The sequence below is a fragment of the Tamandua tetradactyla genome, chromosome 11 (assembly GCF_023851605.1).
Source record: "Tamandua tetradactyla isolate mTamTet1 chromosome 11, mTamTet1.pri, whole genome shotgun sequence".
In the NCBI taxonomy this organism is placed as follows: domain Eukaryota; kingdom Metazoa; phylum Chordata; class Mammalia; order Pilosa; family Myrmecophagidae; genus Tamandua; species Tamandua tetradactyla.
In genome coordinates this window covers 84459019-84581571 of record NC_135337.1, presented here as the reverse complement: position 1 = coordinate 84581571, position 122553 = coordinate 84459019, and the positions used below count along the sequence as shown (strand labels likewise).

At 48.3% G+C, this 122553-nt stretch overlaps 2 protein-coding genes and 1 non-coding gene across 3 annotated transcripts; 2 read left to right on the top strand and 1 right to left on the bottom strand.

The window, feature by feature from the left end:
• Nucleotides 1-1426: 1426 nt before the first annotated feature.
• FBN3 (fibrillin 3) lies at nt 1427-78531 on the top strand. The gene is made up of 64 exons (XM_077121524.1): nt 1427-1852; nt 1972-2054; nt 2463-2561; nt 2699-2794; nt 3023-3118; nt 4637-4834; nt 4948-5073; nt 5184-5309; nt 7403-7555; nt 7653-7832; nt 8110-8253; nt 8342-8461; nt 8602-8727; nt 10197-10319; nt 10577-10852; nt 11133-11186; nt 13577-13702; nt 13909-14034; nt 15454-15573; nt 15683-15820; nt 15992-16042; nt 16289-16414; nt 24538-24762; nt 25014-25139; nt 25497-25625; nt 26640-26765; nt 27378-27503; nt 27602-27724; nt 27852-27977; nt 29232-29357; nt 31312-31434; nt 31608-31730; nt 32249-32374; nt 32535-32657; nt 33354-33476; nt 34551-34712; nt 35686-35754; nt 36730-36855; nt 48864-48989; nt 49358-49507; nt 50875-50946; nt 53793-53918; nt 54250-54375; nt 54733-54858; nt 55182-55298; nt 56776-56904; nt 57404-57523; nt 58597-58722; nt 59550-59702; nt 59794-59859; nt 60083-60208; nt 61235-61354; nt 61463-61585; nt 62288-62422; nt 62576-62701; nt 63564-63770; nt 68756-68881; nt 69887-70009; nt 70166-70282; nt 71101-71229; nt 71314-71433; nt 73322-73556; nt 74331-74475; nt 77327-78531. The coding sequence occupies exons 1-64, from the start codon at nt 1665-1667 to the stop codon at nt 77663-77665; spliced, it is 8565 nt and encodes a 2854-aa protein (XP_076977639.1). The 5' UTR covers nt 1427-1664; the 3' UTR covers nt 77666-78531.
• A 1164-nt stretch (nt 78532-79695) lies between these two features.
• CCL25 (C-C motif chemokine ligand 25) lies at nt 79696-83417 on the bottom strand. Its single transcript, XM_077121523.1, has 6 exons — nt 83329-83417; nt 83041-83163; nt 80991-81108; nt 80775-80884; nt 80366-80470; nt 79696-80057 (listed from the first exon to the last, which is right to left on the bottom strand). Exons 2-6 carry the CDS (start codon nt 83111-83113, stop codon nt 80050-80052), a joined length of 414 nt encoding a protein of 137 aa, XP_076977638.1. The 5' UTR covers nt 83114-83163; nt 83329-83417; the 3' UTR covers nt 79696-80049.
• A 38325-nt stretch (nt 83418-121742) lies between these two features.
• TRNAE-UUC (transfer RNA glutamic acid (anticodon UUC)) lies at nt 121743-121813 on the top strand. The gene has a single exon. It is a non-coding gene; the product is annotated as a tRNA-Glu (tRNA).
• Nucleotides 121814-122553: the final 740 nt, after the last annotated feature.

The window sequence follows — 122553 nt, the reverse complement described above, 5'->3', positions numbered from 1 at the left end:
AAGGCGCGGCGCCCTCGGCGGGGCGGGAAGCGGGGCTGGGGGCCGCGGAGGGGGGCCGCGGGAGGGAGGCGGAAGAGGGCCCAGGGTAGGGAATTCCTTTGTTTGCAGTCCCGCCGCCCCGGGCCCGGCCTCGCCTCCTCCCCGCCTTCCCTGTCCCTCCCGGCTCGGCCGGGGCGCGGCGGCCGGCAGGGCTTAGGGGGGGTCGGGCCACCCTGGGGGCGCCCCGGCTTCTGACCCGCAGGTGAGGGAGGAGCCGGACGTGGCTGCGCGCGCGGCCCGGGGGTCTGAGCCCTGGGCCCTCCTCGGAGGAGGACGCGCGAGGGTGGCGTCCCCTCCCCGACGGCCGAGCCGGGGCTCCCCACCTCCCCGGCGGTGCCACGCGCTCTGGCCGCGGCTCATTCATTCCACCGACTCAGGGGCGCGGCTGGTGGGGGCACAACAAGGCGGGACACCCCCGAGGCGGGCCGCTACGGGGAGAAGGAGGCTCCCGCGGACCGGGATCCTCCTGGTGAACGTTGGAAAGGGCGTCCTCGGAGCCGGGCACCCCGCTCCCTCGCCCCCTCTCCAGAGTTTACAAGGGGCTTTCCCTTCTCCGGGGATCCTGGAAACTCCCAGGCCAGGTGGTCAGGGCACTTCGAGGCTCAGGGAGGGGCAGCCACTGGCCCAAGAACACACAGCGTGCTCCGAAGCAGCATTCCTCTCCTGGAGAGGAAGTGGATCGGGAAGGGCACTTGGTCTGGCTTCTCCACCCAAGTATTCTGTATCCATCCTCCCTCCAAACCTTTGCCTAGGCCATCACCTCCGCCAGGAGTGGCCCTGTTCCAGAATTCTCCCACCCTTCTTTCCTGGTCCAGGAGAAACACCAGCTCACCCTGGGGGAAGCTACTACTGATCCTCTTTCCGACCTTCCCCTTTGCCTGGGCTTCTGCTCTGCCCAGTCCCTCACAAAGCCTTAGTTTGCTCTTCTGTGAAGCGGGCAGAAAGCTGTCCCTTCTGTGCCGGGCACCAGGGGTGCATTCTGCATTGGAAAGCTCCAGCCTCTCCTGGGCATCCCTGCCTCCGGCAGACCCACCACCTACCTGCTAATCCTTCCTTCCCCACATCAAGGAAACACCTTCCCCTATTTTTTCCAGCTCCCCACACAAGAATTCTGGGCATCTCCCTCATCCACGCCTCCCTCTTGCCTCCCTTCGTCAGTCTCCTCTCTGTCGTTATCCGTAGAATCTCTCCCTCTCTCATCGAGGGACCTGTCCAGTGTCCCCACCTACCCACCCCTTCCCACTTCCCGCAGCCCTTCCCTTTCTCCAACACCCATTTGTTCCTCCCACTTCTGACTCTTCAAGGGTCCTCCATCACCCTTGACATAAAAGTATTAGCTCTGTGACGCAGCTCCCCACTTCTGCAAAATCCCAGCCCTGCCCGCACCTTTCACAGCTCCCCTCAACACTCCACACCCTTCTTTCCTCTCTTCTCCCCATATCTGCACCCTCTGCTCCAGCACTCCTCTCTTGGCTACCTCCATCTTTGTTACGTTATGCCTCCTCCAGGAAGACCCATCTGATTGTTCACCTGCTCCCGGGTCAGGATCCCGGAAGTGTGGGGACCTCCCTGAGCTTCCCCAGCAGGGCACCTGGTCTCCTACTTCCTCGCCGCAGGGACGCACCATGGCTCTGGAGAGGCTGTGTTTGCCGAGGAAAGGAGCCCCAGCCCGGGGACCCCTGGCTTGGCTCCTGCTGGCCTGGACAGTTCTTTTGTGCGTTGTGTGTGGCCAGAGCTGTTGGGATGGGGCGGCGCAGGCTGTGGTCCCCGGACGTGTGCGGAGACGTGGTGGCAGCGCAGGCATCCTGCAGGGGTGCGTAGTTCCCTGGGGCATGGGCTGGGCTGGCCTGTCCAGGGGTGGGGGGGAAGGGACACTTATGGGATGCCCAGCTGGGCAGCGTCTCACTGGCCATGGCACGTTCCTTCCCCAAGGCCGAACGTGTGTGGCTCCCGCTTCCAGGCTTACTGCTGCCCCGGCTGGAGGACGCTGCCCGGTGGGAACCAATGCATCGTGCGTGAGTGCCACTGCCTCGAGCCGGGGTGGGGGGGCCCTGGGGGACCGGGACACTCTGTCACCTGCCGGCAAATCCAGCCCTGGGGGCGGCCCTCTTCTCGGGTTCCCAGGACACCTGCCCCGTTTATTTAAGCCTTCCTGTCTCTCTCAGTCTCTGGAATCTCACTCCATCCTCTTGGAGGGTGCCCTGTGCCCAATGCCCAGCGCCCTGGTTTTTCTGGCTTTGCCTCCCGATGGTTCTAGCAAAAGCCACCTGCCTCGCCTGGACATCCCACATAAAACAGGGGTGCTGCTCGCCAAGCGGGGCCTGCAGGACCCCTGCAGGACCCCTGCAGCGTCTCCCTGGGCCACTCCGGGCCTGGAGCTTGCTGGCCGGTGCCGTGACCATCCCCTGCTCTGCCTGTTTCAGCTATCTGTCGGCGCCCCTGTGGCCGGGGCTTCTGCTCCCAACCCAACCTCTGCACCTGTGCGGATGGCCAGCTGGCCCCCAGCTGTGGGGAGAGCCCAGGTGAGCCGTGAGTGGTCCAGATGCCCCCAGGGCAGCCTGGGCTGGGCTCCCTGGAGCAGCAGGGCCACAGAGAAACTCTTACTGCATGTCCACAGGGTCTGTCCCTTCCAACCACATGTCTTTCTTTCTGTTCCCAGGATCAGGGTGCAGTGTCAGCTGCATGAACGGAGCTAGCTGCAGAGGGGCATCCTGCCTGTGCCAGAGAGGCTACAGAGGCACTGTGTGTGGGCAGCGTGAGTGCTTCCCATGCCCCCCGCCATGCGTACCTCTTCCCACCCGTGGGTGGAGGTCACAGAGGGCGGGTCACCACCCCTCCCTGCCCACAGTTTGTTCTCCCAGGACCAGGGATGGCCCAGCACCACCAGTTTATCATTCATTTGGGGCCAGGCTGTAGGGACTCCTGGGGCCCAGCTCCCCTGCTGCTGGGAAACCTCAGGCCACTCCCCTTTCTCCCTCCACAGCCGTCTGTGACCACGGCTGCCACAACCGTGGACGCTGCATCGGGCCCAACCGCTGCGCCTGTGTATATGGTTTCACGGGACCTCAGTGTGAGAGAGGTATCCACCCTGGGAGGGCATGGGGCTCGGAGAAGGGGAGGTGGATTTTCTGGAAGCACCCTAACAGAGCCAGGCCTTGGAGGGCCCAGTGGCCTCCTTCCTATCCCTCTACTCCCTGCTGTTGAGGATGACGGGCCATTTCTTGCATTTGCTTACCCTTCCTGAAATACGTCTGTTGTTCAGTGGTTCTTGTGCAAGGCCCTGTATTACTGCCAGAGAGAGGAGAGAGAAGGGTGCAGGCCTTGTCAGTGAACATCCAATCTGGGGGGTGGGGAAGAAGTCCCAGGGACAGAAAATAGCCGCTTAGGGGCTCCAGTGTAACAACCGGGGGGCATCCTGGGGGCTGGGAAGATCCAAGATACCATCTGCTCCAGGGAAGAGTCAGGGAGGGCTTCCTGGAGGAAGGGGCATCTCTGCTGAATTTCACAGGAGAAGCAAGTGGCCAGATGGACAAGCCCATTTAAAACTCTTCCCAGGCTTTGGGAGGCTGTAGCCAAAACTAAGGCAATGCCCAGACTGGTGACTTGTTGGGAGCTAGAAGCCATACAGCATGCCCCTGGGAGGTCAAGGAGAGCATACATGGATGATCCCCTGACTGACCCATGGTGGGGGGTGGGGCCAAGGAAGGGGCACCTCGTGGCCAAAGAAAGAGAAGACAGAGGATGAATTGGAAGGTGGGGTGGCTGTAGGGTTACCCGGAATTGAGGGTGAGCATTTGGAAACTGACTTTGCCAAGAAAATGGCATTGGAATTTGGGCTTGGGGATCGCCGAGGGAAGGTGTGCAGCAGCGGGGAAGGATGAGACAGATGGTCTGGGATGGGTGTGGACAATGAAAAACCCAGGAAACAGGGAGGGCTGGTACCAAGGCAGGGTTCCAGAGTTTGGGGTGAATCAGGTGAAGTTCTGGGAAAGGTGTTTCAGCCTTTGAAGTCCTTGGGACCAGGTTGGAAACACCAGGGGCTCCTGAAGCAACTGTTCCATGCTAACTCTGGGGTGGGGGACCTGGAGGCCATCCTGTCACTGCTCCATTTGGTTGAGTTCCAACGTCTTTATTGGAAACATCTGGAGAACGGAGACAGGAAGGCATATCTGGGCCCCACCCGGTGTGTGTGGGGAACCCATGGGGCCACCTCTGGCCAGACATGGAGGTTAGGGAAGTGATGTTCTGAGCCTGGAGGATTCAGGCCATTGCAGGCCCCTCCCCCACATCCTGGAGATTTGGCAGGGCCAGGCGTTTCTGGGCCCCTGTCCTGGTCTGTAGGGAGAATGGCCTAGGGTTGCCATGGTGATGGTGGTGGGCTCTCCAAATTTGTCCTGGGTTTTGTGGGCTTGGCCAATCCTGGCACCACTTTGGAGGTTGTGTGGGACATGCTTTGGCGAGAAAAAGTTTTGAAGGTTGAATAGGAGTTTGCCAGGCAGTGAAGGGGAGGAGAGGTATTCTAGGAAGGGGCACTGCCTGAGTAAAGGCTTGTCATCAGCGGGGTTCTGGAGCTGTCCATACTCACTTTGCCCTACAGACTACCGGACGGGACCCTGCTTTGGCCAAGTGGGCCCCGAGGGGTGCCAGCACCAGCTGACGGGCCTCGTCTGCACCAAGGCTCTCTGCTGTGCCACCATGGGCCGGGCTTGGGGCCTCCCGTGTGAACTCTGCCCCTCCCAGCCACACCCCTGCCGCCGTGGCCTCATCCCCAACATCCACACCAGGGCTTGCCAAGGTGGGTGTGGTGTAGCCAGGGAGTGGGGACGAAGGCCAAAGGGAAGCCAGGGTGGCATGGAACCCTGGGCACCCTTCGTTCCTACCTCTGATGGGCCTCTCACCCCCTTGCAGATGTGGATGAGTGCCGGGCCATGCCAGGCCTGTGCCAGGGGGGCAGTTGTGTCAACACCGTGGGTTCCTTCGAGTGCCGCTGCCTGAGTGGATACCGGCTCAGTGAGAGTGGTGCCAATTGTGAAGGTGGGGGATGGGGGCCACCTGGGACTCTCTGAGTGTCTTGGATGGTCTCCCCTGTAGGGAGGAGGTGGAGAAATAGGACAGGGCTCAGACTGGGCATTATGTCTCCCCAGACGTGGATGAGTGCCTCCGCATGCCAGGCCTCTGTTCGGGGGGCGACTGCACCAACACGGTTGGGAGCTACCTGTGCACCTGTCCCCCTGGTTTTGCTACCAGCCTGGATGGCGCCCACTGCCTGGGTGAGCCTGGGGCCCTAGTGGACCAGAGGGATAGAGAACAGATCGGAGATGGTCTGACCCCTTGTTCATCAACCTCTTTATTCAGGCCCCTCAAGCCTTCCAATTTCTAGGTCCATCCATCTCCTGGACCCTAGTTTCCATCCCCGCTGGCATTCTGGTTCCCCATCCCCTCAGCCTCTCTTTTCTTGTGCACCCCAGCCTGTGAGCCTCTCTGCCCCTTGAACTCTGGGCTTTTCTAGCTCATTGGCCTCTGACGTTCTTGCCTCTGGGCTCCTCTGACCTTCTAACTTTCATCTGTATGTTCCTTTGTCCACCCCCAAGGACTTTTTAAGAACACCTCATCCCCCTCCATTTTTGTAGTGGGGAAACTGAGGCCCAGAGAGGGTGGGTTTGCTTGAGCCAGTTGTGAACTGGAATGGGCCCAGGGTAGCTAGGTGCTCATTCCGGCACCCTGCCCACCCCCAGCCAGGGAGGGGTTCCCTGGACTGGTGCCCACCATCCCTCTCTGAGGCTCAGGTCCTAGGTTACCCCTTGCATGGGTGAGGGGCCTGGGTTCTTGAGCTGGTTGGTCCCCAGGCCTTAGGAGTTACCTGTGGTGATCAGACCCTGGTCAGGCTAGGGTGGGCCGAGTTTTAATTTGGGGATGGGGGAGGGGGCTTGGCAGCTCCCCAGAACCACCCTGGTCCCCCCGACCTGGGCCTCTACCAGGCAGGGCTGGGAACGTTGTGTTTGGAGTGCTGCCAACTCCACAGTTTCTAGGCCTCCCCCTCTGAGCATGTCCCCTAGACTGTGGGGACCCCGCCCATCCTCTCCCCACCTCACCCCCTTGCAGACTGCAGAGAATCCAGATTTGATCTGAGGTCAGGCTGCTTATGAACAGGAGTTCTGGATTTGAACAGTCCAGGGTTCAATTTGCTGGCTGAACTCCTTGCTTACCACATGATCTTGAGCAAATGGCTTAACCTCTCTGTGCCTCCGTTTCCTGCATCTGTAAAATGGGGATAAGAGCTGCAACCGCGTGGGGTTTGTGGTGTGGATTGGGTAAGGAAAATGTGCGACGTGAGTTGCACAGAGCTGGTGCATCGGTCGTAGGCAGCCAACCCAAAGGCAAAGAGGACAAAGTGCAGCCGAGGCTGTGACTTAGTGGCAAGGACAGCGGAGCCATCAGCTAGAATTTTTACATTCTGTCTCTTCCCTAATTGAGAGGCAGGTGCTCAGTCAGCTCCCCTGGGGTTGGGGATTGGGGGTGATCTGGTTTCCCCGGCCGCCTATGAAGAGCTGTGTGACCTTGAGCTAGTGGATTGACTTCTCTGTTCTCTGGCTCCTGTCTGGGCAGGTCTGCCTACCTGGTGGGTGGGTAGGGATTGTCCCCAGGTGCATGAGATGCCTGTTTTCCCAGCCTGGGGCGGGGCAGGGGCGGAACTTCCAACCAACAGGAGGAATTTCTTCACTGTGGGCTGCCAGCCAAGGTTTTTAAATCTAGAGGTGAAGTCTCTGAGTCAGGGCCAAGAAATTTGATCACCACTTCAAGCCGTCCGACCCCAGGGCATGCAGGGAAGCCAGCGAGGGTCTGTGGGTCTCACACCTGCCTCAGTCTCCCTAGGGGCTGAGGGTCGTCTGTCTCCCAACTTACTTCTTGGGGCCCCCTTCTCACATTCATTTGCAACCCCAGATCCTGGCATTCCCACTTGAGTGTACAGCCTGTCCTCCATCCAGGCAGCACTCCCACCAATGGGTTTCCTAACTGTGGTTGAATACCTGCAGTGACGGGGAGCTTACTACCAGCGCCAGCTTTTGAGTGTTGGGACGTTTGTTTGGAATAATCCAAATCTGCCTCCTTGATCAGTGGGGCCATCTGGGTACAGAGCATTTGGCCTTGGGCCAGCCCCTTGAGTGCTTCTGAGAACGAGGTGGGCGTTCCCAGCATCCTCCTTCCACGGATGAGGAAACTGAGGCACAGAAAGGCAAAGAGACCTCTGTCCCAGGCAGTGATGGTGGAGCTGGGATTGGAAGCGAGGTCTGAGAACTGCTGCTCTCTACCCCCTGCAACCGGTCCCCTGTGCTCACTGGCCCCACCCCCCACTATCCTGCAGACCACCGGACCGGTACCTGCTTCTTGGAGCTTTTGGGGGGCCGCTGCACCCAAGATCTTGCCGGCCACTATACCCGCAGGCAGTGCTGCTGCAACTCGGGCAGGTGCTGGCTGGCAGGCCCCACGCCTGAGCTGTGTCCTCCACGGGCCTCTGGTGAGTGGCCCGGGGACTGTCCCCAGAACCTGCTGTGGGGGGGGGGGGTGGGCCTGGGCCATGGCCCAGGACCTGGCCTCAACCTGTTTCCTTGCAGATGAGTTCCAGCGCCTGTGTGCCCAGGGGCTTCCGCTGCTGCCCCCCTACCCCTTCCCCGTCCTCCCCCGCTTCGGGTCTGACCGTGGGGGTCCTGGCCTGGGTGGGCTGCCACGGCACCGCCCCCACGGCTCCCACGGCCCTGGGGGACCTGGGCTGGGGCCCGGCAACTCCAATATTGGTGAGGCCTGGGACTTGGGAGGAGGGGTTCCGAGGCTGGAGGTGAGCCTGGGTCTCCAGGGAGGGCCCTGGACTTTGTGGGGTGGGGGTAGGGGGTCCGGCCCAGGGTGAGGGCTGAGTCTAGGGGCAGATCTGGCTTCAGTGGGCGAGTCTGAAGCTTTGGCGAGAGGGGACACTCTGAGCCTCCCGGACATCAGGGAGTGTCCGGCCCCTGATGCGTATCCACAGTGGGGGCCGGTGGGTTAGCCAGGGCTCAGGGCTCCCCCCACCCTCCGCAGGCACAGCCACCCTGAACCAGACCATTGACCTCTGTCGCCACTTCGCCAACTTGTGTCTCCACGGGCGCTGCTGGACCACGGCTTCCAGCTACCACTGCGAGTGCCACCCGGGCTTCGCGCAGGACGCGCGGGGCGCGTGCATTGGTGCGGACCGGCCGGGAGGCGGGGCTGCGGGGCATGGGGCCGTGTACTGCGGGGCGGGGGCTCACCGGCCTCCCGCCACCGCCCGCAGACCTGGACGAGTGCACCAGCAGCCCCTGCCGCTACGGAGACTGTGTCAACACCCCCGGCTCCTACCTCTGCCGGTGCCACCCGGGCTTCCAGGCGGCGGTGGCCGACCAGGCGTGTGTGGGTAAGGCCGGCGCAGGGCAGCGGGCGGGCTGCGGCGTGGAGGGGGACAAGCGTCCCGTCCACAGGGCCCTGGATTGGCGGCCCGGAGGGAGGAGGCCATGCGGAACCCCCCCCCCCCCCCGCTGGCCTCTGCTTCCCCAGACGTGGACGAGTGCGTGGGCAGCGGTGACCTCTGCCGCCACGGCCGCTGCGTCAACACTGAGGGCAGCTTCCAGTGCGTCTGCAGCTTGGGCTTCGAGCTCACGCCGGACGGCAAGAGCTGCGCGGGTGAGATGGGGACCGGCGGGGGCGCGGTGTGGGTTCCAGTCCCCACTCGCTGCCTTTTTCTTTCTTTCTTTAGCTTTTTATTTTGAGGTCATTTCAAACTTACGGAACGGTTGTAAAAATAAATGCAAAACCCATGTGGGGAACTTTGGCATGCCCCTGTGATACCCAGATCCACCAGTTTTAACATTTTACCATATTTGCCATTTTTCTTCCTGCCTGCCTGCCTGCCTGCCTGCCTAATTTCCATCTTTCTATGTCTCTATTTATCTGTCTGTCCTATCCATCTATCATCCATCTCTCTGTCCATCTATCCAATCTATCATCTCTCTACATCTGTCTGTCTGCCTGCCTGCCTACCTACTGACCCATTTATCTTATCTCTGTCTACTATCTATCTATTCCATCCATCTGTCCATCCATCCATTCTTCCATCTATCCATCCATGCCTCCATCCCTCTATCCTGTACCCCATTCCCCCGTCCATCCATCCATCTATCCATGCATCCTTCCGTCATCTGTCCACCTGTCTGTATCTATTGGTCTGTCTATCTGTTTTCTACATTAATGGGTCCATCCATTTGTCTGTCTATCTGTCTATCCAAGTACCATTTCTCTATCCATCCATCCATCCATCTGTTTATTTTCTTGACATTTGACAATAGTTTGTATGCATCATGCTTTCCTGGCTTTCACGGTCACCTCAAACCTTTACTCTTGCTCCATCACCAATTTCCCTCCTTATTCCTTGATTCCTGCTCACCTTTCTGGGCCCAGCAGCTCTTCTGGCACATCCTTCTCAGCCCCTGGCTAATTCCTCACTCACTCCCTCATTTCTAGTTCATGTATTTATTCCATGGCTTCCAGAAAGGGGACTTTTGGTTGTGACCGTACCTTCAGGCCACCCCAGGAGCTGCCTAATCATGTCCCTCCCCTGTCTCCGACCAGGCTGGGCCCAGGAGTCCCTGGGAGAGGCTGGCTGTGGAGTGGGGTGACAGCAGGACCTTGGAGAGTTCCCAGCTCCCAGCTTCCCTATGGGGTGTGGGTGGGTCATCCAAGCTTTGTTCAGCCACAGCTTGCGGCAGCCCCTGGGGACCCCCTTTATTCTTTTCTGTCTCCCTCTCTTCCTTCATAAAGAAAGATGTCCTCCTTTCTGCTTTCATTCATCATCCATTCATTTATTCATCTTTTGGCAACTGTTGCCATGTGTCAGAACCAAAGATGCAGCTATAAGCAAACCAGCTCTGGTCTTGCCCAAGGAAGCTTATTTTCCCCAAGACCCATGAACGAGCAAATAGAATCCAGACAGCACCTTGTTGTCTTGTTATTGTGTGACTCCTGAGTCCCTGGAAGGGGTCCTTCAGGGGCTGAGCCCCTGCCCCCAGAGAAGTGAAGCAGGAGGGCTGATTGACGGGGCAGGGCTGGCACGGGGTGGCCTTGCCTGCCTGTACCAGCCCCTCCTGTGCCCCCAGATCAGGATGAGTGTGCTACCAACACCTTGTGCCTCAATGGGGTGTGTCTCAATGAGGACGGCAGCTTCCGGTGCCTCTGCAAACCCGGCTTCCTGCTGGCACCCGGTGGCCGCTACTGCCTGGGTGAGAACTGGGGCAAGGGAAGATGTGAGAGGGAATGTGAGGGGAGAGAAGGTGAGAGATGGGGATGAGAGATGAGGTCCGTAGGGGGACAGGAGGAGGCAAGAAGGAAGACAGGGGAAAAGGGGGAAAAACAGGAGGTGCAAAAGGAAGGAGAGGAGAAGAGGAGGTGGGCTGGGAGGATGGGAAGGTGACAAGGGCTGGTGGACGCCAAGGAGAATGGGTCCAGGACCCCGCTCAGTGCTGCCACTGCCTGTTAGACATCGATGAGTGCCAGATGCCCGGCATCTGTGTGAATGGCCAGTGCACCAATACCGAGGGCTCCTTCCATTGCCGCTGCCTGTGGGGGCTGGCGGTGGGCACCGACAGCCGCATGTGCATGGACACCCACGTGCGCAGTACATGTCACCAGACCGTGGAGAAGGGCTCCTGCGCCCGCCCCTTCCCTGGCACCGTCACCAAATCCGAGTGCTGCTGTGCCAGCCCCGACCATGGCTTTGGAGAACCCTGCCAGCTGTGTCCTGCCAAGGGCTCAGGTGAGCAGCCAGCTGCCCACACTAACCCAACTCCTTGGCTCGGTGCACCTTCAGTCCTTGCTCCCAGCTCACAACCCTTGGGCCCGAAGGTGTCCTGGAGTCTTGGCTCTCATGGTGTGGGGGTTTCTCTCCTCTTGGGGTGTCTCCCCAAGAAGAGACTGAAGGAAGTTGCTCTGCCCCTTGGAAGGACAACTTAGACTCAGGTTCTTGTCCGATGCCAGGGGGCTCGTGCCATGGGACCAGGCTCCCTCTCACCCTCTCCTTCTCCTACCACCCACAGCTGAGTTCCAGGCTCTCTGCAGCAACGGGCCTGGCGTCACTGCAGATGGCCAAGGTGAGTGGGGTCTCAGAGCTTTTAGAACGGGCCCAGCGATAGAGGAGATACAAACTGTGCCTCCTGGAACCAGGCTGCCCAGATTTGTTTCCAGCCCTTCCCTTTACTAGTTGAATTACCTTGGGCAAGTTACATTTCTCGGAGCCTCGGTTTCCCTCTCTGTAAAGTGAGCAGAAGCATAGTACTCATTTCAGGGGTGTTGTAAAGATCAAAAGAGGGAATGTACTGATGTATTTAGAACAGCTTGGCACGAAATAACAAATAAGCACCCTAGGTTTTACCTATTGTGATTGCTCTTTTTAAATGTTTTTTTTATTGTTAAATACAACATATATACAAAGAAAAGAAAGAAAAAGCAATGATTTTCAAAGTACACCTCAACAAGTAGATACAGAACAGATTTCAGAGTTTGTTGTGGGTTACCATTCCGCTATATCTAGATTTTTCCTTCTAGCTGCTCCAAAACATTGGAGGCTAGAAGAAATATTTTTTCTTTTTTTTTTTTTGTGAAAAATACATATAATCAAAAAAGCAATCAATTTCAAAGCACAGCACAACAATTTGTTGTAGAACAGATTTCAGAGTTTGGTGTGGGTTACAATTCCATAATTTTAGGTTTTTACTGCTAGCTGCTCTAAGATGCTGGAGACTAAAAGAAATATCAGTATAATGATTCAGCACTCGTACTTGTTTGTTAAACCCTACCTTCTCTGTATAACTCCACCATCATCTTTGATCTTTCTCCCACTCTGTAGGGGGGTATTTGGGCTATGCTTATTCTAACTTTTTCATCCTGGAAGGGGCTGTCGATAATAAGGGGTGGGGGGGGATGGAACTAGCTGATGTTCTGGAGAGGCTGGGCCCTCTGCGTTTCAGGACTTAATTGATCCAGGGGCCCCTCTGGAGCTGGAAAGTTACCCTAGTGCATGAAACCATTGTAGGATCTTAAATATTGCCCTGGGTGTTCTTTAGGATTGGCTGGAATGGTTTTGATTGGGGTTTGGCAAGTTATGGTAAATAGCAATGTCTAACTGAAGCTTAAGTAAGAGTGACCTCCAGAGTAGCCTCTTGACTCTATTTGAACTCTGTTAGCCACTGATACTTTATTTGTTCAACTTCTTTTCCCCCTTTTGGTCATGATGGAATTGTCGATCCCATGGTTCCAGGGCTGGATTCATCCTTGGGAGTCCAATCCCACGTCACCAGGGAAACTTTCATCCCTGGATTCATGTCCCATGTAGGGACAAGGGCAATGATTTCACTTGCAGAGTTGGACTTACAGAGACTGAGGCCACATCTGAGCAATAAAAGAGTTCTTCCAGAAGTAACTCCTAGGCATGCCTATAGGCAGGCTAAGCTTCTCCACTACATTCATAAACTTCACAAGAGCAAGCCTCAAGATCAAGGGCTTGACCTGTTGATTTGGGTGTCCCTAATGTTTGACATAGTATCAGGGGTTTCCCCAGCGGTAAAGTTTAACAGTTCCATATTTTTTCTCCCATCCCTCAAGCGACTTTGCAAATTCTTTTTGATAATTGCTTAATGTACTCTGGAATTTATCCAGGTATTACATTAAGCTATACAGGATTAGAGGACCTCTTTCTTATTCTGGGCTCCCCTTGTTTGGATTGTTTAAATGATCTATCCAGACAGGTTGAGTTAGATTATGTGCTACTGAAAATTTAGGTTCAGGACAAAATAAACCTTTCTTCCTTTGGTCTCAAAGAGTAGGTAAGGTTCTAAAATATAGATAATATCTTCCTTACTCCTGTATTCTGAATTACCTTAATCCTGACCTGACCAGCTTAGTTCTTATCTCGAAATGCTAAGTTATAATATATAAAACAGCCTCTCAAAAATCCAGAAATAACAGTTACCACTCCAGACTAAATGTGACTGCTGTAAGAGTTTACAGTCTAGACCCCTGTTTTCTTATAAGTATTTTCTAAATGAGATCATACAATAATTGCTCTTTTGTTTCTGGCTTATTTTGCCTCACCAAATGTCCCACAGGTTGCTTTACAACATTGCATGCTTCACAATTTTGTTCCTTTTGGCAGCACAATGTTCAATCACATTATGATTGCTTTGTACAATCATTTTATTGCACTGCTGCTGGACATATATCCATCCTATGAGTTCTCAGTTTTATCCTCTCGTGGACAATGGACAATGTCTGGAGACATTTTCTGATTGTCGCAGCTGGGACAGTGCTCCTGGCACCAGTGGGCAGAGCCCAGGGGTGCTCTGAACGTCCCACAGGGCACAGGGCAGCCCCCCTGCAAACAAGATGCATCAGTGCCCGGGGCTGGGGGAGTCCTGATCAGAGAGAAATGGGGCAGTTCCCAGCCGGGTGGGGCAGGGGCTGACGCTCTTCCCCCACGCCGCAGACATCAACGAGTGTGCCCTGGACCCCGACCTCTGTGCCAACGGCGTGTGTGAGAACCTGCGGGGCGACTACCGCTGCATCTGCAACCTGGGTTATGAGGCAGGCTCGGATGGCAGGGACTGCGTGGGTGAGCACACCGGTTGGGCGGGAGGGTTGACCAGGTTTGCGTGGGCGAGAGCGCTGGGTGGGCGGGGACTGTATGGGTGGGCGGGGACTGCGTGGGTGGGCGGGGACTGTATGGGCAAGCTCGCTGGGAGGGCGGGTATGCTCGGTGGGTGGGCACTCTGCACACCCCTCACGCTGCTCTCTGCTCCCCACCCCCTGCCCCGGCAGATGTGGATGAGTGCGCCCACAACGGTCTGCTGTGTGACAACGGATGGTGCCGGAACAGCCCCGGGAGCTACAGCTGCTCTTGCCCCCAGGGCTTCAGCTTCCGACGTGACACCGAGACCTGCGAAGGTACAAGGTCTCAGGCACGCTGTGTGTGTGTGTGTGTGTGTGTGTACAATGGGCACACACTCTTAGAGGTGCTGCATGCACTTGTGTACCTGCATCCCCACACATTCATGCATTCGCACTCATTTGCACACTGAGAGGTGCTTGCACATGCGTACCTGCACCCACACACATTCACACTCACGCAGCTACACACCATTCAAAGCCACTTGAAGGTGTCCCTGCATCTACACACTCATACGTCCACACTCATTTCCAAATGCTCTCAGAGATGCTTGCACAATGCACACCTGCATCTACATACTCATGTTTTTGCTCTCGCAGTCACACACTCAAAGACATGTGTAAACAGGTGTCTACACACATGCATTCACACATTCAAAAGCACTCATGTACTCACACTCAGACATGCACAGATATACATAAGCACATCCACATTCACATGTCCATGCAGTCTCACACGTGATCACAGTCATACAGTTATTTACAGGCACACACATTTATGCACTTTTACACCTCTTTATGCACTCATATGCTTGCGCACACACTCAGACTCACAGGCACAAAGACACACGCCTACAGTCACAGACACACATACATACACTCAAAGGTACACACAGGCTTTCTTATACGTTCACAAACACACAGTCACACACACAGTCATATACACTTATAGGCACACTCACACACTCCCAGTCCATGCACTTGTGCACTCATGTACTCATGCTTGCACACCTGTACACACAGAATGTTCGCCCATCCCCACCCGCACTTGTCCCCATTCAGACCCCTAACCCACCAGTTTCCACACACTCACGCACACCGATATACCCATGCTTGGGCACGTGCACATCCTCTGTGGCAACATCCTTCCCCATCATGCAGACCCCCTCATCCTCTCGCACAAACCTGCACTCCCGCCAAAGCAACAGCCCACAAACCTTCCCTGGTGACCCCACCTCTCCTCCCAGCCCCCCCACCCCGCCCCGTCCTCTTTCCTCCCTCCCTTTTACAGCCAGAGTTCTCCAAGGCGCTGTCCTCACCCCCATCTCCCCGGCCTCGCCCCCCCCACCCCCCACCCCAGTGTGACTTCGTTGCCAGGTCCTCCCACGTGTCCCTGCTTGCTCGGTCTCCTGTTGAGGCTTTGCAGCAGCCCGTCCAGATTTTCTGCCCGCATCTCCTTCTCACCCGCCTTCACGGGCACCGCGCCCTAGCGCGCCCTCTCCCAGGCCGCGTTCCACGCGTTTTGCCTGGGCGTGCCCACGCAGCCCTGCACGCCGGCACACGAGTGCGAGCGCACCTGCCTACGCGCGCGCCCTGCCGAGCCCGCCCGTGTCCGACTCCCGCGTGCTGTACGCACCCAGGGGCCTCGTGCCCTGCGCCCCGCCCCCGCGCTAAGGGCCTGGCGGGTTGTCCCGGCAGATGTGGATGAGTGCCTCTCCCGCCCGTGCGCCGGCGGCATGTGCCGCAACCTGCCCGGCGCCTTCACCTGCCAGTGCGCCCCCGGGAGCCGCCTGGGGCCCTCCGGCACCGTGTGCCTAGGTGAGAGCTCCCCCCAGCCCCCCCCCCCCCCCAGTATTCCGGGAACACGTGGCCCTCCCAGACAGGGCCGGGCCTGTAGCAGTTGAGTCTGGTTTTCTGCTCCCCCCAGAGAGCACCAAGGGCACCTGCTGGCTGAAGGTCCAGGAAGGCCGCTGCGAAGAGAACCTGCACGGGGTTGCCCTGCGCTCCGAGTGCTGCGCCACCCTCGGGGCTGCCTGGGGGAGCCCCTGCGAGCCCTGCAAGATGGGTAAGGCCCCCGGACCTCTCCAGCAGCATGTGGACCACCGTGCCGCTGGGGCTGGCACCCAGGCCAGGGAACCTGCAGGGAGGAGGCGCTGGGGGGGGGGGTACAGCAGAGAGTCTCCTAGGTCGGAACAGAGAGGGACGTTGCTCCCCATTTCTGTTCTTACCCCCACAGACCCTGCCTGTGCCCGTGGCTTTGCCCGCATGGAGGGTCTTACCTGCGAAGGTATGGGACTCGCTGCACAGTTCCAGCTCTCCCCTGAGGCTCTGGAAATTGAGTCTCGGATCCCCCCTCCCCCACCTCCTCTGGTCCCTCGGTCTTTGCCACAAGCCCCAGTTCTCCTTCCAGGGGCCCCCCTCCTGCCTCCCCAGGGACAATGCTGGTTTCCGGGGTCCTGGGGAGCTCAGCCAGCCCCACCCACACCCGGGACCCCGGCCCTATCCTGTCCTCTCCTCTTTGCTCCCCCACCAGATGTGAACGAGTGTGACATCTTCCCTGGGGTGTGTCCCAATGGGCGCTGCCTCAACACCCCTGGCTCCTTTCACTGCGAGTGTCCTGAGGGTTTGACACTGGATGCCAATGCCCGGCTGTGCGTGGGTGAGTCCGGCCAGACCCCATGTCCTAGGCAGCATGGCCTGCCTTTTGCTCCCTTGATCCCTTTTAGTTTGCTAAAGCTGCCAGAATGCAATATACCAGAAAAGGTGTTCTTTTTTTTTATTATTGTTAAATGTAACATATATACAAAGAAAAAAAAGCCATGATTTTCAAAGGGCAGTTCAATAAGTAGATACAGAACAGATTTCAGAGTTTGTGGTGGGTTATCATTCCACTATTTCAGATTTTCCCTTCTAGCTGCACCAAAACACTGGAGGCTAGAAGAAATATAATTCTTTTTCTTTTTTGTGAAAAATAACATATATACAAAAATGTAATGCATTTCAAAGCATATCACGACAATTAGTAGAACAGATTTCAGAGTTTGGTATGGGTTATGATTCTGCAGTTTTAGGTTTTTACTTGTAACTGCTCTATGATGCTGGAGACTAAAAGAAATATCAATATAATGATTCAGCAATCATACTTATTTGTTAAATCCTGCCTTCTCTGTAGGGGAAGATCTTTGATCTTTCTCCCACTCTCTAGGGGGATATTTTGGGCTATGCTTATTCTATCTTTTTCATGTTGAAAGAGGCTGTCGATAATAAAGGGTGGGGGATGGAACTAGCTGATGTTCTGGAGAGGCTGGGCCCTCTGCATTTCAGGACTTGATTGATCCAGGGGCCCATCTGGAGATTGTAGGTTTCTGGAAAGTTACCCTAGTGCATGAAACCATTATAGAATCTTATATATTGCCCTAGGTGTTCTGTAGGGTTGGCTGGAATGGCTTTGGTTGGGGGTAGGCAAGTTATGATAGGGAGCAAGGTCTCACTGAAGCTTGCCTAAGAGTGACCTTCAGAGTAGCTTGTCAGCTCTATTTGAACTCTCTCAGCCACTGATACTGTTCTAGTTTGCTAGCTGCTGGAATGCAACACACCAGAGATGGATTGGCTTTTTTTTTTTTTATTAGCGGAAAAAAAAAAAGAAATTAACCCAACATTTAGAAATCATACCATTCTACATATGCAATCAGTAATTCTTAACATCATCACATAGATGCATGATCATCGTTTCTTAGTACATTTGCATCGGTTTAGAGGAATTGGCAACACAACAGAAAAAGATATAGAATATTAATATAGAGAAAAGAAATAAAAGTAGTAATAATAGTAAAAAAAAACAAAAAAAAACCCTATAGCTCAGATGCAGCTTCATTCAGTGTTTTAACATGATTACTTTACAATTAGGTATTATTGTGCTGTCCATTTTTGAGTTTTTGTATCTAGTCCTGTTGCACAGTCTGTATCCCTTCAGCTCCAATTACCCATTATCTTACCCTGTTTCTAACTCCTGCTGGACTCTGTTACCAATGACATATTTCAAGTTTATTCTCGAATGTCCGTTCACATCAGTGGGACCATACAGTATTTGTCCTTTAGTTTTTGGCTGGACTCACTCAGCATAATATTCTCTAGGTCCATCCATGTTATTACATGCTTCATAAGTTTATCTTGTCTTAAAGCTGCATAATATTCCATCGTATGTATATACCACAGTTTGTTTAGCCATTCTTCTGTTGATGGACATTTTGGCTGTTTCCATCTCTTTGCAATTGTAAATAACGCTGCTATAAACATTGGTGTGCAAATGTCCGTTTGTGTCTTTGCCCTTAAGTCCTTTGAGTAGATACCTAGCAATGGTATTGCTGGGTCGTATGGCAATTCTATATTCAGCTTTTTGAGGAACCGCCAAACTGCCTTCCACAGTGGTTGCACCATTTGACATTCCCACCAACAGTGGATAAGTGAGCCTCTTTCTCCGCATCCTCTCCAGCACTTGTCATTTTCTGTTTTGTTGATAATGGCCATTCTGGTGGGTGTGAGATGATATTTCATTGTGGTTTTGATTTGCATTTCTCTAATGGCCAGGGACATTGAGCATCTCTTCATGTGCCTCTTGGCCATACGTATTTCCTCTTCTGGTAGGTGTCTGTTCAAGTCTTTTTCCCATTTTGTAATTGGGTTGGCTGTCTTTTTGTTGTTGAGTTGAATAATCTCTTTATAAATTCTGGATACTAGACCTTTATCTGATATGTCATTTCCAAATATTATCTCCCATTGTGTAGGCTGTCTTTCTACTTTCTTGATGAAGTTCTTTGATGCACAAAAGTGTTTAATTTTGAGGAGCTCCCATTTATTTATTTCCTTCTTCAGTGCTCTTGCTTTAGGTTTAAGGTCCATAAAACCGCCTCCAGTTGTAAGATTCATAAGATATCTCCCTACATTTTCCTCTAACTGTTTTATGGTCTTAGACCTAATGTTTAGATCTTTGATCCATTTTGAGTTAACTTTTGTATAAGGTGTGAGATGCGGGTCTTCTTTCATTCTTTTGCATATGGATATCCAGTTCTCTAGGCACCATTTATTGAAGAGACTGTTCTGTCCCAGGTGAGTAGCCTTATCAAAGATCAAATGTCCATAGATGAGAGGGTCTATATCTGAGCACTCTATTCGATTCCATTGGTCGATATATCTATCTTTATGCCAATACCATGCTGTTTTGACCACTGTGGCTTCATAATATGCCTTAAAGTCCGGCATCACGAGACCTCCAGCTTCGTTTTTTTTCCTCAAGATGTTTTTAGCAATTCGGGGCACCCTGCCCTTCCAGATAAATTTGCTTATTGTTTTTTCTAATTCTGAAAAATAAGTTGTTGGGATTTTGATTGGTATTGCATTGAATCTGTAGATCAGTTTAGGTAGGATTGACATCTTAATTATATTTAGTCTTCCAATCCATGAACACGGTATGCCCTTCCATCTATTTAGGTCGTCTGTGATTTCTTTTAGCAGTTTTTTGTAGTTTTCTTTATATAGGTTTTTTGTCTCTTTAGTTAAATTTATTCCTAGGTATTTTATTCTTTTAGTTGCGATTGTAAATGGGATTCGTTTCTTGATTTCCCCCTCCGCTTGTTCATTGCTAGTGTATAGAAGTGCTACAGATTTTTGAATGTTGATCTTGTAGCCTGCTACTTTGCTGTACTCATTTATTAGCTCTAGTAATTTTGTTGTGGATTTTTCCGGGTTTTCAATGTATAGTATCATATCGTCTGCAAACAGTGATAGTTTTACTTCTTCCTTTCCAATTTTGATGCCTTGTATTTCTTTTTCTTGTCTAATTGCTTTGGCTAGAACTTCCAACACATTGTTGAATAATAGTGGTGATAGTGGACATCCTTGTCTTGTTCCTGATCTTAGGGGGAAAGTTTTCCATTTTTCCCCATTGAGGATGATATTAACTGTGAGTTTTTCATATATTCCCTCTATCATTTTAAGGAAGTTCCCTTGTATTCCTATCCTTTGAAGTGTTTTCAACAGGAAAGGATGTTGAATCTTGTCAAATGCCTTCTCTGCATCAATTGAGATGATCATGTGATTTTTCTGCTTTGATTTGTTGATATGGTGTATTACATTAATTGATTTTCTTATGTTGAACCATCCTTGCATACCTGGGATGGATCCTACTTGGTCATGATGTATAATTCTTTTAATGTGTTGTTGGATACGATTTGCTAGAATTTTATTGAGGATTTTTGCATCTATATTCATTAGAGGGATTGGCCTGTAGTTTTCTTTTTTTGTAATATCTTTGCCTGGCTTTGGTATGAGGGTGATGTTGGCTTCATAGAATGAATTAGGTAGTTTTCCCTCCACTTCGATTTTTTTGAAGAGTTTGAGGAGAGTTGGTACTAATTCTTTCTGGAATGTTTGATAGAATTCACATGTGAAGCCGTCTGGTCCTGGACTTTTCTTTTTAGGGAGCTTTTGAATGACTAATTCAATCTCTTTACTTGTGATTGGTTTGTTGAGGTCATCTATTTCTTCCTGAGTCAAAGTTGGTTGTTCATGTCTTTCCAGGAACCCGTCCATTTCATCTAAATTGTTGTATTTATTAGCGTAAAGTTGTTCATAGTATCCTGTTATTACCTCCTTTATTTCTGTGAGGTCAGTAGTTATGTCTCCTCTTCCATTTCTGATCTTATTTATTTGCATCCTCTCTCTTCTTTTTGTCAATCTTGCTAAGGGCCCATCAATCTTATTGATTTTCTCATAGAACCAACTTCTGGTGTTATTGATTTTCTCTATTGTTTTCATGTTTTCAATTTCATTTATTTCTGCTCTAGTCTTTGTTATTTCTTTCCTTTTGCTTGCTTTGGGATTAGTTTGCTGTTCTTTCTCCAGTTCTTCCAAGTGGACAGTTAATTCCTGCATTTTTGCCTTTTCTTCTTTTCTGATAAAGGCATTTAGGGCAATAAATTTCCCTGGATTGGCTTTTAATAAAATGGGATTTATTTCATTAGTTCTTCAGAGGAAAAACAGCTAACTTTCAACTGAGGTTCTTTCTTATGTGGGAAGGCACAGGGTGATCTCTGCTGGCCTTCTCTCCAGGCCTCTGAGTTCCAACAACTTTCCCCGGGGTGATTTCTTCTGTATCTCCAAAGACCTGGGCTGAGCTGCTTGGGCTGTGCTATGTTGCACTCTCTCATTTAAGCACCAGCCAATTAAGTCAAACATTAGTCATTGCAGCAGGCACGCCTCCTAGCTGACTGCAGATGTAATGAGCAACAGATGAGGTTCATGTACCATTGGTTCATGTCCACAGCAACAGAGCTAGGTGCCTTCACCTGACCGAGTTGACAACTGAATTTAACTACCACAGATATCTTATTGTTACACTTCTTTTCCCCCTTTTGATTAGGATGGCATTGTCGATCCCATGATGCCAGGGCCAGCCTCATCCCTGGGGGTCCTCTCCCACGCCGCCAGGGAGCAGAAACAGGTTGACCTTTTACAATGGGGATTTATTAGCTTACAAGTTTGCAGCTCTAAGGCTCTGAGAAAGTCCACAAATGAGGCATCAGCAAGTGATGCTTTTTCCCCAAAGGCCAGCTGCCGTAGATGCTCAGCTCCCCTGTCACCTGGATGGATGCACAGCACCGTCTACTTGTCCCTCCCTTCCGTCCCTGGTCTTGTTGCTTCAGTGGCTTCCTCTTTGAGCTTCTGTGTGTGTCCTTGTCTCTCCCAGCTTCTGCAGCTTTTATCCTCTCTGAGCTTCTGAGTGTGCGTCTCTGAATTTCATCTCTTAGCTTCTCTGGGGCTTTTATTTGGGGGGGGGGTGTCTTCTCTCTGTCTTTTATATCCAGTAGGCGCATTAAGACCCACCCTGAATGAGGTGGGTCACATCTCAATCTAAGATCCTGCTCTCCCAAAGGCCCGACTTATGCTAGGTCCACACCTGCAGGAATGGGTTACATTTAAGAACATGATCTTTTCTGGGGTACATACAGCTCCAAACCATCACAACCCCCCTGCCCTGGGAGACCTGTCCTAAGGAACAGGAGGCATTTAGGGGTCATCTGGGAGTCTTCATCCCTGCTCATCCCCTGCTCATGTGTCTCTAAAGACATTTGCTCTGTGGCTCCTGCTCCTGGGGCATCCTTCGTCACTCCCCAAGAATTTAACTGTCTCCTTGATATGGGCTGGTTGCAAATGGTAAAACCTCGCTTAATCATATCTGCAACTTCAGCTTATTCTTTCTTGGTATCAAATACGGTTTACCCAGGCAGAGCTGAGGACAGAGCTGGCATCTTCCACCTTGCTGTGAATCTCAGTCGGTCACAAGGGGTCAAAGGCTCATCCTGAGTGGCTTGGTGTCAAGCTCAGAGGCTCTGAAATACTGTACTCCTTGCTCCGGGGTTCTCGACCTTGGTGCAGCTATCTTGAGCTGAATAATTCTTCGGCCGGGTCTTGTGCATTGGGGGTTGTTGAGCTGCGTGAGTGGCCTCTACCCACGAGATGTCAGTAGCGCTCCATTCCCCATCCATCACCAGTCTTCTGTCCCCCAGGTCCTGTGGGTGGAGGGCACAATCGCTGCTGCAGGATTGGAACCCCTTTCTTAGACATTGTTTCTTTCTCGTTCTCTGGGTGGAACCTTCTATCTCCCTGTGCTCCCTGCTTGTCAGGCAGCCACCAGTTTCCTCCAGCCTTCCCTTGGCCCAGATCCTCTGACGATCTCCTCTGGGTGTGCTCCTGTCATCCCAGCACCCACCCCTTTTTTAGAAAATATTTTTATGGACAAATCTTCACATACGTACAGTCCATACATGGTGCACAATCAATGGCTCACAATAACATCACATAATTGTGTCTTCCTCACCATGATCATTTTCGAGAACATTTGCATCACTCCAGAAAAAGAAATAAAAAGAAAAAAACTCATATGTCCTATACCCCTCACCGTGGTCACGTGGTCACTCTCATTGACCACTAATATTTCCGTCTACCCAATTTATATTACCCCTTATCCCCCCACATTATTTATTTATTTTTTATCCATATGTTTTCCTCATCTGTCCATACCCTGGATAAAAGGAGCATCAGACACAAGGTTTTCACAATCACACAGTCACACTACAAAAGTTGTATCGATATACAATCATCTTCAAGAATCGAGGCTATTGGAACACAGCTATCTATACAGTTTCAGGCACTTCCCTCTAGCTTCTCTAATACACCATAAACTAAAAAGGGAATATCTATAGAATGCATACGAATAACCTCCAGGATAACTGACTCTGTTTGAAATCTCTCAGCCACTGACACTTTATTTTGTCTCATTTCTGTCTTCCCCATTTTGGTGAAGGAGGCTTTTGCAATCCCTTGATGCCAGGTCTCAGCTCATCCCGGGAGCCCCGTTCCACATCCCAGCGCCCCTTTTGATAGCTTCTGTATCGGGACCTCCAGGCTAAGGCCTGTGGGCTCTGATTTCCATCTCGACTCGGACTTCCCTACCATGCTGAGTTTTAAGTGTCCAGTGGGTCTTTGCCGACCCCAGATTGTACCCCAGGAATGAAAGTAGCCACATAAAGAGAAACCAGCCTCTGCACTTACTTCTGGGGTCAGAGGAACAGGTCTGTCCAGTTGTCTCAGTTTCCTGTGGTTGCCGTAACAAAGTGGGGGGCTGAAAACAGGAGAAGTTTGTTCTCTCACGGCTCAGGAGGCCACCAGTTCAGAGTCAAGGTGTTGGCACGGTTCGTTCCTTCTGGGGACTCGGAGAATCCGTTCCATGCCTCTGTCCCAGCTGCTGCCGCACTCCTCCACATTCCTTGCCTTGCGGTACATCACTGCACATCACACAGCCTTCTTCCCTGTTTCTCTGTGTGTCCTCTCCTCCTCTTTTAAGGAAACCAGCCTTTGGATTAGGGGTCACCTTAATCCAATATGACCTCATCTTAAGTAACTACATCTGCAAAGACCCTATTTCAAAATAAGGTCAAATTCTGAGGTTCTAGGTTGATGTGATTGGGGGGACGGGGGAGGACCCTATTGAACCCTTGGTGCTGATCTGGGAGGGGTATGAGAGGACATAAGGCATTTCTCTTTATCCTAGAGAGTCTATAACAAGCCCTCACCCTCAGATTTACCTGGTTAAACCTATGGTACTTTTTGCAAAGAGAGATTAGTGGTCCCAGTGCAGAGGTCGGCAGTTTCCCTATCGAGGGCCAGGAATATATATTTGCAGCTTTGTGGGACCCCAAGCTTTGTTATAATTACTTGACACTACCGTGCTGTGCAAAAGCTGCCTCAGACAATTGAAACGAATGCACAAGCTGCGTTCCAATAAAACCATGCGGGCTCTACTTCTGGAAGCCCAGAAGTATGAGGAAGAGTTGGCTGTTTCCAGATTGTTCTGAGGGCATTTAAGGGATCAAGCACATGGTGAACTCTGAAGCCAGATGGCCCAGTTTGAACCCTGCGTCTCCCTCTTACCAACCTGTGTGACCTCAGGCAGGTTACTTAACCCCTCTGTGCTGCAGTTTTCTTGCAATGGTGTTTTCCATCTGTCCATTATCTTGAGGATGGAACATGAATAAGCTGATGACTTTGTAACGGTGCTTGGGATGTAGAAAGCACAGCAGCAGTCGGAGTTCTTCCTGTGAAGATGTGCAGATTGCCACACCCATGTCCCTCCCTCTCCACTCTCCCACCCGTCCACGGTGGCGGGAAGAAAGATTCAGATGGGTGCTGCTGAGTCTTTCATGCCTGGCTGTCCCCTCTGCCCAGATGTGCGGCTGGAGACGTGTTACCCACGCTGGGATGAGGATGAGTGCGCTGTCCCCCTGCCCGGGAAATACCGGCTGGACACCTGCTGCTGTTCCATCGGGGCTGCGTGGGGAGCTGAGTGCGAGACATGCCCCGAACCTGACTCCCCGGAATTCGCCACGCTGTGCCCTCGGGGGCTGGGCTTTGCCAGCCAGGATGTCCTTTCGGGCCAGCCTTTCTATAAAGGTGTGGGTGGGGAAGGGAGTCTGGAAGGTGGGGGAGGGCACGGTGTGGACCAGGGCTTGGAGGAGGGGGAACGTATGGGAAATTGCAAAAAACAAAAACCGTGCAGCCGGGAAGAGGGGATGTGAAAACACTCTGCAGCTGGGAACCCGGGAGGGGCTCATCTGTGACTCCGAGTTGCAAGGGGGTGGGAGGAGGTGGTCGTAGTGGTTTGCCTGACAATGCTTTAGATGCCCCGCACCCCATCCCCCCAGATGTGAACGAGTGCAAAGCTTTCCCAGGTCTCTGCTCCCACGGCACCTGCCGCAATACCATGGGCAGCTTCCGCTGCTCCTGTGCCAGGGGCTTCGCCCTTGATGCCTGGGGAAGAAACTGCACAGGTAAGCGCTGCCTTCGCCCCCCTGGCCACCCGCAGGGAAAGGGGCTGGGGCCAGATGTGCAGGAAAAGCCCTCTTAAGAATGGCTCTGCTCCTTTCCTCCTGCCTGCTGGGCCACCCAGGGGAGGCGAGTGCCCTCTCTGGTCCTCGGGGACCCTGGCTGTGAAGGGGGGGGTCTGGTTGCGGTAACCTCTGGGGGCATTTGAGTTCCCCCACGACAGCGGCTGCGAGGCAATGCCATGCCCTTGTGTGGGTGTTCAGTGGAGGCGCCTCTGCTTTCCTGGTTTGGCCGCTCGGGGCTCCCGTGGGCCCCTGGTGTCCACGGACAGGGACCCCTGGCCCGCCCCCCTCTCTCCGCAGACATCGACGAGTGTCACATCTCCCGGGACCTTTGTGGGCGAGGCACCTGCATCAACACGCCCGGCAGCTTCGAGTGCGAATGTGTCCGTGGTTACGAGGGCGGCTTCCTGCTGATGAAGACCTGCGTGGGTAGGGGCTGGTGGGGACGGGCGGCAGAGCCCCGCCCCAGACAGGGTGGAGAGGGAGGAGCAGGCCACAGGCCACGCCTTGGGGAGACTCGTGAGGATGTGGCTGCGAAGTTGGGCCGGAGGGGTCAGGTGTGGGAGAAACGGTGATGCAGCCAGAGGGCTGCAGGGAGTTGTCCTGAGGTGGCTGGACACCAGGCCTGGGGCTGGGGAGGGTGACCAAGGGCCTGAGACTTGGGAATGGCCGATGAGTCATGGACAGGGAAGGTCTCCCTGGCAGGGCATAATGTGAGAAGAGAGGCCTGGGAGAGAGAAACCAGCATTTAAGGGGCTCTTGCCCCCTCCCCCATCATTTGTTTCTTTATTCATTCAACAAACACTTTGTGTGCAGCTACCAAGTAGAGAGCTTGAATGTGGATGGTAATGAAATAAATCCCCAAAGGAATGTGAAATTCCTCCTTGAGGAGGGCCTGTATGAGGAGAGAAAATGGGGCAAAGAGGGACTGGAAAGGCAGGCTGGGGAGGGAACAGCACGTACAAAGGCCCTGGGGTGGGAGCTGAAGGGGAGGAAGGAGGTGTCTGGGTGAGGTGAGTGTTGAGTGGGGCTGTGTCCTGTGGAGCTTCTCAGGGCCTCCTTCCAAGAATTTGTGGGCTTTGTAGTCCTGATTTTTCTAGAAATTCCAGCTTCTCTCTTTTTGGACTGTTCCCTGCTCCTCAGCCTCTGCTCCCAGGGTCACTGAGTGGGGAGTCTCCAGGCCCTCCTGCCTAGGATGGGAGGCCATAGGAGGGAGTGGGAGAGGATGGGAGGGGGTAGGAGGGGGTAGTAAGAGGTGGGAGGGGATGGGAGAGGATGGGAGGGGATGGGAGAGGGCAGTATGGGGTCGAGGAGTTGGTAGGGGGTGGGAGGGAGCGGTAGAGGGTGGGAGGGGGCAGGAGGGGATGGGGGGGAGGTCCCACAAGATACATCATCCTGCCCTGGGCGAGTATCTTCATGCTGGCTGTCTCCCAACCTGCCCAGACGTGGATGAATGTGTGCGGGATCCACTGCTCTGCCGGGGAGGCGCGTGCACCAACACAGATGGGAGCTACAAGTGCCAGTGCCCCTCTGGACACACACTAACAGCTGAGGGCACTGCTTGTGAGGGTGAGTGTGCAAGTAGATGTGCCAGGGTGTGAGTGGGGGAATGAGTGTGAGTGTGACTCAATAAAGATGTGTGCTAATGTGTCTCTGAGTGTGTGTGAGGTAGTGATAGTGAAAGTGTATATTTGAGTGTGTGAGCGTGCATGTGCTTCTGGGTGTGAGTGTTTGCATGAACCCATTCATGTGGAGTGTTTTTGTGTGTGTCTCAGTGTGAGTATACAAGTGGGAAAGCAAGTGTGTAAGTGTGGATCATTGTAGCCGTGTGTGAAACAGGAGTCAGTGGGAGTGTGTGTTGTGTGTGAGGCTACCAGTGTGCAAGTGCCTGAGTGTATGTATGAACGTGTGTCTCCCCAAGGACAAGTGTGCTTGCATGTGAAGAGGTGCAAGCATTTGTGAGTCTGTGTGAGTGCAAGAGGGCATGGGCGTGCGTATCTGTTCACCAGGGGCGATTGTGTTCACAGGGGAGTGGGTACAAAGGTGTGTTTGTGAGTGAGCACACTCACATCCTCAGGGATGTGAGCTCAGTGGCGTGGGTGTGCGACGGAGCGTTTCGTGGCCACGTGGATGGCCCGTCTGCGCGTGCCGGTCCCCCAGCTGTGGGCTCCCCTTCCCCAGATGTGGATGAGTGCTCCCTGAGCGGCAACCTGTGCCCCAACGGCCGCTGCGCCAACGTCATCGGCGCCTTCCAGTGCTCCTGTCACTCCGGCTTCCAGACCACACCTGACCTCCAGGGCTGCGTGGGTGAGATGGCCAGCCCGTGGCTCCGCCCTGTCAGCCCCTGCCCCAAACCCGCCCCCACCCCAGTGCGAGCCCCTGTGCCTCTGCCCTGCCCTCTGCAGACATCGATGAGTGCCAGGCCTGGAACGGTGGGTGTGATGTACACTGTGTGAACACCGAGGGCAGCTACCGCTGTGGCTGCGGACAGGGTTACTTGCTGATGCCCGACGGGAGGGTGTGTGCAGGTGGGTGGGTGCCCCCAGAGCCTCCCGGCTCTGACTCTGCCCTGCCCAGGACCCTGGGGGCGGGACCCTGGGGGTTCCTCCTCCTCGTCCAGCTCACCTGCAGCAAGGCCTGTCTCTGCCCTCCCAGACGTGGATGAGTGTGAGGAGACCCCAGGTGTGTGCAACGGGGGCCAGTGCACCAATGTACCTGGGGGACACCGCTGCCTTTGCTACACCGGCTTTGTGGCCACCCCAGACATGAGGACGTGTGTCGGTGAGGAGCTGGGCGGGGGTGGGGGGTGGGGGGAGGGCCGAGACAAGCGCCAGGTCCCCTGTCTGTCGCCGGGGAGGGCGTTGGTGCTTTGCAGCAGCGCTTCACCAAATGTATCTGGGTTTCCGGTTGGTGGTCAGCCTAGGGGCCCCTTGTGTGTGCTGAGCCTTCACCCCAAAGCCTGGGGGATCTCATTCATAGAAGAACCCCCAAACTTTGCTGTTTGGAACTATGAACATTCGCTCTGTACGCAGAACATTCTAGAGGGATGTGCCTGTCCTGAGAGCTGTACTTGCAGGTCAGCGTAGACAAAGGGGTTTTATGGAGGGGAGGGTGATCAAGGTGGGAAAGAGACTTGGAAGCCTGAACTGTGTTCTCTGAGCCCTGCTTGAGAACCCCGGGCTGGCTGGGGGAGGGGGAGGCCAGTGTCCTGTAGTTGGGGGAGGGGGTGGTCAGGGTCTTTCCTTGGCCATGCGTCATCAAGGGGTGCGGGGAGCAGTATGCTGACTACCCCAACAGGGCAGAGCAGAGGGCAGGGTGGAGGAGGTTCCTGGAGGTCAGATTTTAACTCCCTCCAAAGAAGAATTGTCCAGATTGGTGTGTCTTAGAAAGTTCTAGGAGAGAGTGGAAGAGGATACAAAGTTTCTGCTTGAGGTGATGAAAAAGTTGGGATAACAGATGGCGGTGATGGTTGCACAATGTCGTGAATGTAATTGATGCCCCTGAATTGTATCCTTGAAAGTGGCAAAAATGGGGAAATTTTGAGTTGTATTTATGCTATTCCAGTAAGAAGTAAAACAAAAAAAAGTTCCCAAAAAAATAAAAAATAAAAAAGTTCCAGATCCCAGCAGTGGGAGCTCTGAGTGCTAACTGGAAGCATTTAGGTAAAGAGTCTTGCAACCTTAACACATATAAGAGATGCTGTTAGCCCCATATCCCTCTTGCCAATTCACTATGCACATCAGCGTAAAGGTTCTGATATGTCCTGCAGTGTGAAAAACCAAACTGGTTAGCTCTGTTTAACCCAGTGTTCCCTAAATTGATTTGACGATTTGACAAATATGTTTGTTTCCCTTTGGGGAGATGCATGCCTAGTGTGCTTCGTGCAATACACACCGTGAGATGCCAACGTGACGCTCACAGCTGCCTGGCCGTGGAACTGGAGGCAGCCCCACCTCAAGGCATGCAAGTGGAAACTTCAGCAGAGGGTGCCTCCCCTACCAGCTTCCTGTCCCTTCACACCCTCTCCCCTTGCAGATGTGAATGAGTGTGACCTCAGTCCTCACATCTGCCTCCATGGGGACTGCGAGAACACGAAGGGCTCTTTTGTCTGCCACTGCCAGCGGGGCTACGTCATCAGAAAGGGGGCCACGGGCTGCTCTGGTGAGTCGGTGGACCAGGCAGGCGGGAGCAGAGGCCAGCTTGGGGTTACAGGGTGGCCCAACCCCCTCAACTCTGGCCAGACAGCATTCTTTTTTTAAAAAAAAAACTTTTTTTTTATTGTATAATATAACATGTATACAAAGCAAAGAAAGGAAAAAGCAATCATTTTCAAAGCACTCTTCAACAAGTAGTTACAGGACAGATCCCAGAGTTTGTCAGGGGCTACCATACCATCCTCTCAGATTTTTCCTTCTAGTGCTCCAGAACATTGGAGGCTGGAAGGAATAAATATTTTTTTGTCATCACAGTCGACTTTTTTTTCCCCTTTTTTTGTGAAAAATAACATATATACGAAAAGCAATAAATTTCAAAACCCAGCACCACAATTAGTTGTAGAACAGATTCCAGAGTTTGGTATGGGTTACAATTCCACAAGTTTAGGTTTTTACTTCTACCTGCTCTAAGATACTGAAGACTAAAAGAAATGTCAATTTAATGATAGAGTAATCATACCTGTTTGTTAAACCCTACCTTCTCTGTATAACTCCAGCATCACCTTTGATCTTTCTCCCACTCTTTTGGGATATTTGGACTATGGCTATTCTAACTTTTTCATGTTGGAAGGAGCTGTCGATAATAAGGGGTAGGGAAATGGAGCTAGCTGATGTTCTAGAGAGGCTGGGCCCTCTGGGTTTCAGGACTTATCTGGTTCAGGGACCCATCTGGAGGTTGCTGGTTTCTGGAAAGTTACCCTCGTGCATGGAACCTTTGTAGAATCTTAAATATTGCCCTAGGTGCTGGAATGGCTTCGATTGGGATTTTGGTAAGTTATGATAGGTATCAGGCAGCATTCTTAATCCTCCCCCCCACACACACACACACAAACAACTCAGCAGGGGGTGCCCTGTAGCCCCAAGTGATCACAGAAGGTATCCCCAAAGTGTTCAAGCTGGATGGTTCTGAACGGTGCATAGATGAATCGATTTAAAAATTTCACCAGTTCCACAGTTACCTTAATGTGTGCTAGAAGCAACTGTTACAGGGAGAGCTGGTGTTGATACAAAAGTTATTTTTTTGGAGGGGGCTGAATGAGTAGGCAGGGAATTGAATCCAGGTGTCCCACGTGGAAAGGGAGAATTCTGCCATGGAACTACCCGTGTTGCCCTGGAAAATTTTCTTTTAAAATCCAATCATGTAAGTAAGAACAGGAGAACCATTTACAAGAACATTCAGTAATTAGCATCTCACTTTGGTGGCATCTGAACAATGCGGAAATTGTAAGGGCACGGCAAAATCGACTCAATTTGTTTTAGAGGAAAACCCTGGTGTAGATGTGGCAAGCTCATTAGGACAGAGTTACTCTTTTTTATTTTATATTTGGAAATAATCCTACACTGTTTACATGAGGTTGCAAAAATAATACCAAAGCGATACAGAGAGCTCCAACATACCTCTTCTCCAGATACCCAGATTTCCTGACTTTTAACATTTGGCCTCATTTTTTTTTATCACATTCTACCTGTCCATCTGACAGTCAGATGTCTGTCCATCCATCCATCCATCCATCATCCATCCATTCGATATTTCTAAATATTTGCGCATAGGTTGTATACATCACGCTCCTCAAGCATTTATGACCCCTGTATATTCCCCGAATGACGGTTACTCTTAACGTCTGCCCTCGGTCTCTCATGCTGCCGCTTGGGACCACTTCTGAGGGCAGTTGGGAGTTATGCCTGCTGGGTTTCTGGGTTTCCCTCCTGGGCTCTGGGTGAAGGCGGACATCCTCGGATGGGATAGGGTGGGGGTGGGGTCTCCCGCCATCGGCCCTCTCCTAGGACTCCGCTCTGCACCTCCCCATTTCCCTGTCCCACACCTGAAGCCGTATTTCTGTGGGGCCCGGGATTACATGGGGGTGCCCGTGTTCTCTCCTGCACCCTCCCTCTCCTCTCAGATGTGGACGAGTGTGAACATGGGACACACAACTGTGATCGCCACGCCTTCTGCCTTAACGTTCCTGGAAGTTTCAGCTGCAGGTGCCAGCCAGGCTGGGTGGGGGATGGCTTCGGCTGCCAGGGTGAGTGCCTGGGGGCAGCAGGGGCTGGGCACAGCAAATGGGGTGCGGGGAAGAGTGGCAGGATGGGCTCAGAAGAGGATGGCCGGGAACCAGGGGTGTCTGTAGGGGGCAGTCAAGGCTGGGGCTCCCCCAATGCCCCTGCCCGGCGGGCACCCCTGCTCTGTCTCCTGCAGACGTGGACGAGTGCACCTTCCGGGAACACCAGTGCAGCCCGCGTGCCCAGTGCCTCAACTCGCCTGGCTCCTATAGCTGTGCCTGCCTCGGCGGCTTCACTGGGAATGGCTTCTCTTGTACCGGTGAGATCTGGGGCACGGGCAGAGAAGTCCAAGGGGGACAGCCCAGGGGGCCGGGCATCCCTCATCTTACCACTCATGTCCACCCACCGCTCTGTGGGGGCTGGGGACAGTGTGTAAAGCCAACGAGGCTGCCCCCTGCCTGCGCATGGCTCAAGGCCAAAGCCACCAGGGCCGATGCATCCCCTGGACTCGTAATGCCTGGAGCCTTCTGGCTGGGCTTACCTTCAGGTCATCGAGAGTGACTGGGCCCCCTGCCTGCCCACTGCCTGGAGGCCGAGCAAGCAGAACACTGCCTGTGCTCCCTGGGACCGGGAGGTGACCGAGGCTCTGTCTGTCCCCACTCCTGGCTGGGGTGAACTGGGTCACTGTCCAACCAGCTGGTGGGGTCTGAGTTCTCCCAGCACTGCTTCCCTGGGTGATGGCAGGGTGGGGGTAGGGGGTCAGCTCAAGGCCCAGGGCCCTCTGCCCATCCGGTGCCCAGCTGGTGTGCAACCCCTTTGCCCCTGGGGGCCCCTCAGACAGGGACGAGTGCGTGGAGGACGTGGGTCTCTGCGAGAACGGGCAGTGCCTCAACGTCCCCGGTGGGTACCGCTGCGAGTGTGAGATGGGCTTCAGCCCCTCCGGGGACCACCGGGCTTGCCAGGGTGAGGCCTGTGGCTGGGGTGGAGTGGGGATGGGGGCTGGGTGCCAGGTCCCGGGGTCCAGCCTGGCCTGAGGGCATCGAGGGTGGGGGTGGGGATGGTCCTGATCAGGCAGGGGCTTGGGGGGAGGGGGCCGGGGCACACTTGCTGGGGTTCCCTGCAGATGTGGACGAGTGTGCTCTCGGGACCCTGTGCGTATTTGGGAGCTGCGAAAATCTACCCGGAATGTTCCGCTGCATTTGTGGCGACGGCTACGAGCTGCACCGCGATGGGAGCGACTGCACAGGTGGGAGAAGAGAGGGTGGGCATCTCCCTGCGCTCAGAACCTCTTAATTTCTTGAACCTCCCCCGCCAAATCTGGAAATTACCCCCCCCATCTCTCTCGTCCTGCTTTCTTTTTCCCTTATCCTCCCCTGAATAAGCTGAATAAGCATGGTGAATGAATGAACGAAGGTGGCTCCCCTCTGCCACAACCACCAAAATATTTCCACACCCTCTCACCTAAGACAGAGACCAACCAACTTTTTTACAAAGGACTGGGTCATGAACATTTTCAGCTCCACGTCCCCTGCAGGTCTCTGTCATAGTAGCCTGTTACAGCACCAAGCAGCCATACACCACGCAGAATCAATGGATGTGGCTGTGTGCCAATAAATATCATTTGTAGACACAGGCTGGGGGCGTTGCAGATTTGGCCCACGGGTTGCAATTTGCCGACGTCCAGTTTAAACACATTTTCTACACGTTGGTGTGGCCTGGAACAGGGTGGAACCCAGGGCAGGGAGAGCTTTCCAGACTCAATCCTCCTTGCCAGGTAGAGGCGGCGAGAAGATAGGGTGACGTGAGCCAGGGGAGATGCCGAAACAGAGGAGACTTGGAGGTTTCCCTCCTCCTGGGCTGAAACCCAGCACCCTAAAATCCAGGAGGCTGGGAAGGAGGTGGGGTGGGGAGGGTCTCCCCTGCTGCTCCCCCCTTCCCCCAGATGTCAACGAGTGTGCAGACCCCGTAAACTGCATCAATGGCCTGTGTGTCAACACCCCCGGCAGCTACCTCTGCAACTGCCCCCCGGAGTTTGAGCTGAACCCCAGCGGGGTGGGCTGCGTGGGTGAGTGCATGCTCCACTCCGGGCAGGGGCTCTGGGGTCGGGAGGAGCTGGGCCGGGCCAGGGCTGGGTCAGCAGGTCTGTCTGTCCATTCAGGGGCACCTGCTCCTGACAGCTGTGAGCTTGGCCTGGCCAAGTGGAAGTCCCTGTCCACCTGGGCAGAGCCCCCTTCCACTCCTGTCACATGCGCATCTTCCCTGCCTGGCCTCTGGGTGGTTACACCCGTGTACCATATGCATATGCATGCACAGGCACAGAGTCACACACACACCCCGAGATACAGGCATACACAGTCACACAGTCACACACATACTTAAAGGCTCATATGCATAGTCAGAAACAGACCCTCATATGTGCAGTCACATACAGAAGTACACAACGACAGCCGTGCGTGCACACAGTCATGGACAGGCACATACAGTCAGACCTGAGTCACACACAGAAGCTACACATGCACAGTCACATATGTGCACACACAGGCACAGCACAGCCACACACCGATGCACAACCATGCAGCCACCCATGGTCCATGCAGGTGCACGCAGTCTCGCGCAGTTATGTGTGTGTACTCACACGCACAATCACATACACGCAGGCAGGAGTCACAGTCACACAGAATCATGCACACGTGGAGTCTCATAGTCACACACAGACACATGTGCACATCTTAACAGAGCCACACACAGTCTTACATACATGGAGATGCACAGTCACACACACTGGATCACACACAAACACATGCACACACAGAGTCGTACACACACAGTCACACAAGCACATGTGCACACAGTCACATAACCTTACGTAAACACATGCACACACAGTCACAAGCAGACATTCACACACAATCACACACAGTCAAAGACACGTTGCACACGTGGTCACACACAGAGTCACACACAAACACACATGCACAGTCACACACCGAGTCACGTAAGCACATATGCACACACAGACTTGAACACGCAGAGTCATGCACCGTCACACCCACAGAGCCTCACACACGTGCACACACACTCAGAGGCACACACAGTTTCTCCTCCCCTCCTTGCCCACCGTGCCTTTCTATCTATCCAGATACCCGGTTCGGGAACTGTTTCCTGGACACGCATGACCGAGGGGACGGTGGCATTTCCTGCAGTGCTGAGGCCGGGGTCGGTGTCCCCCGAGCCTCCTGCTGTTGCTCCCTGGGCCGGGCTTGGGGCAACCCCTGTGAGCCGTGCCCGCCGGCCAACAGCTGTGAGTCCCTGTGGGGGGTCGCGTGGGGCTGATGTGCACCGTTGCCTGAGCCAGGAGTTCTCACCCCAGCCCAGGCCTTATCACCTCTAAAGGAGGGTCTTGGGTAGCCGGGAAACTGAGTCCCAGAGAGGGCGAGGGCTCATCCAGCATGTTCTCAGCTATTCATTGGCTGGGTGTGTGTCCAGGGTCTCTTTCTGCAGCCCCTCGCTGTGGATTCTTCTGTCTTTTGTGTTCACTTGCTCTCTCAGTCAGTCAACAAACATTTCCAGACTCCTCTGTACAGTGTATTAGAGCCTGGTGACCCAGAGAAGGAGGTGTTACAGCCACTACACACTGTGGCTCTCCATAAACCAGTGGCACCAGAACTGGGAGAGCAGTTAACCTAAGGGTCGGTTTGAGGCACGGTGATGGTGCAGGAGAAAGCCGAGGAGAGGAAGGGTTTCGGAAAGGCTTACTGGGGGAGGAGGCTTGAGTGACATTTCACAGGATGAGTAGGAGCTTTCCAGGCAGACTAAGGGGAAGGGTGTGTGGTGCAGTGGGAACAGCATGTGCAAAGGCCTCAGGTATGAAACAGAGAGGCATGAGTCCACTATTCCACTGTGTGCGTGTGAATGCCGACAATCTTCCTTTCATGGGGGAAGCCTGCAGTCACACCAGGGCCTTATTCAGAATTGGAAGGCATCATCCTCTCCTTTCCCGTTCCCAGACCGTTCCACACGATTCATCTGCTCACATGCTGTATGTGTACTTGCACACACACACACAGAGGTACTGGATCCCCAGGCAGCTCCAGGACTGGCCAAAGTTTCTTGGTCACCAGAGACCATGGAGACCAAGGGAGAAAGGAAGAGGATGTCGGAGTGGGCAGAGGGATCTGAGACTCACTCTTGGACCCTTCTTGGGGGGCTTCCCCTCCCCTGCCTCCCCTAAACTCTGCTCCACAGCCCCTCACAAGTGCCTGTTTCCCTTGCAGCTGGATACAAAACCCTGTGCCCAGGTGGTGAGGGCTTCCGGCCCAACCCCGTCACGGTCATCCTGGAAGGTGAGCTCTTGGCAAAGGTCACCCACCCAGGGGTTGACCTTTCTCTTGTCCCTGCTTCATCAAAGTGCAAAGTTGGGCAGCTATGAATGGGGTTGGAGAACCTCCTCCACCCAGTCATGGGGACCAGGCAGCAGGACTGGAATGTGCTTTTGTTTTGTGGTGAATTATTCATCTATCTTTTCAACCATTTCTTCTTTTACCTGCTGAAATATTCATCCATCCATCCATCTACCCATCTATGCATCCATCTATCCATCTTCCTATCCATTCATCCATCTGTCTTTCCATATGTCCACCCAACCATCCATCCACTCATCCATCTCATCTGTTCACAAACTTGCATATTTGCCTGTCTCCTGCTTTTCTTATCCATACGCTTATTTACCTTTCCATCCTTCCATCCATCTGTCCCACTAACCAGTCCATCCTGCAGTTCACTCATTCACCCATACATTTATTCATCATCCATCTTCTTATTCATTCACCAATTTGCTTATCCACCTACCCACTACTTTTCATATCCACCCCTCTACTCATTCACCTGTCCTTCTTCTCATCCATCTCTCCACCCATTCATCCATCTATCCATCCATCCATCTGTCCTTCCATCCTTCCATCCTTTTATCCACAGGCAATGATAAGATTGGAGAAGACTGTCCATTCAGAGGAAACTATAGGATGGATGGATGGTTGGATGGGGGGATGGATGGTTGGATGGGGGGACAGACTGTCAGATGATGGAAGGGCATGGATTTAAGGTGACATTGACCCAAGAGATTCTGGGCCCAGCTTCCAAGCTAGGCCCAGGTCTGAGCCCTACAAATGTCCAATACCCATGGGATGGCCCTTGGGGATCCTTGAAGGAACAGGTATGGCTCCTCCAGGGCCCTGGAGAGCCCAGGACAGGGCATGGGTGTGTCCCAAGGCCTCTGCTTGAGTTTAGCTTGCGAACAAGGCTCCCTCGCATCTTCATAGACATTGATGAGTGCCAGGAGCTGCCAGGCCTGTGCCAAGGGGGCGACTGTGTCAACACCTTTGGCAGCTTCCAGTGCAAGTGTCTACCTGGCTACCACCTCAGCGAGGACACCTGTGCCTGTGTGGGTGAGCATGGCCCCTCCCTGGCCATGACCAGGCCCTTCCTCTCCCTCCCTGCCTTCCTACCCTGCTCAACCACTGTCCCCTTGGGTATGAAGACCTAAAATGCCCCCCAGCGCCTGCTCCCCTGCCTTGCTGCCTGGAGCTCATTGGCAGGGTCAAGGGAGGGTCTTATTGGAATGTACTGGTCTACTCAGCTCTGCTGCTTCCACCTCCCCCTTGCCTGACCTCCTACTCCTCAAAAAACAACCTGGCTTTATAAGGGCAGCCACATTCTTCTTCCCTTGGGCAAAAAACCGATCAGGGTCCGGAACTCAGAAGAAGAGGGAAATGTCAGGGAAGGAAATGCCCCACCTTTCCTTCAGGTAACTCTTCCCCTGCCTCCCTGATGTTCTCATTTGAGTCTCCTGGTAATGGCCAACAGCTGACTAGTGTCTATGGAGTGCCTGGGCGGGAACCCCTCCCTGGTGGTCATTTACCCATCACCACAGCCCCATGAGGGAGATGTGCTTATAGAATCCCCATTTTTCAGATGCAGAAGTTAAGGTTTCTGGGAAGTCACTAGACTTTTCCACAGCAGCTGTACCATTGGACATTCCCACCAGCAATGGATGAACGTTCCTGTTTCTCCACATGCTCACCAATATTTGCCATTTTCTAAGTAGAAGCCATTCTAGTGGGTGTGAAATGGTATCTTATTATGGTTTTGATTTGCATTTTCCTAATGGGTGATGATGTTGACCATGTTTTCCTCCATTTGCATGTCTTCTTTGGAGAAAGATCTGTTCAAGTCCTTTGCCCATTTTTTAAAATGTATCAATTTTATTGTGAATTATAACATATATACAGGAAAAAAGGAAGAAAAATCAATAATTTCCAAAGTACATTTTAGCAAGTAGTTACAGAACAGATTTCAGAGTTTGGTATGGGTTACCATTCCACTATTTCAGATTTTTCCTTCCAGCTGCTCCAAAACACTAGAGGCTAAAAGAAATATTGATATAGTGATTCAGCAGTCGTACTCATTTGTTAATCTTGTTTTCTGCTATAACTCCTCCTTCTCTTTTGATTCTTCTCCCAATCTATAGGGATCTTTGGGAAATATGCCTTCTAACTTTTTCATGTTGAGAAGGAGGTGTTGACCATAAAGGATTGGGGGATGTCATTAGTTGATGATCTTAGAAAGGCTGGTCCCTATGGGTTTCAGAATTTACTTGGCCTAGGAACTCTCTGGAGATTATAGGTTTCAAGAAAGTGAAATTAGTGAATGAAATTTTATCAGCTCAGAGGCCCAGGCGTTCTTAAGAGTTAACAGGAATGATGTTGGTTGGGGTCTGTCAAACCAGCTTTTCCCATTTTTTGGTGGGGGGTGCATGGTCTGGGAATTGAACCCAGGTCTCCTGCAAGGAAGGCGAGCATTCTACCACTGAACCAGCTGTGTACCGCCTGCTCATTTTTTAATGCAGTTTTATTGAGATATATTCACATGGTATACAAACCATTTAAAGTATACAACCACTGGCTCACAGTATCATCACATAGTTGTAGAAACATCTCCATAATCAATTTCAGTACATTTTCATTACTCCAGAAAAGAAATAAAAAGAAGAAAGAAAACCTAAATTCCCCCTAAGCTTTATCCCCCTCTATTCCTGACCTGGTATAATGCATTTGTTGCTGTTGGTGAAAGAGTATTAAAGTATTACTGTTAACTCTAGTTCATAGTTTGCAATAGGTACATTTTTTTACCATATACCCCTCTATTATTAGCTCCTTGTGACAGTGTTGTACATTTGTTCCAGTTCATTAAAAAACTTTTAAATATTTGTATAGTTAATCATAGGCATTGTCCACTACAAGAGTCACTGTTATACATCCTCATGTTTTACCCTCCAGCTTTCCTTCTGGTGACGCACGTTACTCTGAACTTCCCCTTTCCACCACATTCTCACACCATTCAGCACTATTAATTATTCTCACAATGACATGCTATCACCTCTGTCCATTTCCACAGTGAAACATTTTGCACATATTAAGCAACTGCTCCCCATTCTTTAGCCTCATTCCATATCCTGGTAATGTATGTTCTATATTTTATGTCTCTGAGTTTATATAATTAGTTCATATCAGTGAGATTATTCAATATTTGTCCTTTTGTGTCTTACGAATTTCACTTAACATAATGTCCTCAAGGTTTACCCATGTTATTGCGTGCTTCAGGACTTCATTTCCTCTCACTGTTGAATAATATTCCCTCTTATGTATATACCATGCTTTGTTCATCCATCTGTGGATGGGCACTTGGGTTGTTTCCATCTTTTGGCAACTGTGAATAACGCCGCTGTGAACATCAGTGTGCAAATGTCTGTTCATATTTTTGTTTCAGATCTCCTGGGTGTATCCCAAGTGGCAGGATTGCTCGGTCATGAGGCAGCTCTATACTTAGCTTCCTGAGGATTTTATCCATTTTTAAAAATTGAGTTGTCTTTTTATTCATGAGTTGTAGTTCTTTATGTATTCTAGACAGTAAACGTTTATCAGATATATGGTTTCTAAATATTTTCTCCTGTTGAGTAGGTTGTCATTTCACCTTCTTGATAATGTCCTTTGAGGCACAAAAGTTTTTTATTTTAATGGAAGTCCCATTTATCTATTTTTTTATTCTGCTGCTCTTGCTTTTGGTATAAAGTCTAAGAAACCATTGCCTAATGCAAGATCCTGAACTTCTAAGGGTTTTTTTCAGTTTTAGTTCTTATGTTTGGTTAACTTTTTTTATATAGTGTGAGGTAGGAGTCCACTTTCATTCTTTTGCAAGTGGATATCCAATTTTCCAGTACCATTTGTTAGAAAAAGTATTCTTTCCCCCTTTGGGTGGACTTAGCATCCTTGCCAAAAATCAGTTGGTCAGAGATGTGAAGGTTTATTTCCAAGCTCTCAGTTTTATTTCATTAGTCTATATTTCTGTCTCTTGTGCCAGCACCATTCTGTTTTGACTACGGTAGCTTTGTAATAATAAGTTTTAAAACCATGACATGTGAAGCTTGCAACTTCATTCTTCTTTTTCAAGATGATTTTGGCTATTTGGGGCCCTTTATGCTCCCATATGAATTTGATTATTGGCTTTTTCAGTTTTGCAAAAAGGGCTGTTGGAATTTTGACTGAAATTGCGTTGAGTATGAAAATTGCTTTGGGTAAAATTGATATCTTTACAATGCTGAGTCTTTGAATCCATGAACGCATGAATCCTTCCATTTAAGTCTTCTTTAATTTCTTCCAGCAATGTTTTGTAGTTTTCTGTGTACAAGTCCTATACATCCTTATTTAACTTTATTCCTAGTTATTTTATTCTTTTAGATGCTATTGTAAATGGAATATTTTTCTTAATTTCCTTTTCAAGTTGTTCATCACTAGTGTCTAGAAATACCATTGATTTTTGTGTGTTTATCTTCTATCCAGCCACTTAGTGTATTCATTTGTTAGCTCTAGTAGCTTTGTTTTGGATTTTCTGGGCTTTTCTATATATAGGATCATGTCACCTGCATATAGGGAAAGTTTTACTTCTTCCTATCCTATTTGTTTTATTTCCTTCTTACCTAATTGCTCTAGCTAGAACTTCCAGTTCAATGTTAAGTAATAATGATGACAGTGGGCATCCTTGCCTTGTTCCTGATCTTAGAGGGAAATCGTCCAGTCTGTCACCACTGAAAATTATATTAGTGGTGAAATTTTCTTGTGTGTTCTTTACCATGTTGAGGGAGATTCTTTCTATTTATAATTTTCTGAATGTTTTTGTCAAGAAATGGTGCTGGATATTGTCAAATGCCTCTTCCGCATCAGTTGAAATGATTGTGCGTTTTTCCCCTTTGTTCTATTAATGTGCTATCTTAATGTTAATTGAATTTCTTGCAATGAACCATCCTTGCATTCCTGATATAAATCCCACTTTATCATGTTGCATAATCTTTTAGTGTGCTGTTAGATTCAATTTGCTATTATTTTGTTGAGGATTTTCGTATCCATATCTATAAGGAATATTCAATGGAATTTTCTTTTCTTGTGTTATTTTTATCTGTCTTTGGTATTAGGGTGATGTTGGCCTCATAAAAGATTTAGGAATCTCCAGTTTTTTTGAAGAGTTTAAGCAGGATAGGTGTCAATTCTTTGAATGTTTGGTAAAATTGACCAGTGAAGCCATCTGATCCTCAGCTTTTCTTTTGTTGGAAGATTTTTTGACTACTGATTCAATCACTTTATTTGTTACTGGTCTGAAAAGATCTTCTGTTTCTTCTCCTGCCAGTATTTGGTAGTTTGTGTGTTTCTAGGAATATTTGTTGGTATACAACTGTTTGAAATGTCTTCTTATAATCCATTCTATTTTTGTGAGGTTGGTAGTTTCCCCTTTCATTTCTGACTTTAGTTATTTGTGTCCTCTCTCTTTTTTTCTTTGTAATCTGTATAAAGTTTTGTTGATTTTATTGATCTTTCAAAGAATCAGCTTTTGGTTTTGTTGATTCTATTTTTTGAAAAATTCTCATTTCATGTATTTCAGCTGTAATCCTTATTATTTCCTTCCTCCTGCTAGCTTTGGGTTTAGTTTGCTCTTCTTTTCCTTCTCCAGGTATGAGTTTAGGTCACTGATTGGAGATCTTTCTTTTTTTAACATAAGTACTTAGAACCATAAATTTCCCTTTCCACATTCCCTTTGCTGCATCCCATAAGTTTTGGTATATTGTGGTTTCATTTTCATTTACCTCAAGCTATTTCCTAATTTCCCTTGTGATTTCTTTTTTGACTCCTTGGTTGTGTAAATGTGCATTGTTTAATTTCCATGTATTTGTGAAATTTCTAGTTCTCCCTCTGTTGTTGTATTGTTATTCTATATTATATTGTGGTTCAGGAAGATACATTGTATGATTTTCATCCTTTTAAATTTATTGAATCTAATTTTGTGCCCTAACATATATCCTGTCCTCGAAAATGATCCTTGTGCACCAGAGAAGAATGTGTATTCTGCTGCTGTTGGGAGAAGTACTCTATGTATGTCTTTGGGTCTAGTTGGTTTATAGTATCATTCAAGTCTTCTGTTTCTTTATTGACCATCTGTCTAAATGTTCTATCCATTATTGAAAAGTATATTGAAGTCTCGTACTGTCAATCTAGAATTATGTGCTTTTCCCTTCAAATCTATCAAGACTTGCTTCATATATTTTGGTGCTCTGCTGTTAGGTACATATATATATTTATAATTATTCTATCTTATTATTAAGCTGACCCCTTTTATCAGTAAATAGATTCCTTTTGTGTCCTTTGTAACAGTTATTGACTTTAGTCTGTTTTATTTGATGATATAGCTACCCCAGGTCTCTTTTTTGTTTGTTTTAAAATTTTTTTATTAATTAAAAAAAATTACAAGAAAGAAACATAAACATTCCCAACACATGCTCATTCTGCTCTACACATACACTTAGCAATTCACAATATCATCACATAGTTACATATTCATCATCATGATCATTTCCCAGAACATCAGTTCAGGAAAAGAAATAAAAAGACAAGAGAAAAATAAAATGAAAACAGAAAAAAAAATTTTACATACCATACCCCTTACCCCTCCCTTTCATTGATCACTAGCATTTCAAACTAAATTTATTTTAACACTTGTTCCCCATATTATTTACTTTTATCCCATATGTTCTACTCATTTGTTGACAAGGAAGATAAAAGGAGCATCAGACACAAGGTTTTCACAATCACACAGTCACATTGTGAAAGCTATATTGTTATACAATCATCCTCAAGAAACATGGCTACTGGAACACAGCTCAACATTTTCAGGCAGTTCCCTCCAGCCTCTCCATTACATCTTGGATAACAAGGTGATATCTACTTAATGCGTAAGAATAACCTCCAGGATAACCTCTTGAACTCTGTTTGGAATCTCTCAGCCATTGACTCTTTGTCTCATTTCACTCTTCCCCCTTTTGGTCGAGAAGGTTTTCTCAATCCGTTGATGCTGGGTCTCAGCTCATTCTTGGATTTCTGTCTCATGTTGCCAGAAAGGTCCACACCCCTGGGAGTCATGTCCCACGTAGACAGGGGGAGGGTGGTGAGTTTGCTTGCTGTGTTGGCTGGAGAGAGAGGCCACATCTGAGCAACAAAAGAGGTTCTCTTGGGGGTGACTCTTAGGCCTAATTTAAAGTAGGCTTAACCTATCCCTGTGGGGTTAAGTTTCATATGGACAAGCCCCAAGACAGGGGGCTCAGCCTATAGCTTTGATTGTCCACACTTCTTGTGAGAATATCAAGAATTCAACTTGGAGAAGTTGAGTTTTCCCCCGTTCTCACCATTCCCCAAAGGGGACTTTGCAAATACTTTTCCACTCACTGATTAAATCACTCTGGGATTCATCAGGGCATCACCTGGACAAACCAACAAAATCTCATGTCCTACCCAAAGTTCCATGTACTTAAGGTGTTCAGCCAACTATCTACATAAGTTATATTAGGAGATGCACTGGTCAAAATATAAATTTGTACCAAATAAACATTTTTTGCTTTAGTCTCACACATAAGCTGAAATTTTAAAATATTAAGTACCATCTATTTTCAGCACACTGCAGTAATGATACTTTTGTTCTTCCTCATGCAAAAACATTTTTAAAATTTGTACATTTAGTCACTATTATTATACACTCTAGGTATTCCTAGATTACACCATCTCAATCTTTATCGTCTATCTTTCTTTGTGATTTCATTTATGCCCCCAGCTCTCCTCCCTCTATCGTTCTCATATGCAGCTTCATTCAGTGTTTTACAGTTAGGTAATATTGTGCTGTCCATTTCTGAGTTTTTATATTCAATCCTGTCACACAATCTGTATCCCTTCAGCTCCAATTACCCAATATCTTACCCTATTTCTATCTCCTGATGGTCTCTGTTACCAATGAAATATTCGAAGTTTATTCACTAATGTCAGTTCATATCAGCGAGACCATACAGTATTTGTACTTTTGTTTCTGACTAATCACACTCAGCATAATGTCCTTCATATCCATTCATGCTGTTACATACTTCATAACTTTATTCTGTCTTACAGCTGCATAATATTCCATCTTATGTATATGCCACAGTTTGTTTAGCCAAACGTCTGTTGATAGACATTTTGGCTGTTTCCATCTTTTGGTAATTTTAAATAATGTTGCTATAAACATTGATGTGCAACTGTCCATTTGTGTCCTTCCCTCATGTCTTTTGAGTAGAGACAGCATATAGATGGGTCCTGTTTTTTAATCCATTCTGCCAGACTATGTCTTTTGTGGGGAGTTTAATTAATTAACATTCAGTGTTATTACTGCATGGGTAGTACTTTCTTCTACTATTTTGCCTTCTGGATTTTATATGTCATATCTAATTTTCCTTCTTTTTACCTTTACTCATAGTCTTCCTTTCTACACTCTTCTCTACACCTCTCTCTTCTGTCTTCATATCTGTCTCTAGTGCTCCCTTTAGTATTTCTTGCAGAGCTGGTCTCTAGGTCACAAATTCTCTCAGTGATTTTTTTTTGTCTGAAAATGTTTTAATCTCTCCCTCATTTTTGAAGGACAATTTTGCTGGATATAGAATTCTTGGTTGGCAGTTTTTCTCTTTTAATAATTTAAATGTATCATCCCACTGTCTTGCATCCATGGTTTCTGCTGAGAAATCTATGCATAGTCTTATTGGGCTTCCCTTGTATGTGATGGATTGCTTTTCTCTTGCTACTTTCAAGATTCTCTCTTTCTCTTTGACCTCTGACATTCTGATTAGTAAATGTCTTGGAGTACGTCTATTTGGATCTATTCTCTTTGGGGTACGCTGTACTTCTTGGATCTGTAATTTTAAGTCTTTCATAAGAGTTGGGAAATTTTCAGTGATAATTTCCTCCATTAATTTTTCTCTGCCTTTTTCCTTCTCTTCTCCTTTTGGGATACCCACAACAAGTATATTCATGCGCTTCATATTGTCTTTCAATTCCCTGAGTCCCTGCTCATATTTTTCCATTTGTTTCCCCTATATTTTCTTTTTCTTGCCAGATTTCAGATGTTCCATCCTCCAGTTCACTAATCCTATGTTCTGTCTCTTGAAATCTACCATTGTATGTTTCCATTGTTTTTTTCATCTCTTCTACCTTGCCTTTCATTCCCATAAGTTCTGTGATTTGTTTTTTCAGACTTTTGATTTCTTCTTTTTGTTCATTCCTTGCTTTCTTTATATCCTCCCTCAATTCATTGATTTGGTTGTTGATGAGGTTTTCCATGTCTGTTCGTACATTCTGAATTAATTGGTTCAGCTCCTGTATGTCATTTGAATTGTTGGTTTGTTCCTTTGACTGGCCATATCTTCAATTTTCCTAGTGTGATTTGCTATTTTTTGCTGGTGTCTAGGCATTTAATTACCTTAATTAGTTTGTTCTGGAGATTGCTTTCAGTTCTTTTACCTAGGGTTTTCTTGCTGGATGAATTTGTTGTCTATTTGTTCTTTGACATTCAGTTCAGCTTTATCTGGACCTCTAGCTTAAGTTTTGTTTAACAGAGGAGAAATTTTCAGTTCTTGTTTTCTTGTTTCTTGCCCTGCTTGTATGGTGCCTTTTTCCCCCTACCCTTAGAAGGGCCTACTTAGGTATTATAGACCCCAGCCAGATTTTCTTAGACCAAACTGGCCTCCTATAAGGAGGAAAGAGTCACCTGCATCAGTTTTCCCTGAGGGTGAGACCCAGCAGGTTAACTTTCCTGTGAAGTCTCTGGACTCTGTTTTTCTTATCCTGCCCAGTATGTGGTGCTTGTCTGCCTGCAGGTCCCACCAGCATAAGATAATGCGGTACCTTTAACTTTGGCAGACTCTCCCTGCTGGGGGCATGGTGGAGACGGAGGAGAGGTTGTAGGCTGGTTTTAATGGCTTCAAATTGCCAAGCCATGGTGTCTGAATTCCTTGAGGAACCTGAGTTGGGCTTCACCCCTCCCCTGGGGAAGGCACAGACTCCAGACAAGTCCCCAAACAAGCTCACTTCTGCCTATGCCTGGGTAGTTGCAGCCTGAGAAGTCCTGCCGCTATATCCAAAGGCAGTCAAGCCTTTGTAGAAACACAGCCACGAAAACCTCTGTTTCCTTCTTTTTTTTTTTTCCCCCATTTTCCGTCAACCCTGTCCCCTTGGCACCAGGGCAAAAATGAGCAACCTCCACTTTGACCAGGTTCACCTAAGCTGGAGGCCTATTTTTAGTAGTCAGAATTTGTTAATTAGTTCCACAATTGGCATTTGATTGTGCTCAGTCTCTGCTGCTGGTAAAGTCTCTTTCCTTTCCCCTCTGGGAAGTAACCTGTAGGGGAGGGGCACCGGCTGCCACAGCTTTGGAAACTCACGGTTCTGGGGGGGCTCTCAGCTGGTCCAGCTGGTCCAGACTGGGGTACGCTGTGTGTCCGGTCACTGACATGGCCCCAGGAGCTATTCTGTACTGTTTCTGGTTATTTAGTAGTTGTTCTGGAGGACGAACTAAAATGTGCACATTGTTAAGCCGCCATCTTGACCCGGAAATCCCCAGGTCTCTTTTGGCTACTGTTTTCATGGGATATTTTTCCATCCTTTCACTTTCAACATACTTATGTCCTTGAGTTTAAGGTGAATCACTTGTAAACATATATAAGTAAATCATTCTTTGTCCCCCCTTTATCCATTCTGCCAATCTCTGCCTTTTTTTTTTTAGCATGAGTGGGCTTTGGGAATTGAGCCCGGGTCTCCGGCATGGCAGGTGAGAATTCTGCTGCGGAGCCACCATTGCACCACCCCAGTCTCTGTCTTTTGACTGGAGAGTTTGATTCATTTACATTTAATGTAACTACTGATAATGTAGCACCCTCTACCATTTTTCTTTGTTTTTGTATATACCTTTTTGTTTCTCAATCCTTCCATTACTGTCTATTTTTCCCTTTAATTAATCTTTTGTAGTGAATCCTTTAGAATCCATTTCTCATTTCCTTCTGTATTTTTTCCAATATTTTCTTTGTTGTTACCATGGGGGTTAAATTTACCTTCCTAAATCTGTGACACTCTCATCTGATTTGATACCAACTTAACTCTATTATCATATACAAACTATGTTCCTCTATCCTTCCCTCCCCTCACCTTTTTTGTTCTTGTCACAAATTATATCTTTCTACACAATGTATTCAAAACCATGGATTTATTGTTACTTTTTATGCATTTGCATCTTAGATCCTATAAGAAGTAAAAAATGGAATTACATACCAAATATACAATACAATAGTACTGTGTTTATACCTACCCACTTGGTTACCTCTACTAGAGATCAACCTACTGTCTAATGTCCTATCCTTCAACTCCAAAGAATTCCCTTTAGCATAGTTTGGAGGGCAGGTCTAATTGTGATGAACTCCCTCAACTCTTGTTTATCTGGGGATGTCTTAATCTCTCCATTTTTTTGAAAGACTCTTTCACTGGATATAAAACTCTTGGTTGGCAATTATTTTATTTTAGCACCTTAAAAAGTTTTGCCCCACTGCCTTCTTGCCTCTATAGTTTTGGATGAGAAATTGGCACTTAACCTTATTGAAGATCCTGGAATACATGACATGTGGCGTCTCCCTTGCAGCTTTCAAGATTCTTTCTTTGTCTTTGGTATTTGACAGTTTGATTATAATAGGTCTGGGTATCGATCTTTTCAAATTTATCCTGTTTGGGGTTCATTGGGATTCTTTGATTTGTATTTTCACATCGTTCATTAAGTTTGGGTAGTTTCCTGCCATTAATAGTATCTCACAGGTCTCGTAGGCCCTGATCACCTTTTTCATTCTTTTTAATTTCTACTCCTCAGCCTAAATCATATCAAGCTTCTTATCTTCGAGTTCAGTGATTCTTTCTTCGCCAGCTCTATTTTACTACTGAAACCCTCTAGAGACTTTTTAAAATTTGAGTTGTTGTGGGTTTCAGCTCAGTTTGGTTCCCTTTCAATATTCCTTCCCTCCTTCCCTCCCACCCTCCCTCCCTTCTCCTCCTCCTCCTTCTTCTTCTCTCTCTCTCTCTCTTTCTATATATATATATTTTAACCTGTTGTTGGACTTTTGCATTGTTTTTGGCTGTTATGAATAAAGCTGCTGTAAACACCTGAAAACAAGTCTATAGATGTATATATATATATTTTTTTCTTCCTTTATTAGAGAAGTTGTAGGTTTACAGAACAATTATGCATAAAATACAGGGTTCCCATACGCCACATTATTATTAACACCTTGCTTTGGTGTGGTATATTTGTTACAACTGATGAAAGCACATTTTAATAATTGTACTATTAACTATAGTCCTTGGTTTAACTTAGAGTTGACTGTTTGTGTTAGTGTAGTTTAATAGATTTTGAAAAAATTTTATTCTGTTACCATACATATAAGCTAACTTTTCCCCCTTTGAACCACATTCAGATATATATTTCAGTGCTGCTAATTACTTCTACAATGTTGTGCTACCATCACCACCATTCACTATCAAAACATTTTGTTTATCCATTCAGTGGTTGGTGGACACTTGGGGTGTTTCCATCTTTTGGCAATTGTGAGCAATGCTTCTATGAACATCCATACATCTGTCTCTTTATTGATATTTTCTTTATGTCCATCTATCATTTTCCTGATTTCCTTTTTGTCCATGTTTTCCTTTAGTTCTTTGAGCCTATTTATGATCATTATTTTAAATCTCTGTCGGGTATGTCCAACATCTGGTTTTCCTTACCGATATCTTCTGATGCTTTATCTTGTTTCTTTGAATGTACCATCCTTTTCTGCTTTTTTTTTTTCCTTAATGCCCTATCGTACCTTTTTCTGTGACTAAGATGTCTGTACATTTTAAGTTGATTTGGAAATGAAAACTCAAGCCCATGGTGAAGTAACTCCCCTGGACCTGGGGTGGGGAATTTTTATCCAGACAATTCTCAAATGCTGCCCATCCCCCCATGCCCCCACCTCCCCCTGCAGACATTGACGAATGCTCCGCACACTCGGGCATCTGTGGCCCTGGCACCTGCTACAACACCCTGGGGAACTACACCTGTGTCTGCCCTGCAGAGTACCTGCAAGCCAATGGCAGCAACAACTGTATGGGTAAGAAGTGTGATGACCACGGGGCAGGCACTTGTGGGAGGGTGACGAGCCTTGGAAGAGTGTGGAGAGGTATGTTTGGGGAGGACAGAGAGGGAGGACATGGGGTATGTGAAGTGCTGGGTTTCAGCAGTGAACAAGAAAGGCAAGGCTACAGGACTCAGGGTCCCAGGGCTGCCATATATGGCTGCCCAAGTTGTGCACTGCCCAACAAAGACTGAAACTTGATTGACACCCCCAAGTATCTTGGGGGAGAGACATCAAGCCAGTAATTTTCAGATGCATCTGTAAATGAGTTCCCATCCATCTGACCCTCTCTTTCTCTGGCTCTGGTGACTCTGACCCAATCCTCCCTCTGACCCCAATGGCAGACATGAGAAAAAGCATCTGCTTCCGGTACTATAATGGCACGTGTCAAAACGAGCTGGCCTTCAACATGACTCAGAAGATATGCTGCTGCTCCTATAACATCGGCCAGGCCTGGAACAGACCCTGCGAGGCTTGCCCGGCTCCCACCAGCCGTGAGTGACCCTCCTCCACCTTCTTTTCCCAGCCTGACCCTCCTTAGCCCAGGGTTTATAGGGGCAGAGCCCACTTAGGGTTCCCAGGTGAGTTCTCCCTGTTCTGTTGAGCCCTCAAGAGTCAAAGTTACGTCCCTGTGCATAGAAATCAGTTATGGTGGGCAGGGGGGTGAGCAAGGCAGCTTTCCTTCCATTTTACAGATTTTGAGAATTTCGGGGCTGGTCGGTTGGGCCTCGTTTGTTGGGAAGGCTGTTGAATTAAGGACTCACAGAGCAGTATGGGGATTGTGTACTAGCGAGTGGCTGGAGGAAGCTGAGAGCCCTGGACTGGGGAACAGGTGGACTTGGAGAAGCTCTGGGGAGGCCAGGGACCTGTACAGTATCCAAGGTTAGCATGAGGGAGGGCATTCCAGGCAGGGGAACAGAATGAGCAAAAACCCAGAGGCAGGTTGGAGCTGTACTTGTTGGCAGTTGAGAATGTGGAGATAATCGTGGACAGACTGCAGGAGTGAGGCAACACTATAAAAGGAGCAAGTAAGGGCTTCTGGTACAATGGGGAGGGGTGACGATTGAGCATCTCTCGGTACCCAGGGCTCTGTGCTGGGTTCTAGGGAAACCTCCGAGGAAGATGCAAAGCATTAGTTCTGATCTTGGGATTGTCAAGGAGATCATCTTGTAGCCGACAAGTTTTATGCTGGGATTTAGGGATGGCCCTTGGTGATCTGAAGGGCAGATTGACTAGAGGACATAGACAGATGTCATGCCAACAAGGGGGCTGGCTGAGATCGGATCATCTCTCCGAAAATCAAGAGAGGGACCGTTCCATAAGGTTCAGGGAGCCCCGTCTTTCCTGGGGATGTGGGTCAGGGTGGAGGGTCGGGGGAGGAAGACTTTGCTGATGGGGCTGGCTGAGGCCTCGAGCTTGAAATGGGGTTCACTAGGGAAGGGAAGGGAGGATGGGAGTTCCAGACAAAGGGAACAGCATGAGCAAAGTTTAGAGGCTCGATGGAGAGGGTGAGTAGATTGGTGTGGCTGAAACCTAGGAGTTATAGTCCGAGGAAAGGTCGGGGCAGGAGGTAGAGTTCTTGAGGTCCAAACTTGAGGTCCTTGGGGAAAGGCTGAAGTCACTTAGACCGGGAAGGAATGAGAAGGTTGGATCTGTGAGTTGGAAGACAGCAATGCCTGGGTCACAGCTTTCTCTCTCCTCCCATTGCTGGTCAAAGTGGATAGAGGAAGGAGGCATGGAAACCAGGTAGAAGAGGCTGGGCTCACAGGGAGGGATGGAGTGAGTGCAGAGGCATGAAGGGGGGGCCTCAGGGGAGGTCCTGCCTGCAGCCCCTAGCCCTGCCCTGTTCTCCTTTACCCAGTGGACTATCAGATCCTGTGTGGGAACCAGGTTCCCGGATTTGTCCTTGACATCCACACAGGAAAACTCCTTGGTGAGTAACCACCAGCCCCTGCCAGTGGTCCCATGACCCTCTGCCATTGCCCTGTCCCAACTCTGAGCTTCCCCTATACCCTGCCCCCCTCCCACCGTGCCCCCTCCCCCAATACCTGCAACCCACCCCCAACCCAGGCCTGGCCAGCAGTCCTGCCCCAGAAACACTTCTTTTTAAGCTCCATGAGGTTCTGTACAATTTAATACCCAATTGCCACATTCAAGTGTGGGGCGTTTAATCGCTGAATCCACTTTTTGTTGTTTTAATCCCAAGATGTATTATCCTTATTTTTTTAAGAAAAGGATTTTGTGCCAGATAACATGCAGTTCACCTCTTTTCACCTCTGCTAACCTAAATCTCTTCTCGCTTCCCCAGAAGTTTAAGACTTTATACTTGGGAGTACATCTTTCTATTTTTCTATTTATTTTTTTTCTCCCATGCATGTAAACAGAAAGGTAAGTCTCCCATTGGAAATACCTGGTGGTTTTTTCTGGGGATTTTTACGTAAATTATACAGTACCATGCATACATACCTGTTAGTTTGCAGCTTGCTTTTTTTCACCTGGCAACAGCATCTTGAAGACCAGGTCATGTCTTAGACACAGTACTTCTCACCCCTTTGTCCCACTGCATAGTTTTCTCTGCTGTAGCTACAAACAATCATGTGCTCCTGTTGATGGACATTTTGGTAGCTCCCAGATTCTTAAAAAAAAAAGTCTTATTGAGTTGCAGCCCCCATACCATGCACTGCACCCACTTGAAGTATACAATTCAGTGGTTTTTAGTATATTTGTATATTTGCAGAGTAGGGGAGCCTTCTCCTCAATCTAAGTTTAAAACATTCTCATCACCCCAGAAAGAAACTTCATACCCATTAGCTGCCATGCCCTTTCCCCTCTCATTCCAGCCCCCCAGTTACCATTAATCTTACTTTCACCACGGGTTTGCCTCTTTTGAACATTTCGTATAAATGGAGTCATATAATATGTGGCCTCTCATGACTGCTTCTGTCACCTAAGCCATGCTTTTGTAGTTCACCACATTGCAACATGTTTCAGAACTTCACCTCCTTTTTATTTTTTCAGTTGTGCTATTTTAACCATTTTAAGTGTATAATTCAGAGTCATTAATTGCTTTTACTACATTGTGCTCCAATCACCACCTTTCATTACTGAAACTTTTTCATCATCCCAAACAGGAACTCTGTACCCATTAAGCAATAACTCTCTATTTTCCTTCCGTCTGGCCTCTGGAACCTCTAATCTACTTTCTGTCTATAAATTTGCGTACTCTAGATATTGCATCGAAGTGGAGTCAGACGGTATTTGTCTTTTTGTATCTGGCTTCTTTCACTTGACATAGTGTTGGTTGGTTGGTTTTTTAGCCTTTTCCTCTCTCCTTTTCTTTTTTAATTGTGATATATGACATATATGCCAAAAAAAAAAAAGGCAGTAAGTTTCCAAGTACATTTCAACAAGTATCTATAGAGCAGATTTTAAAGTTTGGTATAGGTTATAGTTCCACGATTTCTTTTGTTTTTTCTTCTAGCTGCTCCAAGACATTGGAGACCAACAGGAGTATCAATAGAATGATTCAGTAGTCACACTCATTTGTTAAATCCTATCTTCTCTGTTACATTCCTCCTTCTCTTTAAATAATGTGTATACATAAAAGCAATAAATTTCTAAATGCATCATAACAATTAGTTGTAGAACAGATTTCAGAGTTTGGAATGGGTTACAATTCCACAATTTTAGGTTTTTATTTCTAGCTGCTCTAAAGTACTGGAGGCTAAAAGAAATATGAGTATAATGATTTAGCGGTCATACTCATTTGTTAAACCCTACCTTCTCTGCATAACTCCACCATCACCTTTGATCTTTCTTCTGCTCTTTAGGGGTATCTGGGCTATGCCCATTCTAACTTTTTCATGTTGGAAGGGGCTGTCAATAATATGGGATAGGGGGATAAAAGGGCTGGCCCATCTACTTTTTTGTTTGTTTGAAAAATATTTTTATTAACAAATTTTCACACACATTACAGTCCATACTTGGTGTGCAATCACTGGCTCACAATATCATCACATAGTTGTATATTCCTCACCATAATCATTTTTAGAACATTTGCATCACTCCAGATAAAAAAAATAAGAAATAAAAAGAAAAAAGAAACTCATACATCCCATACCCCTTACCCCTCCCTCTCACTGACCACTAGTATTTCCATCTGCCCAATTAATTTTACCCCTTAACCCTCTTATTATTTATTACTTTCTTTCCGTGTTTTTTTTTTTTTTACTCATCTGTCCATACCCTGGATAAAAGGCACGTCAAACAAGGTTTTCACAATTACACGGTCACCTTGTAAAAACTATAGGCATGCCTAATTTTAAATTGACTTATGAAGCTTACTGCGCAAACACAGGTTTTAACAATGATTATATGGATACTTTATTTAAATATGCCTGTGATTAAGCTAACTAAGATATCCATTGTAGGAGGTTCTAAATGTATTTGTTTTCTTAAATTAAAAAAAACTCAAAAAAACTATAGGTATGATGTTTTCAAGATTCATCCATGTTGTAGCATGGATTGGAACTTCTTTCCTTTTTAGGGCTGAATAATATTCTGTTGTCTCGACAGCCTGCACATACTTTATCCATTCTTCAGTTGATATTGCCTGTTTCTTACAACACCCGCTGACCTCTTTCGGCCATGAGAGGATTTCTTTTGGTCACATCAGGGCTGGGTTCTCTCCCAGGCTGTGGGGCCAGCAGGTACCTTAGTTCAGGGTCCCCAGAATTTCCTTGGGAATGAACTGTTCCTGATGTCTGGCACCCCTCCCAGACATCGACGAGTGTGGGGAGATTCCTGGCATCTGTGCCCACGGCGTCTGCATCAACCAGATCGGAAGTTTCCACTGCGAGTGCTCCGCCGGTTTCCACTACAACAGCGTCCTGCTGCTCTGTGAAGGTGCCGCGCCCCACGCCTCCTGCCCCGCCCCCAAGATCTATCCCACCCTCCCTGGGGTCTGGGTGGAATGCTAATCCCCCACTGCACTCTCTGGGCTCGTCACGTAAACGCTGTGAGCCTCAGTTTTCCCACCCGTACAATGGGACTCGGACCTTCCCAAGGCCCTCCGTCCTTATAAGCGCTCTCCCTCCAATCCTGGCTGCTTCTGGAGAGATCACCCACGCCAAAAATCAGGGGTTGGGGTTGCCGTTGGGTTCTGGCGAGAAAGACTTCTCCTTCCACCTCTACCCCCCCCACCCTCACCTTTCTGTCTGTCGTATATTCCCGCCAGATGTAGACGAGTGTGCCAGCGGGGCCAGCCTCTGCCAGCAGAATGCAGGCTGCGTCAACGTCCCCGGAAGCTTCCAATGCGAGTGTACCCGGGGATACAAGCTGTCGTCAGGCGGGGCCTGCGTGGGTAGGCGGGGCCCTGAGGGCGGGGCCCACAGGTCAGACGCCCCAGGACGGGGCAGGAAGGTGAAGAGAATGCAGGACAGAGCTTGGCTCTGCAACCCTCTGTTACTCGGGTGGCGTGCTGCTCTGTCCAGGCCCGTGTCCTTGTTTATTCTATGGTGGGTGGGGGTGGGGGGGTGCCAAGAGCACCCGTTGGTAAGGGAGCATTGAGGGAAAGGCTGAGCATGATGCCAGCAGCCTGGCGAGGCAGGCAGGGTCTCATTTCCCCACCACCACATCATAGGAGGACTCAGGGAAGCACTGCAAGGATGGGGGGGCGGGATCTGGTGACCCCACACTGCCTGCCACCCAAATCTCCCAGGATGGAACGAGTGCCAAGAGATCCCAAATGTCTGTCGCCATGGCGACTGTGAGGACACGGAGGGCAGCTACAAATGCCGGTGTCACCGTGGCTTCCGGGCCTCAGCAGACCAGACCCTGTGCATGGGTGAGACCCCTCCCTCCAGCTCCCTTCTGTCAATCCAGGCTGCAGAGGACAAGGCACTGGCACCTACACCTCCCCTGGTGGATTCACACCCATCCAGGTGTGAGTCCTAGGTGAAATGATGTATTTGCCTCCCGTGCCTCAGTTTCCCCATCTGTAAAGTGGGGGTGATGAGTGGTCCCAGGGATGCTTCCCAGGCATCACCCTCATGATGGCCCCTCCACCTGGACAGGGCCAGGTGCTGGGAAGGTGAGTCCAGCCCTTCCTTCGTTCCCCAAGCCCCCCGATGCTCCCGGTGCATTGAGCCTTGGGTTTTGTTTGGGTAGATATCGACGAGTGTGACCAACAGCTGTGCGGAAATGGAGTCTGTAAGAACAGCGTCGGCTCCTACCACTGCCTCTGCTTCCCAGGCTTTGAGCTGATGCCCAGCGGAGATTGCGTGGGTGAGCTGGCCGGGCTGGCAGGCAGGCCTCAGTGTTCTCCACCGACATGCGGACCCTTGGCCTGAGGTCATCCTTTTGAAATACAGGATATTGCCCTGGGGTTCCCACTGGAAAAATAAGCTCAGAGGTTGGGGTTTCCCTAGGAAATGAACCAGCCACAAATTTCTCCACACTCCTTTGGTTATCAGGTGGCAGCAAGAGTGCTTGCAGGGAGGTCTTCTCTAGAACCTACATTGCTGTCAGTAGGAGGGAGATGCATAGCACAGAGAGGGAGGGAAGGAAATAAAAATCAGAGCTGAGCAATGTGGCACTGATCGTTTAAAGCTGAGTTAGAAGCATGGACTCTGAAGTCAGGTGGCTTGAGTTCAAATCCTGTCTTTGCCACCTACCAGCTGTGTGACCCTGGACAAGTCACTTAACCTCCCTGTGCCTCACTTCCCTCCTGTGTAAAAAGGGGGGTTAACAGTAGTACCCATTATGTTAATATCAGACCAAATAGACTTCTAAACAAGGACCATTGCTGTGGATTAAGAGAGGCATTATGTAATGATTAAGGGGCTAGTCCTCCAAGGATACATAGTAGTCAAAAATACATAGGCTCCTGCGGGCCACGGTGGCTCAGTAGGTAAGAGTGCTTGCCTGCCATGCCCGAGGACCTGGGTTTGATTCCCGGTGCCTGCCCATGTTAAAAAAAAATAATAAAAATACATAGGCTCCTAATAACAGTACTTCAAAACATATAAGGCAAATTCAGTAGAACTGGAAAGAGAAGTAGACAAATCCACCATTATCGTTCGAGTCTTCAGCACTCCGCTCTCAGTAATAGAACAAATAGTTAGAAAATCAGTAAGGATACAGAAGACCTGAGTAGCACCATCAGCCACATAGTCTAAATTAAGTATGGCAATATTTGTATTTATAGAACATCCCATCCAACATCAGCAGAGCTCACTTTCTTCCCAAATGCACATGGACATTCATCAAGCAAGATTTTATTCTATTCCATAAAAAAACTTTTAAAAAATTCAAAGAATCAAAAGTCATGCAAACTAGGGTCTCAGAAAGCAATGTAATTAAACTAAAAATCAATCACCAAAGATACCCAGAAAATCCCCCCAATACTTGGAAATTAAACGGCACACTTCTAAATAACCCATAGGTCACAGAGAAAATCCTAAAGGAAATCCAAAAATATTTTGGGTTAAACAAAAATGAAAACACAAGCATATCAAAATTTGTGAGATGCAGCTAAGGAAGTCTTTAGAGGCAAATTCATGGCACTAAGTGCTTTTTATTACAAAAGTGCTTACCTCACAGGATAGTTGAATGGCTAATATGTAGAAGCCAGCTCATGAGAGCTCAATAAATTGACGTCACTGCTCTCAACTTTTTTATTCTTGGTGGACAGAATCAGAAAGGAGGCTCAGTCCTGCCTCAGGCTCTGAGTGACCCTGACCTGCCTATCTCCCTTTTGCAGATGTGGATGAGTGTGCCACCCTGGCAGGACAGGTGTGCCGATTTGGCCAGTGCCTCAACACAGCGGGCTCTTTCCACTGCTTTTGCCAGGATGGCTTCATGCTAACGGCTGATGGGAAGAACTGTAGGGGTGAGTCTCCCTGTGGCACTGGGAGGTGTCTCAGTCAGCTCCTGCTCCAAGTTTACCTGTGACTGGGATGGCTGAGTGGGCCTGGTTCAGTTTATTAGTCATGCATTTATTTCAAGGTGTAAGAAGAGAAAACTAAAACCAGCACATCACACCCACATCTATGCAAGTCTTGTGCTTTAGAGTATGGTTGTCTTGGAAATCTTAAATTCTGCAATGAAGAGTAGTAGAGCTACTAAGTGGATGTTCCTTAGCTTAACATAAAGAACCTTCCTCCTTCTTCCCCTCTTCTGGACATCCTCTGGCTGCACTTATGACTCCCACGAGGCTCCAGATAAGCTTTCCCTGGCCACCCCATTGTCCTGAAGTCAGCCCTTCTCCTGGATCAAGCAGGGCCACCAGGAGGGCTTTGTCCTGGGGTACTCGACCTGCATGCAATCTGCAGGTGTTGCTCCCAGTCTGAGGCAAAGCCCCCTGGCTGCTGCTGGGACCCTTTCCACAGACATCAATGAATGTCTTAGCCTCGTGGGAACCTGCCTACCAGGGACTTGCCAGAACCTTGAAGGCTCTTTCCACTGCATCTGCCCCCCTGGCTTTCAGGTGCAGAGTGAACACTGTGTCGGTGAGTTTCCAGCCAGCCCTCCCAGTTCTGGGGCCAGGAAGGTGCCTTTGGGCCTCTCTTTCCCCATCTGTAAAATGGGACTACCAACTGTGTGGTCACGGGTGAGGGTGGAGATGCTTTAAGCACAATGCCAAGCACAGCTCTGTGTGCTCTTATGGGTTTATTCCAATTGCTTTTGGATAACCAGGACAGTGCTCTCTCTGTGGACCCACCAGCTTTCTTGTGGATCCTAGCAAATGGCCAGATTGTGGGGTCTCCTTGCCCCTCTAAGCCCCCAGACATGGAATTCCTCACATGCTCCCTTGAGGTTGAGATTTTGAGAGTTGTAATCCAGAGGAACATTTCTCACTTCTGGTTGTGCAATCTCCAGTTGCTCTGAGCCTCCGTTTGTCCTGGTTGACAGTGGGACAGCTTACAACAGATGGTGGATGATATACAACCTGGGCTAACGTGAGCCCAGCTGGCCTCATCTTCCCTAGTCCAGTCTTCCCTCTGAGCTAGCCTCATACAACCTGAGCTAACCTGGATGAGCCAGCTTGACCTTCTCTGGTCTAACCTTTAAAAAGTGGGTTGACTGGACCAGCCTGGCTTGACTTCCTCTGACCTAGTCTTCTATCTGGGTTAGCCTTGTCCTCTGACCTAGTCTTCTATCTGGGTTAGCCTTGTACACTCTGGGCTCACCTGAACCAGGCTGGCATGACTTCTGATCCAGTCTTCCATCTGGGCTGGCCTAATCCACTCTGGGCTAGCCTGGACCCCAGTCTGACCTCACCTGCTCTGGTCTAATCGATGTAGTCTAACCTGGGCTAACTTCACCCAATGGAGATGAAATCCATCTGGTCTCAGTTATCTTTGCACAGTTTCAGTCTCTAAAGATGAACTTTTCTTGCCCATGACCCCTACCCTGGAGGCACTGTCTAGGAAAGACCCAACAAACCTCCAACAAACACTGTCCATCTAGTGCCTGGACCCCTGGACCCTTCTGGGCTGGGCCCCCACTCCACCTGCCCCTTCTCATGGCTGAGGCAGCTCACCCTGGCAGGGGTCCCAGCTCATGCTCCTGCCTCCTCCAGACGTTGACGAGTGCTTGGAAGAGCCCAGCGTCTGCCTCTTTGGCACCTGCACCAACAGCCCTGGAAGCTTCCAGTGCCTGTGCCCACCTGGCTTTGTCCTCTCTGACAACGGGCACCAGTGCTTTGGTGAGTCTGGAGCTCAGAGGCTCCAGGAGGAGGATGGGAGGTAGGTGGTGAAGACTCAGAGTTACGAACACTCAGAAAAGGGAGCTACGGCTCCTTGATAGGCAACTTCAGGAGCCCTGCCAAGGGGGAGCTATCTCTCTCTATCAGTTGGGGTCAGCTTCAGGCAAGCCACTCCTTGTCCAGAGAGGCCGCTTTTATGGATGGCTAAACTGGTTCATGCTGGGCTGGGTTGGCCCAGTGGGACTCAAGTTGTCCTGCAAGGGCCACCATTGCCCTGTCTGGGCTGGTTTTGTCCAGTCTGAGCTACTCATAGGCCCCTTGGGCTGGCTCCATCACAGCTAAGTTAGCCTTGTCCAGTGTGGGCTAACCTCTTCCAGTCTGAGCTAGCCTCTTCTCCCACAGATGAGGGGCATCAGGGGCGAGGGGGCTCCTGCAGTTCAAGGCAGCCACTCTATGTTGTTATGGGAGCCAGAGAACCCACCAATAAACCAAACTCCACCCCCTGGAGGGCTTTACAGGTGGCCGGGAGTCCAGGGCCCAGGACTGGGAGTCGGTGATGAGAATTTGGGGTCTGAAGTCAAGATCCTCTAGCTCTCTGAACTCTGGCTTTGCCTCTCCAGAGAGAGTCTTCTGATCCCAGGAATAAACCATGACCGAGTTTGAACGTTCTCCCTGGCTCAGAGGCAACCCCCAAGCAGTGAAGATGGGGTGGGATATTGCTGAAAGGGATTTTCAGTGGCCAAGCCAAAGCCTGGGGGCTGACCTTCAGTGACCCAGTGCACATGTCCATCCTCGAACCCAGTCTCTCCCACTCTGCCATCCCACAGACACACGGCCAAGTTTCTGCTTCACCCAGTTCGAGGCCGGAAAGTGCTTGGTGCCCAAAGCTTTCAATGCCTCCAAAACCAGATGCTGCTGCAGCCAGAGGCCTGGCAAGGGTTGGGGTGACCCTTGCGAGCTGTGTCCTCAGGAGGGCAGTGGTGAGTGCACCTCCCTGGGTCCCCTTCTCCGCGCCCTTCCTGTGGTCCTGTACCTGGTCCCCAACCACCACCCCTTCCCCTCTGTGTCCAGCTACTTTTCAGGAGCTGTGTCCATTTGGCCACGGGGCAGTCCCAGGTCTGGATGACTCTCGGGAAGGTGAGGCCCTCACCCTCTTCCCACCCAGCCCCGCCTCAGATCTGCCTGTGTCCCCATGTCCCAGGCTCCCACCGGGACCAATGGGGATGGGGTGGGGGGGGTTCCCAACCGTGGCCTGGAGCCTGGGCTCTGGTTTCCCAGGAGGGGCGCGTCCGGGGTCCTGAGTGTGGTCTGGGTGCCAGGGCCCACCTGGTAGTAAATGGGGGGCTCCTGCCCCTTGCAGATGTGAATGAGTGTGCTGAGAGCCCCAGCGTCTGCACTAATGGCCTCTGCATCAACACCGACGGCTCCTTCCGCTGCCAGTGTCCCTCTGGCTACAGCCTGGACTTCTCCGGCATCCACTGTGTGGGTGAGGGACCAGGGCAGAACAGGGGGTGTCTGGGAAGTCGCTGTCCAAGTCAGTCACCCTCAATGCTCCCCTTTCTCTCATGACTCCTCCTGTGACCACTCACTCATCCACTCAAACATCCATTAGCTCACTGACACATCTACTCACTTATCAACCCATTCATGCATGCATCCACTCACTCATTTACTCCTTCATTCATTTACTCACTCATCCACTCATCACTCACCCATTCACTTATCCATTTACTCAGTCATCCACTCACTCATTCACTCATTCATTTACTCAGTCATCCACTCACTCATTCACTTATTCATTTACTCAGTCATCCACTCACCCATTCACTTACTCATCCACTTACTCATTTACTCACCCCTCCATTCATTTGCTCACTTATTCATTTATTCACTCACTTACGCTCACTCATTTCTTTTCTCATTCATTCATTTTCTCACTCACCCATTCATTCACTTATTGACTCACTCATCCACTCATTCATTCATTCACCACTAACTCATAACCTCATTCATTTTTTCACTCATCACTCATTTATTCATTCATTCACTCAGTCACTTAGCTCTCATTCATTTATTCACTCACTCATTTTTCTCATTCATTCATTAACTCATTCATTCACTTTCTCACTCATTCATCCACTCATTACTCATTCATCCACTCATTGATTCTCTCACTTATCCACTCATGTATTCACTCATTAACTCACTCACTTATCCCTTTTCTCATTCATTTATTCACTAATTCATTTATTTCCTCACTTACTTCTTCTCTCATTCAGCCATTAACTCATCTACTCACTTGTTCATTAACTCACTCATTCACCTCCTCATTCACTCACTTATTCATTCATGTATTGAACGTGTCCTGGCATGCCTGCCCTACTTCCAGCCTAGGAAGGTATCAGATTTGACCACGTCTGGTTTATGGCAGTCAACGAGGAGGCAGACAGGATAGTATTGAGGATTGGGGCACTCTGCAGGCACTGACCACCACCTCTTGCCGCCACCCCAGACACAGACGAGTGTTCCATTGGGCACCCCTGTGGGGCAGGCACTTGCACCAACGTCATTGGAGGCTTCGAATGTGCCTGCGCTGATGGCTTTGAGCCCGGCCCCATGATGACCTGCGAGGGTATGACCCTGTCCTTGGGGCCTGGGCTCTGTGATGGGCATGCTAGGGCTGGCCCAGCTGAGGGAGTGGGGCAGACCCGACCCAGCTGCCATCCCCCTGGCCTCACAGACATCGACGAATGCAGCCTGAACCCCCTGGTCTGTGCCTTCCGCTGCCATAATACTGAGGGCTCTTACATATGCATGTGCCCAGCCGGCTACGCCCTGCGAGAGGACGGAGCCATGTGCCGAGGTAAGGTCCGCCTGTGTTGGCAGGGACACCAGCATTGGCACACCTCAGGCCCTGGCATCACACTGCCCTGGGGCAGTAAAATGGGGACGTCAGAGTGGGAGTGAACCACAGATGGGAAACTGCGAAGGGAAGGCATGCAGTAGGCACTCTGTTTTGCGTGGCAATTCTGCTTCTATTGTTTACTGCATTTTGTTGTTATTAAAATGGGGTACGGCATCTCTCTGGGATCAGAGCCTAACAGGACAGTAGGTTGCATCTGGCAGCCTCCCCGGGACCCTCCCCAAATGGGCCAGGACATGGTCCTCACCCAAAGTTCTGTCCCCTGTCCAGGGGACGTTTGATGATGGCTGGGGATGTTTTTTATTGTCACAGCTGGGGCGGGGGCTGCTCCTCTGCAGGCAGAGGCCAACAATGCCATTTAACACCCCAAGTGTCCACAGTGCCTCAGATGGCAAAGCCCACCTTGGAGCTTGGGGCCTCAAGGGCTATTTCAGGTTAGCGGACCCAGGGGTCAGGGTGACAGGTCTGACCCCCTTGGCTGCTCAGGGGCCCCCTTCTTGGAAGAGATGGGCCCCTGGCAGTGCTGAAGGGGCCTCTCTAGTCCCACTGGGGCCACCAGGAGGTGGGATCCAGGGCCCGGACAGCTCGGGACCAGGTTTGGGGCCATCGGCCTTGACTGCCACCTGCCCCTGTTCCCGGCAGACGTGGACGAGTGTGCAGATAACCAACAGGACTGCCACACCCGGGGCATGATGTGCAAAAACCTCATCGGCACCTTCGCATGTGTCTGCCCGCCTGGAACCCGGCCCCTGCCTGGCTCCGGAGGGGGCTGCACAGGTACGGGCGGGGTGGGGGTGCTTCGGGGGTGCAGGGGAAGCAAGAGGATGGCTGGACCCGAGGGAGACGTGGGCTGTGGAATAGGTGGGCTGGGGGCTGGAGCCCTCCGTGGTCCAGCTCCGTGGTCCAGCTTCTCCTCCCCCCCACCCACAGATGACGACGAATGCCACGCCCAGCCCGGCGTCTGTGCCAACGGCCGCTGCGTCAACACGGTGGGCAGCTTCCACTGCGACTGCGATGCCGGCTTCCAGGCCAGCCCCTCCCTCACCGAGTGCCGCGGTGAGTGCGGCCGGTCCCCAGCCACGCGGCCCCGTCCGGGAGCACCGAGGGGTGCAGAGTGGCCTGCTGAGCCCATCGGCCCGCTAATCTCCACAGGCACAGCCGCTCTTTCTCTTCCCCCAGGCCCCCCAGGCTGGCCCCCGCTGCTCCTCCCATCTCACTTCTACCCTCATCCCGCCCAGGAACGGGACATCTTTTTCCACCACCTTCGGGGGCGTAAGCCTAGCAGATGTCACTGGGTGTCCTGGCTGCTCTGCTCTCCTTCCTTTTCACTGCACCCCACCTGCAGCCGCGTATCTGCACCCCGATTTGTGTATCCAGCTGCCTCCTGCGCACCCTCCAGCCTCCCCCCCCCCCACCAAGATGCATCTAACTTCAAAGCAAACTCAGCATCATTGCCCCTGAGCCCCATCTCAGTGGGACCCCCAGATCCTCCCAAACATCCACCTTATTCCCCTCGCCCCGACATCTAGTCTCTCCATCTGCCACCACCCTGTCTCCGGACGTCCCCCTTCTGCTCTGACTCTGCTGCCTCGGGGCACCCCCACCTCTTGCCTCATCCTCCCAGCATTCTTCGTTCTCCATGCAGCCCCTGACTCTCAGTTCTTGCTGAGGCTTTTGCTCTCAGGCAGAAGTGTTCCCTCCCTAGCCCAGAGGCCTCTCTCTGTTCTTCCCTCCCACCCACACCCACCCTGAGATGGCCTGGCTAGCAATGACTTGAAAGGTCCCGTCCTGAGTGCCCTTGCGTTCAGGTCCGGGATGTCCGTGAGCCCATGTGCAGACTCATGAGGCACTGGGAGCTGCAGGGAGGGCTGCTGCATGCCTGTTTCCCACACCTGCCAACACCACCCATTCTCTCCAGACGTCCGACGGGGATCCTGCTTTTCTGAGGTATTGCAGGCCGTGTGCCAGGCTCAGGCGAGCAGCAGAGAGGACGTCACCAGGGTGGAGTGCTGCTGTGCGGGGGGCCTTGGCTGGGGTCCCCTCTGTGAGTTCTGCCCCCTGCCCAGCACCCCTGCCTACAGGAAGCTGTGCCCCCACGGCTCAGGCTACACCACTGAGGGCCGAGGTGGGTGCCCTGCTCTGCAGGATGCTGATGGGGTAGGGGTGAAAGGGTCTGTGTGTGCTGGAACTCAGTAGTGAGCATATGATTGGGTGTGGCAGGTGTGCAAGCCTGTGTATGTGTGTTCTTTGCATGTGCGAGCTTGTTAATGAGTTTGTGTCCGTGTGCCAGGGAGTGGGTGAAAGTGTGTGCCAGTGTGTTCTTTCTGTGTGTGTGAGCTTGTTAATGAGTTGTGCTTGTGAGCATGGGAGCCAATGTGCAAGCTGGTGTATGTGTGTTCTTTATGTGTATGAACTTGCTAATGAGCTTGTGTACTAGCAAGTGTGTGAAAGTGAGTGAGCCAGTAAGTTCCCTGTGTATGTGCAAACTTGTCGATGAGCATGTTGTTTGTGCTGGTGTGTGAGCTTGCTTATGGGTTTGTGTGTGTGCTGGTGAGTTTAAGTGTGTGCTAGTACATTCGTGAAAGTGTGTCATTGTGTTCCTTCTGTTTGTGCAAGCTTAATGAGCCTTTGTAGGCACCACTGAGCGTGTGAATCGAGTGTTCTCTGTGTGTATTTGTTAATGAATAGCAAGTGTGCGAAATTGTGAGAGCTGTTGTGAAATCCTTTCAGACTTGCAGAACAGTTGCAAAAACAATTTAAATCCCATACAGCGAACTCCCGATACCACCCCCCATAACCCAGGTCCACCAGTTTTAACATTCTGTCACATTTGCAATATTTCCTTTCTCTCCTGTCAATCCGTCTACCTGTCTGTCTAGCTATCTATCAATCCATTGTCTGAACATTTGAGTGTAGGTTGTCACATCATGTCCTTGAACACTTCATACTTCCATGTACATTTCCTCCAAGCAAGGATATGCCTCATGTAACCACCTAAAGTCCAGTTATCAAGTTAAACAAATGTAACGTTGGTATAAAGCTTCCAGTTTGTATTCCAATTTTTTCATATGTCCCAGCAATGCCTTTTTGAGCCTTTTCTCCTCCTTTGTTAGATCCTGTCCAGGATCACATATGGTATTTAATTGTCATTGTCTCTTTAAAAAAAAAAAGTTGCTCTTTTTTTTTCTTTTAACTTTTTTTATTGTATAATATAACATATTTACGAAGCAAAGAAAGAAAAAGCAATAGTTTTCAACGCACTCTTCAACAAATAGTTCCAGGACAGATCCCAGAGTTTGTCATGGGCTACCATACCATCATCTCAGATTTTTCCTTCTAGCTGCTCCAGAACATTAGAGGCTAGAAGGAATAAATATTTTTTTATCAACACGATTGACTTTTTGTGTGAAAAATGACATATATGCAGAAAAGCAATAAATTTCAAAGCCCAGCACAACAATTAGTTGTAGAACAGATTTCATTGTTTGGTATGGGTTCCAATTCCATAATTTTAGGTTTTTAAATCTAGCTGCTCTAAGATACTGTAGACAAAAGAAATATCAATATACTGATTCAAACATCATACTCATTTGTTAAACCCTACATTCTCTGTATAACTCCATCATCACCTTTGATCTTTCTCCCACTCTTTAGGGGTATTTGGGCTATGGCCATTCAGGCTTTTTCATGTTGGAAGGGGCTGTCGATAATATGGGGTAGAGAGTGGAACTAGCTGATGTTCTGGAAAGGCTGGCCCCTCTAGGTTTCAGGGTTTATCTGGTCCAGGGAACCATCTGGAGGTTGTAGGTTTCTGGAAAGTTACCCCAGTGCATGGAACCTTTGTAAAATTGTATATATTGCCCCAGGTGTTCTTTAGCAGATTGGCTGAAATGGTTTTGGTTGGGGGTTGGCAAGGTATGATAGGTAGCAATGTCTAACTGACGCTTGCATAAGAGCCACCGCCAGAGTAGCCTCTTGACTCTATTTGAACTCTCAGCCACGGATACCTTATTAGTTGCTCTTCTTTTGAAAAAAAATTGTGAGAACATACACACACCATAAAGCTTTTCACTCAACCCCTCCCAAGCATAACACCATTCAGTGGGATTAGTCACACTCACAATATTGTTGTACCCTCTCCACCTTCCATTCCTAAAACTTTCCCATCTCCCCAAACAAAAACCCTGCACCCATTAGGCATTAACTCTCCATTCCCCCCTGCCCCTGGCAACCTGTGCTCTACTTTCTGTCCCTGTGAGTTTGCATATTCTGATACATTTCTTTACAGTAGCAATGAAGCTTAAATGTAATACAACCTCATTAGCTTTATTACCATCTCCAACAGTATCTGCTCCCTCTGCGCCTTTTATGTAGTTCTTGTCTCAAATTGCATGTTTATAATCGTGAGACCAAAACCACTGATTTATTATCACAGTTTGTGCATTTGTAGGAAGTAGAAGGTAGAGTTACAAACCAAAAATGCACTCGTACTGGCATTTATTATTTGCCCATGTCATTACCCTTACTGGAAATCTTTGCTTCTTCATGTGGCTTCGATCGCTTATCTATTGTCCTTTTCTTTCAACCTGCAGAACTCTCTTTAGCTTCTCTTATAGAGCTGGACTCTTGATGATGAACACCTCCAGCTTTGATTTATCTGGGAATATTTTAATTCAACTTTTATATATATATATATATGGGCAGGCTCTTGGAATCGAACCCAGGACCCCAGCATGGCAGATGAGACTTCTGCCATTGAGACACTGTCGCACTGCCCCACCTTCATTTTTGAAAGGCAGTTTGCTAGATAAGAATTCTTGGGTGGCAGTTTTTTGGCCTTCAGTAGTTTAAATATCTCATCCTAGTGCCTTCTTGTTTCCATGCTTTCCAATGAGAAATGGGCACTTAATCTTATTGAGGCTCCTTTGAATTTGACGTATTGCTTCTCTCATGCTGCTTTCATAATTCCCTCTTTATCTTTGTCTTTTAAAAGTTTATATCATGGTGTAGGTCTATTTGGGTTTATCCAACTTGGAGCTCATTGAGCTTAGATGTGTATATTCATGTCTTTCATTAAATTGAGGAAGTTTTTAGCATTATTTCCTTCAACATTCTCTCTGCCTCTGTCTCTCTCCTCCTGGGATTCACACAATGCATATATTGGTATGCTTGATGATATCTCACCGTTTTCTCAGGCTCTGTTCCCTTTCCTTAGTTCTTCCTTCCTTCTACTCCTCAGACTGCATGATTTAAATGGTCTTGCCTTCAAGTTCACCAATTCTTTTCTTCTAGGTCCAATCTGCTATTGCAGCCCTCTAGGGAATTTTTCATTTCTGTTACTGTGGTCTTGAGTTCTGTTTGGTTTCTTCTGGAAATTTCCATCCCTTCATTGGTATTCTCTTTGTATCCATCTGTGGTTTTCCTGATTTCTTTTAGTTCTTTGTCCATGTTTTCCTTTAGCCCTTTGAGCACAATTAGGACCTTTTTTCTTCTTTTACTTATTTTTGTCTGGTGGGCCCTAGATCCTTGTCACTGATGGGTGCTAACATGTTAATCTTCTCTTTTGCCTGGGCTGTCGCTTCCTGTTTCTTTACTGAAACCTGGGCATCTTGATATTTTAGTGTGCTTGCTAGAATTTAGACTCTGAAACTTCTGTTCCTTTAACTTGTATGTAGCTAGTGTTATGACAGCTATTCCTGGAAAGGGGGGAAGGGGGAATGGAAGGAAGTAAGGGAGGGATGGAGAGGGGAGGAAAGGAAGGAAAGGAAAGGAGGGAGGAAGGAAAGGGAGGGAGGGAGGGAGGAAGGAAGGAAGGAAGGAAAAGAAAGAAACCTCTCCCACATTGCAGTGTGTGAGTGCGTGCCTTCAGAGCGTATCCATAAAATGAGTTTACAGAGCATATAGAGGCTAAAGCATACGGGCCTCCTTGGTTTTTTCTGCGTGGGAATCTCTTTTTTTTGCATATTTTAATTGGATGTTTTATTTGAGAAGTTTTATTTACATAAGTGTTACAAGATGTGTTGATAAAGACACAAAGAGCTTATATTTTATAGTGACTCCAACTAGGTTCCTATGACTCTAGTCCTAGAAAGATTGAAAGTTTACTTTTGTCTGACAACTTTACATTTGAAAAGTCCCTAGGACTTTACTCTCTTGGGTCAGGAAGTATTTTACTGATCTTTTCAGTTCAGCGTCTCTACTGAGGAAACGAACCAAGGAATATCCAATTTACCTCCTCTAGGTTTCATCTATAGAATCTGAATAGGATGTCCTATTTCTCAGTAATCCCCAATTTTGTTAATCTGTATGTGAATTTTGTCTTGAGAAAGCCAGTGCTAGGAATTGCCCCCTTTACATGGATACAGATGTCCCATCTTCCCTAGGAAACCGTTTAGAGCCCTAAACCTTCTCATCCCAGTATCTTGATCAGGGCAGGGCCTGGCTTTGGGAGCTGGCACGTGGTTGTATGTAAGCTTGTTCATGAACGTGTGTGTGTGTGCCATCAAATTTATGACAGTGTGCGAGCCAGTGTGTGTTCTGTGTGGATGAGCCGGATAAGGGGTCCCCGCCATCCATCTGGGGACTGGGGCAGGGGGGCAGGTAGGTAAGGGCAAATGAACTGGTTCCGCATTCCTGAGACTGTCTCTGTGAGCGTAGGTATGCGTGAGTGGGAATGAGCGTGAGTGTGTCCGTGTGCAAGTGCCGCATAGAGTGTAAGGAGAGTAATCCCACGCGAGCAGTGGAAACACCCAGAGGGTCGGAGAGGAGGTGATTGCACATGTGTGTGTCTGGGGGCCGAGGTGCCCATGAGTGTGTGTCCCTGTGATTGCACGGGAGCGTCTGAGCGTGTGGCCAGCGTGTGAAACCTGGGTGCTGGGAGTCTCTGTGCATTGGTGGCAAGGCTGCGGGACTGAGGGTTTAGTGGGAGGAGCCTCAATAGTCCCTCCCAGCTGTCTGAGGTCCCACAGCCGCCCAGGTCCCGACCCTAGGGTGCAGTGGGGAGGCTGCACCTGCCTCTCAAGAGAGCGCTGGTGGGCAAAAGGGAACAGCTGCACCCCAGTACCCAAAGCGGCTGCCCCCCACCCCCAACCAAGCCCCGCTTGTCCCCAGATGTCGACGAGTGCCGCGTGCTCACGCGCCCCTGCCCCCACGGCGAATGTGTCAACAGCCTGGGCTCCTTCCGCTGCCACTGCCAGGCCGGGTATGTGCCGGACACCACTGCCACCACCTGCCTGGGTGAGCCCCGGTCCTTGCCACCCCATCCTTCCTGGCCCAGCCAGACCCCTCCAGTGCAGCTGGCCCTCGCCTCCCATCAGCCAGGGCCTTTGGGTCAGCAGGATTGGGTTTTCCTTGAGTGAGTGATGGTGCCTACACCATAAAGATAATCGAGGAAACAGAACAGAAGCAAAAGCACGCTGATCCCTCGGGTTTTGGCTACCTTTCTTTTTCTTCTTTTTTCCTTTTAGTTGTAGAACAGATTTCAGAGTATGGCATAGGTTACAATTCCACAATTTTAGGTGGAATTAGAATACTGGAGACTAAAAGAGTTATCAATTTAATGATTCAGCACTCATGCTCATTTGTTAAATCCTGTCTTCTCTGTATAACTCCACCATCACCTTTGATCTTTCTCTCACTCTTTGGGGGTATTTGGGCTATGTCCATTCTAACTTTTTCATGTTGGAAGGGGCTGTCGATAATATGGGGTAGGGAGATGGAACTAGCTGAGGTTCTAGAGAGGCTGGGCCCTCTGCATTTCAGGACTTATCTGGTCCAGGGATCCATCTGGAGGTTGTAGGTTTCTGGAAAGTGACCCTAGTGCGTGGAACCTTTGTAGAATTTTATATACCGCCCTGGGTGTTCTTTAGGATTGTCTGGAATGGTTCTGGTTGGGGCCCTTCTCCCATGGCTATGCACACGCTGAGGTTTTCAGTCCCACTGCGTTGTGAATGTCTTAATGGTCAGCAAGCTACATCCCCTCCACCTGTGGATAAAGAAAAAGTTTCACCAACACACAGGCATGGCTGTGTGTTTACCGAGCTCCTGCGGCCGCTGAGTTCAGTAGTTTAAACTGAGACCACGCGGGTGGCAAAGCCGACAATATTTACCGTCTGGCTTCTGACAGATGTTTGCTAATCCCTGGTGTAAATCTGCAGATTCCAGGTGGCTGGGGTCTGGGAAAGAGGTGGAGCCCCCCAGGAGTGGGCGCTGATCCCACCCCCCCGTCACTGTTCCCTGTAGACGTGGATGAGTGCAGCCAGGTCCCCAAGCCGTGCGCCGCCTTCTGCAAAAACACGGAGGGCAGCTTCCTGTGCGCCTGTCCCCGCGGGTACCTGCTGGAGGATGATGGCAGGACCTGCGGAGGTGACTTCCCGGCCCCCGCTCCCCGTGACGTCCCATCCCTGTCCCCCCACCCCCACCCCGCCAGGGCTGTCCCGGGCTCCTCACTGCTCCCCTGGGAAGCCTCTGGCCCCCCGCCTGATTCTCCCCTGAGCTCCGTGGGGACCGTGTGTGCCACAGACCTGGACGAATGTTCCTCTAAGCGGCACAACTGCCAGTTCATCTGCATCAACACCATCGGCTCCTTCAGCTGCCGCTGCCCCCCCGGCTTCGCCCAGCGCCACCAGGCCTGCTTCGGTGAGCGCCCATTGCCACCAGCGCCCAGCAGCTGCCTGCAAAGCCCTGCTCCCCACTCTTTCATCCAGCAAATGGGGATCAAGTGCCCAGCGTTTGCCAGGCACTGGGGTTGAAGGGATGATAGAGCAGAATCCTTGCTTTCTGGTCCCGGTGGCATCCAGACCTTCAATCTTTTTTCTCAGGACACTTACCCTCACCCCTGAACTGTCCCTGCCGGGTCTCTCTCCCGAAAGCCTGGGGGCTCCCTCGTTCCAAAGGGGATGTTGGTGCAAACAGCAAAGCTGCAAGGATGTCTGTCATTGCACTGCTTCTGAGCATCTGGTGGCCCCAGGAGGAGACCAGACTTCTTCCTCAAGAGCCGAGCTCAGCCAGGGGTGACCCCGTTCAGGCCCCCACTAATCGACCCAGCCAGCACCTGCTGTGTCCCAGGCAGTGCTCTAGTCCACGGATCAGTAAACCACACCCAGGAGGGCCAAGTCCAGCCCCCTACTGCCTTTTGTTAATGAAGTTTTATTGGAACAGAGCCACTGCCGTGTGGTTACATATTGACTGTGCCCTAAGGGCAAAGATCAGTCGTTGGAACAGAGCCTTGTATGGCCCACAAAGTTGAAAATATTTATAATCTGGCCCTCGACAGCATTTCAATGAGAAAGGAACTGTACAGTGGGGGTGGGATTGCAGGGGGTAAACTGAGGCACGGAGAGGTCCAGGGACCTGCCCAAAGCCATGCAGTGGTCAGGTGGTAAGAGCAGAACCGTGATCCCCGACATGACTCCCCTAGCCACCAAGTGACCCTGCCTGCTCTCTGTCCTCTGCAGACAAGGATGAGTGCTTGGCCTGGCCTGACCCGTGTAGCACCCGGGGACGCTGCCACAATGTCCTGGGTGGCTTCCGCTGTGAGTGCCATCCGGGCTTCATCCCAGACAGCTCAGGCCGCAGCTGCGAAGGTAGCGTCTGGCGCTGGGATGGGTTGAGGAGCCGGGAGGGGACTGTGGGGCAAACCCCCTCTCCCCTCTCCCTTTGCCCCTCAGACGTGGACGAGTGCGCTGGGCCCCACCGCTGCCAGCACAGCTGTCAGAACGAGCTGGGAGGCTACCGCTGTGGCTGCCGCCAGGGCTTCATCCCACACTCCCGGTGGGACCAGTGTGTGGGTGAGTGTCAGGGCCTGGTGGGGAGTTGGGCCCCTCATACAGGTGTCTGTCCAGAGCAGGAGCTCCCCGTCGCTGCAGAGGCTGGGAGTCGGGGGGCTGCAAACCAGAACAGCAAGGCTTTCACGTCCATTTCTTGGGGGCTGATCCTCAGATGGCTGGGAAAGTGTGCTGAGATTGATTAGTGATGTCTGCCTCGGGTGCAGCAAACGGGAGTAAGGGTGCGTGTACTTCTTCTTTGCTCTAGCTGTTGTAGACTCTCCTTTGGAGACTAACTTGCTGTCCCAAGCTTTTCTTTTTTTTTTTTTTAAACTTTTTTTATTAATTAAAAAAAATTAACTAACAAAACATTTAGATATCATTCCATTCTACATATACAATCAGTAATTCTTAATATCATCACATAGTTGCATATTCATCATTTCTTAGTACATTTGCATCAATTTAGAAAAAGAAGTAAAAAGACAACAGAAAAAGAAATAAAATGATAATAGAGAAAAAAAAGACTATACGTACCATACCCCTTCCCCCTCGCTTTCATTTACCACTATTTCAAACTGAATTTATTTTAACATTTGTTCCCCCTATTATTTATTTTTATTCCATATGTTCTACTCTTCTGTTGATATAGTAGCTAAAGGGAGCATCAGACATAAGGTTTTCACATTCACAGAGTCTCATTGTGAAAGCTATATCATTGTTCAATCATCATCAAGAAACATGGCTACTGGAACACAGCTCTACATTTTCAGGCAATTCCTTCCAGCATGTCCCAAGCTTTTCTGTCTCTTGCTTCTTTTAATGTTGATAAGGACAGCCTCGTTCTCTCCCCCGTCTTGTTCCTCCCCTGCAGTTTGACTTTTATCCTGTGCCCTTTCTTGGAGCCCACTCTCCTGTGATCCCCTCTTCCACATCCCTTCAGCCCTCGCCCTCGACCTCCACTGCTCTGAGCTCTGCTGCCTGCCCTTCTTGGCCTCTCTCTGCCCCCATGGCCTCGATGATGCAGCTGTTCTTTGCTCTCCCATGGCCTCACAGCGCGTCTTCTCTGCCTCCTCACCAGCTGCCTTTCCCACCCTCCCCTTAGTTGGGTCTTCAACTAAGTACTCCATCTTTCCCCACCTGGCATCCCCCTCCCACTGGCATCACACAGACTGCCAGCTGCTGCTGTCAGTTCCCCATTCTGAACCCATCACCTCCTCCATGTACTTAACTCATTCATTGCTTCAGCCTTTGTTTTCTTGAGGCCCTGCCTTGCACTGGCCAGAACTTGGAGATGCAGAAGTGATGATCCTGTGCCAGGTGTTTGGTCTAGTGGGCGTGGGAAGACAGGCATCAATTACAGCAGTGATTTTTTTAAAGGGAGACCTTTCTTTCCCTGTAGAGAACATTTCTGAGTGTCTTAGAGACATTTTTGATGGCCGCACCAAAGAAGGGGGGGTCTTACCAGCATCTAGCAAGTAGAGACCAAGGATGCTGCTAAACATCTTACCACATACAGGGTGATCCTGATAGCAAAAAAGTCTCCATCTCCAAATGTCAGTAGTGCCGAGGCTAAGAAACCTTGTTCTAGATCATTCCATGGTTCGAGATTGATTTAAATTTTGAGAAGTGCTTTGAGGGAGAACCACAGGGCAGGGGCAGGGGGTGCAATGTGAAGGAGTGTAAAGTGGGGAGTGGGGGTGGGCTGGGGAGCCAGCCCTAGCACCGAGGCTCCCGTGAGCTGACTGGAGGCCCTTTGGACCTGGGCTTGGAAAGAGGAGCTGGAGCTGGCCGGGCCAGCTGGGGAGGGGAAGTGTTCCCAGGGGAAAGGCTCTGGGCGTGGGAAGGCCACACCCCTCGCCCCTCCCTTCCCCATCCCCTTGTCCTCCCTTCCCCTCCTCCTGCACCCCAGATGAGAACGAGTGCATGCTGTCGCCTGCGGCCTGTGGCAGCGCCACCTGCCACAACACGCTGGGCGGCTTCCACTGCGTCTGCCCCTCGGGCTTTGACTTCGACCGGGCCCTGGGGGGCTGCCGCGACGTGGACGAGTGTGCTGTGCCAGGCGCACCCTGCAGCTATGGCTGTGCCAACACCCCTGGTGGCTTCCTCTGCGGCTGCCCCCGAGGCTACTTCCGGGCTGGGCAAGGGTGAGATGCTAGGGTGGGGGTGGAGGGGCGGGACAGGGACGGGCTGCACACAGAGCCCAAGCATGCACCCAGGCCTCTGCCAGCAGTGCTCCCACTGCATGGGCCCGTGGGCCTGCAGGCACGTGTGCACAGAGACCCAAGATGTGCAGAGGCTCTGCAGCACCCCTGCCTGTGCACCTGGCCCCCCCACCTGGCAGCACACAGGTTCACACGCCGCTGCTGTGTAGTTGTCCCTGCAATGCTTCTGTCCCCTTGTGGTCCACGTAGCTACTACGGGCCACCTACCAGTGAATCCATATGCACGAGAATTCACTCACACATGCATCCCGATATGCACACATGTGCTCGCACGTGCCATCCTCCCTGAGTGCACGCGTGCCCATGTGTACATGTTGTCACCCTCGTGTGTGCAGAGGTGACAACAACCCCGTGCACACATCCCCAGAATTCTCAGGCATGCACCCCTGCACATTCACACATTCCAGTGTTCACACGTGCGCATGCCCATGCCATCGTCCTGCTGTGCCTGCAGGCTCACACCTGTGCCAAGGTAAACCCAGTGATGTGCAGACACACGCACCTGCCCCCATTGCACATGGAGCCAAGGGGAAAGTACATTTGCACACCAGCGTTTGTCCCCCCCCCCCCCCCCCCCCCCCCCCCGTAGCAGCCTGGCTCAGAGTGCCGGTGGAGGGCAGAGATGGAGGGGAGTGGCTGACTGGGAGGTCTGCCCAGACGGCCCCTGAAGGCCCTCCCACCTCCCTCCTGACCTAGGCACTGTGTGTCTGGCCTGGGCTTCAGCCCCGGAACCCAGGAGACCCAAGACAAGGAGGAGCTCTTCTCTCCTGAAGCCTGCTATGAATGCAAAATCAACGGCCTCTCCCCACAGGACCGGCTGCGGCGCAGTGCCCGTCACCAGGTGCCACAGGGCTGTGCTGGGCATGGGGGCATGGTCAGTAGGAGGGAACAGCCAGGGGATGATGGGAAGGAGGCTGTGGGTCCTGCTGCTCCGAGCCAGCCCCAAAGAGGGGCCCCAAGCCTCCAGATCCCAGCCTTGTCTTCCTTTCTGTGGTCCCTGCATGAGCCTCCTATACTTCCTCAGCCCTGGGATTGCTCTCGGGGCCCCTCTGTGGGTACTGGCCCCTGACAGCCCACCGTCTGCTCTTGGGGTAAGTCAGGTAGCCCCCCCACCCCCACAGACTCAGAGAGGGTTGAGCTACTTCCATTGGGGTCTTTCCATGGCAAGTCATAGCAAGAGCAATCCTAGGTTCCCCCCAGCCCAGGCCTGCCTGCACCCCCGTGCCTAGGGCCCCCCAGCCTTGGCCATGCCCCAGAGCCTTTCTGGCTGGCCAAACCCTCCCTAGGAGACTTTGACCTCTGGATTTAGGGCCAGTAGAGCTCAGAGCACCAGCTTAACATCCCCTTGCTTATTTTCTCCCTCAGACCCTCTGCTTCATCCATTCGTCACCCCATTCCCGATTCCCCACCTCCCCTCCCTGCAGCATCCTCCATGCACACCCTCTGAAATCCTGAGCACCGGTCCTGTTCCCAGACCGGAGCAAGCCCAAGCTCCCTCTCTACATGATCCTTGGGGAAGGGAGTCCTTTGTCTCAGGTCTCCAGGAGCTGCAGGCCCCCGCCAGGCCCACCTACCCCCGTTCTTTTGCCCATGATGCTCTCAGAGCTGTGCTCCAGCCCCCGAATTCATCTTTTCTCTAAAAGCTGAGGAGTCTTCCTGACATTCCTCAGCCCTGCAGAGACAGCAGAGCATATCTGTGGCTCTGTCACCTGCCACCTCTGACCACTCCATCTGGGACCTGAACCCCACCAGGGTTGGCAGGGAGGGCAGTTTTGCTGCGTATTTGGCCTGGTTGCCCCTCAGCCAGAAAGCCTGAGGCTACTGCTCACTGGTCCTGCTGTCAACATCCAGTGGTTCTGAATGCCAAGCATTTAGTAAGCACCTGCTGGATGCAGGCACAGCTCCAAGTGTTTTGCTTTTCACAGCCTCTTGATCCATACAACAACCCTGGAAGGTGTAGATGTCACCATTATCCCCATTTTACAGATGGGGAAACTGAGGTTCAGAAGTTTGGTTATATGCCCAAATTATAGAACTTGGAAAGAGGAGAGCAGGGATTCCATAGCTCTACCACAGGGCTTTTCTTTCACCAGAGCCTTGGTCTTCACGGCTTGGCATCTTGGGCCTCCTGCAGTCACCATCTTCTGAGTTTATCACTTTGTGTTGTTTCCAAAACATTATCACTGGGCACAGAGGCCATTACTCCAAGCTCAACCCCCTGCAGACAGCTCCAAATTTGTTTGCAGATTTTGCTGAACACGTACTACTTGCTGAACACTGTAATGATTATGGGGGTCTCAGCAGTAAATAGGAAAGACACAAAGTCCCTGCCCCCCTGAGACTGCTATTCTAGCAGGGGAGACAGGCAAGAAACAAATAAGTAAAACATCGTATTTCGTAATGCGTGGTAAATATGATACATGGTAGGTGCTAAGGGGCAAAATAAAGCCAGAAGTGCGATAGGAGTGCTAGCTCTAGAGGGCTTGCCATATTAGGTTAGTTAAATGTGGATGTATCTCTTTGTGTTCTTCTTTCTAGTTGTTGTTTTGTTTGTTTGTTTGTCAGCTGTGTATGTGATTCTTTAGCTGCCACTGTCTTTTCGTGTCAGGTTTGTAAGTTCTTGGTACTTAATAAGAGTGGAGCAGTTGTCACAGGGCGGCTTCTGGGAGGGGTATGAGCAAATCTGGACAGAGGCGGGACTTTGCCTGCAATACCGCTGAGCGGTCAGCAGGTGACAGTCAAAGAACATGTCTGAGCCACAGCCCTGGGAAGCTCGGAATTCTCCAGAATGGAGGGGCTGGGAAACAGGAATAGCTTTCACTTGGATGCAACTATAAAACACTCGGTCAGCATGTAAATTAGTCAAACAAAACACAGCCCGGCCCAGAGTGAAGGAGAAGAAAACACAGATAAATGCCTGTGTGATCGGATACACCACCCAGCCCTGCTGTTGAAACTCACTGGCTTATTCAGGACCCTGTCCAGCTGTCAGGAATGGGAACGAGCCCAGAGGCGCTGGGATAAAGAGGGGTTTGTTGTCTGCACACAGGGGCTCTCAAGGAACCCAGATGCAGGAAGTACAGTCAGTCTCCTGGGAACCGGAAAGCTGTTGGTGGCTCTTCTCTCTGGCGCTCACTCTCTCTCCTCTCTGGGGCAGCTGGGACTCAGGTTTCTCTCACTGTGTCTTCAGCATCCTCTGGGGCCGGCTTTTGCTGCAAGGTCCTTGTCCATTATGCCAGCCTCTTTGGGCTGCCTCTGAGTGACCTTGGGGCTCTGAGGTCTGGTGCCATCTGCCTGACCCCCTTTGGATCTCTGAGCCAGATCTCCAATTTTCCCTCAGTCTAGGATGACAGGACCTGACCAAGACCCACCACCTGAGAGTGGGGTCCTAGAGTCAGCATGAGTAAAAGTGGCTGTCTCTGTGCTTTACTTTGCCATAGGTGTAAAAGGCATCCTTTTCCAGCAAGACCAGCCTTAGCTTTCTTACTTCTGTGTCTGTAGCCCAAACTGACCATTAGCCTTGTGGATGGAAGGCTGAGTGAAGGCCAAGTGCAGACTTAGACTAAACCTTGCCCTTCCCTTTAGATTTGTCTAATCTCTTCTTTGATCATGACATACCTTCAGTCCAGGCCCACCCATCCACCCACCCCATCCTGCTGCTTCTTGACCAGCCTCTTGGTCTTTCCCCCCAGGTGAGCCTGGCCAGCCTGGACTCAGAGGCCCCACTGACCCTGGGCCTGAACCTCTCACGCCTAGGCCAGGCTGAACACATCCTGGAGCTGCGGTCAGCACTGGAGAGTCTGGGCGGACGGGTCCGCTACGTCATTGCTCGTGGCAACGATCAAGGCTTCTTTCAAATGCATCATCTCCATGATCTCAGCTGCTTGCAGCTGGGGTATCAGAGGCCAGGCCCCGGAACCTACCATCTGGAGGTAGTGAGTGTGGCAAGGCTCTGGGACACCCGGCTAAAGGGGTGGTCAAGGTCTGGAGGCCAGGCCTTGCGGCTGAAGGTACAGCTGCAGCTACTGTGATTGGGAGAAGCCCCAACCTCCTCCCTGGCCCAAGACCTTTCTGTAACCCCAGACAGGGGGCCAGCGCCCTCCCCAACTGCACTGCATGGGCCCTGCCCAACCTCGCCTCTTTCCATAGGAGTGTGGGAAACTCTCCACAGGGTTGTGGGAAACTCTTACATCACGGCATACTGCATACCATGAGCCTCACCTCCATGGGCCCCAGGGTGCCCATGCCGTCCTCTGCCCCACAGGTGGGACAATAGGGCTGGGATTGATCCCAGCAGCCATGGCTGACCAGGTCAGACCTCAGAACTCAGGAGAAGTGAAACTCTATGACCTCAGGAGAGCAAGCCCCTGCCCCTGCCTAGTCCTGTGTGTCCACCTAGGGACCCCAATATCCAGTTTTTCCTGGAGGTGGCTGGAAGCTGCAGCCTGCACCCTCCACCCTCAATAATCAGTGTCAGGGAGGGACCCTTGTTCACTGTTTCCGGGTCATTCTCAGGCTGAATCTTCTGTACTGCACTGTGGCGCCACCAAAGTGGTCAGCCAGGGGAAATGGGCGACTGGGGTGGGAGTGGGTCCCGTCTCTAAGACCAGCAGTGCTACGGGCCCCAAGGTCAACCAGACTGGGGGACACACATTTGCATCCTTCGTCGACCTCCCCTTGCCCCGACCTCAGGAGGCTAGATAGTGTCCTGAAAATGCTTTATAGAAACAAAGACAACAATAAAGTTATTTTGGGTTAAATCTGCACCCTGGCAAGTTTTCTTGGTGTAGGGCAGCTGGAGGGCCCAGTTCAGACCTCTGAGGCCCCAGAAGGGTTGAGGCATTGGGAAGGATGAGTTTCAACCTAGGCCCCAAGGAGAGATGGATGAAAATGAAGACTGGCCACCATCGGAGAGGGGAGGGGATGATTCCAGTGCGCATTTAGGCTCTGCCAAGTGCAGACCAGTGAGACTGTTACAAAGCCAGAGCTGGCTGTGAGCGGTGCCTGGGAGCCCTTGTGGGTTCACTGACCCTCATAGCGGCTACTTCTTCCCGACCTCATGCTGCATGCCTTGTATCTGTTGGATTGTTTTACAGTTACTGGCCCTCGCTTCAACCCCATGAAATAAAGACTCTCACCCCCATTTTACAGATGGGGAAACTGAGGCTCAGAGAGATTAAGACACTTGCCCAAGTCATGCCAGCTTGTAGGTGGGAGAGCCAGGTTCAAAGTCGGGCAGTCGTGCCAGCGTCTGTACCATCAGCTACCGTGCCATTCTGCCTGGCTCCGTTTCAGGTCAGATCTACTGAATTTCCTTCAGCGAGGTCTATATCCTAGGGGCTGGATGGATACTCATAACATGAACGGCTAACAGCGGGTGTGTTTTATGTGTGTGTCGAAGCACACTGAGTGTCACAAAACCCTTACAAGGTGGACCCTGTTGTCATCACCCCTATTTGATGGGGGAGGGGGGACAAGGCTTAGACAGTCTGTGGGACCTGCCCAGGGCCCCTCAATAAGATGGGATGGGGCCCCATGTCACCCATATTCTTCTGAGTCTACTCTCTGGCCCCGAACCACCTCTTGTCTTATAGAGAAAGTGCATTGGGTTTTCATCCAGAACTTTCTGTTACAGAAACTGCTGTACTTGAGGGCTTCAGGGGGGAGGGACAAGTCTGAATGAGTGTCCCCAGGGACCCCTGATGCATGGACCTGCTTTGCCTGCAGAGTGGTTGCTGGCGCCTGTCCACGAGTCCTCTGGGCATGGCTTGCAGAGAACAGTTCTGTCCACTGCCCTGGCATCTGGGTAGAGCAAGCCTGGCAACCCCCACTGCACAGACTTAAAAAGAGACCCCAGAAGAGTGAGCACTTTGCCCAAAGCCACCATCTGGGAAGCGCCTGAGGCCGCTTTTATGATGGCTCGGAAAACACATCTTCAGGCAGTATTGGGGGAGCGGGGGTGGGGGGTTGAGGTGGGGCAGCGGTGAGGATCTCATGGGACCTACTACATCTGAAGAGCCTGGGGCAGCAATCGACACATGAAACCGGATGGGGACAGAAATGGTTTCCCACCAGAGGTTTAGTTCAAAGTTATGGGAAAGCACAACCTGGGAGGGGTCTCTTATACTGATGGGAGATTTGTAAGGAATCAGAGGGGGGCAGGTAGGTATGGCCCAAGTTGGGTGGCTGAGGTTGCTGGGAGGGGAAGACTTGGGATTCTTCTCTACAAAACCCTCTACCCGAGAGGGGCAGCTCTGGGTTCCTGGATCAGAAGAGGGGCTTGAAGGGAAGGAGGAACAAGGTAGGTCAAGGACTGAGATTTGGCCTGAAGGATGGAGAGGGACTGGGGCAGTCAGAATTGTTCCAGAGAAAGTTCTGCCCCTCTTGTGCTCGCTGATCTGGGAGATGACTGGGGTCACAGTCCTGCAGGAGGAAAGGAGAAGCAGGCATATGAAGGGGCTGGAATGGAGCAGGGAGCCCTGCAGCTATTGGTTCCCTGCATGGCTTTCAGTTTCAGCACTTGCCAAAGTCCTTCTGGGTTGGGCGCCTTGGTTGGGGCAGTCGGCACCTGCCAAGGGCCCTCCCTGGTGAAACTGCGAGGTTGACCACAGCACCCAGCCCTCCTCAACCCTAGAGACAAATCCCCAAACCTGCTCTGTGCTGAATACAGGCCCTGATCCCCCAGGAGAAATAACGGGTGCATGGAGGGACCCACGAGGCGGACTTCTTGCCTGGTTTAGCTGTGGCTAGGAGGGAGAAGTTCCTCTTACTACTTCTGCCAGGGTCATTAAACTTGGAGGCTTGAGAACGCAACCTTGTCGGCCCAAAATGCGAGCCTGTCCAAGAGATAGGGAGAAAAATAGATAAGAGCTCTGCCAATACCTTTTGAGCACCTGGAACCAGCCACACCTGAAGCTGATGCACTAGTTACTTGAGCCAATGCCTTCCCCATTTGTTTGAGTCTCCATCTCTGGCAACTGCAGGGGTTCTGACTGAAAGAGCTGGACAGGTGCTTGGTCAGTGGGCTCTTCATTCAGCTCTCCCCCTACCCCCACCCCCTCTCACCAGCGGCTGCCAGCACTCTGGGCTCCTATTCCCTCCACAGGGGCCCACGGACAGGGAGGCTGTGGTCTCACCCACCTCGGAAGTTCCTCCGGTTACTCCGTGCATCCAGGAAATTCATCCCTGCCTGCACCCACCTGGCCTGGGGGTTCCCGCATATCATCTTGTGTCTCCGGGGGAAGAAGAAACTGGCGGGTGGGGATGGGGTGTCCAGGTTAGCGTGGAAGGAGGAGAGGGGTATAAAATTGTGCGTGAGCCCCTCCCCACCCCTAGGAGCCCCCAGGCCCCACTCACATCACAGCAGGCAGATTGCAGCTCCCGCTCACCTCCTGGCGTACGTAATGCTGGGCATGTCGGAGCACAGCCTTCCGAGTGTAGGGCTGGTAGGCCAGGCAGCAGTCTTCAGAAGGCCCTGCAGCCAGCGCACATGCACGCATCTTTATTTGTACGTCTGTGCGCACTTTGAGGGGTGGCTGTCACTCACGAGGACAGGGATGTGGCACTGGTGCTCATGATACATGTCCCCACGGGTACATGCGATGACACCCCCCCCCCCCAGACCCTGGTACAGACCGGCACTAAGGAGGCAGCCAGGCTCACCCTTGATATGGGGACAGCTGGCAGGAGTTGGAGAGGGCGCTCTGGCCCCTGGGTAGGGAATGGCCCTATTGAATCAGGGCTTCTTGGTCTCCTGCTCTGGGGCAGAGGGGGACAGAGGGGCCACCCCTCCCCACCCCAATCCTTCCACTTCCTAAAATAAGTGGGTTTGCTTGGCTGCTCCTAAAGTCCCTGCTTCTGTGTCATTCTGTCCCTCCCCAAAGACACGACAATTGCAATCACCCCTCCACCCCCACCCCCCCCCAAAAAAAAGACAAGGCATTCCAGGGTCTTTTAAAGAGCTTCTGCTAAATGCCAAGCATCTAGACGGACAAATTGGAAGTTGTGTTGCCCTCCGGGAGCTCATGGTCTCTGGGGAGACAGGGCAATTGATCCATGCTTGGAGAGGGATGCACCTGGGCTGCTCAGAGGATGAGGAGGGTTGGGGCGCTCAGAGGGGTCAGGCAGGATGGGAAGTTGGGATAAGCAGAGGATGTGCTGCTGATGGGGGTGGGGTGGGCAGAGGCAAGCTTCTTGACCTGAGCAGCTCGGACTTCTACTCCCCTCTCTGCCTGACCCTCACCTCCAGGAGCCAATAAATCTGAGTTGTTGTGCAGCCCAGTATATGGTGTGAGGGGGAAGGAAAGACAGGCCCCCCCACTCCCAGCTCCCCTGCCATTGGCCCCAGAGGGCAAGGGGCAGTGAAATCAGATGGAGCCCGGGCTGCAGGGCTCAGCAGGCAGCTCCCAAGGCTGGGGGCCCACTTTCCTGCTGGATCAAAGGGCCAAGGCTAGGCCTGCCTCCCGGACTCTGCTTTTGATAGCAGGATGATGATGGGAACAAAGCCAGGCCTCTTCCCTGGGCAAAGGCTAAGCGCAGCTGGGGGCGGGGCTTGGGTCTCTTAGCTCAGGGGAAGGACAGGTGGGGCAGGCGGGTGGGGGGCAAGGGGAGGGGGTGTCTCAGTTTGAGCCAGGAGCCCTGCTTTGCTGGCTGCTGGAACCCAGAGGCCTCCGTGGACCCACAGGGATGTAGGATGTAATGGTGACATTCCTGGGACACCGTCCACCCAGAATCAGCCTGTGTGTTCACACGAGCCCCCGACTCCCTGCTATGGGGGGGAGGAGGGTAGGGATTTCCACGCACGGAGACGTAGAATCAGATACAGTAGTAATAACTCCAATGATTATTGTCGTGCCTGGCATTAGCCAACATTCACTGAATCCTTGCTTTTAGCCTCTGCGGTGGGAACTGGAGATTCCTTCTTTGCATATCAGGAAACTGAGGCTTATAATGTTTGTGGTGCAATTCTCTGCCAGGACCGCCCAAGCAGCCAGGGAGAAGTGGAGTTTCCCCGTGGTTGCTCCCCAGAGCTCTGCTTTTTCCACCACCCTGTTGCAAGGTGTCCTTGGCGAGCCACCTCTAGAAGCCATCTACCCTACTCCCCACAGTCCCTAAACCAGCTAAATTCTGCAGGGAGGGGGGCCCTTGTTCATGAACTGTGGAGCCAACATGGGGCTCTGGAATAAGGGGCAGGAGACCCTGCCCCTCTCATGGAGCTCACCTGCCCCCACCCCCTCCAATAGTGGAATGCCAGCAGCTCCCTCTTGCAAGGCAGGGGTGGGGGGAGCCCTCAAATAAATCGAGGTGGGGGTGGGATCAGTGATGCATCCTGAGAGAGGGGAGGGATGGGACCGATGGGAAGCCAGGGGCTGCAGGGGGATGGGGTGGGCTGGGGCCAAGACTGTACCTTGGGTGTAGACAACAGGAGCCCAGGCCACCACAAAGCAAGCCACCTGGCTGGCCAGGAGCCACAGGTTCATGGTGCAGTGTGGGCCTCCTCTCTGAGAACCTGGAGGGGTAATCGGGCCACCTGGGGAAACAGAGTGGAAACTGAGAACCCGAAATGGAACAGCAGCAGACACTGGAAGCATCCCCGTCTCCAGCCTCAGGAAAGGAGGCAGGTGGCACAGGCTGGGACAAGCCGTGCTGGAGAAACCGTCTGCTGGTCTCAGCTATGGTCAGGGGAAGGACTCACCAAAGCCTGCCGGGCCCCCCTGGAGCCAGTACCCGCTGCCCTGTCTGCCGGAGTATCTGCCAAGCTCTCCTGCACGTTGGGCCGGTAGGCAAAGCTTCAGCCTTTATAGACCACGCCCCACCCTACTGCCACCTGCCCTCCCTGCACCCTCCCTCCTTCTCCCCACCCACTCTCTGGCCCTGGATGCTTCTCCCTCCAGTCCATTTGGCTCATCTCCCTGTTTCTATTTCTTGCTTCTCTCCCTGATGACACCTGGAGGTGGCTGGGGTGGCTGGGGACAAGAGGACCAGAAGCAAAGGGAGAAGGGGATAGAAAGAACTGGCTCCCTTCACCAACTCAGGGATGGGGGACAGAGAGGGGTGTGGTGTCCTTGATGAAGAGAATAGAAACAGATGGATGAAATCAGCCCTGAGCCCAACCGGGCTGCACTGTCACTGCCGTCACCACTTCAACCCAGGGTCTTGTCTGGCACTCCTGCTGTCTCCCTGAGGGTCCCATCTTCTCCCTTCTCCCATCCCCACTCCTGCTGCACAGGACGCTGCCTTCACCGCCAGGTGACAGGCTGCCTAGAGCCCAGAAGTGTCATCAGCCCTGCTCCCCACTCCCAGCCGCCCATTCCTGGGAGCCTGGACCTTCACCCCAGTCCTCTCCTTCCAAGAAATGGGCTCACATTGCTTCGCAGAAATGCCCTGGTTTTCAGAAGAGGCAAAACCGTAGGAACCGAAAGTAAATTAGTGGTTGCTAGGGGCTGAGGGGGAGGGTGGAATAAGATGGAATAAGGAGTTCAGGGTTTCTTTTGGGGGTGATAGCAATGTTCCGAAATAGATAGTACTGACGCTTGCGCAACTCGGTGCAAATGCTAAAATCCACGGAATGGTCCACTTTAAATGGGTGAATTATACGGAAGGTGGATTACAGCTCAATAAAGCTGTTATTAAGAAACAAAGATATGGTTTGGGAAGCAAAGCAGGGAGTCGCAGGTAAGCATGCCGACAGCCAGCAAAGCAAAACCCATCCAGAAGGGGTAATAGATGTAATATTGTGACGGCAACACGATATTGGAAATATAACTAATACTATTGAGTTGCACACCAGAATATGGTTGAAATGGGAAGTGTGCGCTATATCGTTTATTGCAATACAAAGTTTTAAAATATATAAAGGCGTTTTCTTTATATATTTTAAACTGGAACAGGTCAGCCGGCACCTGAAGATGCAGGGGCGGGGCTTATGAGCGGAGGCGGGGGCCGGGATTGTAGGGCACAGCCTTGTGGGCGGGATTTAGACTCGGGGGCGGAGCTTACGAGCCCCGCCCAGCCCCTCCTGCGTCTCTAAGTCGCTCGGTGGGCGGGGGTGTCCAGCTGCGTTCTAACTGTGGCCGGGGCCGTCCCCAGCCGAGCGCGCTGTGCTCGGGTGTATTGCTCGAGGTTGGCCGGGACGCGGGTCCGCGTGGCTGCAGGCGTGGGGACGCGGCGTGGCGGGCCGGGCCAGCCTCCCAGCTGCGACCCATTGACCCCTGCCTGTCCCGCCAGCGAGCAGCGGCCAAGACTTGGCCTTAACCAGACTTGGGATTAACCACCCACCCCTCACGTCCCACCTGCAGCCTTAACGGGGAGGAAGGGGCCTGAGCGAGGGGGGCTCTCGAGGGACAAGGACGTAGGAATCGACTTGGGAGAGGGGCTCTCTGGATGCCACAGCGTTGTGTGTGCGCCCTGAGACCCGGTTGCCGACCCCGCGAGTTGAATAGGAGGGTTAGATATTTTTGGTCTGGGCCAAACTGGGGGAAGCTGAGGCCTCTTCCATTCTTACAGCTCTGGATGTTTTGAGGTTAAACTACTACCAGCTGGGGACCGTCTCTGCATCTGTGTCTGCATCTGCAAGATGACCTTGAATAGGAGATGCAAGGCCCCCTTCCCGTCCCCTCCCCCCTCCTAGTCATCTCTCTGATACTCTTGGGAGAGGGAGAGGGGAAGGAAATCCTCCAGCCAGTAGCTTATTCAGGCTCAGGGACTGAGCACAGTCCAGAGCCTGCAGGCCAGACCTTCCTTCTGGAAGCCTCCCCCATGCGCAGATGCAGTCCAGGGACTGCTCACACTTGACAGTGATTGCAGCGGGAGCTCAGCTGTAGGTGCTCAGCTTTGGATGCAGGTTTCGATCCAGTGGGAGCACCCAGAAAGCACGGTGAGCGAGGGGGCAGGCCCTGGGGCTGAGGGGAAACAGGAAATGCTCCCTTTGGAGTGAAGTGAACTCCTCCCAAGGGTGCAGTTATTTATCTCTGTACAAGGACCCTGCCAGGTGCAGTGTTGGCCCATACCACAGATGAAGAGACAGAGGGTCAGGGAAGCAGTCATTTATTTATTTGGTTAGGAAAACCTGACTTTTAATTTTTAAATACTGTGAAGGAAGGGGGAATGGTACCTTGATGGGATAAAGACCCCCAGGGAGTGCTGCAGGCTGACGTAGTTGGGGGTCTTCTGTGTTCAGCTCCACTGAACTGATGCCTACAGCTCTGGGGCAGCTCAGGCTTGGGTGGGCTCGGAGCAGCAGCATCTTGCATCTCATGGTGGCCATGCCAGATTCCAGCTGCTCTGACCGCCAGGCCTGAACTCCTGTTGTGTCCAGCTGCCTCTTGTTCGGGCCCAGATGCACAGTGGTTGCCAGGCAACTAGAAGAAGGGAGGAAAGGGGGGGGGTGTCCCAGGATGCTTTGCTAAGTTTCTGGCCAGGCTCTCAGGGACTCGGCTTATGGGCTGCTCCTGTGCAGCCCCTTTTGCTGCCTCCCTCCCCAGGCTGATGGGAGGCCACTGCGTTCCAGGGAGCAGTGCAACAATGTCCTGAGTGGGGACTGCTGTGACCCTCCAGATGGGTTTGAGATCCCAGCAATATCTCTTTGGAGAGCTGGGTGGACGAGGGATGGGAGGTGGCCTCAGCCTGTCCTTGGGCTTCTGTTGCTGCTGCTGGGTGGGGCTGGACTGGGTCCCGAGCAGGGAACAGTGAGTTCCTGATGCTGGGCTGGGGCTGGAGTGAGAGTGGCAGGGGAAGGCAGGGTGTCAGACCCCTAGGGTCAGTGTCCCCGAGGATTGCGATTCCCTCCTCTAAGCCGCTGGGCTCCATTTGCCCCTTCCACCCAGAGTTGGGGGCATCTCTTACATACAGGTCATGTGCTGCGTTCCGGGGCAATGGCGGTGGGCAAGCAGATGTGTCCTGCCATCCAAGATGACAGCGATGTCACTGACTGCTCATCCAACAGAGGTTTGGGGCCTTTTGCTACCTCATTAATTCAGCAGACACTTAGTGAGTGCCAGGTCCTGGGCTGGGGGCAAGCTGTGGGCACAGACAGATGCAGTCCCAGTGCCCCCAGCCTAGTGGCGGAATAGGCAAAACAGACAGCAAGTAATGAAGCAAGACACAGAGAGATTCTGGTCACCATTAGGGGGCCTGGTGCGACAGGGAGAGCTAGGGTTGGTGGGCCTTAAAGAGAGTGCCTTGAGGGGACAGGATCACTAGAAAATTAGCATTTGTCCCCACTTGACAACCATAAGCAGGGGCTCAGAGACCCAGAATCCAAACCTGGATTTGCCTCCTTCATTCGGTGTGAACCAGTGTCGAGTGGTATGCTGGGGGCTGCGGGCTGGGGCCAGAGAGCAGCCACCCACTCCTCTCACCGTGGTTTCTCTTTCCTCCCACTAGAGCTGTTGCTCCACCAGGGCTCCTGTCTCCATTTACTTTTCTCCTAGCCTTTGCTCAAGCAGGACCCTCTGCCTGAAATTCTTTTTTTTTTTTTTTGGTTTCTGAGCTCCTGCTGACCTTGTGGCCGGGGTTGCATGCTGGCCCTTCAGCCTGCCCTGCCTTGTCTCTGCCTGTCTGGCCCTGAAATCCTATCTAGCATCTGCCTCTGCTTCATGGCTGTCTGGCATCATGGAACAGATGTACTTCTATCTTCTCTTTTGCTGGCGGGCCTCCACCACACACCCGAAAAGAGCCCCGGCAAGCCTCCCTCAAGGACCCAAGGGAGCCTCCCCGCATCGTAGAGAATCCCAATGTCCCCACCTCTGCACCTCCTGCTCCTGAACCCTGTGCATCTGGTTCCCAATTTAAATTCAAGGGCTGCTCCCTCACCCTCAGGCTCCCCAACCAATTCTTTCTCTTGCCTCCTTTGGCTTCAGAGACATGACCCTCTTTGTGTCCTTCCAGCTCCTCTCGATTCTGTTACCTTTGAGACAAGCGGGTACACTTGAGGTCCTGACCTCGTCTCCTTCTCTGGAATCAGGCCAAGGCCTGGCAGGAGCTGGGAGGGCTGAGGTGACACTAACCCTCTCTTTGTATTTCAGCAGCTGATGGAAGGACTAGAGGTGTTTCATAGACTACGTGGGCCATTTGGCTGTAACAGCCAAATGGTTAACAGGCTGAACTTCTGTTAACTCAAAATACTTTTCCCCACTAACTCCAATCATAAAAATCAAAGGCATGGGGTGGGCCACAGTGGCTCAGGAGGCAGAGTTCTCACCTGCCATGCTGGAGACCCGCGTTCAATTCCTGGTGCCTGCCCATGCAAAAGAAAAAAATAAATAAATCAAAAACATGCACTACTGGGGGGGGGGGGGGCGCAGAACAATTGGCTTGGGACGTATTGAAGGAATGTGGCAAGTCTTTCACAGGGAGCTATGGGAAGCATAGACTAGGGCTTTCTGACCTTTACTTGCATGCTTTTGCTTTAATTTGGGGAAAGAATGTGTTCATTCTGTCTGCTGCTCCGTCTCCCTGACAAGGTTCTCTGTGCTATTAAGCCCGGGAAAATCTGGTCCACCAGCTCCTGACTCACCAAGCTTTGCAGATCGAGTTCTTCGGGAGATGCACAATGCAGAGGTAGCCCGTGCAAGAGAAGCAGACAGCAGCCTTCCTGCGCATGACCCTCACTGACTCAGGCTTTGGAGGGGACACCTGTAGGAGTCTCCCACGGCTACTATAACAAATCACCGCAAATGCAGTGGCTTGAAGCAACACAAATGTGGTACTTTGTGGTTCTGGAGGCCAGACCTAAAATCCATGCTTCTTTGCCTTTTCCAGCTTCTAGAGGCTGCTTGCATTCTTTGGTTCATGGTCTTTTGCATCTCCAAAGCTAGCAGCCCAGCATCTTCTGCTCTCTGATCTGCTCTTCCACTGTCATATCTCCTTTAACTCTGACTCTTCTGCCTCTTTCTTATAAGGACTTTTGATTCCTTTGGGGTCACCCAGATCATCTCCCCAGCTCATGGCCTTTAATTTAATCCCATCTGCAAAGGCTCGTTTGCCACATGCAGAAAGAGTTTCAGGTTTTGGGGATCACAGCGTGAGCCTTTAATTTTCTCCCATATGCAAAGGCTCATTTGCCACATACAGTAAGAGTTACAGGTTTTGGGGATCAGGGCATGAGCACTTTGGAGGGGGGAGTGCATTATTTTGCCTATTGCAATATCCATGGGTCAACCTTGTAGGACAGGGGCCCCGGGAACAGTTGTTGGAGGATGTTGTATGGACTCATTCTGGAAGACAGGGATAGGGTGAGCCGGGGGGGGCGGGGGTGGGGACAGCCAAGAGGATAGAGCACACCAAACACAGCAAGTTCCCTATAACTGGTACAGGGTTTCTGTTTGGGGTGATGCGAAAGTCTGGGTAATGGATGGTGGGCTGTGGGGGGGAGTTCAACACCATGGATGCAATTAACACCACTGAACTGTACACCTGCAAGAGGCTAAAATGGGACATTTTATGTCGACTATGTGCTTCCACCGTAAAAACTAAAAATGAAAACAACGTAGAACGGCACGAAACAGAGAGTGAACCCAAATGCAGACTGTGGGCTATAGTTAATGCTATAATTATAATAATATTGGTTCCTCACTTGTAAAACAAAACACGAACAACAACAAAAAAAACAAAATGTGAGCTCCTTAGATACCAGATCAAGATGTGATTTATGGGCCTTTAATTATGGTAATGGAACCCAAGGCCATGATTCTCACCCAAGGCTGATAGTCTCACCCATCCACCCCCGCCCCACCCCAGGGAAATGCCTGGAGAGATATTTGTTTTGCCATCACTGGGGTGACAGGGGAAGCCACAGATGCTGCCAAATGTCCTACAATGGACAGGGTGGTTCCCTCCACCCCCACCCCAAAGAATCATCTGGCCCAAATGCCTGTCGTTCCCAGGGTGAGAGGCTGACGCTGCCTTCTGTGCCCACTCCCCTCCCCCCAGGGGCTTTTCCCGCTGGGCAGCTGGAGGGTTCCCCCTTGGCCTATGACCTTTGGTGTTCTACCCCTACTTTCCCAGCCCAATCTTTCTCGGGGAAGAGCTGTTTTTGTTCCTGGTGACCCTTGGACTGCTCCTGGAGTGGAAGCATTTGTGAGGGTTGAATGCTCCTTCCTCTGGAATGCATGACCTGGACCCCTCAGGAAGAGGATCTAAGAATAGTCGCATTTTCTTCCCACCCCCAGGCCTGAGTGGCTCTGGCCTTAGGGTCCCAGGCCCCTTGGGAGTTGAGGGAGGCAGGCAGTGGCCACAGGAAACTTTCGGGGCCTTGGCTGGTTTGCATGGGGGCACGAGCTAGTTCATCCACAAATGCTCAGGTGGGCGGCTGGTAGGAGGAGGTGAGCTGGGGGTGCAGCGCCCCGCCCCCACCAGAGCCCCTCCTCTTCAGACTGCCCTCCTGTCCTTCCAGTTCCTTATTGCACATCCTCGGCAGCGTCCACGGCACGGGACACCCCTGCTTGGCAGCCAGGTGCTGGCTGTGAGGGCCCCCCTCACCCCTTGTAGAAGGGACCCCAGCTTAGGTGTCTGCTGCGGCTGCTTGTCCATGGGGCAACCAGTCCTGGGCTGGGTGCTCGGGATACAAAGGGGGGGCGAGGATCCGCCACTTGTCTTGGGGAGCTCCATTAAACAGAGCCAGTCCTGGGCCAGATGCCGCAGCCGTCCTCATTTGCCCTCCCAAGGAGATGGCGGGAGTGGAACAACTGTATTTCTCGGGGGGAAGGACAAAGGGGTGCTAGCCTGGGGAGGGCAGCAGGGGTCTGGAGAGAGAGAACACCGTGGGTGCAGAGGCACAGCAGAGGAGGAGGCAGGCGATGTGTGTGTACAGTGGGACTTCTCTGGGGGAGAGGTGGGGGAGCCCCAGCCCTTATCCCTGACCCCAGGGATGGGAGGGCTGGTTGAGGGAGATGGCCAGTCCCTGCCACCCGGAGCCCACCCATGTTAACCCTTGGATTCCTGCCTGTGTGCCTGCTGCTGCTGGAGCCACTCTCACCCACCTCTTTGGATCTCAGCACGGCCCCTCCCTGAGCCCAAGCCCCTGACCGCTGGTCCCTCGCCCTCCAGAGAGCCCACGTCCACACCCCAGGATTCTGGCTCCTACTCCCAGCAGTTTCCTCAACCTGTGGGAGACTGGGTGGTACATGCTGGTGGCCAGGGCCACCTGAGCTCTCCTGCCCACCCCTGCGGAAACCCACTGGGCTACCCCACACCCCCAAAGTGGGCAGTAAGACAGAAATGCATGGGGTGCCTGGGGTTCTGGGACAAAGATAGGTGAAGCAGGAACCCTGCTCTGCGGCAGCCTGGTCCCTCCTCTCTCCCATCTGGACCTAATGGTCCCCATTGCTTTCGCTGCAAGATTGGGGGTGCCCCTCTTTCATATACAAACATCTTAAGCTGCCGGGCCCTGATTGGATGGGGGAGTGGAAATCCCACCCTCCAGATGCCAACCTGAACCTGTGCTGTCCCATGCCTACCTGCCTTCTGGGGTGGGGCTCTGGCTCCTGGTGGGCTCCTCCCTCCCCCAGCGCAGCCCATCACACAGCTTCTCCTCTGTCTGCCACCCCCTGGCTCATCTGTCTGCATCATCCTCGGTCCTTGGCCTGCTGAAGGCTTCTCTTTCCCCGGCTCGCCCGGAGCTGGCTGGAGCCTCACTCCTCAGTTCCTCCCTTCCTTTTCTTCCGCTCTCCCCTTTGCTTTTCGGGAGCCCAGCTGCAGGGGGTGGGGGAGGGGTGGGGGGATGGGGGGGACTGTGCAGGGTGTAGGTGCCAAAGCCGTGCTCTGTGCTTTCTCTAACGTCACGAGCATTTCAGCGGTTACTTGCACGGGTTCTAGGGGCCCCTTTCTGCCACTTTTCGGCAAGTGTCAGATGCTGCCTCCACTTAATCCCTTTGTAAAAATCACAAACAGAGCCCCAGGCCCGGGCTTCCGGTGGGGATTCAACAGCATCCAGGTGGTCTCTGCAAGGGTGGGGGCGCATGCCTCATTCCAGACCTCCTGCCTGCAATTTCTCATAAATGTGCCATTCAACCGGCCCCATCATGGGCTCTTTTAGATGCTCTCCAGCCTGGAGGTACTTCTAGACCTGGTGGGAAACATACTCCCAGGACAGCCCTTGTATGGTGGCCTCAGGGTAATTTTCAGTGGAATAAGTGCCAGGTCAGACTGTGAATGAAACCTTTTTTTTTTTTTTTTAAACATGGGCAGGCACCAGGAATTGAACCCGGGTCCAAGCATTCTTACCTGCTGAGCCACCGTGGCCCGCCCTGAATGAACCCTTTTATAAGCCAGATAATGATCCCCCGGAGGGTCATCCCATTGGTCATGGCCATCACCCCTCGGGAAAGCCACGGCAAGGTCCTGGTGCATCAGGATGGACACTTGCTTTACTTCGAACAGCCCTTGCCACGGACGGTCCCTCAACAGCTCCTCAGAGCCACTCATGGGGTGGTTGTCTCCCCTCTTCTCCTCTACTGGGTCTGTTTCTGATCTTTGTTCCCTTGAGTCTTATCAAGGTGTGTGAGCTTTTAACAGACTGATAACACTGGGCTTGGTCATTTCAGCAACTTTCTTTTAATTGTGTGTGTGCAGTATTTAGTCCACATGGAATGCTCCGAAGATTGCTGCTGGGTGTGCATTTTGATCTTTTTTTAGGTGTGTTTTCTTGCTGGGGGTGGGGGGGGGTACGAGATGGACCCCTCCTCCTCCAGGGACTGTTGCCCCTGCCACAGCAGGAGCAGGATGGAGGCGTCTTGCAGGAGGACCTTGGGCTCCTGGCCACCTTCTCAAGGGTTACTGAACCAAGAGCAAGGTGGGAGCAAGTCACCTGCCAACCAGTGACTGAGAAGTGTGAAGCTCCATCTCATTTATAGAGATAGACTGCGGAAATCAATCTGGCAGTTCCTCAAAAGGTTAAACCAGAGTTACCGTAGGACCCAGCGGTTCCATGCCTTGAGAAACAAAAACATATGTTCATGTGAAAACATGCATGCACGAGAATGTTCATAGTCACAAAGTGGAAACAGCCCACATGCCCACCGACGGGTGGACAACAAAATGGGGTCTATTGTGCAATGGAATACGATTCAGCCGCAAGAAGGAATGAAGCTCTGATTTCATGCCACAACATAGATGAACCTTGAAAACATGATGCCAAGTGAAGGAAGCCAGACACAAAAGGCCCTGTAGTGTATGATTCCATTTATATGAAATGTCTTGGAATAGGCACATCCATAGAGACAGAAAGCAGATTTATGGTTCCAGGGGATGGAGGGAGAAGGGAGTGACCGCTAAAAGGGTAAGTGGTTTCTTTGAGGGGAGATAGGAATGTTCTGGAATGACACAGTGGTGATGGCTACAGAACTTTGTGAATAGGTTAGAAACCACTGAATCGCACACTTAAAAAATGACAGGGGTATTAAAAAAAACAGGAATCTTATTTAAATTTTGAAAAAATTTTAAAATGAAAGAAAGAAAGCAGTAGTGTTTACAGCCAAATGAGTCACTGGTAGAAGGATGATCTTGTAATTTATGATCCATATCAGAATACCTGAAAGTGAAAGCTGTCACTATCAATGATTGCCCCAGACAACAGGTGAAACTGGCCCAGCTGGAGGCCTTGGTTGGGGCTTCTCCGTACCTGTCGACCTCTTGGAAGATCAAATGCTCTTTGATGGCCAGAAAGATACTGGAATGGAGGGGTGATGGTAATGAAAGGTAATTCCGAGAAATACAACTCCCCAGGCTCACCTGGGTCAGCACCCTTGTTATCTCGTGCGGCATTAGAGGTGATGCAATTCGAGGGCGAGCAGCGGCATGGCCTTCAGTGCTCTCTGGTGTAGTAAACGATATCTTCTTTACTGGGCTGCTGCCATGACAGTGGCCCCTGTGCCTATAAAGCTGCTAGTTCTCGCTTTACGTGTGATCCGAGGAATGTGGCATCGTCTACATTTATCAGATAAGCAGAGTGAGGCTGGGAGAAGTTAGGTGGTTAGTGTGGCGATTCCTGAAGGAAAGCCCAGTGTCTCTGTGCCTGTCTCAGGGCCACCCTCTTCAGGTCAGATATGTACACGAACAGGAAACCCCAAATGACCCAGGCTCAGAAGAATCCAGTGCCCTGTGACTGCAGGGAAGTGAGCTCCAAACTGTCGTTAGCCTGAAAAATAAACTCAACTGCTTAATAAAAATCAATGCAGCTTCCTATTTTTCTCTGTGACTGACCCACTTGGCATGGAGAGAACCAGATTGACGTCTGGCCCCCCCAAAGAACATGTGTGCTAGAAGATTTTTGTGCTGGTTTGAGCCAGCTTCAATTTTTAATAACACACAAAATATATATTTTTTAAATTAGAGAACTTGTAGGTTGACGGAAAAATCAAGCATAAAATGCAGAGTTCCCATATACTACCCTATTAGTAACATGTTACACTGGTGTGGTTCACTTGTTACAATTCATGAAAGAACTTGTTTGTAATTGTACTACTAATGATAACCCATCATTTACCTTAGGGCTCACTGTGTTGAACAATCCTATTTCTAAAATATTTTTATTCTAGTAACATAAATACGACCTAAAACTTCCCCTTTTAGCTACATTCAAATATATAATTCAGTGCTCTTTGTAACTGTCGCAAGGTTGTGCTACCCTCACCACCATCCATTACCAAAACTTTTCCATCAACCCACATAGAAATTCTGTACAATTTAATCATTAACTCTCCTTTCCCTATCCCACCAGCCCCTGATGATTTATATTCTAGTTTCTGATTCTATGATTTTGCTTGTTCAAATAATTCCAAATCAGTGAGATCATACAGTATTTGTTATTTTGTGTCTAGTTTAATTCACTCAACATGATGTCATAAGGTTCATCCATGTTGTCACATGTATCAAAACTCCATTCCTTTTCTCTGCTGAATAATATTCCGTTGAGTGTATAGAGCATGATTTATTTATCCATTCATTAGCTGATGGGCATGTGGGTTGCTGCCACCTTTTGGCAACTGTGAGTAATGCTGCCATGAACATCACTGAGTCTCTGCTTTCAGTTCTTTTGACTACATACCTGCAAGTGGGATTGCCAGGTTATTTGGTAATTCTATAGTTCTAAGGAACTGTCAGACTGCCTTCCACATTGGCTGCACCATTTTTACATTCTCACCAACAATGAATGAGTGCTCCTATTTCTCCATATCCTCTCCAACACCTGTAATTTTCTGGGGATTTTTTTAACGGTAGCTATTCTAGTGGGTGTGAAATGGTATTTGATTGTGGTTTTGATTTGCATTTCCCTAACGGCTAATGATGTTGAGCATCTTTTCATTTTTTTCTTTTTTTTTTGCCATTTGTATATCTTCCTTGGAGAAATGTCTATTCAAGTCTTTTGCCCATTTTCAATTGGATTGTTTGTCTTTGTATTGTTGAGTTGTAGAATTTCTTTATATAATATGGATATTAAACCCTTTTAGGATATGCAGTTTCCAAATATTTTCTCCCATTTATTTGGCTATTTTTTTTTAACTTTCATGATAAAGTCCTTAGATGCGCAAAAGTTTTACATTTTGATGAGGTCGCATTTATTTTTTTCTCTTATTGCTTGTGTTGTGGATATAAAGTCTAAGAAACCATCACCTAATACAAGGTCCTGAAGATGCTTCTCTACATTTACTTCTTGGAGTTTCAGAGTACTGGTTCTTATATTTATGTTTTCGATCCATTTTGAGTTGATTCTTGGATGTGGCAGTATGGATCCACTTTCATTCTTTTGCATATGGACATCCAGTTTTCCCAGCACCATTTGCTGGAGATTATTCTTCCCCAATAGAGTGGACTTGGCACCCTTGTCAAAAATCAGTGGTCATAAGCAAGAGGAATGATTTCTGAACACTCAGCTTGGTTCCATTGTTCTATATATCTGCCCTTGTACCAGTTTCATGCTGTTTTGATTAATGTGGCTTTGTAATAAGTTTTCAGATCGGGAAATGTGAGTCCTCCAACCTTGTTCTTCTTTTCCAAGATGGCTTTGGCTATGGGGACTCTTTACCCTTCCATACAAATTTGATGATTGGCTTTTCCATTTCTGCAAAGAAAGCTGTTGGGATTTTGATTGGAATTGCATTGAATCTGTAAATAGCTTTGGGTAGGATTGATGTCTTAATATTGAGTCTTCCAACCCATGAACACAGCATGTCTTTTAATTTATTTAGGTCTTCTTTGATTTCTTTAGCAATGTTGTATTGTTTTCTGTGTACAGGTCCTTTACATCCTTGGTTAGGTTTATTCCTAGTTGGTCCTTTTAGTTGCTATTGTAAATGGTATTTTTTTCTTGATTTCTTCTTCATATTGTTCATTACTAATATATAGCAATACTACTGATTTTTGTCACTTTGCTAAATTTGTTTATTAGTACCAGCAGCTTTCCTGTGGATTTTTCAGGGGTTTCTTTTTATAGGATCTTGTCATCTGCAAATAGAGAAAATTTTACTTCTTCCTTTCCAACTTTTTGATCCTTTTATATCTTTCTCTTGCCTAACTTCTCTAGCTAGAACTTCCAGTAGAATGTTGAATAATAATGGTGACAGTGGGCATCTGTTCTAGTTTGCTAGCTGCCAGAATGCAATATACCAGAAACAGAATGGCTTTTTAACAAGGGAAATTTAATGAGTTGCTAGTTCACAGTCCTAAGGCCGAGAAAATGTCTCAATTAAAACAAGTCTAGAGAAATGTCCAATCAAAGGTATCCAAGGAAAGATACCTTGGGTTCAAGAAGGCCGATGAAGTTCAGAGTTTCTCTCTCAAGTGAGAAGGCACATGGCGAACACAGTCAGGGCTTCTCTCTCAGTTGGAAGGGCACATGGTCAACATGGCATCATCTGCTAGCTTACTCTCCTGCTTTCTCTTTCATGAAGCTCCCGGGAGGTGTTTTCCTTCTTCATCTCCAAAGGTCGCTGGCTCGTGGACTCTCTGCATCTCATGGCTACATCGTTCTGCTCTCTCTGAATCTCTTTCTCCAAAACAGGTCCTATTTTATAGGACTCCAATAAACCAATCAAGACCCACTCAAATAGGTGGATACATGTCATCCCCTAATCCAGTTTAACCATTCTTGACTAAATCACATCAACCAGGGAGATGATCTCATTACAGTTTCAAATATACAGTATTGAATAGGGATTATTCTACCTTTAAGAAATGGGATTTATATCAAAACATGGCTTTTCTTAGGGGACATACTTCCTTTCAAACCAGCACAGCATCCTTGCCCTGCTCCTGATCTTTGAGGGAGAGTTTTCAGTCTTTCACCATGGAGTATGTTAGCGTGGGTTTTTCATACATACCCGTTGTCATGTTGAGGAAGTTTCCTTCTATTCCTAGTATTTTGAGTCTTTTTATCATGAAGAGGTGCTGGATTTTTGTCAAATACCTTTTCTGCAACAACTGACATAATCCTGTGATTTCCGTCCTTATTCTGCTAATGCGGTGTGCTGATTTGAAACTGTTACGTACTCCAGGAAATCCATGTTCTTTTAATACTAATCCAATCTTGCAGGGGGAGACCTATTGCTTAAGGGGGGACCTTTAGATTTTATTGCTTCCATGGAGATGTGACACATCCAATTGTGGGTATGTTCTTTTGATTAGATCATTTCCATGGAGTTGTTACGCTTGCCCATTCAAGGTGGATCTTAATTAGTTTACCGGATTCCTTGAAGGAACTCGTGGAGAGAGAAAGAGTTCAGAACTGACACGGAGAGTAGAGAAATAAAACCAGGATGCACACATTTGAGGATGCTTGCAGCACCGATACAAAAACCAGACACCTATAAAATAAATTGGGTGTATGGAGATACTAGTGGTCAATGAGAGGGAGAGGTGAGGGATATGGTATGTATGAGTTTTTTCCTTTTTATTTCTTTTTCTGGAGTAATGCAAATAGTCTAAAAACTGATCATGGTGATAAATACACAACTATGTGATGATATTATGAGCCATTGATTGTGCACCATGTATGGAATGTTTGTATGGTAAGATTTATCAATAAAAATATATATATTTTTTAAAAGCAGACACCTAGACACAAACATTTGGGGATGCAGAAGGAACTCCATTCCTCCTCCCACCCCATGCTTCAGCAGAAGTCAGAAGGACCCACAGGAGCTGAGAGAGAGAGCCATTTTGAAACCAGATATCACAATGTACCTTCCCATGTGATAGAGGAACCCAAATGGTACCTTTCCTCTAAGAAGTATCTTCTTTTTAATGCTTTAATTTGGATATTTTCACAGCCTTAGAAATGTAGCTTGTAACCTAATAAATCCCCTTTATAAAAGCCAAGCCATTTCTGGATATTGCATTCTGGCAGCAGTAGCAAACAGAAACCTGGTGCATTACTTTTATTGATTTTCTTATGTTGAGCCATCCTTGCATACCTGGGATAAATCCAGCTTGATCATGTTGTATAATTGTTTTCATATGCTATTGGATTCGGTTTGCTAGTATTTTGTCAGGATTTTTGCATCTATATTAATAAGGGATATTGGTCTGTGGTTTTCTTTTCTTGTGGTATCTTTATTTGGTTTTGGTATTAGGGTGATTTGGCCTCATAGAATGAGTTATGGAGTGTTTCCACTTCTTCAGTTTTTTGGAAGAGTTTGAGTGGGATAAGTATGGTAAAATTAACATGCGAATGTGCTTTGAAATTTTTGCTTTTTTGTATATGTTATTTTTCACAAAAATAAAAAAAAAGTCAATTGTGAGATGAATATGATGATACCGTGAATCATTGATTGAACACTTTGGATGATTACATGGTATGTGCATATATAATATATATCAATAAAATTGCATTAAAATAAAAAAATTAACCTGTGAAGCCATCTGATCCTGAGTTTTTCTTTATTGGGAGTTTTAGTTTGCTACCTGCTGGAACACAATATACCAGAAATGGAATGGCTTTTTTAAAGGCAAATTTAATAAGTTGCAAGTTAACAGTTTTTAGGCCGTGGAAATGTCCCAATTAAAACATGTCTATAGAAATGTCCAATCTAAGGCATCCAGGGAAAGATACTTTGGTTCAAGAAGGCCGATGAAGTTCAGGGTCTCTCTCTCAAGTACGAAGGCACATGCCGAACACAGTTAGGGCTCCTTTCTCATCTGGAAAGGCACATGGTAAACATGGCATCATCTGCTAGCTTTCTCTCCTGGCTTCCTGTTTCATGGCGCTCCCCAGGAGGCATTTTCCTTCTTTATTTCCAAAAGTTGCTGGCTGGTAGACTCTTTGCTTCTTGTAGCTATGTCGTTCTTCTCTGCTCTCTCTGAATCTTCAGCTTTCTCCAAAATGTTTCCTCTTTTATAGGATTCTGGTAATTAAGACCCACCTGGAATGGGTGGAGATATGTCTCCACCTAATCCAGTTTAAACCCATTCTTGAGTAAGTCATATCTCCATGGAGATAATCTAATTAAAGTTTCCAACATGCAGTACTAAATAGGGATTCGGAGAAATAGCTGCCTTTACAAAATGGGATTAGGATTAAAACATGGCTTTTCTAGGGTACATACATCCTTTCAAACTGGCACATTCCACCCTCTGGACCCTAAAAAAGACATGTCTTCCCATATACAAAATACATTAATTCCATCACAATATCAGAAATCCTTAAACGATTTCAGTAGCAATCCAAATACAATACAAGGTTAAAACCAGTACAGGAGTTGTTTTTTTTTTTAATTACTGATTCTATCACTTTATTAGTTACAGGCTCTTTGAAATCTTCCTTTTGTTCTTGAGTCAGTAGGTAGTAGGTAGGTTGTGTGTTTCTAGAAATGTGTCCATTTCAACTAGATTATCTAATTTGTTGGCATACAGTTGTTCATAGTACCCTCTTATAGTCTCCCCTCATATTTCTGTGAGGCCAGTAGTAATGTCCCCTTTTCTTGGTCGATTTTAGCTATTTGTGTTCTCTCCTTTTTTTCACTTTGTCAATCTAGCTAACAGTTTTCAATTTTATAGATCTTTTCAGAGAATCAACTTTTGGTTTGGTTGATTCTCTCTATTGTTTTTTTCATTCTCAATTTCATTTATCTCTGCTCTCAACTTTCTTATTTCTTTCTTTTTGTTTACTTTGGGTTTAGTTTGCCTGCTTTTGCTAGATCCTCTAGTTTTGAAATAAGGCCTCTGATTCATGATCTTTCTTCATATAAGCATTGTGAGCTATAAGTTTCCCTCTCAGCACTACCTTTACTGCATCCCATAAGTTTTAGTGTGTTGTGGTTTCATTTTCATTTATCTCAAAATATTTTCTAACTTCCCTTGTGATTTATTCTTTGACACTGGTTGTTTAAAAGTATGTTGTTCAATGTCCACATATTTGTGAATTTTCCATATCTCTTTCTGTTAATGATTTCTAGCTTCATTCCATTGCAGTTGGAGAAGGTACACTGCATGATTTCACTATTTTAAAATTTATTGAGACTTGTTTTGTAACCTAACATATGTCTATCCTACAGAGTGATCCATGCGCACTAAAGAAGAATGTTTATTCTGCTGCTGTTGGGTAAAGCATTCTATATGTCTGTTGGGTCTCACTGGTTTAGAGTAGCATTCCAATCTTCTATTTCCTTATTGATCTTCTGTCTAGATGGTCTTTCCATTCTTGAAAGTGGCGTATTGAAACCTACTACTGCAAATGTAGAACCATCTATTTCTCCCTTCAAAATCTGTCAATATCTGAGATGGTATAATCTAACCATGCCTAGAGTGTACAATGATAGTGACTAAATGTACAAATTTTAAAATGTTTTTGCATGAGGAAGAACAAAGGAATTCAACACTGCAGGGTGTTGAAAACAGATGGTAATTAATTTTTGAAACTTTAACTTGTGTATGAGACTAAAGCAAAAATATTTATTTGGTACAGAATTTATATTTTGACTAGTGCATTTCCTAATATAACTTATGTGGACAGCTTAATTGAATGCCATAAGTACATGGAACTATGAGTAGGGCATGAGATTTTGTAGGTTTGTCCAGTGATGCCCCGATAAATTCCAGAGTGATTTGAACAGTGAATAAAAAAGTATTTGCATTATCCAAGAGGAAATGGAGAGGCTGGAGGGAAGTGCCTGAAAATGTAGAGCTGTGTTCCAGTAGCCATGTTTCTTGATGATGATTGTATAATGATATAGCTTTCACAATGTGACTGTGTGATTGTGAAAATCTTGTGTCTGATGCTCCTTTTATCTACCTTGTCAACAGATGAGTAGAACATATGGAATAAAAGTAAATGATATGGGGGGACAAATGTTAAAATAAATTTAGTTTGAAATGCTAGTGATCAATGAAAGTGAGGGGTAAGGGGTATGGTATGTATAATTTTTTTTCTGTTTTCATTTTATTTTTCTATTGTCTTTTTATTTCTTTTTCTGAATTGATGCAAATGTTCTAAGAAATGATCATGATGATGAATATGCAATTATGTGATACTGTGAATTACTGATTATATATGTAGAATGGAATGACCACATATTAAGAATGTTTGTGTTTCTTTCCTGTAATTTTTTTTTAATTAAAAAAAAAATTTTTTTTAAGTATTTGCAAATCCCCTAGGGGGAATGGTGAGAAAGGGGGAAAATTCAACCTCCCCAAGTGGAGAATTCCTGATATTCTCACAAGCAGTGGGGACAATCAAAGCAAGGGACTGAGTCCCAAATCTTGGGAGTTGTTCATATGAAACCTAACCCTGAAAAGGATAGGCTAAGCCTACTTAAAATTAGGCCTAAGAGTCACCCCCAAGAAAACCTCTTCTGTTGCTCAGATGTGGCCTCTCAATCAGCCAACGCGACAAGCAAACTCACTTCCCTCCACCTCTCTACACGGCACATGACTCCCAGAGGTGTGGACCTTCCTGGCAACGTGGGACTGAAATCCTCAAATGAGCTGGGACTCAGCACCAAGAGATTGAGAAAACCTTCTCGACCGAAAGCGGGGAGAGAGAAATGAGACAAAATACAGTGTCAATGGCTGAGAGATTCCAAATAGAGTCGAGAGGTTATCCTGGAGATTATTTTTACTCATTATATAGATATCACCATTTTAGTTATGATATATTGGAGAGGCTGGAGGGAAGTGCCTGAAAATGTAAGGCTGTGTTGCAGTAGCCATGTTTCTTGAAGAAGATTGTATAATGATATAGCTTTCACAAAGTGACTGTGTGATTGTGAAAACCTTGTGTCTGATGCTTCTTTTATCTACCTTATGAACAGATGAGTAGAACATATGGATTAAAAATAAATAAACATTAGGGGAAACAAATGTTAAAATAAATTTAGTAGATTGAAATGCTAGTGATCAATGAAAGGGAAGGGTAAGGGGTATAGTATGTATGAATTTTTTTCTGTTTTCTTTTTATTTCTTTTTCTGAATTGATGCAAATGTTCAAAGAAATGATCATGATGATGAATATACAACTATGTGATGATATTGTGAATTACTGATTATATATGTAGAATGGAATGGTCATATGGTAGGAATGTTTGTGTTTGTATGTTGGTATGTTTAATAAATAAAATAAATTAAAGGGTGGAGGCACGGCGCCCACGCCCCGCAGCAGCCGGTCCACCCGCCCTCCTCTTCCCTCTTCCCCCTCCTGCTCCGGCGGCTCTCCAACCACCACCGTGCCCTCTTCCGCCTTCACCGGCTCCTCCGCCACCGGCCTCGACAGCCTTGCCACCCTTACCTTTCCTCCTCCAGAACAGCTACTGGGGGAGTGGAGACAATACAGAGCAGCTCCCGGAGCCACGATGGAGATCAAAGGGACGGCGTACCCCATCCTGGAACGGCTGACTGTCTGGGAGAACCAGCTCCGGTGAGATCACCGAGAGGCGCGGGCTTTCCCGAGCGGGACAGCAAGCGGCCGGAGTCCCTCCCTTCCTCCTTCCCAGGCCAGCTGGCAGAATTGGGCAGGCGGTCCCCTTGGGCCGCGGCGGCTGGCGCCCCCACCACGTGACACCCCGCGGACCAACTGAGAGAGTTGGGTCAGAAATCCCCAGACTGCGGAGAACGGTGACCGGGGGGTCCCTTCCAAACACGTGACTCCCCGGTCCGGCTGGGAACAGCGCACTCTCCCGGGCTGCGACAGCTGGCGCCCTCCCGCCATGCTTGGCGCCCCGGGCCGACTAGGAAATTTGGTCGGGCGCTCTCCCTTGCTGCAGCAGCCGGCGACCCTCCCTGCATTCGGACCCCCGGGCCGGCTGGCACTCTTCCAATATGCTTCGGCTGCCGAACCTCCCCTACAGCGAGAGTTTTCCAGACTTAAAGGACCCACAGCAACTTTCACTAGTGGATCCCGTAGACAAACGTGTGCCACGAGTGCCACCTACTGGGCAGGATAAGAAAAACAGAACCCAGAGATTTCACAGAAAAATCTTTCAACCTGTGGGGTCCAACACCCAGGGAAATCTGACTAAATGCCCAGACGCCAGCAGAAGATAATGGATCACGCTCAGAAAATTGAAAATATGGCCCAGTCAAAGGAACAAACCAATAGTTCAAATGAGATACAGGAGCTGAAACAACTAATGCTGAATATACGAACAGAAATGGAAAACCTCTTCAAAAATGAAATCGATAAATTGAGGGAGGACATGAAGAAGACATGGGCTGATCAAAAAGAACAAATAGAAAAACTGAAAAAACAAATCACAGAGCTTATGGAAGTGAAGGATGGAAAAAACAATGGATACCTACAATGATAGATTTAAAGAGACAGAAGATAGAATTAGTGATTTGGAGGATGGAACATCTGAATTCCAAAAAGAAACAGAAACTATCTGGAAAAGAATGGAAAAATTTGAACAGGGTATCAGGGAACTCAAGGACAATGTGAACCGCACAAATATACGTGTTGTGGGTGTCCCAGAAGGAGAAGAGAAGGGAAAAGGAGGAGAAAAACTAATGGAAGAAATTATCACTGAAAATTTCCCAACTCTTATGAAAGACCAAAAATTACAGATCCAAGAAGTGCAGCGCACCCCAAAGAGATTAGACCCAAATAGGCGTTCCCCAACACACTTACTAGTTAGAATGTCAGAGGTCAAAGAGAAAGAGAGGATCTTGAAAGCAGCGAGAGAGAAGCAATCCATCACATACAAGGGAAACCCAATAAGACTATGTGTCGATTTCTCAGCAGAAACCATGGAAGCTAGAAGACAGTGGGATGATATATTTAAGTTACTAAAAGAGAAAAACTGCCAACCAAGACTCCTATATCCAGCAAAATTGTCCTTCAAAAATGAGGGAGAAATTAAAACATTCTCAGACAAAAAGTCACTGAGAGTATTTGTGACCAAGAGACCAGCTCTGCAAGAAATATTAAAGGGAGCACTAGAGTCAGATATGAAAAGACAGGAGAGGTATGGAGAAGAGTGTAGAAAGATGGAAAATCAGATATGATATATATAATACAAAAGGCAAAATGGTAGAGGAAAATATTATCCAAACAGTAATAACACTAAATGTTAATGGACTGAATTCCCAATCAAAAGACATAGACTGGCAGAATGGATTAAAAAACAGGATCCTTCTATATGCTGACTAAGGAAACACATCTTAGACCCAAAGATAAACATAGGTTGAAAGTGAAAGGTTGGGAAAAGATATTTCATGCAAATAACAACCAGAAAAGAGCAGGAGTGGCTATACTAATATCCAACAAATTAGACTTCAAATGTAAAACAGTTAAAAGAGACAAAGAAGGACACTATATACTAATAAAAGGAACAATTAAACAAGAAGACATAACAATCATAAATATTTATGCACCGAATCAGAATGCCCCAAAATACGTGAGGAATATACTGCAAACATTGAAAAGGGAAATAGACTCATATACCATAATAGTTGGAGACTTCAATTCACCACTCTCATCAATGGACAGAACATCTAGACAGAGGATCAATAAAGAAATAGAGAATCTGAATATTACTATAAATGAGCTAGACTTAAAAGACATTTATAGGACATTACATCCTACAACAGCAGGATACACCTTTTTTTCAAGTGCTCATGGATCATTCTCAAAGATAGACCATATGCTGGGTCACAAAGCAAGTCTTAACAAATTTAAAAAGATTGAAATCATACACAACACTTTCTCGGATCATAAAGGAATGAAGTTGGAAATCAATAATAGGTGGAGTGCCAGAAAATTCACAAATACATGGAGGCTCAACAACACACTCTTAAACAACAAGTGGGTCAAAGAAGAAATTACAAGAGAAATTAGTAAATACCTAGAGGCGAATGAAAATGAAAACACAACATATCAAAACTTATGGGACGTAGCAAAGGCAGTGCTAAGAGGGAAATTTATTGCCCTAAATGCCTATATCAGAAAAGAAGAAAAGGCAAAAATGCAGGAATTAACTGTCCACTTGGAAGAACTGGAGAAAGAACAGCAAACTAATCCCAAAGCAAGCAAAAGGAAAGAAATAACAAAGATTAGAGCAGAAATAAATGAAATTGAAAACATGAAAACAATAGAGAAAATCAATAAGACCAGAAGTTGGTTCTATGAGAAAATCAATAAGATTGATGGGCCCTTAGCAAGATTGACAAAAAGAAGAAGAGAGAGGATGCAAATAAATAAGATCAGAAATGGAAGAGGAGTCATAACTACTGACCTCACAGAAATAAAGGAGGTAATAACAGGATACTATGAACAACTTTACACTAATAAATACAACAATTTAGATGAAATGGACGGGTTCCTGGAAAGACATGAACAACCAACTTTGACTCAAGAAGAAATAGATGAACTCAACAAACCAATCACAAGTAAAGAGATTGAATTAGTCATTCAAAAGCTCCCTAAAAAGAAAAGTCCAGGACCAGACGGCTTCACATGTGAATTCTATCAAACATTCCAGAAAGAATTAGTACCAACTCTCCTCAAACTCTTCAAAATAATTGAAGTGGAGGGAAAACTACCTAATTCATTCTATGAAGCCAACATCACCCTCATACCAAAACCAGGCAAAGATATTACAAAGAAAGAAAACTACAGACCAATCTCTCTAATGAATATAGATGCAAAAATCCTCAATAAAATTCTAGCAAATCGTATCCAACAACACATTAAAAGAATTATACATCATGACCAAGTAGGATTCATCCCAGGTATGCAAGGATGGTTCAACATAAGAAAATCAATTAATGTAATATACCACATCAACAAATCAAAGCAGAAAAATCACATGATCATCTCAATTGATGCAGAGAAGGCATTTGACAAGATTCAACATCCTTTCCTGTTGAAAACACTTCAAAAGATAGGAATACAAGGGAACTTCCTTAAAATGGTAGAGGGAATATATGAAAAACCCAAAGCTAATATCATCCTCAATGGGGAAAAATTGAAAACTTTCCCCCTAAGATCAGGAACAAGACAAGGATGTCCACTATCACCACTATTATTCAACATTGTGTTGGAGGTTCTAGCCAGAGCAATTAGACAAGAAAAAGAAATACAAGGCATCAAAATTGGAAAGGAAGAAGTAAAACTATCACTGTTTGCAGATGATATGATACTATACGTAGAAAACCCAGAAAAATCCACAGGAAAATTACTAGAGCTAATAAATGAGTACAGCAAAGTAGCAGGCTACAAGATCAACATTCAAAAATCTGTAGCTTTTCTATACACTAGTAATGAACAAGCTGAGGGGGAAATCAAGAAACGAATCCCATTTACAATCGCAACTAAAAGAATAAAATACCTAGGAATAAATTTAACCAAAGAGACAAAAAACCTATATAAAGAAAACTACAAAAAACTGCTAAAAGAAATCACAGAAGACCTAAATAGATGGAAGGGCATACCGTGTTCATGGATTGGAAGACTAAATATAATTAAGATGTCAATCCTACCTAAACTGATCTACAGATTCAATGCAATACCAATCAAAATCCCAACAACTTATTTTTCAGAATTAGAAAAACCAATAAGCAAATTTATCTGGAAGGGCAGGGTGCCCCGAATTACTAAAAACATCTTGAGGAAAAAAAAAAATGAAGCTGGAGGTCTCGCGCTGCCTGACTTTAAGGCATATTATGAAGCCACAGTGGTCAAAACAGCATGGTATTGGCATAAAGATAGATATATCGACCAATGGAATCGAATAGAGTGCTCAGATATAGACCCTCTCATCTATGGACATTTGATCTTTGATAAGGCAGTCAAGCCAACTCACCTGGGACAGAACAGTCTCTTCAATAAATGGTGCCTAGAGAACTGGATATCCATATGTAAAAGAATGAAAGAAGACCCGTATCTCACACCTTATACAAAAGTTAACTCAAAATGGATCAAAGATCTAAACATTAGGTCTAAGACCATAAAACAGTTAGAGGAAAATATAGGGAGATATCTTATGAATCTTACAACTGGAGGCGGTTTTATGGACCTTAAACCTAAAGCAAGAGCACTGAAGAAAGAAAGAAATAAATGGGAGCTCCTCAAAATTAAACACTTCTGTGCATCAAAGAACTTCATCAAGAAAGTAGAAAGACAGCCTACACAATGGGAGATAATATTTGGAAATGACATATCAGATAAAGGTCTAGTATCCAGAATTTATAAAGAGATTGTTCAACTCAACAACAAAAAGACAGCCAACCCAATTACAAAATGGGAAAAAGACTTGAACAGACACCTACCAGAAGAGGAAACACGGATGGCCAAGAGGCACATGAAGAGATGCTCAATGTCCCTGGCCATTAGAGAAATGCAAATCAAAACCACAATGAGATATCATCTCACACCCACCAGAATGGCCATTATCAACAAAACAGAAAATGACAAGTGCTGGAGAGGATGCGGAGAAAGAGGCACACTTATCCACTGTTGGTGGGAATGTCAAATGGTGCAACCACTGTGGAAGGCAGTTTGGCGGTTCCTCAAAAAGCTGAATATAGAATTGCCATACGACCCAGCAATACCATTGCTAGGTATCTACTCAAAGGACTTAAGGGCAAAGACACAAACGGACATTTGCACACCAATGTTTATAGCAGCATTATTTACAATTGCAAAGAGATGGAAACAGCCAAAATGTCCATCAACAGAAGAGTGGCTAAACAAACTGTGGTATATACATACAATGGAATATTATGCAGCTTTAAGACAAGATAAACTTATGAAGCATGTAATAACATGGATGGACCTAGAGAATATTATGCTGAGTGAGTCCAGCCAAAAACTAAAGGATAAATACTGTATGGTCCCACTGATGTGAACGGACATTCAAGAATAAACTTGAAATATGTCATTGGTAACAGAGTCCAGCAGGAGTTAGAAACAGGGTAAGATAATGGGTAATTGAAGCTGAAGGGATACAGACTGTGCAACAGGACTAGATACAAAAACTCAAAAATGGACAGCACAATAATACCTAATTGTAAAGTAATCATGTTAAAACACTGAATGAAGCTGCATCTGAGCTATAGGGTTGTTTTTTTTTTTTTTTTACTATTATTACTACTTTTATTTCTTTTCTCTATATTAACATTTTATATCTTTTTCTGTTGTGTTGCTAGTTCCTCTAAACCGATGCAAATGTACTAAGAAACGATGATCATGCATCTATGTGATGATGTTAAGAATTACTGAGTGCATATATAGAATGGTATGATTTCTAAATGTTGTGTTAATTTCTTTTTTTTTTCTGTTAATAAAAAAAAATTAAAGGGTGGAAGGACATTTTTTATAATTAGACTTCCCCCATGTTGGTGAGAAATATCACTGTACTGAGCTCAGTCATTTATGGGAGCCTGTTACATATCTCAGGTGTGTTAATGAGGAAGATAATATTATACAATTCTCATCTTCAGGAGGAAAAAGTCTCCTAGAAGAATCCTATAATTCTTGGTATTTGGATGAAAATTGTAATACAGTTTATTTGTGGATATTTATAGTTTAAATGTGGACATTAACTGTGTATAACTACAAAAAAAGTGTTAACAAATTTCTTAAAATGAGATGTTAAAACTATCACGCCAGTTTTTAAGTAAACTAAAAAAGAAACTGCTAAGACAGAGCCTAAATCTTCTGTAGCACATAATCTAACTCAACCTGTCTTGACAGATCATTTAAAAATTCGAAACACAGGGAGCCCAGAATAAGAATGAGGGCCTTTAACCCTGTATAGCTTAATGTAATGCCTGGCTACATCCTAGAATATATTAAGCAGATAATAAAAAAGTATTGTCAAAGTTCCTTGAGGGATGGGAGAAAAAATATGGAAGTATTAAACTTGACTACTGGGGAAACCCTGGATACTGTGTCAAACATTAAGGACACCCAAATCAATAGGCCAAGCCCTTGATCTCAGGGCTTACTCTTGTGAAATTTATGTACGTAGCAGAGAAGCTTAGCCTACCTATAGGTATGCCTAAGAGTCACCTCCAGAGGACCTCTTCTGTTGCTCAGATGCGGCCTCTCTCTCTCTAACCCCAATTCTGCAAGTAAAACCATTGCCCTCCCTACTACGTGGGACATGATATCCAGGTGTGAAAGTCTTCCTGGCAGCATGAGAGATGACTCCCAGGGATGAGCCTGGTCCTGGCACTATGGAATCAACAATGCCATCTTGAACAAAAGAAGGGGAAGATGTGTGACAAATAAGGCATCAGTGGCTGAGAGTTCCTACAGAGTTGAGAGGCTACTCCGTATGTCACTCTTATGCAAACTTCAGTCAGACATTTCTACCTATCATAACTTGCCAACCCCCAACCAAAACCATTCCTGCCAATCCTAAAGAACACCTGGGATATTATGTAAGATTCTACAATTGTTCCATGCACAGGGTAACTTTCCAGAAACCTACAACTTCCAGATGAGTCCCTGGACCAGATAATTCCTGAAATGCAGAAGGGCTAACCTCTCCAGAATATCAAATAGCTCCATCCCCCTCTACCATATTATCAACATCCCTTCCAAAATGAAGCTAGAATGTGCATAGCCCAAATACCCCTAAAAAGTGGGATGGAAAGATCAAAGGTGATGGTGGAGCTATACAGAGAAGGTAGGATTTAAAAAATGAGTATGACTGCTGAATCACAACATTGATATTTCTTTTAGTCTCCAATACCTTAGAGCAGCTAAAAGTAAAAACCTAAAATTGTGGAATTGTAACCCATACTAAACTCTGAAATCTGTTCTATAAGTAGTTGTTGCAATGTGCTTTGAAATTTATTGCTTTTTTTGTATATATGTTATTTTTCACAAAAAAAGAAAAAATACACTATAAATAATCTAGTTAAAAATAAAATAAATTCTCTCAGGTAACAAATTGGGGGAAAAACAATTTAAAAATCTGTCAATACTTGCTTCATATATTTTGAGGCTCTGCTGTTGGGTACATATATATTTATAGTTGTTATACCTTCTTGTTGATCTTTTTAGCAATATATAATGACTGTCTTTGTCCCCCACAACAGTCTTTTATTTAAAGTATATTTTATCTGATATAGCTACAAGCTCTCTTTTGGTTACTACTTGCATGGTATATTTTTACCCATCCTTTCACTTTCAACGTACTTAGGTTTTTCATTTCTTTTTTAATGCAAGTCTCCTGAAAGAGCAAATAGTTGGATCATGCTTCTTTATCCATTCTGCCAATCTCTGCCTTTTGACTGGGGAGTTAAATCCATTTACATTTAAGGTGATTATGATAATGCAGAACTTAATTTTGCCATTTAGCAATTTTGTGTCTGTATGCCTTACACATTTTTTGCCCCTCAATTATTCTATTAATGCTTACATATGTATTTTTTTTCTATTGTACCATTTTGAATCTCTTTGTATTTCTTTCTGGTGGTTACCATATGGTTAACATTTAACATCCTAAATCTGTGACAATCATATTTGATTTGATACCAACTTATCTTTAATAGCATATGCTTAGACTGTGCCTCTACTCTTCTGTACCTTTTGTGCTTGCTACAAATTATATCTGTATACAGTGTATGTCCAAAACCATCTATTTATCATTTCTTTTTATGCATTTGCATGTTAGCACCTGTAAGAAGTAGAGTTATATAACAAACAATACAATAACACTGGCAATTATAATTATCCATATAGTGACCTTTACTGAAGGTCTTTATTCCCTTACACTGCTTTGATCCACTCTCTGGTATCTTTTTCTTTCAGTCTGAAGAACTCCCTTCAGCATTCATTGCTTGTAGGGCAGGTCTAGCAGTAATGAACTCCCTCGGCTTTTGTTTATCTGGGGATGTCTTAATTGCTTCCTCATTTTTGAAAGAAAATCTTGCCAGATATAAAATTCTTGGTTCTTTTTTTTCAGCACTTTAAATATTTCATACCTCTACTTCCTTGCTTCCATGGTTTCTGATGAAAAACTGGCACTTAATCTCATTGGGATTCTCTTGTACATACCTCATTGCTTTTGTCTTTCAGCTTTCGGAACTCTCATTTTTCTTGGCATTGGAAAATTTGATTATTATGTGTCTGAGTGTGGTTCTCTTTGAGTTTATCTTGATTAGGGTTCATTGAGCTTCTTGAATGTGCATATTCATGTCTTTCATCAAATTTGGGAAGTTTTCTGCCCTTATTTCTTTTGATATTCACTCTGCCCCTTCCTTTTTTTCTTCTTCTTCTGGGGCTACCACAATGTGTATATATTAGTAACTTGATGGTGTCCCTCAGGTCTCTTAGGCTTGGTTCATTTTGTGTGTGTGTCTCCTGCATGAAAGACAAGCATTCTGCCACTTAACCACCCATGCACCCTCGGTTCATTCTTTTTCATTCTGTGCTCGTTTGCAAAGATGTATGCACCCTAGAAAAGTCACCTTGTAATCCTAATCCCATTTTGTAAAGGCAGCCATTTCTTCAAATCCCTATTCAGTATTGTATATTTGAAACTGTAATTAGATCATCTCCTTGGAGATGTGATTTAATCAAGAATGGTTGTTAAGGTGGATTCGGTAGAGCTGTGTCTCCACCCATTCGGGTGGGTCTTGATAAGTTTCTGAAGTCCTATAACAGGGGAAACATTTTGGAGAATGAGAGTGATTCAGAGAGAACAGAGCAGAACGACATAGCCACAAGAAGCAGAGTCCACCAGCCAGCGACCTTTGGAGATGAAGAAGGAAAATGCCTCCCCGGGAGCTTCATGAAGAGAAGCCAGGAGAGAAAGCTAGCAGATGATGCCGTGTTTGCCACATGCCTTTCCACATAAAAGAGAAACCCTGACCCTGTTCAGCATGTGCCTTCTCACTTGAGAGAGAAACCCTGAACTTCATTGGCCTTCTTGAACCAAGGTATCTTCCCCTGGATGCCTTGATTGAACATTACAATAGACTGGTTTTAATTAGGGCATTTTCTCAGACTTAGAGCTGTAAACAAGCAACTTATTAAATTCCCCTTTTTAAAAGCCATTCTGTTTCTGGTATATTGCATTCCGGCAGCTAGCAAACTAGAACATATTCTTTTTCCTTCTGTTCCTCAGCCTAAATCATTTCAGTTGTCTTGTCTTCAAAATCACTGATTCTTCTGCCACCACTAATCTGTTGTTGAAACCATGTAGGGAAATTTGCATCTCAGTTATTGTATTCTTCAACTTCAGTATTTCTCTGGAAAGATTCCTATATTGTTCATGCACTGTTTTCCTCACAGCCTTCAATTCTTTCTCTATGCTTTCCTTTATCTCCTTGAGCATATTGAAGATTATTATTTTAAAGTCTCTGTACAGTAAGTCCAAAGTCCAAAGTCTGGTCCTCTTCATTGACGGTTTCTGAGTTTTTATCTTGTTCCTTTGGATGGGCGAAAATTTCCTCTGTCTTTGTATGTCTTGCAATCTTGTGTTGCATATTGTACATTTTAATGTTTTAAAGAGTTAATTCTGGGATTTATTACCTGATTGTCTATCCCTGGAGCCAGTGATATTACAAATATTTTTCTTGAATGCTAGGGGCTAATCAAAACAAACCAACCAAAGCAAAAACACCTTTCACTGTCTTTGCAAATTGGCTCTGCTTTTGCTGGTGGTCTCCTTCAGAGCATAACCCTTCTGTCATGGCCAGGTTCATGTGTCAACATGGCCAAGTGGTGGTACCTGTTTGTCCGGTTGGGCAAGTGCTGGCTTGTCTGTTGCAATGAAGATACTTCATAGAATTAAATCATGATCATGTCAGCTGCATCCACAGCTGATTCCCTTTGTAATCAGCCAAAGGGGCGTGTCTTCTGCAATGAGTGATGCTTAATCTAATCACTGGAAGCCTTTTAAGGAAGATTCAGAAGAGACAGGCTCTCTTCCTCTTTTGGCTGGTGAGCCTCTCCTGTGGAGTTCATCCAGACCCTCTATTGGAATCGTTGGCTTCACAGTCTGCCCTACAGATTTTGGACTCTGTGTTCCCACGGTCATGTGAGACACTTTTATAAATTTTATATTTGGGAGTGTTCCGTTGATTCTGTTTCTCCAGAGAACCCTAGCTAATACAGCTTCTATCAAGAAAAGCAGACTAAGATGAATGGGAAGAGTAGGGTCCTCTGTCTTTTTTTTTTTTTTGAGCCTGCATGGAGCTGAAGCCAGAAAGCCTGCTTCTTGTCCTGGGCTTGTGCTTGCTAGAGACTTTAGGCATTCCCCATGTACAGATTAGAGGAGTCTGAATGAATCACTTGTACACCTTTTGTAATAGACCTCCGCCCATTGTGGGTACTTTCTTCCATGACTTAATGCAGGTAGTCCTTTGCTCCAGGCTGCTTCAACTTAATTGCTTCTTACATTGTCCCAGCTGTCTGCAAGGGGCTTCTCTGCCCTCAGGACAAACTCAGGGAGGCCAAGCCTGAGACAGATCCCCTGGCTCAGTCTCTTAGATTTCCACTGGATAGGTTAGCACTGAAATATATGCACCCCCAAAAGGCACACAGGGGCCACTCTGCTCCGTCTGGAACAGGGCCAGGGATCTACAATGGAAGCACAAGCTGGCTCCACCCTGCCTGTGTTGTTGAGGGGGTAGGGGAGCTTCATCTATGGATTTAGAAGCTGCATTTTCTTAATTCAGCACTACCCTGTTAATGGGTTCATGCAGTCCTCTGCTTTCCCAGTTTTTTCCCCCACTTTGGGTGCATGGTCCGGGAATTGAACCCAGGTCTCCCACACGGAAGGAGAGCATTCTACCACTGAACCACCCGTGTACACCCTGTTTTCTCACAGTTTTGAGGAACTTATGTTTTCTAAGATTCCTCAACCACTTTTGCCCCAGGGAAGGTGGAACAATGGCTACCTCAGAGCTAGCTCTGAGCGATATGAAGCAGCTGATCAAAGGAGGAAATTTGGGACTAAACCATACACACCAGGAGTTTGGAGAATTAGTTCTTTATGTCCCATTCTGGCTCCAGAAGACTGCACAAGGAGCCTGAATTCCAGTGCCCACTGCTGCCTGCCATGAAGCTGGGGGAAGAGGCATGTTAGCTGCTGCACGGAGGATGAAACCCACCAGTATTTATCTCCATTTACTGGCCTCTTCCTCTCACTCTTCCCTGGATGCTGCCCAGTGTTTCATTTGACTTTGAAGTTTCATCTTGATTGATTCAGACAATTGCTACCAGTTCAAGAGTTGTTTTTTTGGAGGGACTGATTCCTGGAGCTTCCTACTAGGCCATCCTCCCAAATCTACCCTCTGTTCTCAGAACAAGCATTCCTCTCTGATGCCTCTATCAGTTGTTTGGGTGCTGGCCAGCAAGCAAACTGCTCACCTGACATTTTAACTTGTTTCTTACGTCCCCCAAACAACCCCAACCTGCATGAGAGCAATGCAAATGGCTCAGATATGGTCCTCCCATGCCAGTTTTAATCTGTGGTGTACCCTAGAAAAACCATGTCCTTTAACCCTTGTTCAGTATTGCTGGGTGGGAGCTTGTTGATTGTTCCCATGGAGATGTGACCCACCCAACTGTGGGTGGTACCTTTTAATTAGATGAGTTCCATGGAGCTGTGTCTCCACCCATTCAAGGTGGGGTTGCTTACTGGAGCCCTTTAAGAGGGAACCATTTTGGAAAGAGCCCCCAGAGCCCATGCAGCCAGAGACTTTTGGAGATGAAGAAGGAAAATGTCCCCAGGGGGAGCTTCATGAAACAAGAAGCCTGGAGAGAAAGCTAACAGACTTTCCCATGTGCCCTTCCAGCAGAGAGAGGAACCCTTAACTTCATTGGCCTTTCATGAGTGAAGGTAACCTCTTGTTGGTGCCTTAACTTAGACATTTTCAGAGCCTTGCCTTGAAATTTGGACATTTTCACGGCCTTAGAACTGTGAACTTGCAACTTAATAAATTCCCCTTTTTAAAAGCAGTTCTGGGGGTGGCCCCGGCCCCGCCAGTCTCGCCACCACTGCAGGGGGGCAGGGGCGAGCTGTGCAACCTGCCCTCATCCTGGCTGAGGACAGTAAGAGTGGATCTGCATCCAGACCAACAGCATCCCACCTGAAGGTTACCCAGGGCATGATTGCCTAGCCTGCCCCCTCCCCACCACACGGGAGCTGCCCTGCCCACCGGCTCCCCCGCCAGCCTGTCAGTGCCAGGTGGCCACGCAGGAGGTGGCATTTCCCTCCCAGGTGCGCGATTTGCTCCGGGAGCCCCGGGACTTGGTGGCCGCCAGGGAGCCCAACATGGACCAGGAGAGATGGTCCTGGTGGATTTTCAGGTTCGTCATCTGTGCCCTTGGAACTGTACTTCCTGTGTGGAAGGCAGCTATAACTCTTGCCACCTTCAAGGAAACATCACCAGTAGACCTTTTAGCCCTCAGATGACTGCAGAGGTCTCTCCAAAAGGAGGCTAGCCATGGTTACTTGGGGGAGCTTCCTGGAGGGATAACTGATTTGCTATTTATGCACACTCTGTGGACAATTATCCCTATTATAGAAGTCATTCAGTTAGAGAAGGTGGTATGAAATTTGTTTCTGACTTTTTAATTGAAGTGATCAACATCTCTTTGGCCTGGGAAGGCATTCCGGCCAGCCTCAATTTTCTGACCAGGGTTGTTATATGATAACATAATATGATAAAATAGACTTCTACATCATGGGTTCAGGCCGTCTGTGTAATTGCTAATTCAAACCTGTTGCTACATTAATGCCTTGGGCCAAGTGAAAAGGGCTAATACAGAAATTTAAGGAGAAAGCCATGTGGCTTTCTGTTCTAGTTTGCTAGCTGCTGGAAGGCAATATATCAGAAACGGAATGGCTTTTAAAAAGGGGAATTTAATAAGTTGCTCATTTACAGTTCTAAGGCCAAGAAAATGTCCCAATTAAAGCAAGTCTATAGAAATGTCCAATTAAAGCAAGTCTACAGAAATTTCCAATCAAAGGTATCCATCCAGGGAAAGATATCTTGGTTCAAGACTGCTGATGAAGTTCAGGGTTTCTCTCTCAAGTGAGAAGACACATGGTGAACACAGTCAGGGCTTGTCTCTCAGCTGGAAGGGCACATGGTGAGCACGGCGTCATCTGCTAGCTTTCTTTCCTGGCTTCCGTTTCACGAAGCTCCCTGGGAGGCATTTTTCTTCTTCATCTCCAAATATCACTGGCTGGTGGACTCTCTGCTTCGTGGTGCTGCAGCATTCTCTGCTCTCTCTCAAGCTTCTCACAACTCCTCCAGATTCTTCCCCTTATCCATTTAAAAAGCCATCCCAACATGTTTGGTATTTGCAAACTGCAGCAACAGCACCTCACTCTCCAGTACCAAAATCTGTTCTGGTTTGCTAGCTGCCAGAATGCAATATATCAGAAATGGAATGGCTTTTAAAAAGGGGAGTTTAATAAGTTGCTAGTTTACAGTTCTAAGGCTGAGTAAATATCCCAATTAAAACAAGCCTATAGAAATGTCCAATCAAAAGCATTCAGGGAAAGATACCTTGGTTCAAGAAGGCCGATGAAGTTCAGGGTTTCTCTCTCAAGTGGAACGGCATGTGGCAAGCACAGTCAGAATTTCTCTCTCATCTGGAAGGGCACATGGCGAACACGGCGTCATCTGCTAGCTTCTTCTCTCCTGGAGTCCAGTTTCATGAAGCTCCCAGGGAGGCGTTTTCTTTCTTTATCTCCAAAGGTTGCTGGTTTATGGACTCTCTGCTTTGTGGTGCTGCTCTCTCTGAATCTCCCATTCTCCAAAATGTTTCCTCTTTTATAGGACTCCAGTAAACCAATCAAGACCCACCCAAATGGGTGGAGACATATCGTCACCTAATCCAATTTAACAACCACTCTTGACTAAATCACATCATCCAGGGAGATGATCTGATTACAGTTTCAAACATACAGTATTGAATAGGGATTATTCTACCTTTCTGAAATGGGATTTTGATTAAAACATGGCTTTTCTAGGGGGCATACTTCCTTTTAAACCAGCACACTTTCTAAGGTAGACCCTAATAGGCTATGGAATTTATTCACATATTTGGGTGTGGGATCCTGAGGAGCTTGGTTGAAATCAGTTCTGAAGGTTGGTCTCATCCGGCTGCTTGGAGTTTTGTTGATAGGACCCTTAATTAAATAGTATGAGAGAAACTGTATGGATTCATTCCCAGCCTTTGTTGGTGGGATTAATCAGAGTACAAGAGTGGGGTATTCATGAGAAGATTTTTCAGCAGTGAAAATGGTTAGAAGTGAGTAGTGGATATTGTTAGAAGACAAATTCTCTATGTGTCTTTTGTGTTTCTGCACATCTCTGAATAGGGACACGGATTATTCTACGCTATCTTTTCAAGGATGTTGTATTGCAAGCAGCTAGGTAGTGTTTCCTCCACAGAAATGGGTAGGTTTGCTTATAGCCTTGGAAGATAAAGATATTTTCTCCCTCCATAGTAAAGGACAGGCATGCTTACTGTCCAGTATAAAAGACTGATATTCTCCAAACTCCCAGGTTTCTCTCCTGTAATGCAATCCACTGCGTGTGCAGATGTTAACATCTCCCTGTGGGAGATGGAATGCTACTACTCTGGCTACTGCTATTGCTGTGAGTATTAAAGCACTTTGTCTCAGAGGACCCAGGTTCGATTCCCGGTGCCTGCCCATGTAGAAAAAAAAAAAAGTCGAGCACTTTGTCCCCGACACTTCCTCCAGCATCCATGAAATTGTGACAGGCTAAGATGTAAGCCTACAAGTAAGTAGGGAGAAATCATAGATCCTTTTGAGGTTTTTATCACTTTGCAATTCTTCATTTGGTAATTCACATTGGCAATTTGTTGTTTTACAGTTTCATCTTGAGGAGGTGGTTATAATGACTACTAATATTTACTGAACTTTTTCTTTCTGTTGGGTTCCATGATGAATGTTTTATCTGCATTGCCCCATTGAATCACTGTATCTGATCTTTGATAGCCATTTTCATTATTTCTATTTTAAAGGCAATAAAATGTAGCCATAAAGAGGTTAAGTAATTATGTAATGAGAAATAATAGCAAGGCCAGGATTGGCACTTAGGTTTGTTTCTCTTCAAAGTAAAGTCTGTTACCTTATACGTCCACATTTCTCAAATGGATATGCTAGGGAGTAAGTACTCAAAGCTACAGAATAAACATGCATGTTTTCCTGTAGCACCCATTTACTAGAATAATTTTAAAAAGAAATATGCAGATATGCAGTTTTTTAAACATCAAAAGCACAATTATCATGAGGTAAATATATAAAATTTGCATATAATTTAAATAGAAAATGAGAGTTCAGAAAAAATCTTAAGGATATGACTTGCTTCTTTTTGGGTCCTTTCCCCTCCCTCCCCCAGTGGGGGAATATGTTTCCCTTTATTTACCATTATGACTACAGTGGCAAAATTTAATAAGTACTGTATTTTACTCTTATCTCCTAAATTAAATCAAAGTTTCATTAAAAAAAAAAAAGACACTCTGTTTCTGGTATATCAGATTCCAGCAGCTTGCAAACTACAACACCCCCCATCACCAGAGCTAACAAATTTGGCCTCCTCCTTCCCACATTTCTTGAAGGCACCACCTTCAACAAAGCACTCTGATGTCTCTTCCCTGGGTTGTCTTGACAACCTCTCACTATGCCTCGCTCCTGTCAGTTTATTCTCCTTACTTGACTCTGGTCTCTTTCTTAAAAGAAAGAGCAATCTAAGTTTCTCACTGAAACTTCTCTGGCTAAAAGATAAGTCCTTTTAGACACTCATTGCCTAAGGCAGGTATGACTCTCCTATTGCTGGTGTAACAAATTATTACAAACTGGGTGGTTTAAAACTACACAGACAGGAGGTGGGGCAAGCTGGTGGTGCAGTCAGATGTGGAATTTAGTTCATCCTCCAGGGCAGCTAGTAAAGAGCCAGGAACTGAATGAAGCAACTATGGGGGACCATCAGTGACCAGGCACACATTATACACCAATCTGTAAAGGGCGGAACAATTGAGATCCCACACAGAACTGTAAGTCTCCCAAGCCACGGAGACCAGCACCCCTCCCCAGTGGGGACGGCAGGCTGGTTCCCAAGGGAAACAGAAACAGACTCTACTAGGAGCAAGGAAGGTAGCTCAACCAAGCTCCAAGTGCAGAATTAATTAAGGAATTGGGATTGCTGAAAACAGGCCCCACACACAGATAAACCTGGAGTAAGCATATAAGGAACCTGGAGTTTTTGCCAGGCAGAGAAGGGGAGTGGCTGATGGAAAACAAACAAACAACAACAAAAAGGCTTTTTGAGTTGGACAGCACAAAATATTGGAAAATGGATGGACCCCAAGAAAAGGGGGCATATAGAGTTTGGGGACACAGAGAACCACGTACCAACTCCAACCCTTGACTGGCAAACCCGGGGAGCTACGGTCTGGTTCTGAAAAGGCTTCTCTCTCCCTCTCAACTTCTTAACAGCTCAGTAGATAGAACCGCAAGCACTCTCAGGCTTCAGCACTGCCCCAGGCAAGGGCAGAATGAAGACATGTCTGAGAGACAAGTAACTAGTCAGGTGAATGGGGATAATTCCCTAAAGGGTATATTTTCCCCAAGAAAAGAGAGGCAGGGCCCAGCTCCAATGGCTGCCCTCCTTCAGGGAATTCAGGCCCCAGGGGTTGGAAAACAGAAGCAACCTAAGCCCACCTTCTACCTCAGCTTCTGTCTCAACCACACCACTGGCAGGAAGAGGCCGCTGAGACTTAAAGGCACTACATCACTTTATGCCAGTGGGAAGCTGCGGGTTGACAAGTGCCACATGCTGGCCATGATAGGAAAAGCACAGAATCTATGGGATTGATAGGGAAGTCTCACAATCTGCTGGGTCTCACCCTCAGGGAAACTTGATACTGGCTACATCCTCCTCCTGAGATATGGGCGTGTCTGGTCTGGGAAAATCTGACTGGGATCAATCATATATAAGGAGACCTTACTCAAAAAAGTGTTCCAAATAAGGCAGAGCAAGAACAAGAAAAATAAAGAGCTGAAAAATTCTGATCAGTTAAGCAGAACCTATGCTAGAGGTCTAGAATACAAAGCCAAGCAACAACAAAACCCTAGGTAAAAGGGTGAAAATGACCTCCAGAATAAACTAATTAAGGAAGTCAAATGCGTAGACACCAGCAAAAAATAACAAGTCATACTAGGAAAATCAAAGCCATGATCCAGTTAAAGGAACAAACCAACATTTCAAATGAGATACAGGAATTGAAATAATTAATTAAGGACATTCAAACAGACATGCAAAATTACACCAAAAATAAAATCAATGAATTGAGAGCAGATATAGCAAAAGAGATGAAGGACATAAAGAAGACAGTGGGTGAGCATAAGGAAGAACTCAGAAATTGGAAAAGACAAATGGCAGAACTTATGGGAAAGAAAGGCACAAAAGAAGAGATGAAAAAACAACAGAGACCTACAACAGCAGATTTGAAGAGGCAGAAGAAAGCATTAGTGAACCAGGGGACAGGTTGCCTGAAATCCTAGACACAAAAGAACAGATAGGGGAAAGAATGGAAAAATATGAGCAGGGTCTCAGGGAACTGAATGACAACATGAAGTACATTAATATAGATGTTATGGCTGTCCCAGAAGGAGAAGAGAAGGGAAAGGGGGCAAAAAGACTAACAGAGGAAATAATGACTGAAAATTTCCCATCTCTTTTGAAAGATAAAATTACAGATCCAAGAAGTGCAGCATACCCCATGGGCCTACTCCAAGATATTTATTAATCAGATTGTCAAATGGCAAAGACTAAGACAGAATTCTGAAAACAGCAAAAGAAAAGAATCCATCATATACAAAAGAAGGTTGATAAGACTATATGCAGATTTCTTAGCAAAAACCATGGAGACAGGAAGGCAGTGGTATGATATATTTAAGGTTCTGAAAGAGAAAAACTGCCAACCAAACATTCAATACCCAGCAAAACTCTCCAAAAACAAAGGGGATCACCTGCCATGTAGGAGATCCAGGTTTGATTCCAGGTCTGTGCACTCCACTGCCCCCCCCAAAAAACCTCACAGCAATTCAACAAATGGTACTGCAATTCAACAAATGGTGCTGCAATAATGGGATAGTCACACAGAAAAAGAATGAAATGTGACCCCCACCATACAGCATACAAAAAAAAAAAAAAACAAAAAACAACCCACATAACATTAATCTTTGGGGTGCATGGGTGGTTTAGTGGTGGAATGCTTGCCTTCCAGGCGGGAGACCCAGGTTCAGTTCCCAGACAGTGCACCACCACCACCCCTCACCCACCAAAAAACCACCAAGGGGAAGTTTAAAATATTTTCAGACAAACAGTTACTGTGAGAGTTTGTGACTAAGAGACTGGCTCTACAAGAAATGCTAAAATGAGCAGTACAGGCAGATTGGAAAAGACAGGAGGGAGAAGAGTGTAGAAATGAAGACTGTCAGTAATGGTAAAAAGAGATTTTAAAAAAAGATGACATATAAAATTCAAGAGAAAAAAATGGCCTTTACAGAAATAACATTAAATGTTAATGAATTAGGGTGGGCCATGGTGGCTCAGCAGGCAAGAACGCTTGCCTGCCATGCCAGAGGACCCAGGTTCAATTCCCGGTGCCTGTCCACGTTAAAAAAAAAAGTTAATGGATTAAACTTCCCAATCAGAAGACATAGTCCGGGTGTATGGGTGGTTCAGTGGTAGAACGCTTGCCTTTCATGCAGGAGACCTGGGTTCAATTCCCAGACCATGCACTGTACCCCTCTAAAAAAAGACAGGACACATCTATATGCTGTCTACAAGACATTCACTTTAAACCCAAGGACAAAAACAGACTGAAAGTGAAAGGTTGGAAAAAGATATTTCACACAGACAACAACCAGAAAAGGGTGGGGATAGCTATGCCAATATCCAAAAAATTAGACTTCAAATGTAAAACAGTTAAAAGAGACAAAGAAGGATACTATGTATTCATAAGAGGAATAATTCTTCAAGAAGACATAGCAATCATAAATATTTATGCAATGAGCCAGAGTGCCCCAAAATACATGAGGCAAACAGTGACAACACTGAAAGAAGAAGTAGACACATCTAAAATAATAGTTGGAGACTTCAATTCACCACTCTCATCAATGGACAGAACATCTAGATAGAGGATCAATAAGGAAACACAGATTTTAAATACTATGATAAATGAACTAGACTTAACAGAAATTTACAGAACATTATACCCTACAAAAGCAGGATACACATTTTTCTCAAGTGCTCAAGGATCAGTTTCAAGGATAGACCATATGCTGGGTCACAAAGCAAGTCTCAATAAATTAAGATTGAAATTATACAAAGCACTTTCTCAGATCATAATGGAATGAAATTGGAAATCAATAACAGGCAGAGGGCAAGAAAATTCACAAGTATATGGAGGTTAAACAACACACTCTTGAATAACCAGTGGGTCAAGGAAGAAATTACAAGATAAATCAGTAAATGTCTT

Excerpts from the sequence above, each read along its gene's own strand:
- FBN3 (XM_077121524.1), top strand. The coding sequence starts at position 1,665 with ATGGCTCTGGAGAGGCTGTGTTTGCCGAGGAAAGGAGCCCCAGCCCGG. Across the intron at positions 27,978-29,231 it reads AGACATGAGGACGTGTGTCG|ATGTGAATGAGTGTGACCTC; the intron begins GTGAGGAGCTGG and ends CTCCCCTTGCAG. Across the intron at positions 34,713-35,685 it reads GTGCCCGCCGGCCAACAGCT|CTGGATACAAAACCCTGTGC; the intron begins GTGAGTCCCTGT and ends TTTCCCTTGCAG.
- CCL25 (XM_077121523.1), bottom strand. The coding sequence starts at position 83,113 with ATGAACCTGTGGCTCCTGGCCAGCCAGGTGGCTTGCTTTGTGGTGGCC. Across the intron at positions 81,109-83,040 it reads TCCTGTTGTCTACACCCAAG|GGCCTTCTGAAGACTGCTGC; the intron begins GTACAGTCTTGG and ends CGCTGGCTGCAG. Across the intron at positions 80,885-80,990 it reads TGCAATCTGCCTGCTGTGAT|TTTCTTCTTCCCCCGGAGAC; the intron begins GTGAGTGGGGCC and ends CCCACCCGCCAG.